The sequence below is a fragment of the Schistocerca americana genome, chromosome 8 (assembly GCF_021461395.2).
Source record: "Schistocerca americana isolate TAMUIC-IGC-003095 chromosome 8, iqSchAmer2.1, whole genome shotgun sequence".
Taxonomy (NCBI): Eukaryota; Metazoa; Arthropoda; class Insecta; order Orthoptera; family Acrididae; genus Schistocerca; species Schistocerca americana.
In genome coordinates this window covers 416,287,477-416,431,655 of record NC_060126.1, presented here as the reverse complement: position 1 = coordinate 416,431,655, position 144,179 = coordinate 416,287,477, and positions in this window count along the sequence as shown.

The window sequence follows — 144,179 nt, the reverse complement described above, 5'->3', positions numbered from 1 at the left end:
TAAACATGTAACCGAGGAAGAGTTTAAAAATGATTTGAAATTATGTTTAAGGTTTGTTGGAAGACCCTCTGCTGTTGTGTGCGACCTACCTGGATGATGTATTACGTCAGAATCGAAATTATTCAGATGTAATACCCATCTAGTTAAACTACTAGTTGGATCTTTAAGTCTAAATGTACTGCCCTTCCTTTACTGTTGTGGGTGTCAGACAATTTTTTACGGAATCAACAAGTCACAGATCAGCGTGTACACAATTTTGGAACATAATATGGCTGAAGTAATGAGCATCATGTAAACGCTGCTTATAGATGCTCCAGTTTATCCTTGGAGAAAACAATTACATAATCTAAATAGACCATGCATTGTTTCACTTTTAATCTTCGCAATATATCACCTGAAAGCCACTTAAAAACCTCACATGTTTTTCCTCGCAAAAGGCTTGTGATGTCATTGATAGCGACCAGAGGGATTTGAAAATGCTGTTTTCGGACGATCCTCAGATGCTACCTCTGATTGATGACACCTGCTTCATAGGTCCATAGTTGTGAAATAACAACACTGGTCCAGATTACCTTGGGTTTCTGTTGTGTTTGTCATAGGGCAGACATCTGAATTTGTCTTCTGCTTTAAATAATAGTAGTGACAACGGAACCTATATGCCAGAGTTCTCCAACCTTTTAGCTTACCTGGACCACATTGGAAGCAGACGAGTATTTTTGAGACTCACATAATATACTTAATACTAAGAATAGCCGCTCAGGGAACCGGGGATGGGGGACGGAAGAGGGAATAGCAGTGAGTGGCAGAAGTTTCAATTTGAAAATATTCGATTTATCATATTTTTACATGAACGGAATTAACGGATTTTTTTTCTGGTTGTGTGATAGCTGCTTACTTCTCCGGCTGCACTGATAATTGCTTTGGGCTGCATGCGGCCCGCGGGTGGGAGACCACTGCTGTGTGCTCTGCTGTCATCTGGTGATTTCTTAAGGATGTTGACAACAGGTGCAGAACAGGGTCTATTACCAGTTTCTAGGATCCCATCTTGAAGTTGCTGGTTTATAAATTCTTCCATGACAGGCTGTAAATGCTGCAGAACTCTGTATGGTTTCTTATAAATAGGCCTAGTGGGCATATGATTTTGAGTTGGTGGTATGGCAGGAAATGGTCCAAGAAGATCAAGTGACCACAAGTACTCTTCTAACAATCTTTCCATGTCCTGCTCTTTCCGTCCGTCTAGAAGTTCGACTTCTTTCCCAGATGCGATCGAAATAACAGACTGTCCCATCGTTCAGTAATCTGATGTGAACTGCTGTCCAGTTATTCCTAATTTCTAAATTAGCTATCAGAGTCCGACGTGATAGCTGTGCTTCTTCAGGTCTAAGTTATCAATGCCAACAGACACAACTCTGGTTTTATCAATTATCTACACATAGAATAGACTACTGTGTGCAAAACATTGTACTTTATCTAATTCTTCATTTTCAGATAAACGCTCATCAACACACAAAGGATTCATCAGTGGATCAACACCTATATCAATGCAGATTAATTTTCCAGTATCTTTCGATAACGATATTCCACAAATTGGCCGTAAAGAACTTGTACAAAGTTTAGGCAGCCAGACCAATGTTTTCGGTGTTAATTGCAACAGTAATGGTTTTCCGGCAGTAAAATCAAGATGAAACAGCGTTCCATCCAGTTCTGCTACACAACATTCTAAGTCAACTTTGGCATGATGTGTACTCAGGAAATCAAACCAAGTACGACTTCATAGCCACTGCGAGTAGGAGGAGAAATTTCACATCAACACAAAAGTTACCTCCTCCCACTCAGACTGTTGAACTGAGTGAATCCACACGACCCCCACCTACATCAGTTAATGCACAGTATTGCAGATTTAATTCTATTTTACGAAGTATACTCTTACTTGCCACAGATACCGGCTGTCCAGTGTCTAATAAAAATTTATATAAGTCCCCTTTCACGTAACCAGTCCAAAAAAGGTCTACCATTGATTTCACATAGAGCTGACTTGTGCTGACAGTTCCTGTTTTAACGGCAAGATTCAAGGTCCACCCTGTTACCGTCTTCCATGCCATAGTGAATTTCTGCCATTACTGTTCTGTTCAGAATGTCCAAAATACTTACAAGGCTGGCACTGCTGTTCTCTGCAATTACACTTCATGTGACTGGTTTGACCACATCTAAAACATCTGATATCTATTTTAAATACTGCCATCTTTTCCCATAATGTGGTGACCATATCACTTGCAGCTAGTACTACTGCAGTTTCTACTGCTTCATTCAGTCTTTAGGAGTCCCGTAAGAATTCTGTGTGACATTTCTGTCTGCAAACCTGAAAAAACGCATCCAGTGCACTCTGCTCAGTTTCCTGTAATGTGGTCTTGTTAGCATTATCATGTTCTGTGAGGTCAATGTATTGTTATCAATTACAGACCATAAAACTCTATATTGGTTTCCCCTGTTTTTGGAATATCCCATTAAGCTGCTCATGCTAGTATCTGGGTGTATTTTTCCTCATATACCAACCGTTTCCCTATAGTCGACGAAATGCTGTGCTTCTCTTAATCTATCGTGGCTAATTAAAAATGCACGATCATCTCTCACTAACTTTAATTTACTGTAACTGCACTCAGTAAGTGCTCACTACTCCAATTTCCCAACCTGACGTCAGTACCCAGTTTATCAAAAACCACTGACAACTTCCTCTGATTTCTGGAAAAATGGAGGGACCAATGGGGCAGTGTGAGTTCAAAGATATATGCACTAGGATGTGAGTGGTCTTTCTTTTCCTCCCTTAGTTGTCCTAATTCTGTCTGCAACCGAGTTACTTGATTTATCTGCTGCTGAATAGCATCCCGAGTCAATACTTGTTTCTCTGTATTGCCTGTTTACTATCAACAAAAGTATACAGTATACCCAAAATAAAATGGCAAGGAAGAAGAAAGGGTAGGGAAACAACCACACAGACCCAAAAAAACTGTAAAATCAGCACTTACTCATACTGTTGTACAGGACATACCGCTGCTAAACCGTGGAACCGGCTGCTATCTTTTGACTTTCCATCTTTATCTTCAGCAGTCCTTCTGACACCAGTTATAGTTGGATACTGAGATGGCTGGGTGTGAGAAGCGGTTCTCTGCTGAAGATGGATGAAAGTGCAGCAGAAGAAGGTCCTGGTGAGTTACCAATAACTTCTTAATTGCTGTTTATCTACAGTCATGGGACTTGGAAACTGAAAGTGACAATGGCAAGGGAGGTGAATAACTCATCACAGTGCCTCCTGGTAAGATGATGTCTGTCTGTACCGTTCTCGGGTCTCCAGCCGGGTGCAGTCGTTTTCAAACCACGATATTTCGACAACGTTCCTTGCCGTCATCTCCAGGTGATACCTGCAGACTGGGCGTCTCCGCTGAATCTCCTCCCCTTTGTACTCTGATCGCTCCCCACCCTTTCCCCCGCGTCCTGCCGCACGCGGCGCTACGTGGAGTTGTGGTGGGGAGGGGCGGGCTGACGGCTGCTGGATGCGAACTGTGGACCATCAGATGTCTTGTGCCCTTCGACGGGCGCGGAAGTCGCTTTGGAACGGCGCTGTGCTTTTAGTTGGCTGAGTGCTGGGTCCAGGCTTTGCTAAGGTTGAATCCGGCGTCTCTGTTGATCAGCCCATCAGCTACACGTATTTCAATCGCCTCCTTCAGAACACAGTCCCAAAAAGGACAAGGCTTGCCGTAAAACTTCCGTTTCCACGTACTCCATAGTATCTCCAGTATCCATGTAATGTTCCGCAACCGCAGATTTTGTAGGCTGCTTCAGTTCAGTGTGCCTTCTGTGTTCCTGGCATCTTTCTTCGATTGTCCGTACAGTTTGCCCGATGTATACCTTACCGCATATATACGGAATACGGTAAACACCCAGATTTTGTAGGCTGCTTCAGTTCAGTGTGCCTTCTGTGTTCCTGGCATCTTTCTTCGATTGTCCGTACAGTTTGCCCGATGTATACCTTACCGCATATATACGGAATACGGTAAACACCCGGTTTGCGGAGCCCCAGGTCATCTTTTACTGTACCCAGCAGGCCACGCTTTTTCGGAGGTGGGCGCAAGACACATTTGATGTTACACCGAGCCAGAATTCTGCCGATTTTGTTGGATACTTTGCCGACGTAAGGCAGGTACGCCACTGTCTTCTCGTCCTCTTCGTTCTCTCTCTGCTGGGCTTGTGCATTCTGCCTGAAAGCACGTCGAATTTGACTCTCGCTATATCCGTTCTTCTTGAAAACGTCCTTAAGGTGGTTAAGTTCTCCTTGTAAGCTTTCCTCATCTGATATTGCGCGGGCCCTGTGTTCGCAGTACACCCTCACGCTGTGAAGGATGATGGCAGCTGGTAGCGTGGAGATACAGATCAGTGTGGGTTTCTTTCCCGTATACACTGTGTCCCAAGGTGCCATCCGCTTTGCACTTGACTAGGACGTCCAGAAACGGGAGTTCACCATTCTCTTCCACCTCCATGGTGAATTTGATGTTAGGATGCAGAGAATTCAGATGTTGGAGAAACTCTTGAAGTTTTTCTCTTCCATGTGGCCATATTACAAAAGTGTCATCAACATATCTGTAAAAGCACATAGGCTTCAGTGCTGCAGTTTCCAGTGCTTTCTCTTCGAACTCCTCCATAAACAAGTTTGCTACCACTGGTGACAGGGGACACCGCGTGGCAACACCATCCATTTGTACGTAATAGTTTCCATCGAAGAGATAGAATGTTGATGTGTGGACAAATTCGAAAACATTAGTCATTGTCGGGTTGAATTTCTTCCTAATAAACTTAAGAGAGTCATCAAGCGGCACTCTGGTGAAAAGCGAGACCACATCGAAGCTCACCAAGAGGTCCTGGTTACGGATGGGCAGCTCCTGCAGCCGTTGAATGAAATGTACAGAATTCCTGACGTGATGCTGACATTTCCCGACGTGAGGGCTTAATTTCGCCGTTAAATATTTGGCTAGCTGGTACGTTGGAGCGCCTATGATGCTGATGATAGGGCGCAAAGGAACATCCTTTTTGTGCACCTTTGGTAACCCATAGAGCCTTGGGGTGCAGCAGTTCGAGGTCGGAGCTTCTTGACGATTTCCTTCGGCAGGCACTGGCGTAGAAGCTCAATAGTCTTCTTTTTCACCCTGTTGGTCGGGTTCGAGAACTACGGAATGATCCTAAAATAGTTATTTTACCCGCGGATAAAGGAAATGCAACTGTACTGCTTTCATTATCAGAGTGCAATCACAAAATGTTCGACCTACTCGAGGATCCAGCATACAGAAAACTGAAGGGCGACCCCTAGGCTGCAGCCTAAGAATAGCCCAAATAAATTTGGAAAAATAAGCGGATGGAAAATCTCTTGTAGGAAGAACCAGAATCCATTGTATGGACATGAATGAGAATGACCTCGCTGCCAGAGGAAGGACAATGGATGAAGTTCTTCGTGGCAGGTTAAACACTAACAGAAGGAAGTGGACGAGGCTCATTAATAGTAGCTGAGGAACTGGTGCTGTACAATGATGATGGTGATAATGACATGCTGTAGACTGGCGAATGCTAAGTTGTGTTATGAGTGCAGTAATTTAGATGCCAATATAACAGGCAGGGGCAGGAAAGGGAAGCAGTGGTTGGGAAGGGAGTGAGAGAGGGTTTTAGCCTATCCCCGATGCTATTCAATCTGTATATCGAGCAAGCAGGAAAGGAAACAAAAGAAAAACGCGGAATAGGAATTAAAATAAAAACTTTGAGGTTCGCCGATGACATTGTAATTCTGTCAGAGGCAGAAAAGGACCTGGAAGAGCAGCTGAACTGAATGGACAGTGTCTTCAAAGAGGATGTAAGATGAACATCAACAAAAGCAAAACGAGGATAATGAAATGTAGTCGAATTAAATTGGGTGATGCTGCGGGAATCAGATTAGGAAATGAGACGCTTAAAGTAGTAAAGGAGTTTTGCTATTTTGGAAGCAAAATAACTGATGATGGTCGAAGAAGAGAGCATATAAAATGTAGACTGGCAATGGCAAGGAAAGCGTTTCTGAAGAAGAGAAATTTGTTAACGTCGAGTATAGATTTAAGTGTCAGGAAGTCGTTTCTGAAAGTATTTGTATGGAGTGTAGCCATGTATGGAAGTGAAACATGGACGATAAATAGTTTAGACAAGAAGAGAATAGAAGATTTCGAAATGTGGTGCTACAGAAGAATTCTGAAGATTAGATGGGTAGACCACATAACTAATGAGGAGGTATTGAATAGAATAGGGCAGAAGAGGAGCTTATGGCACAACTTGACTAGAAGAAGGGATCGGTTGGTAGGACACGTTCTGAGACATCGAGGGATCACCAGCTTAGTAGTTGAGGGCAGCGTGGAGGGTAAAAATCGTAGAGGGAGACCAGGAGAAGAATACACTAAGCAGATTCAGAAGGATGTAGGCTGCAGTAGGTACTGGGAGATGAAGAAGCTTGCATAGGACAGAGTAGCACGGAGAGCTGCATCAAACCAGTCTCAGGACTGAAGACCACAACAACAACATATAACAGGCAGTCCCTTCAGGCTATTAATCGCCCACTGATCCAAATAATAGCCAGATGATCAGCAGCAGGAGTTTGATACTTTGTACGGATCCAAGTGAGCAAGTATAGGAGGAAGGAAGGCAGCAGAGGAAGGATACCTGTGACTTGGTCTTGGCGGCGCTGGCGGGGTCCGTCTCTGTGGTCTCCTCCTCCTCGACGTCCTCAGTGGGCGGCGTGGGAGGCCTGGGTTTGGGCGGCCGCCACGGCGGCAGGCGCCGGCCCGTGTACACGTGCATGCACGGCTGGTTGGTGCGCACCTCCAGCGCGCGCCCCGTCTCTGGGTGCTCTAACCTGCAACAATAACGTACACCTTTACTTCTTCATTCCCTTCTGATGAGGGCAGTTGAGATGGAATAGCCGAATGAAAACAGTTGATTTAGTCGGCCGTAATTTTACGTTTCTGTAGGATTGTTACTCATTCATTTCTTTCGAGTGTAACCAGTCTGTGTGTGCGAACCACAGCATGAAAACAATGGACTTAGTCCGGTGCATTCAGTTCTGAACAGACACATTCGATAGTTTTGCCATTCTTAAATCATTATTGGTGACTACATCTACATTTATTCTCCGCAAGCCACCCAACGGTGTGTGGCGGACGGCACTTTACGTGCCAATTGTCATTACTAGACCACGGACTTCTAGGTCGTAAAAAAGTGTGTTTTAGGCACCTAAAATAGGCTCCTTCAGTAGTTCATTGAGGCTATATAAAACCTAAAATAGGCTCTAATAACGACGATGCATAGAAAATAAAAATAAATTAAAATACACAGTGTTTGTCAACTCTGTGATTCACATTGAAATCTCCGAAGCCGTCTTATTAGTCATTAAAACAAGGAGAATGAATATTTACACAGTTACAGAGCACAGCAGTCTACAACATTAATGTTGAACATAACTGCAAATTTTTTTGAGTTCCTGCAAGGTAAAGATCTCCGTAAAAAAGATGTGGCAATGGTTTAATTAATACATTCGTTGTTTCACATATTCTGACCATAGTTGGTTTCACAATAAATAACCAAAATCTTTTCTAGGTTTTCTAGTAAAAAACTGTGGCGCTTGTCAGTCAGAATCAATTTATACGCTGAAAAAGAACGTTCTACATCAACAGATGTGACAGGGGCGTACTTCATTTTCGGCACATGTTGGACAGGAATGATGCAGTCAGGAGTGCTGGATGTTCCACTAAGTATGTCGGCAGCTACATACAACTCTTTCAGGTCAGTGTTCTTCGCAAAACTGTTTGCATTTTTGCCCGTACTTTTTCCCCTACTTCACCTGGCGCTTCATTAATTTTCGTTTTGACTTCTTCAAGCAAAGAAATATTGTCGTAGATAGATCTCCCTGAGCCTTCTAATTGTGAAATTATTCTTGCCATAAATGTGTAGTGGGCCCTAATGTAAGATAAGTCCCGTTTTAAAGAAGAATCTTTGAGTAACTCCATTGCTGCAGTTACGGATGCAGCATCCTCCGGTATATTTTCAACCACCTTCTGGACAGCTGAGAGATGCGTACTATAGTATTCTGCTGCTATCAGCCACGTGCCCCAGAGTGTGACAACAGGCTCTGGCGGCAATGGGACATCTGGAAGCTGTTCTTTGAATGCCTGTATTCTTGATGGTGCCTTAACAAAAATTTTCTTCATCATATATATTACTTTATTTACTTCAGGAAATTGTAGCCTTACTTGCTCTACTATGCGGTTGATCCCATGCACTACCCAAGCAGCATCATGCACTGCAGCTTCAATGGGTAGAATACTTTTAATAGTTGAAACGCTGCTATCATATATGCAGCAGCATCAGTGACGGCCAGAAGCACCTTATTCTCATCCACTCCGTTTGGGTATAGCACCTTAAGCCCATTGTTCACAAACTGTGCTATTGTTTCTTGATTAGTTTTTGCAAGCTGTTTTGAGGAAATCAAATGAGCCCTGGATGGAGCATCTGGATCTAGCTTGCCAATAATCGGGTTTGCAATGTAACGGCCAAGACTGTCAATAGTTTCATCCAAAGAAATCCATATACAAGATTCTCCAACATCTTCTCGGATTCTGTGCAATGCAGCATTGTACGCTGAATCCACATAATTCTTACGCAAAGTTGACTCTGCAGGAATAGACAGATGGCAGTACTTCTCAAGAAAACTCTGAAAATAGGGTTTTATAGTTTCCGAAAGAGGATGTTTGCTTCCACAAGTGCATGACACAAAACACTGCAGAACTTGTTTTTTTTTTTTGAGGATTCACCAGATTTATTGGTTAAAAGAGTTTGCTTCAATTTTGACTTTCGTTCAACATTAGCTTTATGTGCGATTCCATCTGCATGCTGAGTTAAGTGAGATTTCGTAACACTCGAAACCTAATACGAGAGAAAATGGAAACGCAGTTTAGAATCGCATATAAAGAGTATTTCGTTTACTAAAAGATAGCAATAAAAAAGAATCCTAAGTGACAGGAAAATAAGAAGTCTAAGAAAAACATCAACTAACCTCCTTGTTGCATACTTGGCAGAAAATAATTTTCCCATCTGTTGTACAATGCGGAAAATCTTGCAGCCACTGCCTTATATGGGTAGACTTTGAACTAGCTGTTTTCAGCATGGCGAAGTATTCTCACACAGAAACTAGAATTTATTTTGCACCTAGAACGTCAGTAACACTTAACACGTCGGTCGCTACACAATGTACTGATTTGTTTCCGCTGGGAAAAAGTGAACTATGACCTGTTTTTTTTCCTTTTACTGTGGTGCATGGGAACGGTAGTGGAAGTACCGTACTCGTTGCTGGACATATGGCACCTGACAGATGGCCGCCCCTTCTGAACAAGCGAATGGAATCTACCGATGCTTCAGATGAAAACATCTCACTACTGGCAAATTATTTTTCGAACCACAAAACAGAGTACTTAGATAGGACTGCCTGTAGACAGCAGCAAGAAAATGCGCGAAGGGCAGTGATTTAGCTATAGAGGGCGTCTACGATTAACGTTGTGATTTTTTAATCCGTGCTCAGCTTAAGGACTATGAAACCGTTTCTTTGCGAAAATACACAGCTGGCCAGAATCCTACGAAAGAAATATTTTCAAATATAAAATTTAGTACTCCCACGTTCGATTCTAATGTGTAACTCAAATCTTTGACCGGTTCCCATTCGCTCACCGAAGTTAAGCACTGTCGCGCTCGGCGCGTACTTGGATGGATGACCATTCAACTGTGCCGAGTGCTGTTGGCAGTAAGGCAAGCAAAGGAATTGCAACCAGTCTTTACCGACCTTCGACTTCGACGAGACGCAAAGCCTTAAGTTTACTTCCTTTTTCTAATCTTTGAAAACACAAGAACTCTATGTCAGATTAACGAAATAGGTACTTTTTAGGATTTTTATGCCGAAATAGGCAAAATTAGGCGTCAACGTCGAAACACGCAATTTTAGGTCCTATAGAACTAACGGTATTCAGTTTAGTTAGTCATGAAACGCATAAGTACCAACTTATATGCAAATTGGAGCTCAGGAAAAAAAATAGGTTTTAACCTAAAGATTCGCGATCTGTTTTTTACATATGAACAATAAAACACCTATAAAGAGTATTTGGTATTAACAGGGATAGCGATATAAAAAAAAAAAAAAAAACGGAATTGTTAGGCAAATACGTAGCATGAGCGCATATCAACTAGCCACCTTGCTGCACGCTGGGCAGAAATTTTTTTTCCATCTGTCGTATAGTGTGGAAAAACTTGGAGCCACTGTCTTAAATCATGAAATAGACACTTTTTAGGATATTAAAGCCGAAATAGGCAAAAATAGGCACTAACGTCGAAATAGGCTTTTTTAGGTCCTATAGAATTAACGATATTAAGTGTAAATAGTCATGAAACGCATAAGTACAAATTTTTATGCGAATAGGAACTCAGGAACAAAATAGGTTTTTACCTAAAATCCGCGGTCTAGTCATTACCTCCCTTTCCTGTTCCAGTCGCGTATGGTTCGCGGGAAGAACGACTGCCGGAAAGCCTCCGTTCGCGCTCGAATCTCTCTAATTTTACATTCGTGATCTCCTCGGGTGGTATAAGTAGGGGAAAGCAATATATCCGATACCTCATCCAGAAACGCAACCTCTCGAAACCTGGACAGCAAGCTACACCCGCGATGCAGAGCGCCTCTCTTGCAGAGTCTGCCGCTTGAGTTTGCTAAACATCTCTGTAACGATATCACGCTTACCAAATAACCCTGCGACGAAACGCGCCGCTCTTCTTTGGATCTTCTCTACCTCCTCCGTCATCCCGACCTAGTACCGATCCCACACTGATGAGCAATACTCAAGTATAGGTCGGACGAGTGTTTTGTAAGCCACCTCCTTTGTTGATGGTCTATATTTTCCAACGACAATCCCAATGAATCTCAACCTGGTATCCGCCTTACCAACAATTAATTTTATATGATCATTCCACTTCAAATCGTTCCGTACGCATACTCCCAGATATTTTACAGAAGTAACTGCTACCAGTGTTTGTTCCGCTATCATATAATCATACAATAAAGATCCTTCTTTCTATGTACTCGCAGTACATTACATTTGTTTTTGTTAAGGTTCAGTTGCCACTCCCTGCACCAAGTGCCTATCCGCTGCAGATCTTCCTGCATTTCGCTGCAATTTTCTAAAGTTGCAACTTCTCTCTATACTACAGCATCATCCGCGAAAAGCCGCATGGAACTTCCGACACTATCTACTAGGTCATTTATATATATTGTGAAAAGCAATGGTCCCATAACACTCCCCTGTGGCACGCCAGAGGTTACTTTAACGTCTGTAGACGGCTCTCCATTGATAACAACATGCTGTGTTCTGTTTGCTAAAAACTCTTCAATCCAACCACACAGCTGGTCTGATATTCCGTAGGCTCTTACTTTGTTTATCAGGCGACAGTGCAGAACTGCATCGAACGCCTTCCGGAAGTCATGGAAAATGGCATCTACCTGGGAGCCTGAATCTAATATTTTCTGGGTCTCATGAACAAATACAGCGAGTAGGGTCTCACACGATCGCTGTTTCCGGAATCCATGTTGATTCCTACAGAGTAGATTCTGCGTTTCCAGAAATAATATAATACGCGAGCAAAAATCATGTTCTAAAATTCTACAACAGATCGATGTCAGAGATATAGGCCTATATTTTTGCACATTTGCTCGATGACCCTTCTTGAAAACTGGAACTACCTTTGCTCTTTTCCAATCATTTGGAACCTTCCTTTCCTATACAGACTTGCGGTACACGGCTGTTAGAAGGGGGGCCTGTATCACTGTTATTGCCTTCCGATAATTCGTTTTTATTGAATGCCAATAAATAGCTTTAAGTTCAGTTTTTGTCCAGGTTTATGAATAAGCGTTCTCTTAGTAGCCAAATTTGTGCCTGGAACAGAAGGCTAAAGCGCTCAGTGGCGCGGAACTGGAAGAGATAACATGATTGGATAAAAAGAGAACCTCTAGATAAATTCAAGGCGTTATACCATATCTACAAAGATGATTCATATTCTGAAACTTTATTGTTCAAAAGAATGAAGGGAACACGTATACGAACATCCAGTATGTTAAATTTATTTTGATACGGGGGGTACCTTGGTCTTACTGCATGGCTTGAGATTTTCGCTTGCAATGTAGGCAACAATTAAAATCATTCACCATCTAATGGTTGTGTTATGCATTACAGCGTCAGATGACCCCTCAGAAGGAAGTGAGTACCGGCGTCCCAGAGTTTTCTAGTGAGGTACGCATATGACAATCGTCATTTGTGGAAGTTGTGTTCAACCAAGCACATGCAATGCGATATCATAACGCAGAGCAAGTTGCAAGGGCGGTCTGTTTGATCCAAAAAGGATGGACTTTCGGTAGTGTTGCTGCACATATCATTGCCTCTCCATGTGTCATCCATAGATTGTGGAAAAGCTACAGGGAAATAGGTCAGTAGACAAGGCGAGTTGGACAAGGTCACCGACGCATTACAACCCCACGTGAAGACCGATATCTGGCCATCTCTGCCTTGCGGCGTTGTACGGATACCGCCTGAACACTGCAAACGATCACAGGAGGGCCACTGTCTGATCAGACTGTCACGAACAGGGTACGAAAGAGGACCTTACGACCCAGACGTCCTACTCGAGTATCCCGCTTGACACGACAACATCTTGCAGCTCGCCTTCAGTTCTGCCGTTGCCATGTCAACTGGCAACTTCGTCACTGGCGAAATGTGTTATTCACAGAGGTGTCCAGATATTTTCTGATGCAAGGAGATGGCCGTGTTCGCGTTTGAAGACCCGTGGTGAGCGGTATTTGCCAAATGTTGTCCAGGAAATAGAATCACTTCTAAGGTTCTGTCATGTTGTTGGGAGACTTTAGTGTTGACAGCCATGAAGCAGTCCATCGGACAGATCCTTTTAGACGACGTGGTGGCTGCTGCATTCGGTGGTGGCCCTGAATTCCTTCTAACGGGGGCCCCATGAGGCGGGCATCAACGCGGATGTCTTGCGAAGTGTGGACATTGAAGCAACGAAATGGCCAGTGAAGAGTCCCGATCGAAACCCCATCCTGCATATATGAGACGTCATTGATAGACGTGTTCGTTATCGTCCTGCTCCACTACAGACTCTCCAAGAACTCTCGTGGGCTCTCATTGAAGAATGGGAATGGATGCCACAGGGTGACCTCCATAGATTTATACGGAGCATTCCCCTAGATTTCATGCAGTGATAAACTTTCATGGAGGGCATAAACGTCACTGAAGCTCACAGAGTGCAATGAGAAACACCTAAGATGATGGGATAAATGATTGTTTCCTCATTGTTTTCCACACATGTCCGACACTTTTGTTCTTTCTATGTAAACGACTGAGGATGTACTGAAGTATTGTTTCGTGTGCTTAATTTGTGAAAGATGAAGATATAATTTGGTAACATACCTAGTACTCATTTATTGAGTACGGCAGACGAACAATATCATGTTCCTCTAATTCTTTTGAGCAGTGTATTCTGATCAAAGTAATCCAAAGAAACTCAACGAATGATGACAAATGCTTCTCGCAAAAGAAAACACTTCCGACAAGTGATACCGTATGCTTATAAAGAAAGTGATCGAGTCGCAAAACAATTAAAAAAGATGCATCATATACAATTTCTGTTCGTCACCTCACCATTTACCGAACGATAACTGTCGGTGATGGGTGGAAATGAGTCCGAAGAGAGAGACACACATTCAATAAATTTAATTAACAGACAAAGGGTTCCTTTATTTTAAGATAAATTTATAATGTAGCACCAGTTATTAACCAGTTAGAACCAACCAAAAATCCACATTTAAATCGAGAAGTACGACAGGATCGTATTCAAGTAAATAAATACTCAAATTCTGAAAATAAATAGCCGCGCGGGATTAGCCGAGCGGTCTGAGGCACTGCAGTCATGGACTGTGCGGCTGGTCCCGGCGGAGGTTCGAGTCCTCCCTCGGCCATGGGTGTGTGTGTTTGTCCTTAGGATGTGTAAGCTTTGGGACTGATGACCTTAGCAGTTAAGTCCCTTAAGATTACACACACATTTGAACATTTTTTGAAAATAAGTCACTTTTACAAATAAGCAAGGCTACTTTAAATGAGTCCCTCGTTTTCAAACTTCTGTATCTTCCAAAGTATTAAATGTGAAAATATGATTGCTACACGAATAGAACAATAAACTCATCAAGTTTACATTACACACTCTACAAATGTTCTGTGAGAGCTGTCCTGATCACACGATGCCCGTCCAAGCTGTAGTCAAGTTCGCTCTATACATCATGTAGCATCGTTCTGTCAAGGGTCATCGCAGCAGCGTTGATGCGTTTTCTGAGCTGTTCTAGTGTTCTTGGCAATGGGGGTATGTAGCCACTGTCCCTAATGTATACAAAAAGGAAAAACGACAAGCGTTAGGTCAGACGATCTACGGGACCAAGTCAACAAATCCACATCAACACCAATAAGTCCAATCCAGCGATGCGGAGGTTCATCGTTCAGGTAGCGCCGAACATCGAGGCTCCAGTCAGCTTGATGGAAGACAAAACTCTCGGAATCAACAGAGAGTTGTGGAAACAATCACAACTGCAACACACTAAGGCAAGAGCTACATTTCTGTCAGAGTAGGAAACGTCCCATACAGCTCCGTCTATGACATGCCAGTGAAAACATTAACATACGACGAATCTCGTACATGCGCCACAATTTCTTGAGGAGTTTCAGTGCCTCATACTCTCACACTGTGGCGATTAGGCTTTCCTGTTTATAGAAGATGGCTTCGTCGCTGAAGGCGAAATGTTCAACCTGAGATGCTTCCTTTGCTTACTTACATTTTGTCAAGGTACTGCACTCGTAACGCCAATTAGTGGATACAATAATGTTCAACCTCCAGTGCTTCCTGCGCATTCCGCCATTTTGTCAAGGCACTGCACTCCTAGCGCCAATTGGTGGGCAAAATGTAAATACAAAGAGTTAACGATTCTACTCATGCCTCAATCATATCTGCACAGTCATACCTAGGAAGACGTACAGGGCGAATCATCTAAAAGGTGCACCGCAAATATTATGGAAATCGGTAATGCTAATGATATGCAGTTTTCGCAGAATTGATTGGTAGTCAATGGCTGGTATTGTTAGACAATTGATTGTGCAAACATATACTTTTAAATGGAGCAATGTCTATTGGAATTAACAAACGAAAAGTAGTGTAAATTAGAATGTCAGTGGTGTTTGTCTCAGGACTTTAGTGTGAGTCGTCTACGAGATATATCGTATTTTGAAAAGTTCCCACACCGGCCTTGTACAATACTTGTGGTAGCACACACTAAAGAACAACACAAGTACACACACTAGTTATGTGGATTCTGACCAGTAACGAGACAAATGACCATCACAGGTAATTTTCAAAATGACCACCGGCAGCGTCAATACACGCTTCCAGTCTAGTATGGAACGACTGCACCACGTGTGGTAACATTTCACCGGAGATGGAAACAATTCATGAAGACATGCTGTGTTACATCGTGCAGTATGAGTGGACAGCCATCATATTGGCACCACAGATTCCTCCTACTCTGCAGAAAAACGTCTTCTAGCATCCGTGGAGGCTGATGTGTTAGGAGGTTGCGATTCTTCTGCGCGTTCAGTGTTCCGTCTGTGAAAAACGGGATTATGAGCTGATGGTCCCTTGTCTCACACCACACGTTTACACTCCATAAACGCTGACGTTCCGCATGACGAACATACAACGGCTTGTCAACACACCAATAGTGCAAGTTCCGGAGCTTTACATGGCTGTGATGTGTTCAAATGGTTCAAATGGCTCTGAGCACTACGGGACTTAACTTCTGAGGTTATCAGTCCCCTAGAACTTAGAACTACTTAAACCTAACTAACCTAAGGACATCACACACATCCATGCCCGAGGCAGGATTCGAACCTGCGACCGTAGCGGTCGCACGGTTCCAGACTGTAGCGCCTAGAACCGCTAGGCCACCCCGGCTGGCGGCTGTGATGTGTCTAACTTTCTGCGTGGTGTCTGTTTGTTCTAAGTAGTGTCTCCCTACCACTTTCACGCAACGACGCTCTGAGCGTGTTTTTTAGGGAACTGACTAGTTTGAACCTGGGACCTGTTGCTGGTAAGCCAGACCACACATGACACGTAGAGTTCAGAAGAGTTCAGTGAGACTAGCGATGATATAATCAAATACTTAATGATTTCAGCGTCAGCTCCACTGCACTCCCTGTAAAAGAATCTTAATACTAACTAAATTTAGTGGAAGGGGTTCAAGGCTCTCCTATTTTTAGTTAGCTGGTAAAATAACGTCGAAAAAGTAGTTAAGTTTACCATTGGAATTTTTATTCGACTCACAAAACATTGTTTATAAATTGCACTATTGATAAAAGAAAATGTTTTAATACAGGATGATAAAAGCCAACTGTGTTCAACAAAAAATGTGAACGAATATTCCCTGAATGGGTTTCCAAGTTCTACAATGGATCGAAGGATGACCTATGCCATATCACATCTATAATCTAGATTTAAGTTAAGTTTCATAAAAGAGAAAACTATCAAAGTGGTCTACAGTGACCCTCAATTATCTTTAATTACTTACGTAACTTGTCGTAAATTACAGTGGCTGATGTGGCTTCTCAATAATTATATAACAGAAAAATCATCGCGTTTCAGATTTTAAATTCTAGTAGCAAATGTGAATACTGCGAAGTTTAATTGACGATCAACACTAGTATTACGCAAAAAGGGGATGTAACAGATGAGACTTCTGGAGTTCTGAGTGAAGCCTTATGGCGGCAGCGCGTGTGTTCATTACCTTGTCGATGTTTAGGCAGCGTCAGGGGGCGGCTGGCGGTGCAGCTCCACACACCTCACCGTCTCGGAAGCAACTCTCCTAACTTCTCCTTACTACAATTTACCGTAGTTAGTTTAAAAAAAAGGTATCTGGCTGTGTTTTCAACTGACCAATCAGGGTTTCAATGTTAACCTTAAGCTCCGCCTACAAAAATTCGGTCTATCCAATGAGAAACGTTATACTTTTCGTGGTGGGGCAATGCTTTTAACGTTTGCAACGTAACGGAGATGCGTATAGTCTCACACTAACACTTTCAGCTGGTGTGGTCCTTTTAGTGTTATCGTAAGATCTATACTGTTCTTCTGGAGGGCTCTATCTTTTAACATGGGCTGGGGGGTGGTCCTGGCGGTCGGCTGGAGACGTGGGTGTCCGTCCCTTATCATAGGGCCTCCTAGCCTACACAACTCTGCTCTCGGCTTCTGTTCTCGTTTCTTCCCTCGGAACTGCGTCTGTTTCACGGTGGGAAGGTATGACATACATTTAGGCGTTCTTGTGTTAGTCTGTTTATTTATTTATTTAAATAAAATGTATGACATACATTTAGGCGTTCTTGTGTTAGTCTGTTTATTTATTTATTTAAATAAAATGTATGTCATACCTTCCCACCGTGAAACAGACGCAGTTCCGAGGGAAGAAACGAGAACAGAAGCCGAGAGCAGAGTTGTGTAAGCTAGGTTTCACGGTGGGAAGGTATGACATACATTTAGGCGTTCTTGTGTTAGTCTGTGGTATTCCATTTGCTCACTCGTTGATCGCATTACTTTGGTTAATTTAATGTCAGGATTTATTCGGAGCTGTGTGACATACTGTCGGATTTGCTATCATGTCAGGGTTTTCATGGAAGGTGTTGGATTTGCCTGACACCTTACATATCACCAACCTTCGAACTTAATTATTGCACTGAAGTTAGGCAATGATTTAATCGTTGTCTAAGTCAGTCAAAAATTATTCCTTTATCTAAATTTTGTTGCCTACTGTTCAGCCACGTTATTCTAGTTCTACGCTAGTTTGTATTACTAATTTATATTTTTATATTCTTCCACATTATTCTCAAAAATATGTTTATATTGACAAGAGAAGAATATTTTTATGCTATTACCATTATAAATTTTTAATTACTTTCTTTCTTTATTTAAGTGTGATGTTTGTTTTTTAAGAAGTTTGTTATCGAAAGTGAGGAGTCTTTCACATCGATTTTCTTAGAAATATTTTTTTTATAAATGTAGTAATTCAGTAAAATCTATTCCTAACACATTTTCTAAATATCATGTACAAGTAAAATGTTTTTGTTTCTAGACACTCATTTCAACATTGTTACACTAACAAATAAGAATTATTTCCAAGAATTGCTTAGACAAAGAAATATACATACACAAGTATTGAGATATTATCCTAACAAATGGTACAAATGTTAAAAACAGGGAAAACATCCAACAAGATAATTTTTTTATTCTTTGTTTTTATAAGGAGAAAATAAGTAAAATATAGTTATTCTTTTATTTTTATGAGGAAAAAATAAGTAGCATATAGTTTTAGTGTTTATTATGCCTTACTTTTGTTCTTTATACACTGTCCATTTCAGAACTAATGACTTATTCTTATCGATATTCTATTTTTACTTAAGTCCATAGTCAATGACTGTTATTTTGTAGTTTATTAGCTCTCTGGTGTGCTTAACTTATTTAGTTTTTCACATGTTTATTTTGCACAATTCCTATATAACATAATTTGATTTCACACATTCACACAATCCTATGAATGTTCAAGCATGAGGTTGGCGAATGTTTTCACACGAAGATGATGGACTTGAGCGAGATGGATGTGGGCAAGTATTTGATGTACAGCTTCGTTCGTCGTTCCTTGTTGGTTTTGCAACTGTCTGTTGCTGTTGTGGAGGTCCCATAATGGAATGGAGCTGGAGTGCGGAATTTCGTGGTTTACTGGCTTTGTATGCGTGAAAGTCATCGTTATATGTCGCTGAAAGCGGTCGTTTTTCGTTGTAATACTTCACAGACGACTAGTTTACAATAGGACAGGGATTTGGGAAGGTATGTCGTGTATTCTTCACCCATCTTCTTTCTTGGTCTCAATCTTGCGATTCTTCAACTTCTGTTCTTCCTGCTTTTTCTCTCCTTCTTGCTTGATTCTTGGTTCTTTTCTGGGCAGGAATATTTATTGATAACTAGTCGCTTTGAAGTTCTCCTCTTAGTAACAGTTTGATAAATTGTTTGGACGTGTCATTTCTACTTTGTGAAAGTTTTATTGAGTTTCGTGCATTAGCGTGCTGTTTAATAACAGTAGTGTGACTTTTACACATATTTTTACCAGTGGTGGCTTGCACAATCGGTCTTCTCGTTGGGCCTTTTTTTGCTCGCTCTGGTGAGTGGGCGTCCCAGGACCTTTCTAGCCTTCCGTGTCATGTCATGTCCCAGCAGGGTTCGCCTTAGCTGTAGATTTACTGCCGACTTCAGATACAAATGCCCTTTGTTGGTTTCACTGTCCTTTCCTTTCTCTCGACGCTTCTGCCTTGTAGGAATCGTGTCTTCCTAATTACGTCCTTTCTTTTCTTGATACTTCTCTCGTTGCAACTTGTGGGTCGTTGCATTTGCTTCTTGCTGGAGTTTTTACAATGGTTCTTACAAAAAGTTTTACTTATAATCATCTAACATACATCTAGTACCTATATTGTTTTACCCTTTTTGAAAAGCTTTACAAATTTCGGCGCCCTTTCCATGTTACAATTCTAAGATATTTTGAGTCTTAACTTCCACAAGAATCCTCAAATTCGTTTTTTATTTTTGTGTAGTGTCATGGTGTATGGTATTTCAGTATTTCATGCTGTTAGACTATCTATGCTTTATCCCTTCACCTTAATCTATGCTACTATTGGTGTTATTTTTGTTTTTGTTTTTATTGAAACTACTTTCTTTTCCCCACCTTCCTCTCTCTTCAGTCTTCTTTCTCCTGACGATCTTATCTGCAACATAAACTTGAAATATTGTGCTAATTATTTTCCAGTAATAAAATTAATCTTCAAACTTTTTGATATGGCTCACATGGTGAAGTCCTAAGGTTTTGCCTTTTTTTGGGTTCATTAGTTCCACAGCATTATCATGAGCAATTCAGCTAATTATGACTGGTCATTTTTATGCAGCGTAAAACTTATGTATTTTGTGTTTCTGTTTGCTGGAGAGATAGTATGTTTTTACAAATACTTTCTGGCCTACTGAGAATGTTCTTTTAATTGCTGTTCTATCTCCTCTTTCTTTTCTTTTAATGGCTGCCTTTCTGATGTTGGAGAGTGCTGTTGCTATGACTTGTTTGTGCTGTCTACGTGGTACAATAGGAAATCTAACATTTTCTCTGGTTATGTTTGGGGGTTCAATATTTTTAAGTACAGTAACTGGAAGTAGTTGTGTATTGCTATGTGGCATTTAATTTATTACTTCTTGAATATCTTTAAGGTATATATCCCAAGTGTTGTGTCTTTTGTCTTGCATATAATCGGCATAAAGTACCTATGTCCTTCATAGATCGTTCTGCTGGATTTATTCTAGGTTTGTACTTAGATATGTAGATGGGTTTTGTTTTGTGTTGTTTTAACATGTTATGCCATTGCACTAATTTGTATTGTGGGCCATTATCCGAAATTATTCGTTCCACTCGACCTACTTGTCTGAGAAAATCTTGTCTAAATGCTTTACTTATAGTAAGACCTGTTACCCGTTTTAATGGTGTCAAGATAACATATTTAGAAGTAAGTTCCAAAACGGCAAATATGAAAATATATCAATTTTTTGTGCATGGAATGGGCCCCATCAAATCTGTTGCAGCTATTTGTTTTAATTTTTTAGGGATTATTGGAAACATAGGTGGTTTGGTTTGGAAAGTGACGTGTTTAGCCCTCATACATTTTTTGCATTTGACTAATACTGTTCTAATTCGTCTTTCCATATTAGGAAAATGGCTTGTTTGTTTTATTTTTAAAAAGCATTTTTTTGGTCCAAAGTGGCCATTACTTAAATGTGTATACCATGTGTACTTATTAATTCGTTCATCTGGGATATAAATTAACCATTCATTCGTTGCTACATTTCGTCTAAAAAATAAAACGTTGTTTTTTACGAGATAGTGCTGTCGAATGTCTGAAAAATCCTTACTTCTCCACTTGTTTGATCCCTAGTATTTCGGGATCCTTGTCCTGTTCTTTGCCTATGTTTTTCAATGCTGTCGTAATGTAGTTTTCGAAAGGTACTTGTTTCATATAGTATATTGTAAACTGGTCTTCTGCTGCTTCCAAACCTATGTTATTGGATGCACCCTGTGGACATCGTGATAAAGCATCTGCTAATACATTCGCTGGTCCTGGTATGTGTGTAATAGTGAAGTCACATTCTTGTAGTATTAACATCCATCTGGCTAACCTCCCATGAGTTAGTTTGGCGCATAACAGAAATTCTAATTAATTGTGGTCAGTGTATACTTTTGTTTTTCTTCCGAATAGGAAGTATCGAAAACGTTGGAAGCCCCATACAATGGCCAATGCCTCCAGCTCCGTGACTGAATAGTTTTTCTCGCTTTTTGTGAGTGCACGACTGGCAAATGCAATTGTTATGTATGATCTTAGTCCTGCCTGTTCGTATTCTTGGAATAAAACAACTCCTAAACCAGTTTTCGCGCTATCAGTGGCCATACAAAAATTTTGTGTTAGATCAGGATGTGCTAAAATCGGTGCTGTTGCTAGTACGTTTTTCACTTTTAAAAATACTTCATTGGCTTGTTGATCCCATACCCATGGCGTGTTTTTTCCAGTCAATGCACTTCGGCGTGGTGTTGCGAGAGAGTCGATCCAAATAAATTTTTTATAGAATCCGGTGAGACCTAGAAATCCTCTGAGAGTTTTCTTATTATATGGAGTACAGAATTCTTTGATTGCCGTTAGTTTTTCTGGGTTGGGCATTACCCCTCTCTCTGAAATTATGTGTCCTAGAAATTTTACCTCTCGCCTTCCAAATTTGGATTTTGTTATATTTACTGTGACCCCATACTCTTTCATGATCAGTAAAAACTGATTTAATGTGTCGTTGCAATGTTCCCAAGAGGGTTCTGCTATAATCACATCATCAACATAACAAGTAATTTTTTGTAAAATTTCAGGACTGAGTATAGTATTAAATCCCCTAAGAAACGCTGCTGATGATATGTTTAAACCAAATGCAATCGTTTAAACAGGTAACATCTACCGAATACGATAAATGCTGTAAATTTTCTACATTCTGGGGCCAATTCTATTTGCCAGAAACTACTCCGTAAATCAATTGATGAAAATATCTTAGCACCGTGGAAGTTTTGTTTCAGTTCCTCTAATTTTTCTGGGCGATCTGTCTCTGTGATTATGATTGTGTTGTTCTGTCTGGAATCAAGCACTAACCTGATGCTCCCATCTCGTTTTTGTACAATATGGAGCGGGCTGTTGTATGTGGAGGTAGCTGGTTCAATAATATCGTCATCTAACATTTTAGATATCTCCTGGAATATTTTATTCCTGTAGGTTAATGGGATTGTATAGGGTGGCACTCTAAATGGTTTGTGCTGTTTTACTTCAAACTTGTACTGAAAGTGTTAAATACTGCCAGTCTTAGGTAAAAATACCTCTGCTTTATCTTGTAAAATACCCTCTAATTCTCTTTTACTGTGTTCCGAAATACCTTGAACTTCTTGCAATTTTTCGTCGATTTCTTTATGGACTTCTAACATGAGTTGAGGCGATTCCCCCTTTTGTGCATACCATTCTAATTCTTCATCCCCTTTATATCACGTCATTCCTAATTGTTTGTTTATAACTGGTATTTCTTCTAATTTTAGCTTTTGTTCAAAGAGAAGTGTGACATTCCCGAATGTTACGCTACCTTTCCCCATATCTATTATCGCTCGTCTCTCATTTAAAAAATCTGCACCTATAATCAAATCTACAGTTAGTTTAGGTATAATCACGAAGTTGGCTTCGATCTTTTGACCTTGGCACGAAAGAGTTAACCTTGTTTGTCTCGTAACTTCCGCAGCATTGTTTCTAATAGGATCTCTAACTTTAATCTTACGTGTTTTCAGAACTGGCAATTCCTCATTGGCATTACACTGCATGAATAAATTTTCTGAGATCGCGGTCAGTTCACTGCCGCTATCAATTACAATATTGACTGGGATATGCTTTACCATGGCCTTCACAATTGGTTGAATTTGAAAGGGTAGGTTCTGTTCTTCTTCTTCTTGCATCAACGAATCCTCCACTGAATCATACATGAGTCTTTTCAGGAATTTCCCTTGTGAATTCGAACTTTCTGTAGGATAAGCTTCGACTGCTATTTCTCTCTCTTTTATTTCCTCTTCTCTATTTCTTTTTTCATTTACGCTTTCTTCAACATCCTCTACTTTTTCCTCATCTTCGTCTATCTTCTCCTTCTTCATCGCTACTTCCACATAATCGCATCTAAATGCTCTAATTATCGCTTCATAACTTCCTTCGTTATATACTTTGGGTTGTTATACTTATTTTCAATTTCTGTCGACTGCGCATTCTCCTCATTGAATTCGCTTTCCCTGGTTTCCATCTCAAATAGCTCTGCAATACTGATTACTTCATCCTTTCCTCCTACATTCGTTGTGCATGCCTCTGGTAATTCATCTTCCTCGTCAGTATTCTCCCAACTAATTTCGTCCCAACACGATATTGTTATTTTCCTGTCTTCGTTTTCCTCTGGTCCCTGAGGTTTTGTTTCTTCCTTCTTCTCTTCTCGTGATAAGGTATTTACTTCTCTGTTCAAGGTGCTGTAATTATCCTGCGTCGGTGCGTCATTCTCTTTGGCTTGGGCGCTTAACTGTTGTCGTTTCTTGGTGCTAAGTTATCACGTGACTCGTAATTATTGTTTCTTCGTACTGTGTCTTGTGGATTCCACTGCTTTTTTTGCTTTCGTTTTCACGTCCGCTTCGTCTTTTTCTTGCGTCATCTTCCGACAATATGAACTCTAGTTCCCTTAGAATTCCTTTAAATGCTTCGACGTCATTGCCTCCGCGACCTACTAATGGTTGTTAGTATTTCAATGGTAACTTCATCGCGCATAATTTAATCAACTCTCCATCACTGTATGGTACATGTAAGCATCGATTTTTCTTTGCCATTACTTCGAAAAATTTCACGGGACTCTTCTCCCCTGAATTTTCAAAATATGGGTTCTGTAATAATTCGTACTTCACTCTGTTCTGTGCTGCGCTAGACCAATATCGTGAGAGAAACTTCTCTCTGAAATCTTCGTACGATCGGCATGTCGCTGCAACATTCTGCATGGTTTCTGCGACTGTTCCTGACATGTGTGCACATATAAAGTCTAATTTGTGTGCTAGCGTCCAGTGCTCTGGTAATCCTACTCGGAATTGATCAATAAAAGTTCGTAGATGTAATGAGTTTCCTTCTCGAAAGTGTTGAAATTTTCTGACTGTGAGGAAATGATCGTTGTCGTACTTCGTCATAGTTCCATATGAAATTCGCGATTCTTCGCCACTTCTGTTTCTGATCATTTCTCCCGTCGTTCTTTCCAGTTGTGGTAGATCCACTGGATATTGTCCACTGTAACTTTTGCCTACCCTTGCTTAGTATCGTTGGAGTGGTGCGCAATAATTTTCTTCCGTCGGTTGTGAACGTGTAGCTGAATGCATTGCACTGTACTCTTCGCGACTTGGTTAGGGGTTAGGTTAGTGTTGTTTAACGTCGACAACGAGGTCATTAGAGACGGAGCGCAAGCACGGGTTAGGGAAGGATGGGGAAGGAAATCGGCCGTGCCCTTTCAAAGGAACCATCCCGGCATTTGCCTGAAACGATTTAGGGAAATCACGGAAAATCTAAATCAGGATGGCTGGAGACGGGATTGAACCGTCGTCCTCCCGAATGCGAGTCCAGTGTGCTAACCACTGCGCCACCTCGCTCGGTCTTCGCGACTTGGCTTTCCATTGTCACGTATTGGTTCGGTATCTTGTCTGGCTAACCTTGCCGCTTCATTGCACGATCCAAACTCTCTTGAAACATACATTTGTGGTTCTGCATGTGTTTGTGGTGCCATTTGTTCATCAAGAATTTCGAAACGTGTTTGTTGCGGTGCAGGCTGTCTGATTTCACGTATGTTACTTTCTGCCTGTGATTGGAATCGCAAATGCGTAATATCTTCGTTAATTGCTTGTTTTTCCGGTGCTGTTACAGATACGGATGTGGTTGCAGACTCAGTGCTTGTTCGATCCTGTTCACTACGCTCTTCAATAGTTTGCAACAACTCTGTTCGCAATTTCTGAAATTGTTGCTTCGTTTGCGCTTCTATTTTGACTATGCGATTATCATATCTTTTCAGCGCTGCTTTTGTGATACGTTTGTGTAACACGCTGTTTTCAACAATTTCACGCGCTGTACCTGCTGCTTGTCTAGTAATTTCGTTCATCTGTTTCTCCAGTTTCTTGACTTCTCCCTGGGTGTTGTTACGTCATGTTTGGATCTCGTCCTGAATGTCATTACGCAATGTTTGTACGTCCGCTTGTACCTTGTCAATGTCTGTTCTCAATTGATTGTGAGCTGTTATTAAGTTTCCTATCACTCCTCGAGATTCTTTTGCCTCGTCTTCAATATGACTTAGGTGTAACTGATTTTTTTTGTTTTGTTCTTTAATCTCACGCATTATCTCGTGGTTTCTGTAATTTGTTTCGTCATTTCTGCATTCTGAATTTTAATTTGGTTCGCAATTTCTTTATTTTGTCTTGTCATGGTTTCCGTCATTTGTTGTAATAATTCTGCCAGATTGGTGGGTCCTATTGCGTTTTCTTTCGACGTCCTATGCTCTGTACTTTCGCCCAAGTGTTGGTTTGCAACCGATTGCATTGAACTGTGCGGTGACACGTTTCTGCTCGAATTCCTTGTACTCTGTGGTGAGGGAGCTCTGATTACTTGTACTATGGGTTCTACGTATTAAAGACGCAATTTAGAATCCTCATGGACTGTCTCTCTACTTTCCTGCTTCTCTGTCGAATGCTGACCTACGTTTTCTATGCCTTGGCGTACATTATCCTCATTATGGTGCGTTATCTGTCCTATTTCTCGCGATACTGCATCGTTTGTTGTACTGTCCTCTATTCTCTGTCCGTCTTCATGCTGGGTCTCTACCTCAATTCGGTCAATGTCTCGATCTGCCATTGCTAATCTTTCCGAATCCATTATTTTCTGTTTTAAAAGCAATTCACGCGTCCTACTTCGCGTCAGCATGCGCTCATACGATCTCACGCGTTTCATAAACTTTTTGCTCACACGACTTGACACCTATTATACCCAAGACTGACAATCCATTCACTTACGTGTTGTGTCAGAACCAACTTGTCAACGATGTATCCGCCACCTGTGCGCTTGCATTGGAGAGAGAACTTAATTCTAACAATATTAAAATTCGTAACTTAATTATGCTATTATGTCTGTTAGAATGTCTCACTTTCTATTGAATACTATCTTACTATCTATCGCTGCAGCTACTGTTTTCAACTATTTATGCCTTTCAAAAAGAAATTTTTAACAGGATATTTTCCTGACCTAGTTGGCCATGTGGTCGACCTTCAATCATGGTATTTTACCATCCTGGCAGGGTCGCCATTCTCTAACATTCTGCATGGTGTCTGTTCGTTCTAAGTCGTGTCTCCCTACCACTTTCGCGCAACGACGCTCTGAGCGTGTTTTTTAGGGAATTGACTAGTTTGAACCTGGGACCTGTTGCTGGTAAGGAGACGCCAGACCACACATGACATGTAGAGTTCAGAAGAGTTCAGTGAGACTAGCGATGATATAATCAAATACTTAATGATTTCAGCGTCAGCTCCACTGCACTCCCTGTAAAGGAATCTTAATACTAACTAAATTTAGTGGAAGGGGTTCAAGGCTCTCCTATTTTTAGTTAGCTGGTAAAATAACGTCGAAAAAGTAGTTAAGTTTACCATTGGAATTTTTATTCGACTCACAAAACATTGTTTATAAATTGCACTATTGATAAAAGAAAATATTTTAATACAGGATGATAAAAACCAACTGTGTTCAACAAAAAATGTGAACGAATATTCCCTGAATGGGTTTCCAAGTTCTACAATGGATCGAAGGATGACCTATGCCATATCACATCTATAATCTAGATTTAAGTTAAGTTTCATAAAAGAGAAAACTATCAAAATGGTCTACAGTGACCCTCAATTATCTTTAATTACTTACGTAACTTGTCGTAAATTACAGTGGCTGATGTGGCTTCTCAATAATTATATAACAGAAAAATCATCGCGTTTCAGATTTTAACTTCTAGTAGCAAATGTGAATACTGCGAAGTTTAATTGACGATCAACACTAGTATTACGCAAAAAGGGGATGTAACAGATGAGACTTCTGGAGTTCTGAGTGAAGCCTTATGGCGGCAGCGCGTGTGTTCATTACCTTGTCGATGTTTAGGCAGCGTCAGGGGGTGGCGGGTGGCGCAGCTCCACATACCTCGCCGTCTCAGAAGCAACTCTCCTAACTTCTCCTTACTACAATTTACCGAAGTCAGTTTAAAAAAAAAGGTATCTGCCTGTGTTTTCAACTGACCAATCAGGGTTTCAATGTTAACCTTAAGCTCCGCCTACAAAAATTCGATCTATCCAATGAGAAACGTTATACTTTTCGTGGTGGGGCAATGCTTTTAACGTTTGCAACGTACCGGAGATGCGTATAGTCTCACACTAACACTTTCAGCTGGTGTAGTCCTTTTAGTGTTATCGTAAGATCTATACTGTTCTTCTGGAGGGCTCTATCTTTTAACATGGGCTGGGGGGTGGTCCTGGCGGTCGGCTGGAGACGTGGGTGTCCGTCCCTTATCATAGGACCTCCTAGCCTACACAACTCTGCTCTCAGCTTCTGTTCTCGTTTCTTCTCTCGGAACTGCGTCTGTTTCACGGTGGGAAGGTATGACATGCATTTAGGCGTTCTTGTGTTAGTCTGTGGTATTCCATTTGCTCACTCGTTGATCGTATTACTTTGGTTAATTTAATGTCAGGATTTGTTCGGAGCTATGTGACATACTGCCGGATTTGCTATCATGTCAGGGTTTTCATGGAAGGTGTTGGATTTGCCTGACACCTTGCATGTGTAAATGTAGTTTCATCACTAAACAATACACATGATAGTCTGGAGTACATGTCTTAATGCCCATGTACAGAAGCTAACACGATTCTCATAATCGTCTCCATGCAACTTTTGCTGGAGATAAATATGGGAGGGGTGGAACCTATGCCGATGGAGAATGCATAGTAGACTTGCCTGCCTCATATCACTTCCTCGTGCGATTGCGCGAAAGCTAATGTGCGGATCAACTGCAACGAGAACATTCCCCCGTCTTTTGTCGGCACTTACTTCCATCTGTTATGTTGCCTAGGTGTTACACTATCACTTTCACGTAACTGATTGAAGAGATTGATAAATAATGGCCGAGATGGTTGACGTACAAGACCGAACTGCATTCTTGCTACACTCACTATACACCATGAGAATGTCGGTTTTTTCTGTATTGGAAATTCCATCGCCCACTCTCGACCTACTGCTTGGACTGCCTATCAAGTTGCAATGTACTTAAGGAACACACAAGCACATTGTAAGTGAACACAACAACATCGCAGCTAGCAACTACGCAGGTTGAATGGTACAAACAAATGTAGATGTGAAAAATTTTCAAATTACGATATCTCGTAAACGACTCGCACTAGAATCATGCAACAAGCACCATAACATTTTAATTTAACTTATTTTTAATCTATTAAGATCAATAGGCATTGTGCCATTTAGATAAGTGCATGTTTGTACAAAAAATACACTTTCTATATGTTATTACAGTCTGTTGTCTGGATAACAATACGAGCCCTAACTACCAATATATTCCGTGAAAACTACACATCAATAGCATTTTCCATTCCACCAATATTTGCGGTGCAAGTTTTAGGTGATTCACCCTGTAGAACTCTGAAAACGAATGAATCATTTATACTAGCTCTGTACTTTTTGTTCACGTTTCCTTGAAATAAGGTACGTCACTCACCTGCAAAAAAAATTGGCTAACCTACTCTCGGTTCATATATAACGTGAAGGCTAAAAAGTAAGCAAGTGAAACTGACTGAAAACATTAATATACCTGACGCAAATGTTAGAGATTTGTGTCGGTCGGCTGTCACACATTGAGTGCAAGTGCTCAAACCCTGCTAGTGACTGAAAACATTCATGTAGCTGACATGGCCGCAGAGGCTAGTTTCATTCGGTTGTATAATGTGATTGAAAAAACAGACTAAATGTAAAAACAATCGACTGCTCAGTCCGTTGTTAAAACCAATCTGTTGTCCCGTCTCTAGGGGCAGGGGCAGACTGACAGCATTGAATGGGTATATTACACGTATTGGTAAACAATTAACGGTAACAATGACTTCACTAGATAAGATTTTAGTTATTTTATGTTAACCAAGGACCTAGAAACGATGGAGAGGCTCCGTCCGACCCCGCAGCCGCAGTGTCCGCAACCCCACGACGACTACCGCAGACCACTTCACCCCTCCGCCACCCCACACCGAACCCAGTGTTATTGTGCGGTTCGGCCCCCGGTGGACCCCCCAGGGAACGTCTCACACCAGACGAGTGTAGCCCCTATGTTTGCGTAGTAGAGTAATGGTGGTGTACGCGTACGTGAAGAACTTGTTTGCACAGCAATCGCCGACATAGTGTAGCTGAGGTGGAATAAGGGGAAACAGCCCGCATTTGCTGAGGCAGATGGAAAACGGCCTAAAAACCATCCACAGACTGGCCGGCTCACCGGACCTCGACACAAATCCGCCGGGCGGATTCGTGCCGGGGACCAGGCGCTCCTTCCCGCCCGGAAAGCCGTGCGTTAGACCTCACGGCCAACCGGGCGGGCAACTTTTAGTTACTCGCTTTAAAGAGCTCACTGGTCGCTTTGTAGTTCTGCAGTTAGTGCCAAGCCGAGTGACGCCGTATCAAAAGGCATGACGGCTGATACGGGAGTGGCGTTGTACGCTCCTCTTAAAATTCTGGTGGCATCTTTTTCAATACGACGCCAACTAAGATTGTCCGAACAGCTACTGCCGCTGCTGGTAAATTTGGTAAGGTCTTATGGGACCAAATTGCTGAGGTCATCGGTCCCTAGATGCCACTGCCATTTCGGTTATGGCATTAGAAGTGAACCAAGAATCAAATGATAGGAGAAAGCATAAATTTTGGATTTGGCAGTCGACTTTGCACAGATATATCATACGGCTATCAAATACGCTTATAAAGACATATAACAGTCGTAAATGATGCTTAATTCCTGAAGCACTTTTGAATAACAAATGTAAATTTCGAGTACGACACAAAGGAATTTAAAACATGTTACGTCACCTAGGCGTTCCTGCTCGATCATGTCAGACTTCATTGAAATTTTATGTGGACACATTTCCCCAATGAGCACTGGTGAAGTTTACCGTTCGAGATACTGTATTGTCATTTGTAAGACTGCATGCGCGACTTTGCGCAGAGCGACCGTGAATTTCTGGCACTTTGAGCTGCTATATCCCGTGTAATATTTTGTTGAAAGAAATTATATTGGGTCACCTTGTGTAACTTTATGCGTTCGCTTAAGAATAATGATTAAAATAATTGTACGAGTGATATTCAGCCAGAAATATGTAGGCAAATACGACCGAAAAACTCTGCGTTCGAAGAAATGTCAAAGTTTGGTTCGTTATTTATCGAGGGCTAAACGTGTGACGAACTGAAACTTGGCATATCGTAACCTAAAGATACAAGGTTCTTAAATATAAAGTTTCATTTATGTACCACTTTCCAATAGTGAATAAATTAAGTGCAAAGGTGAAGATTTTGTAAAAAGGTGAAAAATGAGGTATCTTCAACTCGATTTAGCAAAAAACTGTCTTGTACAAAACTCTGGGCTTATTAGAAAGACAATGGTTTGAACCGAAAACCACAGTGTACTGATTAGCCAATGCGGGCTAAAACTGCTACATAATTTGAATCAAAAATGGGGATCGAAAATGGCGGCACGAAAAAAATGTAAACTTCGGATTCTTATATCTGGTTGCGTAAACGCATACCGAACATGACACTTAATACGCAACAGTTCGGTAGCACAAGGATGTGGAATATAAAATTTCAATCACCTACTATTTTCTATTGAACTACAAATTCTTAAAAAAGATGATTTTTTGATACGGTGAAACTATGGTACAAGTGACAATTCTTTTACAAATACAGTTTTCTATTACAGCTTCAAAATCAGCCTCATTCGAAACAACGTGTTTTGAGACCCCCCAGAGCAGTGGGTTTAATATCCAACATTGATTAACAATGCTACATAAATTGAGGCAAAGTAGCCGGAAAAACTGCGCTGCGAACGAAGTTTTAACTTTGGCGTCTTATACGAGTATCTCCTTGATTAAAGGTATGATAAACATGATAAACGTGAAACTTTGGACACAAAAACTTAGCAACAAAAGTTTTTCTAGTATAAAATATCATTCACTTATTCATTTACAAATTCCCAAGATATCATTTCAAACTTTATTTCCGTAAAAATTACAAAAATGGATTATATACAATTTCGTTTTATAAAATTTGTTTTCCATAACTGATTACAAACTAATCACAGTCGGAAAGCGCATGTTTTGAAGCATCCATAAAAATCAAGTTTAATTTTCCAATATGTGCTAACAGTACCTGAATATGACGGCCAAATTTGAGGAAATGTACTTCGGCAACAGGTTACATTGCAGCAATCTGTTGGCCGTGTTTCTTTGCATGTGATTTCTATTTTTAAATTAACAAGTAATATCTCACTATGCTCCATGGTTACATAGTCACTATCAGTTCAAGAACATGAAAGGGCAACCTCATGGCCATAGGGGTCACGCAATACCAGCCACAGGTAGGTTTCTGCATTCATATTCCCAAGCCTGTAATATGCTTTCTTAATTTGCAATATACAGTGTTGTGGTGGTAATTATTTGCTTAAAAAGCCATTTCCTAAGTACCTTATCTCTAATTCTCAAATATGTAGGAGTATCTCACACGGGTGGAAAGCAGAAAGGAAAATCAATTTTGATTTTAAACCTCTCAACATTGTAGTTTACAATTTTCGAACTTTTTGAGCCACGTTCTACAGTTCATTTACTGGGAATTGATACTGTCGGTCAGATGATGATATTGGAGGAAAAGAGAGAGTAGAAATGAGGTGTTGTTATGGTACCCCACAAGCACCTGTCATTTGGGCCACTAGAATGAATGAGCCGGGTCTTGAAGTGGTATAAATTTTATCAGAGCATAATTTTATTCCGTTGATATGTCAGTAACATTGCCGATCCACCATTTGTTATCAAACATACAGCCAACGTAACGGCCAAGCAACAACTCTGTCCATTTCAGATTTAGCTTGGCTGGGCTAGATATTCTGGCAATAAAATTTATTGTCAAGTCGAGTGGTACAAACTGACGACGTTCTCTCGTACCACCAACCATGCTACTTCCTCGCCATCTTCTTTCTTGAAACTTTTTTCTTTCTTAGATTTCTTGTTTTGGAGCATACATATATGGTATATGTGATGAAGTGTACATTTTGGTCGCAAAAGTTGAAAAGAACTTTTGGCGTCAATATTCCATTTGTTGACGGCCTTTGTTGGCTTGCTTGAGTAACCAATCGCTGGGATGCGCCAACAATCCCATCACACGGAGGTTTTCCGTGGCTCGTACCAAAAATGTTCCATTCCTTATCAATGTTTAAATCGATTTTATGGCTACACACATTGACATTGACAGAATCCTTATAACTTTTATATTGTGCAGCTGAGACGCGACTGAAATAATATATTTTAGTGATCTTTGTTTGAGTCGACAAGAAATCAATGCATTTTCGCATTAACACATGTTGCAACTGATCTGAAATAATGCAACAACGAACAGTTTGCAACATGACCTCTTTCACATAATAAACTACAACAGGATATAATGTAGCTACCGAATTATCCCAATGAAATCCCTGAGCAGCATCTAGAACAACAAAACAATAGCCGGCCGCTGTGGCCGAGCGGTTCTTGGCGTTTCAGTCCGGAACCGCGCTGCTGCTACGGTCGCAGGTTCGAATCCTGCCTCCGGCATAGATGTGTGTGATGTCCTTGGGTTAGTTAGGTTTAAGTAGTTCTAAGTTCTACGGGGCTGATGACCTCAGATGTTAAGTCCCATAGTGCTTACAGCCATTTTTGTAATTAACTAAGTTCGTTTTAAACTGATGTCTTGAGGCGGTAAGCTGTGCGTGGTCTTGGTAAGTGAAACAGTGTCTCTAGGTCCATATTTGTAAGCAGCATCTCAGACACCAAATGAGAACCGACTGGATAAAGCAAGATCACGGAATCGGAAAAAAGAGCAGGAATTCTATAGCTGACTCTTTCATAAGTACACCATACAAAAATTTCGTGTCCGCAGCTCACGGTCTAGTGGCTTAGAGTTGCTGCCTCTGGATCATGAGGTCCCAAGATCGAATCGCGGCCGGGTTGGGGATTTTCTCTGCCCGGGGACGGGGTGTTTGTGTTCTACTCATCATTTCATCATCATCATCATCATCATCATTCGTGATAGTGGTTAGATTGGACTGTGTAAAAAAAATTGGACTGTGTAAAAATTTGGACTTTGTACGTGCGCTGATGACCGCGCAGTTGAGCGCCCCAGAAACCAAACACCATCACCCTCGGAAGATGTCACGCTAATACCGTGCAGCACCACCTGTAGCCAGGCTCCGTTCGGCAAGGAAGAGAGTCCACATGTATCTGAAGACGAAGTCATTCACTGATGATCATACCCCGTGAAGCTACCAATTATGAGAATACTGCCTGCTAAGTCCCATGCCGCTGCTTCAAACAGTGCTAGGCATTTTCTGTGGGTTTACGGTGTTTACGGTCGGGTGATTTAGCGGCAAATACGCTGAGATGTGATCAAGTGGTTGAGTGATCGTCAAATCAGGGATATACCGTAGCCCTGTGAACACAGGGGAGACAGGAGTGATCAAACATCCTCATCATGAAGAAGTGGGGAAAAAAAAAAATCCGCGAAGTGCGAGCAGGACTCATACACCGAGGGTTCTGAACAAAACTAACTGTCTATACAGGTATATCATCAGTCATGTGACTCGAGAACTCGAAGATTTTTGCCTATTATCGATATCTATACTGACAAGATATCGGTCCCAGGAAATCCAAGACTTTATAGAAAACTATTCCAAGATAAGTTTCGGATTTTTACCCTTAATTGAACCATGAACCCTTGCTTCTTTCCGCATTTCATGATACTAGGACAACGGGAAGTACCCTATAGATTTCGTAGAATGGATTTGCGAGAATCAGTACGTACGACATAAAGGGCCATATGTTTTGATTACACTGACTTAGGAGTTAAATTTTTTTACACCGTCAAGGGACTAGCGACCATACTATGAGACAAATATCAACTTGATGTGTCTAGCTGTTGCTGAGGAAAAAGGCTCTTAACAGACGGACAGACAGTGGGGCAACATGACACACAAAAAAAATAAAAAAAAATCATGTGACATAAGCACAAATTAAGAATTTTTAGAATTTTCTTCTTCACTTGTACTGTGAAATCTTCCTTCCTGCCAAATTACATGAATTTAAGTTTACGGAAAATAACCTAGAGGCTTTGATGAGTGAGTTTGCGAGTGTCAAAACTTATAATAGAAACGGCCGTACCTTTTGATTGCTTTCACTCAGAAGCATAAATACACTACTGGCCATTAAAATTGCTACACCACGAAGATGACGTGCTACAGACGCGAAATTTAACCGACAGGAAGAAGTTGCTGCGATATGCAAATGATTAGCTTTTCAGAGCATTCACACAAGGTTGGCGCCGGTGGCGACACCTACAACGTGCTGACATCAGGAAAGTTTCCAACCGATTTCTCATACACAAACAGCAATTGACCGGCGTTGCCTGATGAAACGTTGTTGTGATGCCTCGTGTAAGGAGGAGAAATGCGTACCATCACGTTTCCGACTTTGATAAAGGTCGGATTGTAGCCTATCGCCACATTGCTGTTCGCGTTGGTCGAGATCCAATGATTGTTAGCAGAATATGGAATCGGTGGGTTCAGGATCCCAACGGCCTCGTATCACTAGCAGTCGAGATGACAGGCATCCTATCCGCATGGCTGTAACGGATCGTGCAGCCAAGTCTTGATCCCTGAGTCAACAGATGGCGACTTTTGCAAGACGACAACCATCTGCACGAACAGTTCGACGACGTTTGCAGCAGCATGGACAGTCAGCTCGGAGACCATGGCTGTGGTTACCCTTGACGCTGCACCGTAGGCAGGAGCGCCTGCGATGGTGTACTCAACGACGAACCTGCGTACACGAATGGCCAAACGTCATTTTTTCGGATGAATCGAGGTTCTGTTTACAGCATCATGATGGTCGCATCCGTGTTTGGCGTCATCACAGTGAACGCACATTGGAAGCGTGTATTCGTCATCGCCATACTGGCGTATCACCCGGCGTGATGGTATGGGGTGCCATTGGTTACACGTCTCGGTCACCTCTTGTTCGCATTGCGAGCACTTTGAACAGTGGACGTTACATTTCAGATGTGATACGACCAGTGGCTCTACCCTCCATTCGATCCCTGCGAAACCTTACATTTCAGCAGGATAATGCACGACCGCATGTTGCAGGTCCTGTACGGGCCTTTCTGGATACAGAAAATGTTCGACTGCTGCTCGGGCCAGCACATTGTCCAGATCTCTCACCAATTGAAAACGTGTGGTCAATGGTGGCCGAGCAACTGTCTCGTCACAATACGCCAGTCACTACTCTTGATGAACTGTAGTATCGTGTTGAAGCTGCATGGGCAGCTGTACCTGTACACGCATCCAAGCTCTGTTTGACTCAATGCCCAGGCGTATCAAGGCCGTTACTACGGCCAGAGGTGGTTGTTCTGGGTACAGATTTCTCAGGATCTATGCACCCAAATGGCGTGAAAATGTAATCACATGTGTGGTCGAGCGGTTCTAGGCCCTTCAGTCTGGAACCGCGCGACCGCTACGGTCGCAGGTTCCAATCCTGCATCGGGCATGGATGTGTGTGATGTCCTTAGGTTAGTTAGGTTTAAGTAGTTCTAAGTTCTAAGGGACTGATGACCTCAGATGTTAAGTCCCATAGTGGTCAGAGCCATTTGAACCAATTTTGTAATCACATGTCAGTGCTAGTATAATATATTTGTCCAATGAATACCCGTTTATCATCTGCATTTCTTCTTGTTGTCGCAATTTTAATGGCCAGTAGCGTATTTTACACCGCCAAGGAACGTTCGACTTCAGCATGTGACATATACTTCAAATTGATACATCTGTCTGTTCTGGAGAAAATGGGTCCGAACAGTCAGACAGACAGACAGACGGACAACAAAGTGATCATGCAAGGGTTCCGTTTTTACTGAGTGAGGTATGGACTTGATATTAAGAATGTGGTTTATGTTCACAGCGACGTGGCTGAGTGGGCCCAAGTCATGGAAAAACACCTGCTAAACATCACAGATTCGCTTCCAGCCTGAATTAACTTCCACACATTGCAGGTTAAATGCCATATTGGGCCATCAGTGAAATCAACACCTGGTATCATTTGAAAAGAGCTAAATTTTCAACTCGTCGAGTCACGCTATGTGGCATCAATCAGTTGCTGTCCACTTTTTATTTTGTTTGTACTCTAAAATGTGCAAGTGTACTCTGGTTGAGGACGGTGGGTTGAAGTGAAAAGTTGCTCGAAGGTGTTAGACTCCTTCTGTTAATTTATTACTTCCCAGCAGTTAGTATTACAAGCTCAAGCCCACAGCTGAAGGCAATGGAAGGTGGGCCTCGACCTACACGCCCCAGGGGTGAAGCATTGTCATGAAGACATTGGCAGTTGCTATGTTTAGTGCAGCCAAGGAAAGGCGCAACCTTGCGTGGTATAAAATTCTGGCTGCTTGCTGGCCTATATCAGAGGCTGATGCAGCAGACTGGCACGGGCAACCGAGTGCGGGACATTCGGCAGTCTGCCCTAGCCATTACAGTTGATGGGGACACAGACATGGAAACGATCCTTTGTCTGGTGGCTGGCTGGTGGCAACAGAACAGGCGACGACGTACGTCTAAATGGCTCGTTGGCTAGTATCGGCTCAGTTTGACACTCAGCCCTTCCAGCAGCAGCTGAACTTCCTGGAAGGTGGTCCTGTCAGAACACTATGACGGTTGCCGACTGAATAACTTGCTGATTCAAAGAGATGTCTGGCTGGATGGCCAGTATTTATACGTCACAAAGCGGATTTGTTGTGGTGTTGCTGCCATTAATGTCACGCACGCTAGTGCCAAACCGTCACTGGTTTCGCACGGCGCCGTGACTTAATGCTGCGCCAGTGTATTGTTGTCAGAGTCCTTTTTATAGCATCATGCCGAAAGAACAGGCACCAAGCATTCATAAAACGGATTCGCCTCGATGGGCAATGAATCCACAACCTTAAGTGCGGATGCACACTTGCGTTCGATCTCCAGCAGAAACTTGAAATTAGCGAGCGTCGAAGACGCGGATGGGGACTGCGGATAGCTGCGCCAGCTGAGAATGTGTATTTCCCGGGAGCTTGCTGAGATAGTCCGCGCATTTGTGATAAACACTGTGTCTGGCTGGCGCAGTAGGTAATGCAACTATCTAGAAATCAAGAGTCCCAGGTTCGAGTCTTGGTCCAGCACTCATTTTCGCTCGCCGCCGTTGATTCTGCATAAATTACCGATGCAGCTGATATAATTATTTCCTTCTATCTTCAAATTACGTAATATGTATCGCTGCTGCTGATTCCGTGTGGTGTCTGTTATTTCGGACATGTCCGAAGGTACAGGCACCACGCATTGATGAGACAAAAATAGAGCATCAATTGATGACTTATTAGCGATAATTTCAGTGTTTTGATGTTGTGGAAAAGGTGTTAAAATATTGCCGTAGAATTATTTTATAATTAGCTACTCATCCCATTATAATATTGTTATAGAAATATTTATTTGCAGTGGTTTTGAGCGTCTGTTCTCTTCGTCATGAAAGAATAATTTATTATAGAGAGAAGGGATTTATTTAACTTCCAAAAGAGAGATGCCACTATGCAGTTTGATAGCCAAGCTTGTCGTTTCCGTTTCCGGAACGCCTTTTCCCTGATAGAAATGCGCAGTAGGCTGACCCCAGAGGACAATGTCGTTATAAGGTTCACCGGTGTCTTCGTTTATTCCGTTTTTTTTTGGTACGCCTTTTCTTTGGATTAAGAGCGCGGCTGGTAGACAGCAGTGGACGCAGTAGCTAACAGGCAGTGGCTGAGTACAGTTCACCTAACAGTGCACTCTACAAGATTTCATTGCCCTTAAAATGGTGCGGTATATGGACGAAGGCGACTGACCCGCCAGGGTAGCCGAGAGCGCTAATGCGCTGCCTCCAAGATCGAATCCGCCAAGCTGATAAACGACGAGGGCCGGTGTGCCGGCCAGCCTGGATTTGGTTTTTAGGCGCCTTTCCACATCCCCCTAGGTAAATACCGGGCTGGACCCAACGTCCCGCCTCAGTTACATGACTGGCAGCCATCTGAACACGTTCACAATATTCCATGGATTACACTAGACGCAGACAGCTGGGATACACTACTTCCGTCCCAAGGGGGTACGGGGTGGCAACAGGAAGGGAATCCGGCCACCCCTTAACATTAACCTTGCCAAATCCGATCCTAACAATGCCGACCCTGCGAAACTGCGGGATAAAGGTACAAGCAACAGAATAGAATATGGAAGAAGGCGACTACTGGCATGTTTTGTAGTTGCGTGTTGTATCATGCAGATTATAGCCATGGGTGCAAGATATTTCCAGGCAAAGTTTGGTGCTGCAAGAATAGCACCTTCATTCCATCAAGGATGTTTCTGTCAGGCAGACAAAATGGCGTAATTTTTCTATCTACAAAAAACCTGAAGGCCGGCCGGAGTGGCCTGCGGTTCCAGGCGCAACAGTCTGGAACCGAGCGACCGCTACGGTCGCAGGCTCGAATCCTGCCTCGGGCATGGATGTGTGCGATGTCCTTAGGTTAGTTAGGTTTAATTAGTTCTAAGTTCTAGGCGACTGATGACCTCAGAAGTTAAGTCGCATAGTGCTCAGAGCCATTTGAACCAAGCCAAAAAACCTGAAGGTAGTGTAAACGTATGTTTGCACCACAGTCTCAACTCCACTGTGTCTATAAGACAAGATATTGACGTTTCATTTCAGCTTGTAACTAGTGTTGTTACAGGAGAACCAGAGATTTTAGAAGAAAGTATAATGATTTTTTGGGGGGGAAGTGGAATGGGGGAGAGGGGAACAACATAGTAATAATTTACTGCAAATGTTGTTACAGCCTTTTACCAGTACCTTAGAACCATTTTTGCTTCAATCCTGTAAAAATACTACAGTACTAGCCAATAAAATTGCTACACCAAGAAGAAATGCAGATGATGAAAGGGTATTCATTGGACAAATATATTATACTAGAACTGACATGTGATTACATTTTCACGCAGTTTGGGTGCATAGATCCTGAGAAATCAGTACCCAGAACAACCACCTCTGGCCGTAATAACGGCCTTCATGCGCCTGGGCATTGAGCCAAACAAAGCTTGGATGGCTTGTACAGGTACAGCTGTCTATGCAGCAGCTTCAACACGATACCACAGTTCATCAAGAGTAGTGACTGGCGTATTGTGACGAGACAGTTGCTCGGCCACCATTAACCAGACGTTTTCAATTGGTGAGAGATCTGGAGAATGTGCTGGCCAGGGCAGCAGTCGAACGTTTTCTGTATCCAGAAATGCCCGTACAGGACCTGCAACATGCGGTCGTGCATTATCCTGCTGAAATGTAGGGTTTCGCAGGGATCGAATGAAGGGTAGAGCCACGGGTCGTAACACATCTGAAATGTAATGTCCACTGTTCAAAGTGCAGTCAGTGCGAACAAGAGGTGACCGAGACGTGTAACCAATGGCACCTCGTACCATCGCCGGGTCATACGCCACTATGGCGATGACTATTACACGCTTCCAATGTGCGTTCACCGCGATGTCGCCAAGAGTACACCATCGCAGGCGCTCCTGTCTGTGATGCAGCGTCAAGGGTAACCGCAGCCTTGGCCTCCGAGCTGATAGTCCATGGTGCTGCAAACGTTGTGGAACTGTTCGTGCAGATGGTTGTTGACTCAGGGATCGAGACGTGGCTGCACGATCCGTTACAGCCATGCGGATAAGCTGCCCGTCATCTCGACTGCTAGTGATACGAGGCCGTTGGGATCCAGTACGGCGTTCCGTATTACCCTCCCGAACCCACCGATTCCATATTCTGCTAACAGTCATTGGATCTCGACCAACGCGAGCAGCGATGTCGCGATACGATAAACCGCAATCGCGATACGCTACAATCCGACCTTTATCAAAGTCGGAAACGCGATGGTACGCATTTCTCCTCCTTACACGAGGCATCACAACAACATTTTACCAGGCAACGCCGGTCAACTGCTGTTTGTGTATGAGAAATCGGTTGGAAACTTTCCTCATGTCAGCACGTTGTAGGTGTCGCCACCGGCGCTAGCCTTGTGTGAATGCTCTGAAAACCTAAGCATTTGCTTATGACAGAATCTTCTTCCTGTCGGTGAAATTTCGCGTCTGTAGCACGTCGTCTTCGTGGTGTAGCATTTTTCATAGCCAGTAGTGTACGTTCATATTCAGAAAAAACAGAGAACCTTGAACGACTAGAGACAGGACGTTCATATTCACAGGACATGCACATTAGTATGCTCTGCAGAAATGATTAGCATTTGAAACATGTCGGTCAGCGGGATCTAGGTCAACATCAATATCGCGGCGTAATAGCACCTAGCGGTAAAATGTGCCTGTGGCTCTGGTTGCCGCTATAAATCGAAGATAATGGATCAGTGAGACTTTAGAAGACGTGCTGGATGCCTCGCAGACGTATGCACGAACCATACCGTCAAATCAGTGAGTTTGAAAGAGGGTGCATTTTTGGCATGAGAAAATGCGATGCATCCATCCGGGAAATTGCGGCTCATTTGGGAAGCAGTGTTTCGGCAGTACAACGGGGGTGTGCAGAATGGTTCACGGGGGGCCTTACAGCACGACGAGATTGGTCAGGTCACACCACCCAGACCATCCCCCGAGAAGATCCTTATCCGAATGGCATTGCAGGACAGATCTGGGTTCTCCTCGGCTCTGGCGCAACAGTGGAACAGTGTAACACATGCTACACTATCAGGGCTGATAGTCCGACTCCGTTTATTACTGCAGGGGTTACGTGCACGTCGTCCACTTTTCCGACTACCTTTGTGCACAAACGTGCTAGATGACAATGATGTACGGAACGAAGTCACTGAGGACAGTAATGGCATTAGATACTGTTTTTGGACGAATCCAGGTACTGTTTGTGTAAAAATGATGGCCGCATTTTGTTTAGCCGCAGACAGACGGTGGGACATCACTGTGACTGCATTCTCACAAGGCATACAGTGCAAATTCAAGACCATATGGTGTGGGGTGCTATTGGGTACAACTACAAACCACAGTTGGTGCGTGTCCAGGGCACTGTGACCAGTGTGACCTATGTGAATGACATCCTGCGACCCATAACCATACCTTTACTGCACAAAACCACAAACGTCATTTTTCAGCAAGACAATGCACGACCAAATGTTGCTGCACGAAAACGTGCCTTCTTTGTGTCACAGGATCAAATCACCAGACATATCGCCAATTGAATATGTGTGGGATATGGTGAAACGATGGGTGCAGCGGTGTGACCCAACGCCAACCACCACAGATGAACTTTGGAAACAGGTGAATGCAGAGCGGTATTCGGGCGGTTCTAGACGCTTCAGTATGGATCCGCGCGACCACTACGGTCGCATGTTCGAATCCTGCCTCAGGCATGGATGTGTGTAATGTCCTTAAGTTAGTTAGGTTTGATTAGTTCTAAGTTCTAGGGGACTGATGAGCTCAGATGTTAAGTCCCATAGTGGTCAGAGCCATTTGAACCATTTTGAATACAGAAAGGGTAGCTACATCCCAGGATACACGCGTCGATGTCATCACACATGGAACAAGTTATCAAGGCCCATGACGGACCGTATGCCTACTAGGCAACATGACACGTGCTGAACCGAGGTGACAGAATTTGCTAATCGCTCCTGCAGAATATTCTAATGAACATGTCCTCTGAATATGAACGTCCTATCTTTATTCATTCAAGGTGTTCTGTTTTTTTCTGAACATGAGTGCATTTGTTAAGTACAAAAGAATTTGCAGTGAATATAATAATTAGCGTGGTAAAGTTATACAGGGTGTTACAAAAAGGTACGGCCAAACTTTCAGGAACATTCCTCACACACAAAGAAACGCTTACTTTCCATGTTAGAGCTCATTTTATTACTTCTCTTCAAATCACATTAATCATGGAATGGAAACACACAGCAACAGAACGTACCAGCGTGACTTCAAACACTTTGTTACAGGAAATGTTCAAAATGTCCTCCGTTAGCGAGGACACATGCATCCACCCTCCGTCGCATGGAATCCCTGATGCGCTGATGCAGCCAAGGAGGATGGCGTATTGATCACAGCCGTCCACAATACGAGCACGAAGAGTCTCTACATTTGGTACCGGGGTTGCGTAGACAAGAGCTTTCAAATGCCCCCATAAATGAAAGTCAAGAGGGTTGAGGTCAGGAGAGCGTGGAGGCCACGGAATTGGTCCGCCTCTACCAATCCATCGGTCACCGAATCTGTTGTTGAGAAGCGTACGAACACTTCGACTGAAATGTGCAGGAGCTCCATCGTGCATGAATCACATGTTGTGTCGTACTTGTAAAGGCACATGTTCTAGCAGCACAGGTAGAGTATCCCGTATGAAATCATGATAACGTGCTCCATTGAGCGTAGGTGGAAGAACATGGGGTCAAATCAAGACATCACCAACAATACCTGCCCAAACGTTCACAGAAAATCTGTGTTGATGACGCGATTGTACAATTGCGTGCGGATTCTCGTCAGCCCATACATGTTGATTGTGAAAATTTACAATTTGATCACGTTGGAATGAAGCCTCATCCGTAAAGAGAACATTTGCACTGAAATGAGGATTGACACATTGTTGGATGAACCATTCGCAGAAGTGTACCCGTGGAGGCCAATCAGCTGCTGATAGTGCCTGCACACGCTGTACATGGTACGGAAACAACTCGTTCTCCCGTAGCACCCTCCATACAGTGACGTGGTCAACGTTACCTGACGCTGACATTAGGGTTATCGTCAACTGCACGAAAAATTTCCACGTCCATTGCAGGTGTCCTCGTCGTTCTAGGTCTTCCCCAGTCGCGAGTCATAGGCTGGAATGTTCCGTGTTCCCTAAGACGCCGATCAATTGCTCCGAACGTCTTCCTGTCGGGACACCTTCGTTCTGGAAATCTGTCTCGATACAAACGTACCGGGCCACGGCTATTGCCCCGTGCTAATCCATACATCGAATGGGCATCTGCCAACTCCGCATTTGTAAACATTGCACTGACTGCAAAATCACGTTCGTGATGAACACTAACCTGTTGACGCTACGTACTGATGTGCTTGATGCTAGTACTGTAGAGCAATGAGTCGCATGTCAACACAAGCACCGAAGTCAACATTACCTTCCTTCAATTGGGCCAACTGGCGGTGAATCGAGGAAGTACAGTACATAATGACGAAACTAAAATAAACTCTAACATGGATATGAAGCGTTTCCGGACACATGTCCACATAACATCTTTTCTTTATTTGTGTGTGAGGAATGGTTCCTGAAAGTTTAGCCGTACCTTTTTGTAACACCCTGTATAAAGTGCTGATGTATAAATTTGATGGTCCGCATTGTAAGAGTACTATATCCAACGAGATAATAATAAGTAATATCATTTTTATTTGAGAAATTTGGTAAGATTGATCGCGAAAGTTTGCACTGGTTTCTGTTCCAAATACTGGCACTATGTTTTAGTGGGAAAATCTGAGAACAATATTAAAGCAAAAGTGAAGTGCACTGCTGAATGTCGTTTCTACAGAGAACAACACATCTAAAATTCCACTAAATGCCCCGGAAAACTCGGTATGTATGCGACAGTATGCATACCAATATGTTCCAAAACGCCGCGCAAAAAAACGGGATTTTCCGGTGATCATATCTCGGCTTCTATTGATGATTAAAAGTTAGCGTCAAGTGTTTAGGATAGCCATTGGGCTAGGGACCATTTGTATACCCAACATAAGGATCGCCGTAGTGTCACTATCCTACAGTACAAGGTCAAAGTATGAAAACTGCACACTTCCTCCTGCTTGGGCAAATGGATCAAATCGGTTAGTTCTTTTTGCATTTGATGTAGTCTATAGTGGATGGGGGAAAGAAATACAGTAGAAGAAGAATGGGTAGCTCTGAGGGATGAAGTAGTGAAGGCATCAGGTGATCAAGTAGGTAAAAAGACGAGGGCTCGTAGAAATCCTTGGGTAACAGAAGAAATATTGAATTTAATTGATGAAAGGAGAAAATATAAAAACGCAGTAAATGAAACAGGCAAAAAGGAATACAAACGTCTCAAAAATGAGATCGACAGGAACTGCAAAATGGCTAAGCAGGGATGGCTAGAGGACAAATGTAAGGATGTAGAGACTTATCTCACTAGGGGTAAAATAGATACTGGCTACAGTAGTGCAGGAAAATTAAAGAGACCTTTGGAGAAAAGAGAACCACTTGTATGAACATCAAGAGCTCAGATGGAAACCCAGTTCTAAGCAAAGAAGGGAAAGCAGAAAGGTGGAAGGAGTATATAGAGGGTCTATACAAGGGCGACGTACTTGAGGACAATATTATGGAAATGGAAGAGGATGTAGATGAAGATGAAATGGGAGATATGATACTGCGTGAAGAGTTTGACAGAGCACTGAAAGACCTGAGACGAAACAAGGCCCCGGGAGTAGACAACATTCCATAGATCTACTGACAGCCTTGGGAGAGCCAGTCCTGACAAAACTTTACCATCTGGTGAGCAATATGTATGAGACAGGCAAAATAATAATAATAATATATATATATACGAGGGCCGTTCAGAAAGTAACCTCCGGTCGATTTAAAAAAATACACCAAGTTAAATAAAAATATTTTAATATATACATCTTACAACTACATCTTTGCACTATTTTTCTACATAGTCTCCATAGCGATTGAGGCACTTATCGTATCTCTTCACAAGCTTTGAAATTCCTCCTGCATAAAAATCACCCGCTTGTGCCTGGAGCCAGCCTGTGACCGCATCTTTGAGCTCTTCGTCGTCATCAAACCGCTGTGACCCGAGCCATTTCTTCAAATGCATGAAGAGGTGATAATCACTTGGCGCCAGGTCTGGGCTGTAAGGTGGATGGTTGATAACGTCCCACTTAAAGGACTCAAGAAGGGCCGTTGTTCTGCGAGCAGAGTGAGGACGGGCGTTATCGTGCAAAAAAAACGATACCGGAAGTCAGCATACCACGGCGTTTGTTCTGTATAGCCCGTCGTAACTTTTTTATTGTTTCACAGTACACGTCTTGATTAATGGTCGTACCACGTTCCATGAATTCAACCAACAACACCCCTTTGGCATCCCAAAACACCGTTGCCATCAGTTTTCTGGCAGAAAAATCTTGCGAGGCTTTTCTTGGTTTGGTAGGCGAATTTGAATGTGCCCACATCTTTGATTGTTCTTTTGTCTCAGGGTTCACGTACTTAATCCAGGTTTCATCACCGGTCACGATTCTGTTTAACAATGGTTCTCCTTCGTCCTCATAACGTGACAGAAAGTCTAATGCAGAGGCCATTCTTTGAGTTTTGTGGTGGTCGGTAAGAATTTTGGGCACCCATCGCGCACAGAACTTACGGTAACCCAATCTTGCTGTCACTATCTCGTACAAGAGAGTCTTAGAAATCTGTGGAAAACCAGTAGACAACTCCGACATTGAGAAACGTCGATTTTCACGAAGTTTTGCATCAACTGTCTGAACGAGTTCGTCAGTCACCAATGATGGTCTACCACTCCTCTCTTCATCATGAACGTTTTCTCGTCCACTTTTAAATAAACGTACCCATTCAGGGACAACTCCTTCACTCATAACTCTTGGTCTGTACACGGCACAAAGCTCACGATGAATAGCTGCTGCAGAATATCCTTTGGCTGTAAAAAACGTTATGACAGCACGCACTTCACATTTGGCGGGGTTTTCTATTGCAGCACACATTTCAAACTGCCACAAAAACTAAACTAGCGCAGGTACGACGTTCACTCGACCACGGCTTGATGCCGACTGACCTGTTGAGTGCGTGAACGCACAGATGGCGTCGCTACTCCCCCCACAACCCGCACTGTGACCAATCGGAGGTTACTTTCTGAACCGCCCTCGTATATATATATATATATATATATATATATATATATATATATATATATATATATATATATATTATTAATATATAATAATATATATAATATAATATAATAATTCCAATCCCAAAGAAAGCAGGTGTTGACAGATGTGAAAATTACCGAACTATCAGTTTAATAAGTCACAGCTGCAAAGTACTAACGCAAATTCTTTACAGACGAATGGAAAAACTGGTAGAAGCCAACCTCAGGGAAGATCAGTTTGGATTCCGTGAGGCAATACTGACCCTACGACTTATCTTAGAAGTTAGATTAAGGAAGGCAAACCTACGTTTCTAGCATTCATAGACTTAGAGAAAGCTTTTGACAATGTTGACTGGAACACTCTCTTTCAAATTTTGTAGGTGGCAGGGGTAAAATACAGGGAGCGAAAGGCTATTTACAATTTGTACAGAAACCAGATGGCAGTTATAAGAATCGAGGGACATGAAAGGGAAGCAGTGGTTGGGAAGGGAGTGAGACAGGGTTGTAGCCTGTCCCCGATGTTATTCAATCTGTATATTGAGCAAGCAGTAAAGGAAACAAAAAAAAAAAAAAAAAAAAAAAATTCGGAGTAGGTATTAAAATCCATGGAGAAGAAATACAAACTTTGAGGTTCGCCGATGGTATTGTAATTCCGTCAGAGACAGCAAAGGACTTGGAAGAGCTGTTGAAAGGAATGGACAGTGTCTTGAAAGAAGGGTGTAAGATGAACATCAACAAAAGCAAAACGAGGGTAATGGAATGTAGTCGAATTAAGTCGGGTGATGCTGAGGGAATTAGATTAGGAAATGAGACACTTTGAGTAGTAAAGGAGTTTTGCTATTTGGGGAGCAAAATAACTGATGATGGTCGAAGTAGAGAGGATATAAAATGTAGACTGGCAATGGTAAGGAAAGCGTTTCTGAGGAAGAGAAATTTGTTAACATCGAGTATAGATTTAAGTGTCAGGAAGTCGTTTCTGAAAGTATTTGTATGGAGTGTACCTATGTATGGAAGTGAAACGTGGACGATAAGTAGTCGGATAAGAAGAGACTAGAAGCTTTCGAAATGTGGTGCTACAGAAGAATGCTGAAGATTAGATGAGTAGGTCACATAACTAATGAGGAGGTATTGAATAGAAATGGGGTGAAGAGGAGTTTGTGGCACAACTCGACAGGAAGAAGGGACCGGTTGGTAGGACATGTTCTGAGGCATCAAGGGATCACAAATTTAGCATTGGAGGGCAGCGTGGAGGGTAAAAATCGTAGAGGGAGACCAAGAGATGAATACACTAAGCAGATTCAGAAGGATGTAGGTTGCAGTAAGTACTGGGAGATGAAGAAACTTGCACAGGATAGAGTAGCATGGAGAGCTGCATCAAACCAGTCGCAAGACTGAAGACAACAACAACAACATAGTGGATTTGATGGGACATATGGAGGCACCATTAGTTCATGGGCATCACCTCGGTAAACCTCAAAAAAGAATTTTTACTATATTTTCGCCATCACCAGTGGATCAAAACATAGCCGAGGAGTGCAAGATAGTACAGTAAAAGGCTGAAATTTTGACGATATATTCCTAAGATCCCAATCTCGAACAACCTTGAAAATTTTCTTTATATCTTTAACCCTTTCTCAGATACAGAGGTTCAATTTGACCCTATTCGTACACTTAAAATATGCACGAAAAAATTAAATAGATTGACTGGTGGCAGGTATACCCTTACAAGTGATTTAATTAAACTGACGGGCATATCAATTAATGAATCATGCATTTGAGTAAATTCGGGGGTGGTTACATAGGAAACCCCCCCAAAAGTGTTTTTCACCATTTGTTCGCAGACTGCAGCAGATCAAACCCCAGTCGCGGATTCCAAGACGACTATGCACAGTAAATAGTTGTAATTTTTACGACATATTTGTATGGCTTCGGTATCGAACAATACTGAAATTTTTCTAGATATCTTTATCCGTTTCCGAGATTGAGAGGTTCAAAATTACTGTAGTCGTACACGTAAAATATGTACGTAATTTGCGGTGTGTGTGGATAACGTACGGAGAAATACGATGTAAAGTATCCCTGCTAACATCAGAATGGTTCTGGGAACTCCACGTTGTAGTACTGATGTACATGCATAATTTGTGTGCACGTAAAATCCGGTGTGAGGAGTAAAATTAGTTTTACGTTATTTCAATTTCACATAAGTATACTGTCAAAAATTCACTGACACACCAAGTTCTCTCCATACGAGTGACATGCCCTGCTTGGAGAGGGAAGAGAGGCAACCAGAGGAAAACTGCTTCTATCAGAGCACAAAGAGGTGAATATACTCCTCTTTATTAAAAGACTCTGAAAAGTGGCGAAGCAGCTGTCGTATTCTGCCTTTCTTAGCACCTTTAAAGGTTCACACAAAAATATTGGCTTGCGGTCATATTCGCTCTTTCTTATGCTGAGAGAGAAGGAGACAGTGGCAGGGGGAAAGAGACAGAGAAATAATAAATTATGGTAGGTAGTAGACAGTTTGTCGTATAGAAAGAGCAAAGGAGACAATGACAGGGTGAGAGAAAGAGAGGGACACTGCGGCAATGGAACACAGTTGACAGTGAGAGAACAGTGCTACGGAAAGAGTGCAAGAGACGGTGCCAGTGGGTGAGAGACAGTGACAATGAGAGACAGAGTCTGTGACAATGACTATGAGGAAGAGAGAGAGATAGTGACACTGAGAAGAGACATCAGAAGTAGGAAGGAACGAATGAAATAGTAGCAGTAAGAGAGAATGAGAGGTAGAAAGTGACAGTGAGAGGAGCAGAAATGGTAGAACAGCACAAAAGCGACTATGGGGTTGGGTTGTTTGTGGGAAGAGACCAAACTTCGAGGTCATCGGTCTCGTCGGATCAGGGAAGGACGGGGAAGGAAGCTGGCCGTGCCCTTTTAGAGGAACCATCCCGGCATTTGCCCGGAGCGATATAGGGAAATCACGGAGAACCTAAATCAGGACGGCCGGACGCGGGATTGAACCGTCGTCCTCCCGAATGCGAGTCCATTGTGCTAACCACTGCGCAAAGCGACTATGGCTGTGAGACAGAAGAGTTACAGTTGGAGAGCCACAAGGATATAATGACAATTAGTTGAGCCGGGTAAATGAGTGATAATGGGCAGTTGGGAGTAGATGGTCATGAGATACGTTCACCGATGGACAAGTGGGTGTGATCGTGTAACAGTTAGGAAGCTCGTGGGGGTGAGAGGTGAACTGCATGTTAAAAAGAACGCGTAAATGTTCGCTTACCAACATTACTGCAAAAATTTTTAAAGATGGTAGGAAGGCAGAGTGAGGAAATTGGTACCCCAATTTTCAGTCAGAGCCTTTTAACAAAAAGGAACGCTGTCCTCTCTTTTGTGCTCTGGTAGGAGCATTTTTCCGCTACTTACTGTTGCCTTCACAATAGTAAAACAGGTTTACACGCGGTAAACTTTCATAAAAGAGTTCAGTTTAACCAAAAGAAGTTCCCTGACAGCAGTTTTTAATAATCTTTGCCAGTTCTTGGTTGGACGCTACGACTACCACTCAAGGTTGTAGAAAGATCACGCTGTTTAGCAAGACTGAGCAGCCACTCATAATACACACATCAAAAGAAGTTTTGCATCATCTCGGTTCTGAGACATCCGGAACATGTACAGAAAACTGGAATAGAGCAACATAAACATCATTCACGCCCTTTTTATTGCTCATGAAAACCACACATTGCATGTTGTACCACCATACAGCGAAACCTACAGAGTGGTGTTCCAGATTGCTGTACACACCTGTACCTCTAATAGCCAGCAGCACGTCCTATTGCATTGATGCATGCCTGTATTCGACGTGGCATACTATCCACAAGCTCTACAAGGCACTATTGGTCCAGATTGTCCCACTCCTCAACGGCGATTCGGAGTAGATCCCTCAGAGAGGTTTGTGGGTCAATTCGTCCATAAACAGCCCTTTTCAATCTATCCCAATCACGTTCGATAGGGTTCATGTCCGGAGAACATGATGGCCACTCGAGTCGAACGAGGTCGTTATCCTGAAGGAAGTCATTCACAATATGTGGACGATGAGGGCGCGAATTGTCGTCCATGAAGACGAATGCCTCACCAATATACTGCAATATGGTTGCATTATTGGTCGGAGGATGGCATTCACGTGTCGTACAGCCGTTACGGCGCCTTCCATGACCACCAGCGGCATACGTCGGCCCCACATGATGCCACCCCAAAACAGCGGAGTACCTCCACCTTGCTGCACTCGCTGGACAGTGTGTCTGAGGCGATCAGTCTGACCGGGTTGCCTCCAAAAACGTCTGGCCGAAGGCATATGCGACACTCATTGGTGAAGAGAACGTGATGCCAATCCTGAGCGGTCCACTCGGCATGTTGTTGGGCCCATCTGTACCACGCTGCATGGTGTCGTGGTTGCAATGATGGACCTCGCCATAGACGTTGGGAGTGCAGTTGCGCATCATGCAGCCTACTACGCACAAGTTGAGTCGTAACACGAAGTCCTGTGGCCGCATGAAAAGCATTATTAAGCATGGTGGCTTTGCTATCAGGGTTCCTCCCAGCCATAATCCGTAGATAGCGGTCATCCACTGCAGTAGTAGCCCTTGGGCGGCCTGAGCGAGGCATGTCATCGAGACTTCCTGTCTCTCTGTATCTCCTCCATGTCCGAACATCATCGGTTTGGTTCACTCTGAGACGCCTCGACACTTCCCTTGTTGAGAGACCTTCCTGGCACAAAGTAACAATGCGGACGCGATCGAACCGCGGTACTGACCGTCTATGCATGATTGAACTACAGAACTGGTGGAATGACTGAAACTGACCGGCTGTCGGTACCCCTCCGCCTAATACGAGAGGCGTTTGAAAAGTCCGTGCAAAGTCCGAGAGATGGCACCACTAGCGCGTATCGAGGTCATGTTTAGTTAGTAGCATCTTTGAAAAGAACGCACACCAAGTTTCAGCCATACTAGTCAATTTATTTGTGTTTGGCACTCGTGTGAATCAAGGAAGTCGAGTGATTGTCAAAACATGGACCAAAAAGAATTTCGCGTGATGATTAAACATTACCTTATGAAAGGCAAGACGCCTCAGGAGACTAAAGAAAAGCTTGATAAACATTACGGTGACTCTGCACCTTCGTTCAGAACAGTTTATAAGTTGTTGTTGATGTTGTGGTCTTCAGTCCTGAGACTGGTTTGATGCAGCTCTCCATGCTACTCTATCCTGTGCAAGCTTCTTCATCTCCCAGTACCTACTGTAACCTACATCCTTCTGAATCTGCTTAGTGTATTCATCTCTTGGTCTCCCTCTACGATTTTTACCCTCCACGTTGCCCTCCAATACTAAATTGGTGATCCCTTAATGCCTCAGAACATGTTCTAGCAACCGATCCCTTCTTCTGGTCAAGTTGTGTCACAAACTTCCCTTCTCCCCAATCCTATTCAATACTTCCTCATTAGTTATGTCCATGTTTCACTTCCATACATGGCTACACTCCATACAAATACTTTCAGAAATGACTTCCTGACACTTAAATCTATACCCGAAGTTAATAAATTTCTCTTCTTCAGAAACGCTTTCCTTGCCATTGCCAGTCTACATTTTATATCCTCTCTACTTCGACCATCATCAGTTATTTTGCTTCCCAAATAGCAAAACTCCTTTACTACTTTAAGTGTCTCATTTCCTAATCTAATTCCCTCAGCATCACCCGACTTAATTCGACTACATTCCATTATCCTCGTTTTGCTTTTGTTGATGTTCATCTTATATCCTCCTTTCAAGACACTATCCATTCCATTCAACTGCTCTTCCAAGTCCTTTGCTGTCTCTGACGGAATTACAATACCATCGGTGAACCTCAAAGTTTTTATTTCTTCTCCATGGATTTTAATACCTACTCCGAATTTTTCTTTTGTTTCCTTTACTGCTTGCTCAATATACAGATTGAATAACATCGGGGAGAGGCTACAACCCTGTCTTACTCCATTCCCAACCACTGCTTCCCTTTCATGTCCCTCGATTCTTATAACTGCCATCTGTTTTCTGTACAAATTGTAAATAGCCTTTCGCTCCCTGTATTTTACCCCTGCCACCTTTAGAATTTGAAAGAGAGTATTCCACTCAACATTGTCAAAAGCTTTCTCTAAGTCTACAAATGCTAGAAACGTAGGTTTGCCTTTCCTTAATGTTTCTTCTAAGATAAGTCGTAAGGTCAGTATTGCCTCCCGTGTTCCAGTGTTTCTACGGAATCCAAACTGATCTTCCCCGAGGTCGGCGTCTACTAGTTTTTCCATTCGTCTGTAAAGAATTCGTGTTAGTATTTTGCAGCTGTGGCTTATTGAACTGATTGTTCGGTAATTTTCACATCTGTCAACACCTGCTTTCTTTGGGATTGGAATAATTATATTCTTGTTGAAGTCTGAGGGTATTTCGCCTGTTTCATACATCTTGCTCACCAGATGGTAGAGTTTTGACAGGACTGGCTCTCCCAAGGCCATCAGTAGTTCCAATGGAATGTTGTCTACTCCGAGGGCCTTGTTCCGACTCAGGTCTTTCAGTGCTCTGTCAAACTCTTCACGCAGTATCATATCTCCCATTTCATCTACATCTACATCCTCTCCCATTTCCATGATATTGTCCTCAAGTACATCGCCCTTGTAAAAACCCTCTATACAATCCTTCCACCTTTCTAATTTCCCTTCTTTGCTTAGAACTGGGTTCCCATCTGAGCTCTTGATATTCATACAAGTCGTTCTCTTTTCTCCAAAGGTCCCTTTAATTTTCCTGTAGGCAGTATCTATCTTACCCCTAGTGAGATAAGCCTCTACATCCTTACATTTGTCCTCTAGCCATCCCTGCTTAGCCATTTTGCACTTCCTGTCGATCTCATTTTTGAGACGTTTGTATTCCTTTTTGCCTGTTTCATTTACTGCATTTTTATATTTTCTCCTTTCATCAATAAAATTCAATATTTCTTCTGTTACCCAAGGATTTCTACTAGCCCTCGTCTTTTTACCTACTTGATCCTCTGCTGCCTTCACTACTTCATCCCTCAAAGCTACCCATTCTTCTTCTACTGTTTTATAAGTAGTTATAAGTTTTATAGTTATAAGTTTTATAAGTAGTTTCAAAATTTTCGGAGTGGCCACATTGGTACAAGTGATGCTGAATGTTCTGGACGCCTTGTGGAGGTTACAACTCCGGAAATCATTGATAAAATCCATGATATGGTGATGGATAACAGAAGAGTTAAGGTGCGTGAGATTGCTAGTGCTGTGGGCATCTTGAATGAAAGGGTACATAACCTTTTGCATAGACATTTGGACATGAGAAAGCTATCTGCAAGATCGGTTCTGCGATTGCTCACACTTGACCAGAAACGGAATCGTGTGAAGTGCTGGAAGGACGGTTTGCAGCATTTTAGGAAGAATCTGCAGGACTTTAAGGGCTGTTTCGTCACTGTGGATGAAAGAGGGATAGATTGCTATACTCCTCAGACCAAACAACAATCTGAACAATGTGTTACCATGGGAGAATCTGCACCAAAAAAGGCGAAGACCATTCCTTCGGCAGGAAAGGTTATAGCGACCGTCTTTTGGGATTCGCAGGGGATAATCCTCATAGACTAGCTGGAAAAGGGTAAAACTATTACAGGTGAATAATATTCATCGTTGTTGGACCGTTTGAAAACCGAGCTGCAAGAAAAACGCCGGCGATTGGACAGCAAAAAAGTTCTTTTCCATCACGACAATGCATCAGCACACACCTCAACAGTTTTGGTCGAAAAATTAATGTAAATAGCATTACAACCCGTTTCACATCCCCCTATTCTCCAGACGTGGCTCCCTTGGACTACTATTCGTTCCCCAATTTGAAGAAATGGCTGGCAGGACAAAGATTTTTTTCAAACAAGGAGGTGATTGCAGCAACTAATAGCTATTTTGCAGACTTGGACAATTCCTATTATTCGGAAGGGATCAACAAATTAGAACAGCCTTGGACGAAGTGTATAAGTATAAAAGGAGACTATGTCGATAAATAAAACAGATTTACCTCAAACAGGTAAGTAATTTTTATTTCTGCAAGGACTTTTCAAACGCCCCTCGTATGCGCTGCTCATTCATGGTCGTTTACATGTTTGGGTGGGTTTAGTGACATCTCTGAACAGTCAAAGGGACTGTGTCTGTGATATAATATCCAGTCAACGTCTATCTTCAGGAGGTCTGGGAACCGGGGTGACGCAAAACTTTTTTTGATGTGTGTAATAGACGGTAAAAGTTCACGATATTGGGAGACAGAAAATGCGAAGGGTCGTTACAGGGTTACTAATATCTTGTCTAGTGAGTTAGCACTGCTTTTCATCATTTAATAACAAACGATATTTATGTTGATACAGTAGCGCTGAAAAGTATTTTGACAACATAAAATTCGTTACTATTTCTCTTAAAATAATACATTATCGGACAGTCTCTTGTGTATAGTGGAGAGCAGAATAACTGCGATCATATTTTGAAGGTTTCAGGTTGCGACGTGCTTGTTTACACTTTGCGCTGCCGGAAGAATGCGACTTTCAGCGAGCTCAAAAGTATTTTGACACGCAGTTTGCTCCGTGAATTCGTGGACGTTACTTGCTTCTTGGTTCTGATTTCTGCTGATATTTACTTACAGTAATTATTTCAATATGTCGAAACGTAAGGAATATTATAGTGACTTTAGAAACGCTATGATAAATGCAATAAAGCAAGGACTGAAACAAACCGAAGTTGGTCGTATTTTAATTGTGTCTCGTCAGCTCGTTAGTACACAGAAAAAATTGCATAATAAAAGAAAGGCTGTCGAAAATAAGCCTCGCAGTGGAGGTCCAATAAAAACGTCCCCTGAAGTCGATCATATTATAAAGAAGTTATCAACAAGTGATGTTCCCAAGTCCGCTGTAATGATGCAACTGTAATTACATAAAGAGAATTAAAAGAAAAATATAACGTCGACATTCACGTTTCCACTGTCAAACGACGCTTGAAACTCTTTGGAGTACATGGACGAAGACCGACGAAAAAGCTTTTAGCATCTATGAAAAACAGGAAGGCCCGACTTGCGTTTGCAAAACGGGCACAGATCATGCTCAAGTTCAGACTGCTCTAAAATTCTGTGGAGCGACGAGAGCAAATTTAATTTTATGTCATCTGATGGTATCAAGTATGTTCGATGTCCTGTAAATAATAATTCCCACAGTCAAATATGGAGGTGGCAGTATGATGACTTGGGGATGTTTTTCACGCTCTGGAGATGGACTGTTAGTTCCAATTAAAGGTAATATGGATCGATTCGTTTACGAAAAAGTATTGAAGACTGAAATACTACCATACACTAAACACCATGAGGCGTGGCACCTTATATCGCTCCTGTCTAGAGCCTGTGTATTGGGAGAATGACTCTTGGGTGCACAGTGACAGATGGTTTGAAGCCGGTTCAGTTGAGTAAGTAGTTCTAATTTTTATCCACCAGAGTCCAGCAGTGCACAGATACATTCAAGGAACAGGTCAAGATAATGTTTTTGTGAAATGTTGTTTATTTCTTGAAAGCGTTTTTGTTTATTTATGTTTTTACAGTTTTGTATATGCTTTTAATAGTGTGAATGATGCATGAATGTGGTCTAAAGTAAATGAACACTGTACGAACGAGTGTGAGAGAGTTTTAAGGCAGTGTGAATGCAGACGACATGGAATGTTGTATCATAATATGATAAATAAGTTTATGTAAAAGGAAAGCTAATTCGAGTGCAACTGAAAATAGTCAATAACGTAAAATATAAATAAAAATCACAATGTTCAATATTTATTTCGAGAAAAAGTACAGTTCTAAACTGTGTTATTTGTTGATTGGTTAACGGAGTATAGTTTGCCGCCGCTTATAGTCGTGCTACATGCCTCATTTATTACGTTTTTTTTTTGTTTTTTTTAAGAAAGTAAGCGTTTTTAAGTAATTTTGTGTATGAGAAAAGACAGCAATTCCGCGTGGCATATTAAGATTGAGCAGATCGGTGACCAAAAACTTGAGTGCGTTAGACACCGATAAACTGAATAGTATGGCGAGCATTTTCATTTAAGAACAATCCATGCTTAGTAACTGTTCAGATTTCGGTAAATACGTTACCATAAACTTGCTAAAGTGATTGAAAGTGTTTGTGCATGACTGTGTTAAGATTATCACGGGCTTGGTAGTGAACGAGTACATTATCAAGTTTCAGAATATACCGAAATTAAGACATTTTCGATTCTTGGAACAATTACGTTATATGCAGCCTGGTGCGAGTGGCAGTACGGTAGGTTTCTGCTCGGCTTTCCTACCGACGATCTGCTGCAACTAGTTTACAGGTAGGTGCAGGTACAGTACGAAAGGAACCGCAACGCCGCAACGACAAGCCAGCTGGGTGGTATTTTCAACAAGATAACGATCCCAAGCACAGTCCAAGTGCATTAGTGGTTCTTTAAAACGCAAAAAAGTCGAGGTTTTGGAGTGAGCAAGTCAAAGTCCGGATTTGAATTCTATAGAACATTTGTGGGAGGAGTCGGATAACAGAATAAGAATAAAAAATTACTCCAACAAAGACGTTCTCTTCGTAACTCTCTAAAATGAGTGGGATAAAATTCCAATTGCTCGATTCCAAATGTTGGTCGATTCAATGACGGCGCGACGTGAGGCTGCTATAAAGGCCAATGGATATCCCACAAAATATTGATTTTCTTGCTATGGTAGATGATAATTATGCGTTAAAAATGTTTCTTTCAAACAATGTCAAAATACTTATGCTCCACCATTGTTCTCATTACAAAAAATTACACTCTGTAATGTTGCAAACAAGGGCTACTTGGTCACTATTCTGTAGAATATTGAATATCCATGAATGAAATAAATTACTGATTTTCTTGTTTCATATTTGCTTTTAATTAATCCAATTAATATGTTTGTCAAAATACATTACAGGCCATTAACATTGCTACACCATGAAGAAATGCAGATGATAAACGGGTATTCATTGGACAAATATATTATACTAGAACTGACATGTGATTACATTTTCACGCAATTTGGGTGCATAGATCCTGAGAAATCAGTACCCAGAACAACCACATCTGGCCGTAATAACGGCCTTGATACGCCTGGGCATTGAGTCAAACAGAGCTTGGATTGCGCGTACAGGTACAGCTGGCCATGCAACTTCCACACCATACCACAGTTCATCAAGAGTAGTGACTGGCGTATTGTGACGATCCAGTTGCTTTGCCACCATTGACCAGACGTTTTCAGTTGGTGAGAGATCTGGAGAATGTGCTGGCCAGGGAAGCAGTCGAACATTTTCTGTATCCAGAAAGGCCCGTACAGGACCTGCAACATGCGGTCGTGCATTATCCTGCTGAAATGTAGGGTTTCGCAGGGATCGAATGGAGGGTAGACCCACAGGTAGTAACACTGAAATGTAACGTCCACTGTTCAAAGTGCTGTCAGTGCGAACAAGAGGAGACCGAGACGTGTGACCAATGGCACCCCATACCATCACGATTGGTGATACGCCAGTGTGGCGTTGACGAGTACACGCTTCCAATGTGCGTTCACCACGATGTCGCCAAACACGGATGCGACCATCGTGATGCTGTAAACAGAACCTGGATTCATCCGAAAAAATGACGTTTTGCCATTCGTGCAACCAGGTTCGTCATTGAGTACACCATCGCAGGCGCTCCTGTCTGTGATGCAGCGTCAAGGGTAACCGCAGCCATGGTCTCCGAACTGATAGTCCTTGCTGTTGCAAACGTCGTCGAACTGTTCGTGGAGATGGTTGTCGTCTTGCAAACGTCCCGATGTGTTGACTCAGGGATCGAGACGTGGCTGCACGATCCGCTACAGCCATGCGGATAAGATGCCCGTCATCTCGACTGCCAGTGATACGAGGCCGTTGGGATGCAGCACGGCGTTCCGTATTACCCTCCTGAACCCACCGATTCCATATTCTGCTAACAGTCATTGGATCTCAACCAACGCGAGCAGCAATGTCGTGATACGATAAACCGCAATCGCGATAGGCCACAATCCGACCTTTACCAAAGTCGGAAACGTGATGGTACACATTTCTCCTCCTTACACGAGGCATCACAACAACGTTTCACCAGGCATCGCCGGTCAACTGCTGATGGTGTATGTGAAATCGGTTGGAAACTTTCCTCATGTCAGCACGTTGTAGGTGTCGCCACCGGCGCCAAACTTGTGTGAATGCTCTGAAAAGCTAATCATTTGCATATCACAGCATTTTCTTCGTGTCGGTTACAGTTAGCATCTGTAGCACGTCATCTTCGTGGTGTAGCAATTTTATTGGCCAGTAGTGTAGTTTAGAACGCGACTGCCTATCAGGCAGGGCCAGCCGCTTCTGCTTCCCGCCTTGCAGTAGCGCAGTGCGGCGCTTACCTGGCGACCATGTTGAGTCCGTCGGGCGGCAGGTGGTTGAGGCAAAGCAAGTGATCGTAGCCTGCGGTCGTCCGGCCGTGTTGCTTGCGCATGCGCTTTGGTGCCCGGAAGTCCAGCGCCGTCTTGCTCACCAGCCGGATCTCTCCTGTTCATGTGGGATTCTGTCGGCACCTGCCCAGCTACAACACTCCTATACAGCTATCTTGACAATTTAATGGAAATTCGTGGAAGGGGCAATGTGTAAAATAAGAAAAAGGCAACCGCCCACGTATAGCGGAATGATGCGTGTAGCACAGAAACACGTAACAGAAAAAGCATTCGCATAAGCTTCCCAGCAATAGCTCTTTTTCTAGCTGGAGTACACACATTCACGCATACAAGCACGAAGACACCAAGCGCAGCCGGCCGCTGTGGCCGAGCAGTTCTAGGGGCTTCAGTTTGGAACCGCGCTGCTGCTACGGTCGCAGATTCGAATCCTGCCTCGGGCATGGATGTGTGTGATGTCCTTAGGTTAGTTAGGTTTAAGTAGTTCTAAGTTCTAGGGGACTGATGACCTCAGATGTTAAGTCCCATAGTGCTTAGAGCCATTTGAACTCCATGCGCACATTCCCGTGGCCCCGGCCCGACGGACTCCACAGCAGCGCCAGTTGAACCTCGCGCTAGGGGACAGGCAAAGTGTTGCTGCAAGGCAAGAGCGCTCAAGGGAAGGGACTAAAATGGGTGCTCCATCTCAACACAAGAATAACCACGGGAGTGTGTGTTTAGGTGGCTTTGTGGTTGTGTGTGTGAATGTGTGTACTTTTGCTAGAAAAAGAGCTCGTGATCGAAAGCTGATTTGAGCGCTGTTTTCTGTGACTTGTTTCTATGCTCCACGCAACGAGCGGCGATACTTACACACGGACCTCACGAAATCATCGTCTTAGGCTTTCTTCATGTTCTTAGGATTTGAAGCTTAGTACCCAGACAAAAGTAGTATGAGGTAATAAAAAAACCTCGGAAAATTCGTCTTTGAATATTTGAAGGTTTCCCATCGCTGTTAATTACGAGGGTTGCCCAGAATGTAATGCACCGCATTTTTTTCTCAACAATTCTTTATTGAACATAATGAGAATTACACACACGAAGGAATGGTGTTTTACCTACACACCCTATTTTTCGCATAATCTCCATCCCGTTCTATGGCCTTCCTCCAGCGCGAAACAAGGGCGTGTATGCCTTGTCTGTACCAATCCTTGTCCTGGTGATGGAGCTAGTGCTTCGTCCTCAAAATGTCTTCCACGAATAGCATCGTTTAGTGGCCCAAACAAGTGAAAGTCCGAGGGGGCTAGGTCAGGGCTGTCAGGTGTGACAGTGGTGGATGGTCTCCCCAACCGCTGTTAATCGTGGAGCTCCGCCGAACCGTTTTTTGATGACCTCACCCTCCGTGCCCAGCGACTAACTGTACTTCTGTCGACGGCGGATGCTCAATAAACTTTGCACAAGCGCTTGTGAATAGTCTCCACAGTTTCTTACTCTTCTTGTGACGTACGTCACCTACAGACGCCATTTTGAAACTTGGCGCCCTCACTCAGGAGACTTCAGATAATACTTGTGTAACGTTTGGCATTCGTAACGTTGTTTTCGGCTGAGAAAAAAAATGCTATCCATTACTTTCTGGGCAACACTCGTATAAAGCATTTCTTCTAACATGTTAACATACTTTTGCGTTAGCTAATCATGTAGGGTAAAAGTCTAAAAATGATGAACTCACTGGTACGAATCTCGATGGTGGTAAGTTTTTATCCCGGCGGAGGTTCGAGTCCTCCCTCAGGCGTGGATGTGTGTGTTTGTGCTTAGGATAATTTAGATTAAGTTGTGTGTAAGCTTAGGGACTGATGACCTTAGCAGTTAAGTCCCATAAGATTTCACACACATTTGAACATTTTTTAAAAGTTTGTATAACTTTTATTCAGATTTCATAGTTATTAACCAAAAGAAATGTTACTTAGCTAATACGGAATCAAATTTTGTAGTAAAAATAGCGCGCTTCTGTTTTTAATTAGTAATCGAATGAACAAAATAAAAATGCGATAAACTATGACAAACTGCCTATTGGCTTCTGTCCCGTGTTCTGCGCCCGACGTTCGTCTGATGATTTTACTGGCGTTCCGCCAGCACGAGTGGCTGGCATTGTCAAAGCTTCACCCTCCATTGCTGGTGGTGAACTGGAGCCGAGCTCGCTGCCGCAGACTACATGTACCTGGTGCGTCAACGTCCGAGAGCTTGTCTGTGATCATTTCCCGTGCGGTTCTCCTCTTACTACCTGAGTGGGCCGTTCACTGCAGTACGGGAATCCAGGATCCTTTTACTTTAAGGCTTTCTTGTTGAAGCTGTTCCCGTGTTTTTGTTCTCTGAACAAGCGAGAGTAGCTCGTGCTGGCGAAACGTCAGTAAAATCATCAGACGAACGTCGGCCGGAGAAATCGTGACAGAAGCCAAGAGGCAGTTTGTCAACAAATGACCACGAAAGCCTTAACAATTTTGTTTGATAAACTATATTAAGTTCCGTATTGTGAAATGAAATACACTTCTCTGCAGAATCTATGGACGGGATGGATAAAGTAACATACTAACTACCAAGTGGATACGAATGAAAGTGTTGAAGGATGTTGCGAAAGATCTCTAAGTCACGCACAGTAAGCTGGACGTCACACCCCGGAACATAAGGCAGTTCATTCATACATTTCCGTGTCCGGTGAGAATTTCCAGAAGGTAGCAACTCCGATGGCCTTGTAGTTTCCCTCGAACAGGTCCTGTGTTGTGCAGGGTTGTTCCAGTTGAGGTCAAATTAGCAGGTGGGCCGGGTCTTGTGTTGTTCTGCACTCGCAGGATGTTTCTCCAACAGCTGGAAGAATGCCCCATTTTCGCATGTTGGTCTTGCAAAGAGGAACGCCCACCCTAAGACGATTGAGCGATCTCCAAATAGGGTAGAGCAAGTCATTTCCTGGAGCTAGCTCTTACTTTACAGGGATATCAGGTGGTAGCTTGCTCTTTCACCTGGTGTTGCGGTCAAACTCTGGTGTTCCCTCTAGTGGTTGAGTCCTGGCGATGAAGCTCTTTCTCGACTTCAGTCGACGGACTACAGCCTGATGACCGTGCAGTGGATGTCGGGGATCATAAATTTGCTTATCCCTCTCTACATCAGCAGTAACAGCCCTTCTATAGTCTGGGAGACGAGTCTTTGGTATTGACAGCTCGGTAGCGTCTTTTCGTTGCCTAGCGACCGCAGGCAGGCAGCCAATGACGGCCTGACTTTGAGCGGGTAGCAAGGGCCACGTTGCCGCTCTGAAACCCGGTCGCGCGCGCTTATGAAACTTACCAGTGTCTCGCGTGCAGGCGGTGCGGTCGTTCGTCGTTTGTCTGAAGTTGAATTCGCAGTTTATTCCGTTTTTGTTGTTTTTAGTGTTTCTTTGTTTGTTTCGTTGTAAACAATGTCAAGTGCGGCGGGTAGTACCAGCCCAACACAAGAAGTGAAACGGAGGAAGAAAAGTGTGCTACACACCCAGGCCCGTGAATTCGTGTGCTCTGTGAGGGATTACTTTGAGTAAGAAAAGGACAAAGGTGGGCCCTTAATTCCTGTTGTTCAGGTTGCGAAGAGAACTGCAGCAGCATTGAAAATAAGTAAGAACACTGTTGTAAAGATAGGGAAAGAACAGTATAGTGTAGATTGTGACGAGAGTGGCACAACAAAGCTGCACACACCAGGAAAGAAGCGACCGAGAAATAAGCAGGTGACAGCTTTGGACGATTTTCAGAAAGACGCTATTCGTCGTCATATATACAGCTATTATAAGAGAAGGGAACATCCCACTCTATCTAAATTACAGGTGTCGCTTCAGAAAGACGATCTTTTTCAAGGGAGCGAATTTTCATTGCGTACAGTGTTGAAAGACATAGGCTTCAGCTATTCACTGTTTAACGGACGCAAAATATTAATGGAAAGGACAGATGTAGTTGCATGGCGGTGCAGATTTCTGCGCAGGATCATGGGTGTGGAATTCGAAAATATAGTGTGGTTAGATGAAACTTGGGTCAATGCCAGCCATTCTTTACGTAGAGGCTGGAATGATGGAACGCCCGAGGGGACAATGGCAGTGCCTGTTGGCAAAGGAGGGCGTATTATTGTCTTACATGCAGGAACATCGAAAGGTTTTGTGCCAAACTGCTTGAAAATGTTTCGGTCAAAAAAGACGGGAGATTACCATGAAGAAATGAGCAGTGTAGTATTTCAAGAATGGTTCGAGACATCGCTTATGACGAATCTGACAAGTCCATCAGTGATTGTTATGGACAATGCGCCTTATCATTTCGTTGTTCACAATAAGGCACCAACCTTGGCAACAAAAAAAGACGATATCATTCAGTGATTGAAACGGCGAAAAGTAGTTTTCAGAGAAGATTTAAGGAAGGCGGAACTACTCGAAATTGTGGCACAAAAGAAACCCCAATTTCCAACATATGTAATTGACGAGATTGCTAAAAGGCACGGGCATGAAATCGTTCGGCTTTCTCCGTACCACTGTCACTTCAATGCAATTGAAGGAGTGTGGGCGCAGATAAAAAATTACATTGCTGCAAACAATAAAAAAATTCACGATCTCTGAAGTGGAAACTCTCCTTCCAGCAGCTACCAATAAAGTGACAAGCGAGACGTGGGCTAAAATTGTAAACAGCACTGCAAGTGCCATCAGAGAGGCGGCCAAAACCGAAGGGGTTGTGGAAGAATGCATCGAAAATTTAATTATACATCTGGGAGAGAGCAGTGATAGTTCGAGTAGTGCTGAGGAAGACAATGTCAAATCAGATTCTGACAGTGATGTGAGTGGTGTTTTTCCATTACAGTAACTACAACGTATTCAGGAATGTAAGGATCTACAACCAGATCATCATATTGAGAGTACTTTCTTCAGATTATAACTCTTAATACACTGACCAATTATTCTGTAGCTTGTAGTAGAACAAATTAATAATGCTAATACTTAACAATGGAAACCAAAACTGCTAATGTTCAACAAATTGCGAAAATAGTTTTCATTTCAGTTGTGAAGTTTAACAAATAACTTTATTATGTTTCAGCATCTTAGATACTTGTACTAAATAGCTCTTATCAGTTTTCGAGTTAATATATTTCAAGCATCAACTTTAAATAAATTCACGCGTACCAATACGACTTGTATTTTGTCTCGCTTTTATTTCTGCTGCTAGAGAATGCGTGTAGCAGACAGGGCGCCGCGTGCTGTGAGCCACGTTCGGCAACAGCGCCGTCTGCCCGCCGGAACTGTCAGTATAGTCTGTCTGTAAACTCAAGAGCGAACAGAGCTTTTGGTGGGGGAAGTAACTTTACCCGGAAGAATGCTGCCACCGGCCTACAGGGGCACCCAAAATGTGTTGCCCGCTACCTGTGTAGCAATGTAGATCGGCGTGCACTGATATACGTCGTTTCTGTTTGTGGGATCTTAGTTGCCAGGGTCAGTCAGTTAACTTTGTATACTTACTGCTATACTTCAAAATGGCTCTGAGCACTATGGGACTTAACATCTGAGGTCATCAGTCCCCTAGAACTAACCTAAGGACATCACACACATCCATGCCCGAGGCAGGATTCGAACCTGCGACCGCAGCAGTCGCGCGGTTCCGGACTGCAGCGCCAGAACCGCTAGACCACCGCGGCCTGCATATATATATATATATACGAAGATGGTATCAAAAATTTATGGTACAGCTGTGCTGACAAAACTATCGGGATTTACCTGTTATAGTCTGTCTGTAAACTCAAGAGCGAACAGAGCTTTTGGAGGGGGAAGTAACTTTACCAGTCCCAATCAAAGGACTGCAATTTATGCAAACGTCAGCCTCGTCCAATAGGATGCGTAAGGAAGGAACGCTGCATTCCTTCAAAGAAAACTTCTACCTTTTAGTAGAAACATAAAGTAAAAACAAGCCTCAGATTCGATAGATTCACTGCATTATGTAGCGTTCGTTTTACGAATAGCAATAGAGGAACATACAATACATTCACATGAACAAGCATTCGGTCTATGTTTGTGGTATAATCATGTCTTCCATTCTTATGTTAATATTATTTACTCTATAATGTTGTGTTCCGGAAGAAAGCTGTCGTTTTTTGTATTCCTTATTGTCTTAATGCATTTGTCGAAAAATGAACGCAGCCGAGACGTATCTGTACACGGCGTCGCCACAGATTTAAAGCGCCCGCCGCGGCAGGGTCGGTACTACGTTGTGAAACAGCCTGTAGAAGCGCCTCGTGACGTAGCTGGGTTGGCAGAGTGGGGACTCGCTCGCTCGCTCTTCAGTTTACCGACAGACTATACCAATCACTCGTCTGACGGACTATAATAGTCGGGGGAGTTATTCCAACAATAGGGTAGATTTTATCGACTGGAGTTGGCTTCATACATCCCGACAAGATTCGGACGGTCACATTGATTGCAATATCAACCTGTTTGGTGTGAGTGGATGCGCTCCACACAGGTGAAGCATACTCTGCAGCGGACACACACAAAGCAAGGGCCGAAATTCTCAGGACGGGAGGACTTCCTCCCCAGGCGGTGGATGTGACCTTCCTCAAGATGTTATTCCGTGAACTAACCTGGTGTTATGGCAATGTTTCTTGAAGGACAGAGTTCGGTCAAGGGTAACATCCAGATATACTGGGGCCTGACAATGCTCCAGTCGTTTGCCTTGCCATGTAACGTCCAGTTCCCGCCGAGCTTCTCTGTTCTTCAAGTGAAATGCGCACACCTGAGTGTTGTTGGGATTTGGCTTCAGATGGTTGACTTTGCAGTAGGAGCCTAGCGTATCTAGCGCAGAAGTCAACTTTTCCTCTACGTCTTCAAACGTCTTTCCTTGAGCAGCCACTGCAATATCGCCAGCATAGTTGGAAGGCAGGGAATTTTTCGTTATGGACTGGTCATTAGTGTAAACATTGAAAAACACAGGGATGAGCACACTGGCTTGAGGTAAGTCATTCTTTTGTACGCGCCATCTGGACTTCTTACCATGGAGAGAGACTTGGAATCTTCAGTTCTGTAGGAGAGTAGCAATAAGGGATGTTAGTTGGTAATCCTTGGTGAGTTGGTAAATTTTCCCCAGCAACTTCCTGTCTTATGCAGCTGTTAGGTCGACAAAGGCAACTCCTGTTATCTTACCCTGTTTCAAACCATCTTCGACGTGTTGAGTGAGGTTCAGTATCTGACTGCAGTACGACTTTCCAGGTCGAAAGCCAGCTTGTTGAGGAATGAAGGAATGGGAAAAGACAGTGTGTGGCGATCAACGAACAGTTACGGTGCACTGCGATGGTGTTCTTCATTTAACATATCCCAGAGACAAGATCTGGATGACCTCACATGGATGAGAATCATCGGGAAACTGGAAAATTGACGAAGTATGACATGTGTAGCTCAGAAGCTACGTATTGCCCACTGTATTTCTTCAAGCGGATTGTGAGCATTACGAGCCATAGGCGATGCTGTCCGGAAGAGAAGATGTCGTCGCCCACATTCAGCTGCAGCAACGGATGACTGCTACATTGTGCAACAGGCAAGAAGCGACCCAAGTCAATCAGCGGGTAGAATTGCAACGATGTTTAACAGTGGCACGGCGACTGCATGGGGGTGGACTCTTTGCCTGACGACCAGTACGTTGTGTTCTGCTGACATACGTACATCTACATTTATACTCCGCAAGCCACCCAACGGTGTGTGGCGGACGGCACTTTACGTTTCACTGTCATTACCTCCCTTTCCTGTTCCAGTCGCGTATGGTTCGCGGGAAGAACATCTGCCGGAAAGCCTCCGTGCGCGCTCTAATCTCTCTAATTTTACATTCGTGGTCTCCTCGGGAGGTATAAGTAGGGGGAAGCAATATATTCGATACCTCATTCAGAAACTCACCCTCTCAAAACCTGGACAGCAAACTACACCGCGATGCAGAGCGCCTCTCTTGCAGAGTCTGCCACTTGAGTTTGCTAAACATCTCCGTAACGCTATCACGGTTACCAAATAACCCTGTGACGAAACGCGCCGCTCTTCTGTGGATCTTCTCTATCTCCTCTGCCAACCCGACCTGGTACGGATCCCACACTGATGAGCAATACTCAAGTATAGGTCGAACGAGTGTTTTGTAAGCCACGTCCTTTGTTGATGGACTACATTTTCTAAGGACTCTCCCAATGAATCTCAACCTGGCACCCGCCTTACCAACAAGTAATTTTATTTGATTATTCCACTTCAAATCGTTCCACACGCATACTCCCAGAAATTTTACAGAAGTAACTGCTACCAGTGTTTGTTCCGCTATCATATAATCATACAATAAACGATCCTTCTTTCTATGTATTCGCAATACATTACATTTGTCTATGTTAAGGGTCAGTTGCCACTCCATGCACCAAGTGCCTATCCGCTGCAGATCTTCCTGCATTTCGCTGCAATTTTCTAATGCTGCAACTGCTCTGTATACTACAGCATCATCCGCGAAAAGCCGCATGGAACTTCCGACACTATCTACTCGGTCATTTGTATATATTGTGAAAAGCAATGGTCCCATAACACTCCCCTGTGGCACTCCAGAGGTTACTTTAACGTCTGTAGACGTCTCTCCATTGAGAACAACGTGCTGTGTTCTGTTTGTTAAAAACTCTTCAATCCAGCCACACAACTGGTCTGATATTCCGTAGGCTCTCATTTTGTTTATCAGGCGACAGTGCGGAACTGTATCGAACGTCTTCCGGAAGTCAATGAAAATAGCATCCACCTGGGAGCCTTATCTAATATTTTCTGGGTCTTATGAACAAATAAAGCGAGTTGGGTCTCACACGATCGCTGTTTCCGGAATCCATCGACGGAACCGTTTGCGATTTTTTCAAAAGTAAAGGGACTAGAGCAACAAGGAGAAGGGTCGCATGCTCTTCTCTGACGTGAGCAGATTCAGTCTGAGTAGCGATTTTGAGCTTAACCTTATATGGTGAGAGGTGGGAACAAGCAATGCTCTACGGGCGTACTGATCTCCGAACCTTTGAACACAGTAAACTCACCGATCAACATTGTTGTGGCTCCGTTCTCCTTCTCCATGTTTATCTTTCCAGGGCTGAACGCAGCCCTGACTCCATTTTTATGGACGACACGGCGCGGCCGCACTGAACTGCGTACGTAGAGGAGCTCTTGGAACGTGAGGACATTCGGCGAATGAGTAGTCCTGCCCGTACCCCCGAGTTAAGTCCCATCGAGCACGTGCGGGATGTGTTGGGGAGACGTAATGCAGCCTGTCCACATTCATCAACGACCATCCAACATTTGTCAATCGGAATGGAGGAATGGAACGCTCTGCCACAAAAACTCCTTACCAAACTTGTGCCAGCGTAGGAGCACGATGTAGAACATGCATTCCTGCCCGTTGTGATCACACATCCTATTAAGAACTATGTAGAGCCGTTTTTAATGCCCAGGTGGCTCTCATACCGGGTGATCAAAAAGTCAGTATAAATCTGAAAACTGAATAAATCACGGAATAATGTAGATAGAGAGGTACAAATAGACACACATACTTGGAATGACATGGGGTTTTATTAGAACCAAAAACATACAAAAGATCAAAAAATGTCCGACAGATGGCGCTTCATCTGATCAGAATAGCAATAATTGACATAACAAAGTAAGACAAAGCAAAGATGATGTTCTTTACAGGAAATGCTCAATATGTCCACCATCATTCCTCAACAATAGCTGTAGTCGAGGAATAATGTTGTGAACAGCACTTTAAAGCATGTCCGGAGTTATGGTGAGGCATTGGCGTCGGATGTTGTCTTTCAGCATCCCTAGAGATGTCGGTCGATCACGATACACTTGCGACTTCAGGTAACCCCAAAGCCAATAATCGGACGGACTGAGATCTGGGGACCTGGGAGGCCAAGCATGACGAAAGTGGCGGCTGAGCACACGATCATCACCAAACGACGCTCGCAAGAGATCTTTCACGCGTCTAGCAATACTTTTTTTTTTTTTGGTTCTAATAACACCCCATGTCATTCCAAGCATGTGTGTCAAATTTTACCTCTCTATTTATATTATTCCGTGGTTTATTAGTTTTCAAATTTATACTGACTTTTTGATCACCCAGTAGATCGGTGTGACTTCAGTGTAATTATTATCTTTGAATAAAAGTGTCATTTCCTTTCGTCTCACTGCGTATTTCTTTCAGTGTACTCGTACCTTATGTAGTAGTTACACATCAAGCAAAAATTGCTTTCGTCTTTAAGTTTGGCACACCTGTGTAGTTATACACATCAGTAACAGTTATCATTGTCTATAAATACGAAAGAGTTTTATTTTCGATTTGATTTTTCGCCTTTTCCACCAAACTTTAATTTACTGTGAATACTCGCACTTTCATGTGATAACTAATTAAAAATAGAAAGATGTTACTTTTATTAAAAACACAGAAGAGTATGAACAAATTAAGAAATTTAAACAAAATCAGAATGAAATCAAAAACCAGTACAAAAGAGAAATGCAGGAAGTACAAGATCTGTTGACATACGTGATGCAAGAATTGCATGTTGCAGATGAGACTCGCACGCCGTCATGGGAAGAGGGATTCAGAAATAAGGAAAAGTCACAAAATAACAACACAGGATATTTTGGAAACTTTGAAAGAAACTGACAAGGTGCACTACACTACCAAATATTCCAACAACGAGTCCAACCAGCCACAGACTGCACAGAGCGCAGTCAGCGATTTTCATACAGAGCACTACGTGGCGTTACCAACATAAAAACCTAAACAGCCTAGTTACAAGCTTTTGAGGACGGGGTAATTATCCCCGTAAACAAACTCTCAGGTGGCACATGGATATGGGACTACCAACCGCTGACACTCACTCCTTAACTGCGACTTTAAAATATTCAGAAGGCTTTTAGCAGAACGCCTCCGAACAGTATTGCGACAAGTGATCTCACTCGATCAAAAGTCGCTCGGCGAAGATAACAACATCCAGACGGTGCTTTTGTGAACATTGCTATTTGATTGCACTAGCAAAGACATGCAACCCCCATGGAGTACTAGCGCTGATAGATTTTGATTAAGCCTTTGTTAGAGTGAGCCATGCCTTTCTTGAAGAAGTCTTGATGCACAAGCGGTTTCCACTACCATTTATTACTATCGTGATGTGGCTACTGCGCAATGCCTCGTCAATGGACGTACGACGAAATCTTTCACTGTAGCGAGATCGGTCAGACTAGGATGTCCGCTATTACGATATCTGGCCACCAAGCAGTTACTCTGCGGCTTTTGTCACCGCTTGACTGGATTGAATTTGTGTGGATATACATTTCTGTGCAAGGCATATGCAAATGACCTGGTGCTGATAGTGCGGAATGAAAACGACATGGGTGTGGCTTTACATTGCATCCACAACTATGGTACGGCCATTGGCAGCCGCATTAATGTGGACAAGTCGATCGCGTTGAATATTGGTGTTGGACTAACGGAAGAATGTGTAGTGCCTTTACGGTTCATGGATACCTTGAAATGCCTGGGTATTGTTTTTACCAATGACATACGACGCACAGCAGGGTATAACTATAGAACACTGCTACAATCATTCCAGATGGAAGTTAAACCCTAGCGTCACCAATTCTACACTTTGCCCAAGTACTCCCGATGCCAATGATGGTAGCACGACGCCTGCTGACGGTGTTCAGTTTCTTCGTGAGCGCAGGTCTACCATCTGTAGTAAGGTACGACGGCGTTACCTTCCCTCTCGGTAGAGGTAAATGGAAACGAGCGATTGACGTCATTGGCTGGGAGGCCCCTTACGGGGCATGTCCGGCCGCCTTGGTGGAGGTCTTATTACATTCGACGCCTCATTGGGCGACCTGCGCGCCGGATGGGGATGAAATGATGATGAAGACAACCAACGGTCCCTGAGCGGAGAAAATCCCCGACCCAGCCGGGAATCGAACCCGGGCCTTTTAGGACGGCAGTTCGTCACGCTAACCATTCAACTGTCGGGGCGGACTCGGTAGACGTGAGCTGGGTCCCCCGCAAGATCCCTATCGAGCAGTGGCGCTACATATCAGCACGATGTTAAAACTGTGGACATGACATCATACATGTCTGGCGGACATCTTAACAGAGGAACTAGCACTAGTTTGTCGAGTGGCTCCAGTGGCGATGCAGCAAATTTTCCAGTCAATTCACCAAATACGCGTTTTTTTCTTTTTTTCTGTGGAAAACTGCTACATTCAGATATCTGCCGGAAACCACATCTGCAACAGCACGCGAGATATATCGGGTAGTAATGGCCGGACGACCTGGCAATCCTCTTGAGACAAGGCATCCGCATATGAAATGGCGTGTTGTATGGCGATCTATGCGCCATGTTTCCTTAGACACACAGACACGTGCAATGCGGTAGCTAACAATTAATGGTGAAAATGTTACCCGATCCAGACTCCATAGGATTCATATGACGGATTCGCCATTATGCCCTCAATGCCAAACTCTGAACTTCGACATTTTTACAGTAACGACATCCGAAGATCGTGTGCAATCTGAAATACCAACAATATTACTCTAATTTCCTATGGATTGTGTTTCAAGATCCCTGCATAGCTGGAACGTCCTAGGCAGAGGAAGTTAAATTATCACTGCTGAATGAACGGAAGATACGAGTCGGTGAATACGATATACACACATCAAAAAACGTTTTGCATCATCTCGGTTCCGAGAGTTCCGGAACCTGTAAAGAAAACTGAAATAGAGATCAACATCAACATCATTTCCGCCCATTTTACTGCTCATGAAAACTGCTCATCGCATGTTGTACCGCAATACAGCGAGACCTTCAGAGGTGGTGGTCCAGATTGTTGTACACACAGGTACTTCTAATACCCAATAGCACATCCTCTTGCACTGATGCATACCTGTATTCGTCGTGGCATACTATCCACTAGTTCATCAAGGCACTATTGGCTCAGATTGTCCCACTCCTCAAAGGCGATACGGAGTAGATCCCTCAGAGTGGTTGGTGGGTCACGTCGTCCATAAACAGCCCTTTTCAATCTATCCAAGGTATGTTATATAGGGTTCATGTCTGGAGAATATGCTGGCCACGCTAGTCGGGTGATGTAGTTATCCTGAAGGAAGTTATTCACAAGATGTGCACGATGGGGGCGCGAATTGTCGATCATGAAGACGAATGCCTCGCCAATATAATGCCGATACCGTTGCACTATTGGTCGGGGGAAGGCATTCACGTAGCGTACAGCCGTTACGGCGCCTTCCATGACCACCAGCGGCGTACGGCGGCCACATATAATGCCACCCCAAAACAGTGGGGTACCTCCACCTTGCTGCACTCGTTGGACAGTGTGTCTTGACAGTGTGTCTTATTCGTTGTGCCCATCTGTACCGCGCTGCATGGTGTCGTGGTTGCAAAGGTGGACCTCGCCATGGACGTCGGGAGCGAAGTAGCGCATCGTGCAGCCTATTGCGCACAGTTTGAGTTGTAACACGACGTGCTGCGGCTGCACGAAAAGCATTATTCAACATGGTGGCGTTGCTGCCAAGGTTCCTCCGAGCTATAATCCGTAGGTAGCGGTCATCCACTGCAGTAGTAGCCTTTGGGCGGCCTGAGCGAGGCATGTCATCGACAGTTCCTGTCTCTCTGTATCTCCTCCATGTCCGCGCATCATCGATTTGATTCCCTCTGAGACGCCTGGACACTTCCCTTGTTGAGAACCCTTCCTGGAACAAAGTAACAATGCGGACACGATACAACAGCGGTATTGACCGTCTATGCATGGTGGAACTACAGACAACACGAGCCGTATGAGAGGACGTACCTGGATGAAACAACAGCGGGGGATTGGAAATCAAATTCTCTATTACGCTGCATATTTATTTCTTTATGTTATGCGAGGATAGTGTAAAGTTTATGTATACTTCAGGTAATACAGATATATTATTTGTGGCACGGCAACGAAGTGGTTGTTACTGAAATTCAAATGTACTTAAGTGTTATTTGTATAGCAGCATTTAATTAAATTTTTTAGTGTGATATGTGAAAGAAATTCATTAAGATCTGAAGCATAGTTGGAGAAGTATTTCTTTTTTTATATTTTTATTGCGTTTTTCAAGTTTTAATGTTTGAGTTTCCAAAGTATGCCACTTCATTACAGGTTTAGTTTTATGTCAGTCTGGATTTTTGTTATACTGTTACAAAAATTCGTAATCTCATTCTGTAAACTGCAGCATAAAGGCAGTTTTTATTTTCTTTTGTTCCTGTTTTAATACTGATGTAATTCTCTGAAGAAGGAAATGAAATTTCTTGCAGATGAGCAAACACTCTGTCTCTAGTTTAAGTAAACGCATTTGAAACATGTTCTTCCCTTGAAATGGCATGTGAACATGTATGTAGAATATGGTTTTCTACCAGTTGAAAAAAGGTAGTTGAGGCGACCGCTCGTGTAACGCGGGAAATACGGATTTGAGTCCCAGCCTGGCACAAGTTTTTATTTGTCACTACTAAATTGCGCAGCTGAAGTCTAATAGTATTCGCAGTTCGGAATATATTTCTTCCACTTATCTTCCTGTACAGTTCTCGGCTTTTACAAGTGTATCTAGCGGATACTACCAGCGTCCATAGTGTGCGCTATCGTGTCATCTGCTGCTGCCTTACATAAAATAGTTTTACTGAAATCAAGTACACGAAATCCTGTTTCTGAAGGGGGTTTTTCAGACCACATTGTACTTTTGGTATAAAAAATAAAGTAAACTTTTTTGGATTATCGTGTTTTTAGTCTTATAGAAAGTTAAGGATCCGTACAAACACGGATTTTTTCGCTTATGATAGCCTCACACTGCTAGTTTACAATGATCGGGCTATATTTTGGTTATTGATCATTCCTATTATGATGACTCGCAAGTAAGTAGCCCGTCCGTGAGCGTGACCCGGACCTAAGCTGGGGGAGAGGGCAGGGGAATTTTGTGGAAGGTGGAGGAGTGTGGACGCGAACCCCAATATTTTACAAAACAAAACTAAAAACTGCTAAAAAACTGTTTCTCAATTATCAACATACTAATGCTGCCATTTTGTAATGGATGATTACCACTTGCAAAATACATAACTGAGAGAGAACAGTTCCGTAAATATTATTTAGCTGTCAGGCAGATAACGTTTGGCCAGACGCGAGTACTATCTGTATTCACATTTAGCAGATTTAGACACTGACCGATAATACGAGAAAAAACGTCGTTAACTGAAGGTTAATCTGGAGCTTCAGAATCCAGGGCCATCTCACATTTTCAGCTTGCAGACTTGGTTTCATAACATCTTTTTTTTCTGGAGGGGGGGGGGGGTCTCCTGCCATCCGCTGTCCCTAGCCATCTGCGCTCTTGTGCATAGTAATTGAAAACAATAATACATTGACACCGTTTGGGCTATCACCATAATCACTTAATATTGCAAAAAGAGCTGAATGTCGTACCTGTTGGAGTGCCACGTCTTGTCTGCACTACGTATTCATCGGCGTTGAGGGTGAGTATGTGATCCATGAAGTCGGGTTGACCAGCATCCTACACAATAGAGGCCACACTTCGGTTAAAATCGTATAGTATTGCACAAGGCGCAGCAATACTCTTACAACTTCAAATCGTCATACTACTGTCTTTATTTATTAATTTGTCTTTTTGCAAAATAAGCAACGAGTTTCATGTAACCAGTATTCATTATCAGATGCACACGCTTTCCATGACTTTTTGATCATTTGTTCGTATGCCTACGCCAACAGAAAGAGCAAAAGAGTTTCTGAACAACGAATAGGCGCTGGTACCGCCTTGTACAGTCTATACGTCGCTAATGAGTGACAGTTTACTTAATTATACACGTTTAATCTCTACTTATAAATCATGTGTCCACATTTAAAAATTGTCTCTTACGCACTTCATAAGCTGCCCTGCTTTACGCTTCCCCTTAATGGCTAAACTCATACTTATCTGTTGCTGAGCAGTATGAAAATGTTAAATTTAAATTTCGTACTAATAATAAAAAGCGTACAGAGGCAGCATGACAAAATGTTCACAGGTAACTACCAGATTAAATTCTACTCTTTCGTTGGCCGGAGTGGCCGTGCGGTTCTAGGCGCTTCAGTCAGGAACCGCGTGACCGCTACGGTCGTAGGTTCGAATCCTGCCTCGAGTATGGATGTGTGTGATGTTTTTAGGTTAGTTAGGATTAAGTAATTCTAAGTTCTAGGGGACTGATGACCACAGATGTTAAGTCCCATAGTGCACAGAGCCATTTGAACCATTTTTCTACTCTTTCATTCTTCACTTTTGAATTGCAAGTTGCATCTGACAAGTTGCATAACCTGTATCATGAAACAACGATAGCAGGAAATGAAGACTGAATGCATTTGTCCACAATGGAAGTAACGTCTGACGGATACAAGGCACTTTCGGCAAACTCTCATGTATCTGCTGGAAGTCCCAGATATCTATTTTGCTTGTTCGTAGCACTGAGATAACACCAGAACCATGCCGAGGTGACCCGGCGGCCCCTGGCAGAACTCTCACAGTTCCCTCCCCCCTCCCCCACCATTATTGTAAATTTTTTCTATACAGACTTAAAGCGTTATTGAATGTTATTACTAATGTGACCTATAGAGGAAAAAAATATTGCACGCAACAAATTAATTAAATAGTTCATAAATAAATTACGAATTGTACAAAATTTATGAAAAAACTGAAAGTAAAACAAAACCTATGTATTATTTTTTAGGGCTGCTACTGTACTCTGCTATTCTGCTTGTCGTCTTAGAATATTGGTTAAGAAAAGGCAAACGTACGTTTATAGCATTTGTGGGCATAGGGGAAATATTTTGACAATGTAATACACTCTTTGAAATTCTGAATGTATCAGGGGTGAAATACAGGAAGCGTAAGGTTATTTACAACTTGTGCAGAAACCAAATGGCAGTTATAAGAGTGGACAGGTGTCAAAGGAAAGCAGTAGCTGCGAAGGGAGTGAGACAAGATTGTAGCCTATGGCAAAGCGTTATTCAATCTGTGCATTGAGCAAGCAGTAAAGGAAACCAAAGAAAAATTTTGAGAAGAAATTAAAGTTCAGGGAGAAGAAATAAAAACTTTAAGCTTTGCCGATGACATTGTAATTCTGTCAGGGACAGTAAAGGACTATGTAGAGCAGTTGAACGGAACTGTCAGTGTCTTGAAAGGAGGAAATAAAGTGAACATCAACAAGAGCAAAACAAGGCTAATGGAATGCAATCGAATAAAATCAGGCGATGTTGAGAGAATTAGTTTAGGAAACGAGATACTTAAAGTAATAGACGAGTTTTGTAATTTCGGCAGCAAAATAACAGATGATGGCTGACGTGCAGAGAGTAAAACGTTGACTGGCAATGGAAAGAAAAGCGATTTAGAAGAAGAGAAATTAGTTAACATCAAGTATAGATTTAAGTGTCAGAAAGTCATTTCTGAAAGTACACTACTGGCCATTAAAATTGCTACACCAAGAAGAAATTCAGATGATAAATGTGTATTCATTGCACAAATATATTATACTAGAACTGACGTGTGATTACATTTTCACGCAATTTGGGTGCATAGATCCTGAGAAATCAGTACCCAGAACAACCACCTCTGGCCGTAATAACGGCCTTGATACGCCTGGGCATTGAGTCCAACAGAGCTTGGATGGTGTGTACAGGTACAGCTGCCCATGCAGCTTCAACACGATACCGCAGTTCATCAAGAGTAGTGACTGGCGTATTGTGACGAGCCAGTTGCTCCGCCACCATTGAACAGACGTTTTTAATTGGTGAGAGATCTCGAGAATGTGCTGGCCAGGGCAGCAGTCGAACATTTTCTGTATCCAGAAAGGCCCGTACAGGACCTGCAACATGCGGTCGTGCATTAGCCTACTGAAATGTAGGGTTTCGCAGGGATCGAATGAAGGGTAGAGCCACGGGTCGTAACACATCTGAAATGTAACGTCCACTGTTCAAAGTGCCGCCAATGCGAACAAGAGGTGACCGAGACGTGTAACCAATTGCACCCCATAGCATCACGCCGGGTGATAGCTCAGTATGGCGATGACGAATACACGCTTCCAATGTGTGTTCACCGCGATATCGCCAAACACGGATGCGACCATCATGATGCTGAAAACAGAACCTGGACTCATTCGAAAAAATGACGCTTTGTCATTTGTGCACCCAGGTTCGTCGTTGAGTACACCATCGCAGGCGCTCCTGTCTGTGATGCAGCGTCAAGGGTAACCGCAGCCATCTTCTTCCTGTCGGTTAAATTTCGCGTCTGTAGCACATCATACTCATGGTGTAGCAATTTTAATGGCCAGTAGTGTATTTGTATGGTATGTAGCCATGTATGGCGTGAGATATGGACTATAAATAGTTTAGAGAAGAGGAGAGTAGTAGCTTTTGAAATGTGGTGCTACACAGGAATGCTGAAGATGAGATGGGTAGGGCGTGTAATTAATGAGAAGTTACAGTATAGAACCGAGGAGAAAAGAAATTTGTGACACAATTTGACTAAACTAAGGGACGGGTAGATAGTATATATTCTGAGACATCAAGGAATCATCAGTTTAATACTGGAGGGAAGTGTAGGGGCTCAAAATTGTAAAAGGAAACCAACAGATGAATGTAGCAAGCAAGGCTGCCGTAATTACTCGGAGGTGAAGAAGCTTGCACAGGATGTAGTATCATGGAGAGCTGCGACAAACCAATCTTCGGAATGAAAACCACAGCAACAACAACAATATAGATATTTCATCATTACAAAACTGTTTGTATTAGAATAAATGCTTGTGGCTTAAGAGCAGCATATGGTACTGCTGACAGTCCACCCTCGCCCTCGAATGGTGGACTGAAGGAAGATCAATCAGGAGAAAAAGACAGAATTGGGCTATGAGATGCTCACGTGTCCAGCCAAGTTGAACATGATGCCCTGTCGCAGATTGATGAGCGAGGGCTTGGTGGAGTCAGCCCGCGCGTGTATGACCAGCCGGTGGTCCTTGGTGACCTGGAAGAGCAGCTGCACCAACACTGCTCCTGGGAAGCCCTCCTGCTCGTCGTGGTGCACCACGCTCAGCACCAACGAGCTGCCCTCACACGGCACGTGTGAGTTCCACCGCAGCTGCGCACATAACAAGCTCAGGATTATCTCCATACTGAACTATCACATCCATAGGTTCTGCTCTAGCGTAACATAAAAACTTTGTTGTGGTCGAAATTTTAAGGCCATTACAATACGGTCTAAGGCAAAAAAGAAAGAAAGAAATGAATCACCACGAAAGAATTATCCGAACGGAAGTCTTCAAACATGTCTTCGCTGGTCATCTGGGCTCGTCTCGAAGCTGGACTTATCACCGAAGACAATTACACCCCATGCAATGATAATCCAGACCCGATAACTAGTGAAGACGTGCCTGAAGACGTCCCGGATAGCGGTGGGATGGCAACCTGACAGTCACCCCCTATGCGGCGTGATAACCACGAGTGATGACGTGGGGTGCCATTTCTTTTCATAGCAGGACCTCTTTGGTTGTCATCGACGGCACTCTTACAACAAAACGGTACGACGACGATATTCTGCCCCCCGTTTTGTTACCCTTCATGATAAGCCGTTCTGGACTTACATTTCAGCAAGATAACGTCCACTCACACACGGCGAGAGTTTCTGTTGCTTGTCTTCGTGCTTGCAAAACTCTACCTTGGCCAGCAAGGTCGCCGGATCTCTCCCCAGTCGGATTATTATGGGCAGGACCCTCGAACAATATTGGGACTTTGACGATCGAACCCGCCAACTGGACAGACTTTGGCACGATATGCCTCGGGAGGACATCCAACAAATCCGTCAATCAATACACAGACGAACAACTGCTTGCAGAAGAGCCAGAGGTGGACCAACCTGTTATTGACTTGTTGACTTGCTCAGTTTGTGAAGTTTTTCTCGTGAATAAATCATTCAATTTTTCTGAAATTGTAATCAGTTGTTTGTACAAGTGTATCAGATCTCCCGATTCCGTCCCATTGTGATAATTCCTTCGTGGTGCTTCGATTTTTCGCCTTCGAGCTTATTTGTAAGACATCACTGGCAAAGGTAGGAACAAATTTCGAATGCTGTATATGAATGATTTTTGAGGTAGTGTCCGTAAGCAACAAAATAAGTGCAGTTATGCTTTACCATATAAATAAGGGAAAATCTGTCTACTGTAAATTATCTACACGATATTGCATAACAGAAGAACCAATTGAAGAAAAGTAGTGGAAATATTAACAACTGAATAAATGCAGTTTACGTTTTGCCATATACATTTCCTTGAGTAACCTGAAAGAGACAGATTTTCACTTGCATGCATTTTTTTCAACTTACATGTTCTGTCATTATAAGTTATTAACAGTCCTAATCGTGTCACTTCTTGTTCAATATATGCATTTCCTTGAGTAACCTGAAAGACACAGATTTTCACTTACATGCATTTTTTTCAACTTACATGTTCTGTCATTATAAGTTATCAGTTCTAATCGTGTCACTTTTTGTTCAATATATGTTTTATTATAATATTATTATAAGACGAACATCAACCAAATTAAAATGAGGATAATGGAATGTAGTCAAATTAAATCAAGTGATGCTGAAGAAATTAGATTAGGGAATGAGACACTAAAAGGAGTAGATGAGATTTCCAGACTGGGCACCAAAATATCTGATGGTCCATATAGAGAAGATATAAAATGAGTATTGGATACAGTACGAAAATTATTTCTAAAAAAAGAGGAATTTAAAATCTAATATAAATGTCAATGATAGAAGAATATATCTAAAGGTATTTTTGTCTGGCCGCGCGACCGCTACGGTCGCAGGTTCGAATCCTGCCTCGGGCACGGATGTGTGTGATGTCCTTAGGTTAGTTAGGTTTAAGTAGTTCTAAGTTCTAGGGGACTGATGACCTCAGAAGATAAGTCCCACAGTGCTCAGAGCCATTTGAACCATTTTTTTATTTGTCTGGAGTATAGCCTTGTGCGGAACTGAAACTCATACGATATGTTGCCTACACAAGCAGAGAATAATGCTGAAAATTAGATGGGTAGATCGAGAAATTGCTCTGGAGGAACTGATTCGAATTGGAGGAAAATTAATGACACAACTTGACTCTAAGAAGCGATTGGTTGCTAGGACATATCCTGCGTTAGGAAGCAATCCCCGAATCGGTATTGGAGCAAAGTGTCGTGGGAGGTCGTGGGGAGTAAATATTGTAGAAGACAGTAAGCAAATTCATATGCATGTAGGGTGCAGCAATTATTTAGAGAAGAAGAGGTTTGCACAGGACAGAGTAGCTTGCAGAGATGCATCAAAACAGTCTTCGGATTGAAGACAACCACAACATCGGTGTTACGCTTTGTGTCCTTGCTCTTCTGGTGATGTTCTGCTCCGGGCTGAAGCGCTATAAACACTTGTCAGAACACACACTTTTTATTATGACTGAGTTACGTGTAGTATTGTCATTGTAGCTTAAATTTGTGTGTTGTCTATGGTCTATGTTTTACGAGTGCATGCGCGCGCGTGCGCGCGTGTGTGTCAGCTATTTAATGACCTTGTTCAAATATAGTGACGAATTGTTATATAAGTGTGTTGGGCCAGTTTCTTGTTATGATGGTGCTCTGGCAGTGGGAGGGGATATTTGTTGTCACTATTTATTCTGGTGATTTCCATGCCTTATTCTTCAGCAGGGATGTACAGACTGCGGCTCGAAGACAGCCACTGATCTAATGGCGGCCCATCCCTCACCGTTTGTTCTTGTAATTTTTTCGGTTTTTACTAATCTTCCATCACCTCCTGAAACGGAGAGAGCGGCCCTTGTAGTGCTCAGTTCTTTTGAGCCGGGTCTAGCTGGCATTATGGCATATGGATCCAAAATTTTTAACTTGTGGCCCCTACATAGTCCCAGGAAGGGATTTGGGGCCCGCGGTACTAGCGAGACTTTACAACCTTGCTCTGCAGAGTGTAAACGATAACTGTTTACAAAATACCACAGGGGAAGCCGAAATGAATATGATACAGCACACTTTCGGTCTATCAAGCCCGCAAAAGCTGAGGCTAAAGCGCATGCGCACCGTGCAAGATTTTCGGTATCCTTTATTTCTCTCTTACGCCACTGACTTATTCGGCTACTTCGTTAACATTATTAACTTAAACTCTCCCGTGAAGATAATAAAAGACAAAAGACGTTTTGGAAACGTTATACAAAAACTAATCACATTTACTATTCGATTCAGACTTAACCCTTACAAGCTCGGTAGTTTCGTAGCAAGAAGGCTAGATAAACAAAACGATTTAAATGTTAATTTTTTGCTGTTAAATTCATTATGTTTGAGATGAACTGGCCGCGGCCGGCCGGTGTGGCCGTGCGGTTCTAGGTGCTTCAGTCCGGAACCGCGTGACCGCTACGGTCGCAGGTTCGAATCCTGCCCCGGCATGGATGTGTGTGATGTCCTTAGGTTAGTTAGATTTAAGTAGTTCTAAGTCTAGGGGACTGATGACCTCCGATGTTAAGTCCCATAGTGCTTAGAGCCATTTGAACAGCTCACAAACTTAGCTGTTCCGGAAATGCTTCCACCCTTGGCCCAAAAGCCAATGCTCATACCGTTTTAGACATCAGATAAGTCGCTCCGTTTCCGCATTATGACAATTACGGCACTGTTTTACGCATCCCACGACACGCTTTATATACTCTCCATTGCTCGTGCTGACAACTGCCTCCTGTGAGTGGTTATTGCACGTTGATGTCGAACATAGGCTGTGGCCACACTAATGTGACTGGACCGTGTAACTGGATCGAGTAATGCGTTATTCTAAAAGTTGGGTTTGTGATTACAACATAGATACTGCATTACAGCCTTGGAATTAAAGCTAGTATATAAGACTGCTCCTGGAAATGGTAATTATTTACACCTGCATCCATAGCCTGCAAAGGGTACTTCCCACTGTACCACGTATTAGGGTTTTTTCCCGTTCCTGTAACGAATGGAACGCGGGAAGAATGGTGCTATTTGTCTAATCTCACCTTCGCGATCCGTAAAGACGCGATGCGCAACGGGCCACAGCATGTTTCTCGCCTAACACCGGTTCTTGAAGCTCTGTAAGTAGGCTTTTGCGTAATATACAGACAGCCAAGACATTATGATCACTGCCAATCCCTTAACTGAGGGCCCACCTGCTGGGACTGCCGGCACATGAATGATGTTTCATACCAATGGAAACGGAATGCGTATGGTGTTGTAAATACGTACTTTGTATTTTGACAGACTCATTTTAAACACCTTTCATACTTGTAAAGCAGCTGTGGATAGTATAGTCACACAAATTATGTAAAACAAGAGTCAGCCTTTCCCAACTTTGTATAGGGACGTTTTACTGTATGGCACAGAACTACGAAGTATGTCGAGAAAGTTTGTTCTATCAACAGGTTTAAACTTCATAAGTTAATAATATGACGACTTCACCTTTTAATGTTGGCTGTAATTATAATAAAAACTACTGAGAAAATTTATAGTCAGGGTCTACAATGGCAAGCAACTGTTAGCTCTGCTTGTCGGTATATTAAGGAATAATGTGAGAAAAGTTGTGATTTTGTTTAGAATTTACGAGAACATATGTAAGTAGGCTGTTTAGGTTTTCTTATTGGTAACGCCACCTCTGTATGAAAATCACTGGCTGTGCTGTGTGCAGTCTGTGGCTGCTTTGCATTGTTGTAATACTCGCCATTGTAGTGTTAGGCAGCTGGCTGTGAACAGCGCGTAGCGTTGCGCAATTGGAGGTGAGCCGCCAGCAGTGGTGGATGTGGGGAGAGAGATGGCGGAGTTTTGTAATTTGTCATGAACTGCTATATATATATTATGACTATTAAGGTAAATACATAGTTTGTTCTCTATTAATATCTTTCATTTGCTAACTATCCCTATCAGTAGTTAGTGCCTTCCGTAGTTTGAATCTTTTATTTAGCTGGCAGTAGTGGCGCTCGCTGTATTGCAGTAGTTCGAGTAATGAAGATTTTTGTGAGGTAAGTGATTTCTGAAAGGTATAGTTTAATGTTAGTCAGGGCCATTCTTTTGTAGGGATTTTTGAAAGTCAGATTGCGTTGCGCTAAAAATATTGTGTGTCAGTTTCAGCACAGTCATGTATAAATTTTTCTAAGGGGACGTTTCACATAGTACACGTTGTGATTGCAATGCTAGATGTTTCCAATATACACTGCTGTGCAAAATTTACAGACGACAGTCACTTTCGCTTGATGTGTCACCGCCAAGTACCATAGCTCAATGAAATGTGGACCATGCATAGAAATAACTGCTACAGTAAAGAACAGTATGCGGCGGCGCCGTTCCGTTTGTCCTGCACTTACCCGTGAACTCGTTGCAGCAGATCGCCGGTAGGAAAGCCGAGCAGAAACCTACCGTACTGCAACTCGCATCAGCCTGCATACAACGTAACTGTTCCAAGAATTGGGAAATGTCTTAATTTTGAATGAAAGGTGCAAATACTGGCAAAATTTCGGTATATTCTGAAACTTGATAATGTACTCGTTCACTGCCAAGCCCGTGCTAATCTTAACATAGTCATGCACAAACCCTTTCAATCACGTTAGCAAGTTTATGGTAACGCATTTACCGAAATCTGCACAGTTACTAAGCACGGATTGTTCTTAAATGAAAATGCTCGCCGTACTATTAAGTTTATCGGTGTCTAATGCACTCATGTTTTTAGTCACCGATCTGCTTCATATGCCACGCCGAACTACTGTCTTTTCTCATACGCAAAATTACTTAAAAAATTCGTACTTTCCAAAAAACACACAGGAATAAAAATGCGTCCACTTTGAAATACTTTTGGAACATGTAGCACAACTAAAACCGGCAAATTATAACTTCCTTCGGAGCTCATACTACACACGACCGTAACATTGAAAGGCTCGGCTCCGACTACTTAGTGCTGTAAGCATTCTATGTCTCCAAGAGAAAAGACGCGCGGAGAATACTCCGTTTTGGTTGGTTATTTTTATTTAAGGCCAATGGAAAAATATTATTCTCTCGCGTCAGTCCGCGCTTTTCATGACTAACCAATCAACAAATAACACACTTTCGAATTGTACTTTTTCCCGAAATAAATATTTAACATTCTGATATTTTATTTATACTTTACGTTATTAACTATATTCATTTGCACTCGAATTAGCTTTCCTTTTACCATAAACTTACTTAACATATTATGATACAAAATTCCCCGTCGCCTGCATTCACACTGTCTTAATCATTTCTAACGCTAGTTCATACAGCGTTTGTCAGTATAACAGTGATCTACATATTTACTTTAGACCACATTCACGCATCATTCACACTACTAAAATCATAAACAAAACTATACAAACATAAATAAACACAAAAACCTCCGAGAAACAAAAAGAGCAATTCACGAAAACATTCTCTTGACCTGTTTTCTTGAATATCTCTGTCCGCTACTATACTCTGGTGGATGAAAATTAGAACTACTTACTCTACTGAACACGCTTCAGATCATCTGTCACTGTGCACGCATGAGTTATTCTCCCGATATACAGGCTATAGACAGGAGCGATATAAAGGCGCCACACCTCAAGAACAATACAGAAGATAACTGGAAGAAATACGCAATGAGGCAAACAGAAATGACACTGTTATTCAAAGACAATAATTCCAGTGAACTCACCGCTGCTCATGATGGTATTCTGGGCATTACAAGCGTTGGAACATGGTTCTTATTACAGAATGCACGTGACATGGCAATGCATCCTGTGAACGTGCTCCCATGTCCCCCACAAGATTCGTAAGCACTTCTTTTGGTAAGGCGTTCCGTTCCCCCAACAGTGCTGTTGACAACCGCTGCATGGCCGTTGGTGTCTGTGGATGTGTCACAGTACTTCCCAACGCATCCAACTCTTGCTTTCGCACTCAATATACTCTGCACCACTATGGCCCCTTCACCATAACACCGGACCACTAAAATAGCCAAGGACGCTCTTCTCCAACTACAGCGACTGGGGAAGGAGGTGTCTCTCTGCTGGGTACCAGGGCACGCGGGAATTCTGGAGAATGAAAGGGCTGATAGAGCAGCCAAGGAGGCGTGTCGTGACCGTCAGGTCTTTCAGTGTGCTATCCCCGTGCGTGCACTCACCTCGCTGTTGCGGTATTAAGTCCTGTGTCGCTGGGAACATGGGTGACTAGAAGTGACCGACGACAAGCTCCGTGCCGTCAAGCCCACAACTCGGCCGAGGGGTACTTCCTTCCAGACACGTCCACGGGGCGAGATCCTCCTTACTCGTCTTCGCATCGGCCACAGCCCTATGACGCATGGCTTTCTACTCCGGCGAGAGGACCCTCAGATGTGTGGTGTTTGTGGCGTGCGGATCACGGTGCACCACATTTTATTGGACTGCATTTTATTTGCTGACCAGCGGACTGCAGCGGATTTGCCAGCGAATCTACAGTCTATTTTGTGCAACGATTAAACGAATGTGGCTCGCGTTTTAAAGTCTTGTGAATTGTCCCACGTTTTTAACAAGATTTTGGGGTGATGTTTTAAATGTGTCAACAGGATGGCTGGCTCACCCAAGTTTTTTGTAAGTGGTCAGCCAGTCACATTTCCCTGTGCTGTTCTTTTAGCTCTTCTGTGTTTTGTTTTCCCTCTGTTTTAAATTCTTGATTAGCCATCTTGCCTCCTCATTGGTTTTAGCGCATGTCAGAGTACCTGTGCGACAGAGTAATTGTGTGGTCATTTCGTGTGCATGCGTGTACGACAGTTTTCGTTCTTATCCACATTCGTTTATTTTAATCATTGTTTGGGCGCTGATAACCTCGCGCGCGCACACACACACACACACACACACACACACACACACACACACTAAAACAGCCATGTTCGACGGTGCTGGAAGTACCCTCATGTGGCAAGAGATGGGAACACATAATTCACCCAGGAACATTGTTGAACATGGTCGTTTTGGCGGTCTGGGTGTTATGGTGTTGTGATGTATAATGTCCCATGCGCGTATTGACCTTCAAATCTTTGAACACTGTGCATTCAGCAGCCAAAGTTATTGTAACTCCTTCCCTATGTGGGTTCTTTAGGTTCTGACTTCATTTTTACGCACGACAATTCACGACCGCATCGAACAACGCAGTTGGAGGAGTTTTTGGAACGAGAGAATTTTCGGTATATGGACTGACTTGCCAGTTTAGTCGACTTAAATCCCATCTAGCACCCAGTACGTTGTCCTCGATGGTGAATGTTCATCGGAAGTGAGGGTATCATCTGGAGTGCCCCAGGGAAGTGTGGTAGGTCCGTTGTTGTTTTCTATCTACATAAATGACCTTTTGGATAGGGTGGATAGCAATGTGCGGCTGTTTGCTGATGATGCTGTGGTGTACGGGAAGGTGTCGTCGTTGAGTGACTCTAGGAGGATACAAGATGACTTGGACAGGATTTGTGATTGGTGTAAAGAATGGCAGCTAACTCTAAATAGAGATAAATGTAAATTAATTCAGATGAATAGGAAAAAGAATCCTGTAATGTTTGAATACTCCATTAGTAGTGTAGCGCTTGACACAGTCACGTCGATTAAATATTTGGGCGTAGCATTGCAGAACGATATGAAGTGGGACAAGCATGTAATGGCAGTTGAGGGGAAGGCGGATGGTCGTCTTTGGTTCATTGGTAGAATTTTGGGAAGGTGTGGTTCATCTGTAAAGGAGACCGCTTATAGAACGCTGATGCGACCTATTCTTGAGTACTGCTCGAGCGTTTGGGATCCGTATCAGGTCGGACATAGAAGCAATTCAGAGGCGGGCTGCTAGATTTGTTACTGGTAGCTTTGATCATCACGCGAGTGTTACGGAAATGCTTCAGGAACTCGGGTGGGAGTCTCTGGAGGAAAGGAGGCGTTCTTTTCGTGAATCGCTACTGAGGAAATTTATAGAACCAGCATTTGTGGGTGACTGCAGTACAATTTTACTGCCGCCAACTTACGTTTCGCGGAAAGACCATAAAGATAAGAGAGATTAGAGCTCGTACAGAGGCATATAGGCAGTCATTTTTCCCTCGTACTCTTTGGGAGTGGAACAGGGAGAGAAGATGCTAATTGTGGTACGAGGTACCCTCCACCACGCACCGTATGGTGGATTGCGGAGTATATATGTAGATGTAGCACATGTGGGATGCGTGGGGGACACGTACTGCAGCACGATTACATGCAATAACGACCTTTCCACAGTTATAAATGGCTCTGGTTGGGCGAATGGAACATTTTCCGAAAGAACTTGTTACCAACTTTGTGGCCAGGATAGGAGCACGTTGCGGAGCATGCTCTGCCGTCAGTGGTTATTACCCACCCTATTAAGAACCAGTCTCGCTTTTGGTAATATCCAGGGGACTACCATGAATCGCGGTAACTTCAGTGTAATTATTGTCTTTCAATAAAAGTGTTATCTCTGTTCGTTTCGTTGCGTAGATCTTTCAGGTACCTTCTTTACTACATTGCTTGACAATTGCTAAGGAACAGAGACATTGCTGGACATGTTTGGCACAGGTCAGACTCCCAACTTAAAGGTCGGTATCGGACTCTAGTAGCGAATATGCCCTCTTGGGCACTAAGGCACATTTTGCATCTGATATTCTTGCTGGCACCAATCCTATCCTTGGGGGATATTGTCCCACTCCTCTCTCACCGACGCTACAGTTTCGAGGAGGGCGTGTTCGTTGAGAAACACGTCTGTCAAGAACATGCCAGACATGCTGTATAGGGTTTAGGTCCCACGAGTATGCAGGCCATTCCATACTTTCAATACTTCCACTTTCCAGTGCGTCCGACACCTCGGCGGTATCTGAGATACAAATTCTGTTACTTTCAGCCACTAGGGCTACGTATCGATTCTGTTGCGGTGTGGTCGTCCGTCTACGGCCACCGGCATGGTTTCGCATAGTGTTTCCACCATCTGCGGCCTTTTTAATCGCGAGATTAGCTCTTTTGGACGCAGTCACTACTGAAGCCACGGTAATAACAATTTGACCGGATTCGAGCCTTCCAACTGCCCGTCCACAATCGTAAGAACTCAAATGATGTCTTGCAGACGTATTTCCTTACCAGACGGAATGTCGCACTAACCGGTTTTACAACAAGCTTCGTTAAAACTCAGTACCGCATGAACTGTCCAATGCATACACAACGTTCGCGCACAGGCATCGCTGCTCTTAAAACTACCGTCCCCTACATTCCCTTTTATTAGTTACGGACCGTAGTTCCGTCCCAGCTCCTAATTTCGTCCCGCTATGAATTTCCGGCCTTCATGATGGTGAGGTATCGGTCTTCTTGTGATGTTGTACACTGCGGACATCCCGTACTGTAGCTCCTGGACACGTTTCCTGTCTGCCGGAATCTTTGCCATGATCTTGAGATCACACTTTGTGGCACACGGAGGACCCGTGCTATGACCTGCGGTGTTTCACCAGCCTCCAGTCGCCCTAATATTCTACCCAACGTACCGTCATCAATATGTGTTCTCTGAGCCATTTTCAACACACAGTCACCATTAGCACGCCTGAAAACGTCTGCACACTTAGTCGCTGCGCCGTACTCTGAAATTCACCAGCACACCTCTGCGTATGTGGACTGCTGCCAGCGCCACCGTGCGATGACCGTAGGTCAAATGCACCGCACGGTCATACTCCGAGGTGATTTAAACCCGCAAACCGCCCACCAGAGCGTTGTTTCACCATGAATAAGCATTATCCTTAATTTAGATGGAAGCAACACACTTCTGTTTTACTCACACTGGGTTGGAGCCTCCAGATTTTGAAGTAATTATCTAATGCAGACAGGTCATTGGCTAGAATCTCTTCTGTTGTCTTCATTTCCTGGTTGGCGAACGTAAAACTGGAAGTAAGTTTCAGAGGCAGAATTCTTCGTCATAATTGGAACCCAAAATATCTTGGTGTCATCCTGGATCGTATACTATGCTTCAAACAACAAATTCTTAACTTAGCTCAAAAGTTGAGGAAACAACATCCTCCATAAGCTATGCGGAACTACCTGGGGATCTTCAGCAACCACCCTGCGATCTTCAGCTCTGGGCTTGGTGTACTCAAATGCTGAATATTGTACACCTGTTTGGACGAACAGTCATCATACAAGGCTTGTTGATACCCAGCTGAATACGACAATGCGCATAATATCTGGCGCAATCAGATCTGTTCCAGTTTATTGGCTTCCACTGTTAACCGGTATAATGCCTCCTGATGTACGCAGATGTACTGCCCTTATGAGAGAATTCCACAAGATCTCCAGGAATTCTAACCTACCCGTGCACAGCGACCTGCCACTTTTAAATCGTAGGAGACTGAAATCACGCCATCCAACTCTGTGCGATGCTGCTGACATGGTTGCTAAGGATTTCAAACCTCTTGAAGAATGGAAAGGTTGGTGGAAAGCAGTGACAGACGTGCACCTGCATAACATCTTCTCAGGTGCAAAACTTCCAAGTCGATTCGACCTACCACGCAATACCTGGTCTACTCTCAACAGAATCCGTACCGGCCATGGCCGATGCAAAGATGCTCTCGTTAAGTGGAAGAAGCTGCCTGATCCAGCCTGTGACTGTGGGGCTCGATAACAGACTGTTCACCACATTGTCAGTGAATGCAGGAGTCGAGCCTATCACGGCGCCAGAGGGCTTCCTGCTAGCAACTCCAGATGCAGTGCGCTGGATTGAAGGACGGGATGGATGTTCAGTTGTAAAGACAAACTTAAGCTTCTTGTGTGTCAATATGTACATATGTACCGGGTGATCAAAAAGTCAGTATAAATTTGAAAACTGAATAAATCACGGAATAATGTGGATAGAGAGGTACAAATTGACACACATGCTTGGAATGACATGGGGTTTTATTAGAACCAAAAAAATACAAACGTTCAAAAAATGTCCGACAGATGGCGCTTCATCTGATCACGATAGCAATAATTAGCATAACAAAGTAAGGCAAAGCAAAGATGATGATCTTTACAGGAAAGACTCAATATGTCCACCTTCATTCCTCAACAATAGCTGTAGCCGAGGAATAATGTTGTGAACAGCACTTTAAAGCATGTCCGGAGTTATGGTAAGGCATTGGCGTCGGACGTCGTCTTTCAGCATCCGTAGAGATGTCGGTCGATCACGATACACTTGCGACTTCAGGTAACCCCAAAGCCAATAATCGCACGGACTGAGGTGTGGGGACCTGGGAGGCCATGCATTTCGAAAGTGGCGGCTGAGCACACGATCATCACCAAACGACGCTCGTAAGAGATCTTTCACGCGTCTAGCAATACGTTTTTTTTTTTTTTTTTTTTGGTTCTAATAAAACCCCATGTCATTCCAAGCATGTGCGTCAATTTTTACCTCTCTATTTACATTATTCCGTGGTTTATTAAGTTTTCAAATTTATACTGACTTTTTGATCACCCGGTATATGTAATTTAATTTCGTGATATGTCTGTATTTGTCATACGCTAAATAAATAAATAATCCTTAATTTATGAGCATGAGTGTAGATGGGGTCACATTAATATGACTGGACTGTGTAGAATCTGCCCATGAACTTCATTCTCGTGAGATCATTGCTTCGGGAGATTAACTTTTCATTCGCAATGGTGTATTCGAGGCTAATAGGAAAGAAAGAGGTGCTCACGTGCTGCAAGCCGTGGAAGCCGCCGTCTTGGTGGTGGCGGACGGGCCCGTCTGTCTCGACGTTCTCAGTGAGGTTGAAGATTGCGTTGGCCAGGGAAAAGCGCGCGTACGGCACGCGGCCCGCCACGCGGCCCACCATTCCCCCGAACAGATGGTCACGGTGCTGCACGTAGTCTTGGCGGCAGATAAAAATCCCATGCAGCACAGTCTCTACTCACACCACTTACAAATGTAGAAATATCAGATGTAAAGTGATAAAAGCTATAGAAAGAATAATTTAAAATTAAGAATAGAAGTTTTAGAGGGAAAAATAGTGTAGAATCAGAGTTCGGTAATTACAGATCAAAATTATAGTATATCAGCAAGTAGTTTAACGTCGAAGTACAGCAAAGCCACGGACGCTCCGTCATGGAGAAGGCAGTGACGTTAAACTCTTGTGATGAAAACCTATAAAACGGCCTGATCGTCATTATTGCCGCCTTTTTTTCCCTTGATTGTTTCGTTAAAGGGCGGGGAACCCGTGTCAGTCAGCGAGACAATAATTAGATTGTACTTTATCGTGTTAAGATTCACGATAAACTGTTAGAATATTACGGAGATTAAAAGTGGTGTAGCGTACGATCTCCGACTGTTGGTAGCAACGGAGTATTAAGGGGATTTTAGGACTTTAGTGCTAGATTTGAACTTTACGGACATATAGACGACAGAAACTCAAATTATCTGCTGATACGAGTGAATTCAGAAGTACCGGTATGCAGATATTTACGTGTGGACTTTTGAAAGTGTCGTGTGCCGTTAGTTGCGAATCTGGACGTAGAGCGCGTGCATATCGGCATTTGCGGACTATTTAGATTCCTCCAGGATAGGAACCTTTTAAATAGACCATCATCCATCACCATCTTAATCCTTGAATATAGAGTGAAAGTGAAATACAAGAGTGTTGTACTTATTTCATTTACGTAGTACTAATCAGTGAAGGTTTTACGGAACCAAAGCTATTCGGCAGTAAGTCAGCAGTACCATCTAGCGGAAAGAGTAGGCATTAACTAACACGCTTACTGAAGTGAACGTTTACGTGTTTTACGGACTGCTTAATATGAGGTTTTTTGTCTCTTTGACGTCCCCACTCCCTCCGAAAGGTGGCGCAGGCTGTCTTAATCATAAAAGGGGAGAGTTTTAGCCGAGCAACTTACTAAATAAAAGCGATATTGTAAGTAGGCTGTTTAGGTTTTCTTATTGGTAATGCCACGTAGCGCTCTGTGTGAGAATCACTGGCTGTGCTGTGTGAAGTCTGTGGCTAGCTTGCATTGTTGTCTGCCATTGTAGTGTTGGGCAGCGGCAGCTGGATGTGAACAGCGCGTAGCGTTGCGCAGTTGGAGGTGAGCCGCCAGCAGTGGTGGATGTGGGGAGAGAGATGGCGGAGTTTTGTAATTTGTCATGAACTGCTATATATATTATGACTATTAAGGAAAATACATTGTTTGTTCTCTATTAATATCTTTCATTTGCTAACTATGCCTATCAGTAGTTAGTGCCTTCCGTAGTTTGAATCTTTTATTTAGCTGGCAGTAGTGGCGCTCGCTGTATTGCAGTAGTTCGAGTAATGAAGATTTTTGTGAGGTAAGTGATTTCTGAAAGGTATAGTTTAATGTTAGTCAGAGCCATTCTTTTGTAGGGATTTTCGAAAGTCAGATTTCGTTCCGCAAAAAAAATTGTATGTCAGTTTAAGCACAGTCACGTATATAATTGTTCAAAGGGGACGTTTCATATGTCGACCCTTAGCCGAGGATACCTCACTGGAATCTTCTGATTTTTCTTGTAGTTTGTGTAATTAGTGTAGCTTTTCTTTATTGCTAGCGCGTAATTATAGAGAGAATTTCCTTTGTAGTTGTAGTTTTTCATTGTTGTACAGTAAAACAGTTGTGGTATGCATGTAGATTTGCAGCAAGTATTTCGCAGCTGCGCTTGCAATTAACTAGATATTATTTTCAGTGCTATGTTAATGTGTTCTCTTATTTTTGCTCTTCAAATTGTGTTTTTCTGTGTTATCGTGTGAAATATTGTGACAATAATGGCGTGTGAAAAACGTAACACTAGGCTCCAAAGTAAACTGAGAAATAATAGTGACGACGAGCGTAGCTTGCCAGCACCACTGAGTAATGAATTAACAGACGTTCAAAGTAGTAATTTGGTAACTGTGCATAGGGAAATGGAGTGGGCTGCAAACAATGGCGTAGACAGTGAAACAGGTAGTGAACAGGGAAGCATTATCGATCGATCGCTCGGCAACAGCTCGCCTCAGGAATCCGAAATGACAGGTCACAATTTTGCAAATACTGTAGATTCAGGTTTTGCGTCCTCACCGTTTTCTCAAATGAGCCAAGACACATTTTCCGCTTGTCAAAATGTGAATGTTGCCGGTGCAAATTCACTGCCGAAAAGCACTGAGGAACATGTTTCAGACACCAGTGCATTGTTATTACAATTAATGCAACAAATGGGACAAAAGCTTGAAAAGTTAGACACAATGGAACAAAATCAGAGACAAACACAGCAACAGTTAGACACAGTGGAACAAAATCTTAAAAAGTTAGACTCTTTGGAACAAACTCTTGAACAAACACGTGAAGATTTAACTACTGAGTTACATAACATTGAATCGAAATGTCAAAAAGTCTGTAATGACGTAAAAACTCAAATTTGTGAGCATTTTCAACCTATTTTTTCGCGGCATGAAAATGCATTACAGAATCACGAAGCAGCCATAAAAGAACTGCAAACTATTGTTCATGAAAATCATGAGACCTTGCAAGCTAAATTTGACTCAGTTGCATCTACCGATTCGGTTACGCAACTTGCAAAAACTCAGGAAAACTTAAAGGACGCAGTAGATACTCTGAAACTTGGTTCCGAAAAACACACTGAGGAAATAAGTACACTATCGGAGAAAGTAGCCGAACTTCCGGATCAGTTCACTAACTTATCTGCAAAGGTAGATGATGATCTGAATGACACAAGACCTGTAGCCATCACTGACACAGAAGAGTATGAACAAATTAAGAAATTCAATCAAAATCAAATCAATATACAGTACAAAAGAGAAATCCGGGAAGTACAAGATCAGTTGGCACAAGTAATACAAAAATTACAAATTTCAGAGGACACTCGCGCTCCAACATGGGAAGAGGGACTTAGAAATACGGAAAGGACGCAAAATAATAACACAGGGCATTTCGGAAGTTATGAAAGAAACTGGCAATGTGCACCGAATTTTGAGATGGAACCGCCGACACGACCTAACAATGACCGATATGCGACTCGCCGACACGATGATTTTGACTATATGCTGTTCATTACTACACGTAAATTCAAAACATTTAAGAATTCTGGCAATGACATTCATCCACAAGCGTGGCTTCATCAATTTTCTCATTGTTTTCCTCCCAACTGGTCATTGGAGCACAGATTAGAATTTATGTGTGGCTATTTAGAGAATGAACCAGCTGTAAGAATGCGATCGGTCATTCACGATTGTCTAAGTGAAGGAGATTTTTATCATACCTTCCTCTCAGCATATTGGTCTCAAGCTACACAAGACCGAGTAAAACATAGCATCATGATGATGAAACACTTTGAACAATCTGAATTTTCCAGTCTTGTCAAATATTTTGAAGACATGTTGCATAAGAATCAGTATCTTTCAAACCCATACAGCCCCTCAGAACTCATCCGCATTTGCTTAATCAAATTGCCTGAACATTTACGACATATTATTTTAGCAGGACGTTGCAAAGACGACATTGAAGCTTTTCAGGGACTCCTACAAGAATTAGAAATTGACACAGATAATCACCGGATGCGAAAACAGGAAAACAATCACTACAGGACAGATCCGTCACAATTCCGTGACGACAGAAACAATAACTGGACACGACAAGTTTAGTCTTACAACGCAAATCGTGACCAAAACAGACACCACCCATATGACAACCACTGGCAGAGTAATAATAGTTACAGAGAAAGATCGCATTTCCGTAGTAATGACTATCACAGAGACAATCAGAGAAACAGACGATATGGGAACCAAAACAATTATTATCAAGGGAGGCAGAATAACTTCAGACGCAACAGTTCGGCGCACAGTTACGATTCAGGGAGAAATTCTCCACCACGTGACGGACAAGGAAGAAACTACGGAATCTACCGACATGACGACAGACGATATATTCGTAACGACAGAGCTGAATTGCATCAGAACTTGTGGGATTCAAACAGGGCAGGGCCTTCTCGTCAGAGTGAATTTGTAGAAGTTAGGTCTCCTAATCCCAATAACGGCGCGCGCCAACAAAGAGACAGACAATGACTCGCACAGCAGGTAGCCGCGTGCGCCCGCTGGTTCCGAGAAAAATAACATAAGACGCTAGCCTTTAGAAAAATTTTAGCATTCTTTACCGATGTATACAACATGATAATTGCTTTGAAGTTGAAACTCTGTGCACTAGGAAGAGTAAAGGTTTACACCACATTTCACATGTAAAACCGCTTATTGAAAGATAATTTGCTTTTTAACTTTGTCTTTGCCATAAAACTTTTCAGTTCACATTTCTAGTATGCTTTGTCAGACTTAACAAACTGTTAACATGCAACAATGTTTGAAGTTAAATATCCAGTCAAGAACCAAGAGAACTTATTTAAACAGAGATTATGAATGCATTGTTATAGTGAACAGACGTCACAGTGTTATTGTGTGTGTACATTCTTGCTTGTTAGTTGCACGATTACGTAACAACTATAAGGCTCACATACTTAGAACATTTACCAGTACTGCTAATGAGATTTTAATGTAACATTTTGGTTTACTTGAAATTTGGTGTATCATGAGGTAAGTACATTGGCTTCTGCAGAACTTAGCTTTTGGAGGACGATAACTACGACACTTCCACAGAGATTATCTTACAGCAAGACGCACATTTAGCGCTACGGGACACGTCTTTGAGTGATTAATTTCGCACTTAAAACATGCATTTTTTAAGATATTTTAAGTACAATGATACAAGGGTTTTCCGTGATATATTTCATTTCATTGCTGTAATCTGTAACACCTGAGGGTATAATTACATTAATCCTCAGGGGGGTACACACTTACTTTGTGTATCATGTGTTTGGCAAGCACAAGGAGCCCTAGCTAATATGGTATTTGCTTATACAACTTTACACATCGGTACCATATTTCTCTAACACACAGATTACACAGCTATCTGATCATTTAACTGAGAGATAAACTCTTTTTTTACTACATCAGCGACAGATGTTTACGTAATTACACCGTTGGATAACTTCACACTTACGAAATTGTATGTTGTTTGTACTTGGTGAACTGTTCATATTTTTTCAGAACCATTGTGATACTATGAGAGCTTTGAATGATGTATTTGGTATGGGATCATAATTTTTAAAGTACGTTTGAGGTAGATGACACTATTGAAATGAGCAGAGAATTTTTTTTTTAGGTTTTGAAATTATTGGAGGAAGCTACGACAATTTTGAGAATTGACTGAGATGTTATGATATTATTACGACGACGATGTGTATTATGCTGTTGAGGTATGTTTATGATCAATAAGATGATGCTACCGTATATGAGGAATTTGATTATGTTATGTATTTATTACGATGAAATATTGAAGTGTCGTCGCAAGATTGACGTGTCGACGAATATGTATATGTGTAATAAGGTAAGGAATAATGAGTAGTGGTTAGGGACTCTGATTTGTGGAGAAGGATGTTGGAAACCAAGAATCGTACTTTAAGAGTTATGAAATGTGTGTAAATGCGTGAATGTATCACAATGCCGACGAAAACTTTTTGAACACTGTTACAGTCATAGGATTTTGTTTCTACACATTTGAACGCAAATTCTCGACCTGTGAAATATTTTTATATGAGACTGTCACTGTAGCGGAAACTAGTGTCGTAAATCTTTCGGTAAGAAAGTTAAGTGACCACCTGCACCTAATGCGTCGTGGGCACCCAGCTGGGCGACAGTCGCCTTAAAAAAAGCCATTAGTGTGTGCCTTCCAGAGGCACAGGTGGAAAAAAAGGGAGGCCATTATCCTCGCTATTGACGTTCCTTTGTAGAAAGCATCGGAAAAACGACACGGTCGAACTTGATAACATATGAGTACACTGTGGAGCTCTTAATTTATGATTTACTGAAATGCCTAATGAAATGACGAGAAATATTTTTATGTCTATACACCTGATTATGACTACTGTCTCTCTAGTTGAGAGATTTTTCTACTAACTTATGAAATGCCTAATGACTACCGAATGATGTTCTTATGCTTTACTTTATACATAGTTGCTTATTTCATTTGATATCTAGTTCCTAGCTGCACTGCAGCATTGGTTAAAATAAAATTTTGTAGATGTACTAATATAAATATTTTCTGTCTACAGATCGAGTAAATAATAATTTTTTTCAAAAAATGAGGGAGCACAAAACGACATTTACCTTCACAGGAACTGCATTCATAATTTTCTTTTCAAGTACTTGGTAATTTCTTTTTTAGAATAAATTGTGATGCATCACTCCAGTATTAAGATGTGACATAGGTATTAGACATGGCCATTTTTAGTGTACTATTTTTTCTGCTTGAGCTTTGTCATGTTTAGATATAAGTTATTTCATTTTCTGTTGTTGGTTGCCAGGCATAGTGCTACTGAATTTCAATTTGTGTTACTCTGCTAAGCCAGATTTATTTTTCTTGTTTGCTGTGCATTGCCTCATATTAGTTGTAATGTTGAATTGCTTGGTAATTTAGATTCACTGTAGCTTGCTTTGCAAATTTCCATTTTTTTCATTGATGTTTGTATTAATTGTTTTGTGCTGCTGCATTGCCTCGTCCCTTAGTTTAGTATCTGAGCTCAGTAGATTTAAGTTAGCTTAAGAGGGGGTAGACTATATAAGAAACTAACTATGATGAACTGGAAGAAATGCATTGAGAAGCTATAAGAAACATATTTGGCAAAAATGAGTATTTTGCACTGAGAAATAATTATTTTGAAAGAAATATGAATAGAATACAGAAAGCAGGTATAGATAGGACTTTTTGGGAATAATGAAGAATGAAGAGAGATCTCCAAGAAGTAAAGAAAGCTTTGTTTGCAAAATACTGCAGTAAAACAAACCCTGTCCTTTCCTTTCGTATTATTCCGCTATATGTGTGTGTACTCTTGTGTATTTGTGTTTTTCCTGTCTTTATGTGTTTAGCTAATACGATTTATGTTGTAGAATTTTTCTAGTACTAAGCTATATTCACTATGAGGAGGAATACTGTTATCCACAAATATAAGTTGCATTAATAATATGTTATTTTCTTTGTAAAGTTGTTTACAATCCTGTTCTGTTTCAATGTTCATGTGTGAAATTAATGTTTCGAAAACTATTCTCATTATTTTATATATTTACTTATGTCATAATTCCTGTAACTCTGATGGATATGTTATTTCGATTCTTTTGTAAAGCCTGTACTACAAATGTTATCTATATTGTTATGTTCTTTAATGATGTATTTTGTACCTTTGTAATTTTATTTTCATGTTGTAAATTTATAATTGTATAGACACCAGTTCTTCAAATTAAGTTACATTTCACTGCACACGTTTCTGTTGGTCATAGTATATGGACAATATATGAAAAGTAGGGACTGTTAGTGTTTGCACGTGTGTTAATAATTCTGCAAGGGACTGGATAACAGCATTGCTGGTTCTAAGGACAATTCCAAAAACTTCGTGAGTGTACAAGTGGTGGTTTATGGACTTGCTATCTTCTCTGCAAGACTCTTCGATGGTGATTGTGCACCTGCACAGTCGCAATAGATGGCTTCTGGCCGTCTATACAAGGACTATAATGGGTCTGCATCTTTTATAGCCCACCAATACCGTAATCTCTACCAGGACTACAGTGGGTCTGCTCTGTGATGAACTACCTACCAATACTCTTCAAAACTTCGACTGACTCTGCTGTGGGTTTGCTCTGTTGTGGCCCATTACCTGTCTGCATGTCGAGAGTCAGCACTGTCTTTCCGTTGGAAGGACAACACTACTTCTTCAAGACTGCATGGAAATCCACTACTTCTGTGTGCAACTTCTTTTACTAATGAGACTTTGTGAAAAAAAACTGTAATTACTATTATGATGAATGATCAGGACTATCTTTATGGACTGTGAGAAAATTTTAGCTTTTGACCAACATTGTACCAATAAGTGTGTGCATTTGATTTCTTTGTTATTGTAATTACGATTATGAAAAATTTTAACAAATATGTATTGCCCAGTGCCCAAAACAATTTGTAAAATTTTTTGTGGGGAGCGTGGGGGCTATGTAAGTAGGCTGTTTAGGTTTTCTTATTGGTAACGCCACGTAGCGCTCTGTGTGAGAATCACTGGCTGTGCTGTGTGAAGTCTGTGGCTAGCATGCATTGTTGTCTGCCATTGTAGTGTTGGGCAGCGGCAGCTGGATGTGAACAGTGCGTAGCGTTGCGCAGTTGGAGGTGAGCTGCCAGCAGTGGTGGATGTGGGGAGAGAGATGGCGGAGTTTTGTAATTTGTCATGAACTGCTATATATATTATGACTATTACGGTAAATACATTGTTTGTTCTCTATTAATATCTTTCATTTGCTAACTATGCCTATCAGTAGTTAGTGCCTTCCGTAGTTTGAATCTTTTATTTAGCTGGCAGTAGTGGCGCTCGCTGTATTGCAGTAGTTCGAGTAATGAAGATCTTTGTGAGGTAAGTGATTTCTGAAAGGTATAGTTTAATGTTAGTCAGAGCCATTCTTCTGTAGGGATCTTCGAAAGTCAGATTTCGTTGCGCAAAAAAAATTGTATGTCAGTTTAAGCACAGTCACGTATATAATTGTTCAAAGGGGACGTTTCAATATTTACAAGACTCACAGTAATAGCAAAACACAAGGTCCGCACCTCATCGGAGAGTCGTCGCTGTCACGTCGGGAAGTAAAGCCGGAAAACCTACTGACGACACGTATCTACGAGCAGACGTCGACGTGGAGTACCTAAAAAGGGAATCACAAAAGAGTTGGGGATGCTTCACAGATCTGCCCATCTGGCAGATTTCAAACGTGAAGATACAGTTGTGATATAAATCTATTGAACTCAGATCCCTTTTCATAAATCCAGGATCAACTGAAACCATTCGAGCTGTTCCAAATCGACTTGACCAAATGAACACTTCTTTGTGAACTATTATCAAAATTCTACATAATAAAACTTGGTTGTGCTGTAATGGAGCAGACGCTTTAGATCACCACAAAAACTGCTTGAAATTATCCATCTGGTTCCTTATTGATCTTTTTACATAGCTTAATTTATCATATTTTTTCATGTGGTTTCTCTTTCAGAAATTACTAGCAACTTCCCCACCACCGATTCTTGAAAGAATCGAACTCCCATATATAAAACACCTTCAGGACATGTACTAAATTTACAACTTTTATAATTGTGTTACTATGTTTAACCTTTAACGTAAGATTATAGCTCTTAATGAGTAGATTATCGTGGTATTTTAAAAAGTTACGTTCAGTCACTAATTAAATAAAAAACACTGAAAATGATATTGTTGCTACTTCTGCAAGCTCTTACACTGAGGTGACAAATATACACAAGGTATAAATGGGAAGTGCATTTGTACTCAAGTGATTCACGTGAAAAGGTTTCCGACTTGATTAAGGGCGCACAATGGGAATTACAGACTTTGAATGTGGAAGAGTAAGTGGAGCTAGATGCATTGGACATTCCATTTGGGGAATCCTCAGAGAATTCAGTGTTCCGAGTTTCACAATGTCAAGAGTGAATCTGGAATACCTAATTTCAGGTATTACCTCCCACCACGGACAATGCCGACGGCCTTCTCTTAACGACCGAGAGCAGCACCGTTTGCGTAGAGTTTTCATGCTAACAGACAAACAATGCTGTGTGAAATAACAGCAAAAATCAATGTGGGACGGACGACATACGTAACCGTTGGGATAGAGTGGCGAAATTTGGCCTTAATGTCCTTATGGCAGCACACAACCGACGTGAGTGCCTTTGCTAGCAGTACGACATCGCCTGCAGCACCTCTCTTGGGCTCGTCACCGTATCGGTTGGATTCTAGACAACTGGGAAACCGTGGACTGGTCAGATGAGTCCCAATTTCAGTTGGCAAGTACTGATGGTAGGACTTGGGTCATGGGCCCAAGTTCTCAATAAGGAACTGTGCAACATGGTGGCGGTTCCATAACGGTGTGCACTTTGTTTACATGTAATGGACTGGGTCTTCTGGTCCAACTGATCCTATCATTGACCGGAAATGGTTATGTTCGGCTACTTGGAGACCATTTCCAGCGACTCATGGACTTCATATTCCCAAACAACGATGGAATTTTTATGGATGGCAATGCGCCATGTCACCGGGTCACAGTTCTTCGCAGATATTTTGAAGAACGTTCTGGAGAATTCGAGCGAATGATATGGCCACTCATCGAATATTTATGGGATACAATCGAGAGCTCTGATAGTGCACAAAATCCTGCAGGACTCGCATTTGGGAGGATGACAGTTCAAACCCGAGTCCGGCCATCCACATTTAGGTTTTCCGTGACTTCCCTAAATCGCTCTAGGCAAGTGCCGGAATGGCTCTTCTGAAAGGGCACGGCCCTTCCCTATCCGTGACACAATCCGAGCTTGCACTCCATCTGTAAAGACCTCAATGTCGACGGGACGTTAAATCCAATCTTACTTTTACAAAATCCTCCACCGGTAACACTTTCGCAGTTATGGACCGCTACAGAGAGAACATGTCTCGTTATTTCTGCTGGGGACTTCCAACAAGTTGTTGAATCCAGGATACGTCGAGCTGCTGCATCTCGCTGGACAGAATGAGGACTGCCACGATATTAAGAGCTATTCCATGACTTTTGTCACCTCTGTCTAGATACTGAACTTCAACTAGGACAAGATGATCATTTTAGCCGTTTAGTTATATACGGTAGATACCCCGTTTTATTATGATGTACAGGATAACAGAACCACCTCTTATTCACAGTGACGTAACATGTTTTGTGGACGATTGCTCCCATCCTCTATTCTAGCAAAGATTGATATGAAACTCTGCTCATCTTAATTTTGATACTTTTTTAGAACAGTATTTTGAAGCATTCAGGTATTTCAGTCGAGGCATACAGGTAAAATACCTCGGTTCTGATACTAAGTTTTACTTAAAAAATGAAGTTTCTATTACTACTAATTAAAACATTGGTAAAGATACGTGGATGAAACCTGTAATACTTTGCCGAGACAAAATCCAATTTATTTCTTAATTCTCTGAGGAACCCAATAAATACCAAATAAAGTTCAAATGGTGCAAATGGCTCTGAGCACTATGTGACTTAACTTCTAAGGTCATCAGTCCCCTAGAACGTAGACCTACTTAAACCTAACTAGCCTAAGGACATCACACACATCCATGCCCGAGGCAGGATTCGAACCTGCGACCGTAGCAGTCGCGCGTTTCCAGACTGTAGCGCCTAGAACCCCTCGGCCACCTCGGCCGGCCCAAATAAACTGCAGCTACTCACAGAAGTCTAGTGACAGCAGTAATTATCGCATGGCAGCGAAACTTGGAGGATATTCTCATGCATTTGTGCGAAATATATTTACGCTGGAAAGAAATTAGTTCCAATTTTGGCCACCAGGTGCACATCTGGCGCTATGAATGCAAGAAAGAGATAGATAAATCTTTCCAGAATGGATTAGGAACGGGACGTGGACTGAAAAGATTAAAAAAGTAAGAAATGCATAATGTTGATTGCATTATTATCTGCCGCTTACACAATTTGTTCAGTATGAGCACCAGAGACGTCGACCAGATGCTGTATAGCGCCAGATTTGCACCTGTTGTACGAAATTCGAACTATTTTTTTTTTTTTTGCAGCGTGAATCAGTTCTGCATTAACGAATTGACATACTTACCACATTTCACTGCCATACAATAATTACAGCCCACACTGGACTTCCATGATTAGCTGCACTTTAATTGTAACCATCCGGTACATCACAATAATAGTCTGGTTTTTCATTTTTCTGCTTTCCAAGTGATTTTTGTTATCGTGTGTTTCTAATTCTCTCACACCAAACAACCCGGTTCAATCAGAATACTATAAACACGATTTGTATGTAAACAGAAACCGCCATTTGTCAACTATTACCGATGTCATTTGGACGAACTGAATCATCTCATTAACTGACCATCAGAATAACTTAATTTGATTCATAATATGCGCCGTAATTCTGACATACAGCTTGCCTGACACCATGAGAAGTAGTGGTGGTAGTTGTCGGAACAGTCCTGGCACAATATCAATGGACGTAGCAAGCAGACGCTTTGACAGCTACTTATGTGCATGTTTTCAAGATGGCGCTGTATTGTTTTTGCCTAGTGTGAAGTTGGCAACACTGATGCTGCGAGATACTTGAGTGCATCTGAATGAGACGAGCTAATGTCACGCTTGGCTTACCCAGCAGTGACTTTGTGCGACTACGAAACTCGATAGCAGTCCACAAATGTACGATTTCTTCGTATTTCGTTGTTTTCCTAATGAAATTTGCGTGTTATACGCAGATCAAAGACAACGGCGGCGCATTCAAGATTTACTGTATTACAAACATGATACTCTTGGTAGAACTTCTTATAACTATTTCAGTTAATAACACAGTCAAAATACTAACACGAATTCTTCACAGAAGAAAGAAAAAACTGGTAGAAGCTAACCTCGAGGAAGATCAGTTGGATTCCGGAGAAATATAGGAACTCACAGTGCAATACTGACCTATGATTCATCTTCTAGGTGCTTCAGTCTGGAACCGCGCGACCGCTACGGTCGCAGGTTCAAATCCTGCCTCGGGCATGGATGTGTGTGATGTCCTTAGGTTAGTTAGGTTTAAGTAGTTCTAAGTTCTAGGTGACTGATGACCTCAGATGTTAAGTCCCATAGTGCTCAGAGCCATTTGAACCATATTTGAACTTATCTTCAAAGATAGGTTAAGCAAAGAAAAAGCTATGTTCATAGCATTTGTAGACTTAGAGAAAGTTTTTGACAGTGTTGACCAGAAGACTCTCTTTGATATTCAGAAGGTAGTAGGGGTAAAATACAGGGAGGGAGAAGGTTATTCACAACTTATACAGAAACCAGATGTCTGTTATAAGAGTCAAGGCTATGAAAGGGAAGCAGCGGTTGAAAAGGGAGTGAGACAGGGTTTGTGGCATATCCCTGATGTTATTCAATTTGTACACTGAACAAAGAGTAAAGGAAACCTAAGAAAAATTTGGAGTAGGAATTAAAGTTCAGGGACAAGAAATAAAAGCTTTGAGATTTTACGATGACATTGTAATTCTGTCAGAGACAGCAAAGGACTGGGAAGAACAACTGAGTAGAATGGACAGTGTCTTTACAGGAGGATATAAGATGACGATGAACATGAACAAAAGCAAAACAATGGTAATGGAATATAGTCGAATTAAATCGGGTGATGCTGAGAGAATTAGATTAGGAAGCAAGACATTTAAAGTAGTGGATGAGTTTTGTTATTTGCACAGCAAAATAACTGATGATGGCCAAAGTAGAGAGGATATAACATGTAGACTGGCAATGGCAAGAAGAACGTTTCTGAGAAGATCGTACCACCCGCGGCTTACCACGTCGACTGCTATCAACTTTCGTGGTCGCATCAAGTACACGTCATTTTGACATATCTTCTGAGCAAGCCTATCGTAAAACTGGCGTCTCAATAGAACTGTAGTTTCACTTGTAGAAGCTAAATAAAGAAACATAATGCAAAATTTTTGTTTGCTATTTATAACACATTCTCCACTCCATATAACAAAAGCCCACATGGGAAAATGTTCTGTCGTTTGCTTCTCAAATTGAGTTTTACTCACAAAGTTATGGCATCTAATCAGTTACTCAATTACTTTGATGTAAATATCGGATAAGTAGAGGGCGCATTGTGTATGACATTCTTCAAAAACCTGCAACAAGTGACGCCGTCATACAAGCGTCGTTTTGTCATCTAACTATGCATAAACCTAGTTTTTCTTCTCTATGACTGAACAGGCACTCATTGTCCCTTTAAGCCTTAATTCTTTTGACCGCAAATTAGTTAACTTGAAATACATTGCGCAACCCAATGGTTTCAGTCCCAATTTAGTAGATAACATATTTCATTTCAAGTCATCCAACATGAATAACACAGCTGGTACGCGAAGTACTCCTTCTGAGTGCATCTGCGTTAACCTATCTTTTGTGAGTGACATATGTTACACACTCATCAATCATCAATCAACTCAAAGGCAATGATATTAAAATCCAGTAGCAATTCACTCACACATCTTCAAAGTTCACAGAAAGGCAACAGCAAAAGATACCACCATATACAGCTCATCCTGTCACCCCATAAGACACAAACTTGCTGCACACAGAGCACTAGTACACACAGCTTCAGCAAATGGCTATGATGAAGTATTAATTGATAACCCCACGGAAAAAGGGTAAAACAATAATAAACCGCCTTCCATACATGAAATGATAAAGAAACCCATGGCTTGCATACTTTTCACAGGCAAACTCTCCAACAAAATAGCAAACATTCTCAGACCAAGTGACATTAGCATTGCCTTTACAACACACAACAAACTGCAACACACACTGAGACACAATATCTACACACAGCCGGATATACACTCACAATCAGGCATCTACAAAATACTATGTAATACATGCAGATCCCTCTACATAGGCCAAACTGGAAGAGACTTCCAAACAAGATATAATGAACACATAAATGCTTACCACACAAACAATTACAATAGATCAGCAATAGCCATCCACATAAAAGACACAGGCCACCCATTCCATGATACTGCAAATTATCTTCATATATTACATAAAAAGAATAAGGGGCGTCAAACGGACTTATCTGAACAACTGGAAATCTTCATTCATGACACAGCACATGGAGATGTATTATTAAATGATAAGCTTGAAAGTAATAATGTTAGCTTCTTCAAAACTTCTCCAATATTAAATGTTTATTTCATTGACGGAATAGTTTTCATTAAGTATTCACGTAACATTCTCCACATTGCCAATACATCTAGGTAAAAGTCATCATCTTCACCACAGGTATATATTACTGTGTTTGAAATGGTAAGTATTTTAGCTTAGATTTTATAACTCTCTGGAAAGATATTAACAGTTTTTGAAATTATAAGTAGTTTATATTAGATTTTAAAGCTCTTTGGGAAGATGTAAACAGATGTTTGTGAAAATTCTAACTTGTGATTTACCTTTTACTGTGCTCTGTGTGCCAGAAAATGAAATCGCCAACACAAATGAAAGTAAACGTATTAATATATTACCTAATCATGCTATTCACATAATGTACACACTGTAACACATTTATCCTTCCACACAGGTTTATTTTTCGATTCTTAACCCCACTGGCACACACATCTAATGTACATAGCCCATCAGCTGATGTATAAGTAACTGTATAATGCACCTGATGATGGCAGCATGCTGCCGAAATGCATTGTGTTAATAAAATATTAGTAAAAAGTGACTGCAGCAGTATAAATTATTGCAGATAATGAAATACAAGTCAAAGATTTCTTTTCCATCTCAGGAGACTATACTCTCACTAGTGTCCAATGCCCTCGTACTTACACTGACAGAAAAAAATCGCGACACCAGAAAATATTTAATGTAGAGTAACAAAATTATGGGAATACGTCTGTCTAGGCAGCATATTTGAGAGATTTACATTGCAAGATCATTGATTAGTGTAAGCGCGAGGTACGCCATTGCAAATGGGACGTGCTGGTACATTAATAATCGGTGTAACCGCCAGAATGTTGAATAGAAGCGCGCAAACGTGCATATATTGCTTCGTACAGGTGTCAGATGTCAGTTTCTGCGGTGAAGTCCCATGCCTGGTGCAAGTCAATACGAGGACGATTACTGTTGTTTGTGGATGACGACGGAGCTGAAGTTGTCATGGAAGTAACCGATTGGTGACAGTCTGTTGTGTCACTGTGGTGTCAACTGCTGCTCAAGTTGCTGCTGCGGATGCAGTACGATGAACAAGAATCCAGAGGCCCACACCGAACACGATGGTCTTCCCTCTCGGTAATGCCACATGGCCACGCAGAGCCTGCTCTTCTTACGACTGTACATTCTCGTGACCACCGCTGCAAGTAATCATGGACAGTGGCTACATTCCTGCCAAGACTTTCTGCTATATCGCACACGGAATATCCCATTCCTTGTAGCCCTACTACACGACCTCGTTCAAACTCGGTGAAGTGTTGATAATGGTGTCTTTTTCGCCTTAAGAGCATTCTTAACTAACATCAACTCAACAAGTCTAATCTCAAAGATATCTAACGGTCACGACCGTTACAGCGTGTATTTAACGCAAACCTGATTTGCATCGTCATAGTGGTGCTACTGTTCCCGTCTCGTGGTCTTGCAGTAGCGTTCTCGCTTCCCGGGTACGGGGTCCTGGCTTCGATTCCTGGCGGGGTCAGGGATTTTCCCTGCCTTGAGATGACTGGGTGTTGTTGTGTCGTCTTCACCATCATCATTCATCCCCATTACGGCCGGAGGAAGGCAATGGCAAACCACCTCCACTAGGACCTTGCCTAGTCGGCGGTGCGGGTCTCCTACATCGTCCCCTACGCTCCTCGGAGTATGGGACCTCATTACCATCTGTGCTGCTACTAGCGCCATTCTTATTTGACTGGCGCAAAATTTGGATAGATATCAACTTTCCGACGTAGAAACACATCTACCAACTTTCTTTTATGTCCAACAACTGCTTCTCGGTGTCGCGATTTTTTTCCTTCTACATAGAGTTGACAAAGAGATCGTGAAGCTAAAATGCGGTTTCGGGAGTGTAGTATCACCCTGGCGCACAGCGCTTCGGGGCCAGGAATCAGACGGCGTTTAGCTCACGGCCGATAGGGGGCGGTACCACCGCCGCTTAACAGCGCATGCGCAACCACTCCTCATACACTTCCGCGGTAACCCCAGCAACGCCATCCGGCGCACATACGGAAAACAGCAACCTACCGACTATGGGCCAATCACGCCATGCCACGCCACCGTGGCCTCACCGGCGGCCTGTGTACTCCTGGGCGCCCGGAGTAGTTATAAGCGCACACCCCGCCGCGGAAGGCAACCCCTGGCAGATCCTCCAACTTTCTTATTCATCGTCGAGTGTGCTGCGTCAGTGGTCGTTTCGGTGCATTTCTACAGTGTCGTCAAGTGGTGTGGTTTTTACTTGTGTGCTCGACTTGTATATAGTTTTGTTGACCGTGGTGCGCTAATATCGCGTGGCTGTTTTAATCGTTCTGGGACTTATTGTACTCCTGTCATACTTGGACTTGTGTCTTTCAATACTCACAATGTGTGGTTTTTTGTGTAACATATTTTTTGTTTTTAATCTTCATTTTACACTCACCTCTTTTCTGGATACTGCATCCCATTATGTTCCCCCTTGTTTATGTCTATGTTCACCCATGTTTCTCCTCTTTACTGTTTTAAATGTCCTCCTATACACTTGTAACATCTATCGGCTGAAGAGCAGCGCCTATCCTGCTGTCAGCCCGCCCCGGATGGGGAATTGAAATCGCAATAAAGAAAAGAAAAAAAAAGACGGAAGGCAGCGCGCAACAGCGACCGCGGAAGCCCAACGGCAACTCCAAACATCTTCCGCCGGACACCCTGGAGGCCATCCGAGAGCGGCGGTGTGCCGTAGGTCTCTAGAAGAGCGTAGCGTTCCAAAGGATTGGAAAAAGGCACAGGTCATCCCCGTTTTCAAGAAGGGACGTCGACCAGATGAGCAGAACTATAGACCTATATATCTAACGTCGATCAGTTGTAGAATTTTGCCGGCCGGAGTGGCCGTGCGGTTCTAGGCGCTACAGTCTGGAACCGGACCACCGCTACGGTCGCAGGTTCGAATCCCGCCTCGGGCATGGATGTGTGTGATGTCCTTAGGTTAGTTAGGTTTAATTAGGTCTAAGTTCTAGGCGACTGATGACCTCAGAAGTTAAGTCGCATAGCGCTCAGAGCCATTTTTTGTAGAATTTTGGAACACGTATTATGTTCGAGTATAATGACTTTTCTGGAGACTAGAAATCTACTCTCTAGGAATCAGCATGGGTTTCGAAAAAGACGATCGTGTGAAACCCAGCTCGCGCTATTCGGCCACGAGACTCAGAGGGCCATAGACACGGGTTCCCAGGTACAGGGTGTTTCAAAAATGACCGGTATATTTGAAACGGCAATACAAACTAAACGAGCAGCGATAGAAATACACCGTTTGTTGCAATATGCTTGGGACAACAGTACATTTTCAGGCAGACAAACTTTCGAAATTACAGTAGTTACAATTGTCAACAACAGATGACGCTGCGGTCTGGGAAACTCTATAGTACGAAATTTTCCACATATCCACCATGCATAGCAATAATATGGCGTAGTCTCTGAATGAAATTACCCGAAACCTTTGACAACGTGTCTGGCGGAATGGCTTCACATGCAGATGAGATGTACTGCTTCAGCTGTTCAATTCTTTCTGGATTCTGGCGGTACACCTGGTCTTTCAAGTGTCCCCACAGAAAGAAGTCACAGGGGTTCATGTCTGGCGAATAGGGAAGCCAATCCACGCCGCCTCCTGTATGTTTCGGATAGCCCAAAGCAATCACACGATCATCGAAATATTCATTCAGGAAATTAAAGACGTCGGCCGTGCGATGTGGCCGGGCACCATCTTGCATAAACCACGAGGTGTTCACAGTGTCGTCTAAGGCAGTTTGTACCGCCACAAATTCACGAAGAATGTCCAGATAGCGTGATGCAGTAATCGTTTCGGATCTGAAAAATGGGCCAATGATTCCTTTGGAAGAAATGGCGGCCCAGACCAGTACTTTTTGAGGATGCAGGGACGATGGGACTGCAACATGGGGCTTTTCGGTTCCCCATAAGCGCCAGTTCTGTTTATTGATGAAGCCGTCCAGGTAAAAATAAGCTTCGTCAGTAAACCAAATGCTGCCCACATGCATATCGCCATCATCAATCCTGTGCACTATATCGTTAGCGAATGTCTCTCGTGCAGCAATGGTAGCAGCGCTGAGGGGTTGCCGCGTTTGAATTTTGTATGGATAGAGGTGTAAACTCTGGCGCATGAGACGATACGTGGACGTTGGTGTCATTTGGACCGCAGCTGCAACACGGTGAACGGAAACCCGAGGCCGCTGTTGGATCACCTGCTGCACTAGCTGCGCGTTGCCCTCTGTGGTTGCCATACGCAGTCGCCCTACCTTTCCAGCACGTTCATCCGTCACGTTCCCAGTCCGTTGAAATTTTTCAAACAGATCCTTTATTGTATCGCTTTTCGGTCCTTTGGTTACATTAAACCTCCATTGAAAACTTCGTCTTGTTGCAACAACGCTGTGTTCTAGGCGGTGGAATTCCAACACCAGAAAAATCCTCTGTTCTAAGGAATAAACCATGTTGTCCACAGCACACTTGCACGTTGTGAACAGCACATGCTTACAGCAGAAAGACGTACAGAATGGCGCACCCACAGACTGCGTTGTCTTCTATATCTTTCACATCACTTGCAGCGCCAACTGTTGTTGAAAATTGTAACTACTGTAATTTCGAAAGTTTGTCCGCCTGAAAATGTACTGTTGTCCCAAGCATATTGCAACAAACGGTGTATTTCTATCGCCGCTCGTTTAGTTTTTATTGCCGTTTCAAATATACTGGTCATTTTTGAAACACCCTGTAGATACCGTGTTTCTTGACTTCCGCAAGGCGTTCGATACAGTTCCCCACAGTCGTTTAATGAACAAAGTAAGAGCATATGGACTATCACACCAATTGTGTGATTGGATTGAAGAGTTCCTAGATAACAGAACGCAGCATGTCATTCTCAATGGAGAGAAGTCTTCCGATGTAAGAGTGATTTCAGGTGTGCCGCAGGGGAGTGCCGTAGGACCGTTGCTATTTACGATATAGGTAAATGACCTTGTGGATAACATCGGAAGTTCACTGAGGCTTTTTGCGGATGATGCTGTGGTATATCGAGAGGTTGTAACAATGGAAAATTGTACTGAAATGCAGGAGGATCTGCAACGAATTGACGCATGGTGCAGGGAATGGCAATTGAATCTCAATGTAGACAAGTGTAATGTGCTGCGAATACATAGAAATCCTGTGCACTATATCCCTTATCATTTAGCTACAATATAGCAGGTCAGCAACTGGAAGGAGTTAATTCTATAAATTATCTGGGAGTAGGCATTAGGAGTAATTTAAAATGGAATGATCATATAAAGTTGATCGTCGGTAAAGCAGATGCCAGACAGATTCATTGGAAGAATCCTAAGGAAATGCAATCCGAAAACAAAGGAAGTAGGTTACAGTACGCTTGTTCGCCCACTGCTTGAATACTGCTCAGCAGTGTGGGATCCGTACCAGATAGGGTTGATAGAAGAGATAGAGAAGAGCCAACGGAGAGCAGCGTGCTTCGTTACAGGATCATTTAGTAATCGCGAAAGTGTTACGGAGATGATAGATAAACTCCAGTGGTTCAAATGGCTCTGAGCACTACGGGACTTAACATCTGTGGTCATCAGTCGCCTAGAACTTAGAACTACTTAAACCTAACTAACCTCAGGACATCACACAACACCCAGTCATCACGAGGCAGAGAAAATCCCTGACCCCGCTGGGAATCGAACCCGGGAACCCGGGCGCGGGAAGCGAGAACGCTACCACACGACCACGAGCTCCGGACACCTCCTGTACAAGCTGCTGGTATTTGGCGTACTCGTGTTGCACGCCCGTCTGCTTCAGTCCTATCTGCATGGACGCACATCCCATGTGCGAGCTGGTGGTGGTGTGTCAACAGCGCGCCACATTCGAGTTGGTGTACTGCAGGGATTCGTGCTTGGCCCCCTGCTGTACTCTCTTTACACGAACGACGTCCCAAAGACGCTGCCGAAAGTACATCTTAAGCATGGAGGTAAGAATAGAGGGAGACGCCGTGACGTCACAGCTGCGAAGCTATGTGAAGCCGAGGGTAGCCATCTCAGTCCGACCAAAACATTGCTGCTGTAAGCTTGTGTGCATAGGCTTGTCGCTCGCTTTTGGAAGGATTTTGCGCTATTATGGTGACTTGTGTGGTGTTCGGGTGTACGAATCGTTCTGATTGTGATGCGAAATCGAAGGGAATAACATTTCATGTGTAAGTTCTCTCGTTAAGTGTGATTTTACAACTTCATTGTGAATGAACGTGTGTTACATCGGTACTTGTACTACAGCGTGTTTTTCTCCTGTATGATTTTAGATTTCCTAAAATGAAAGTCGGAAAGCTCTGTGGGAGAATGCCGTGAGGAGGAAGAATTGGCGTGCGTCTAAATGGAGAACTATATGTTCTCAGCATTTCCGAGAAGAGGACATAGACCGAACTTCCCTTTCAACAGTAAGGCTCCGAGAAAATGCTGTACCATCAGTTTTCCCTACACACCCAAAACATTTGCAAAAGGTATGTTAATTCAAAGAATTAAAGTCTTAGTTTTCAAGTTCACGTTTCAGTATAATACGTGCGTATTGTCGATAATCGAAGTGTTGAGTAACTCACTTTGTCTTCGTCATGTACCAAATTAAAAGCTAACACTACATTAACTGGCGTAAAGTATAGGCCTAAACAGGACACTGTGTAGATTTGCCATTCTTTGTACCGTATTTCAGTAAATATTGGCGGTAATGAACAGTGTTTCCCAGTAGTGTAACGTAACTGAAATGTCCCAGAACGTATTACACACAAGATGTATTTTTGGGGCTCTGGAGGGAGGGTATAGCTAACTTAGTTATCAGTTTCTATTATTTAGCTCTAACTCCGAAAGTAATGGAATACACGTGTGAAGTAAATTATATCAGTTATGTGAATATTTAAGGCAGTAGTTTGTGAACATCTCACTTTGTCTGGTCTACTGTGTTGTACAACATTTTTATTGCACTGTCTTTGCTAGTTAATGGCAGTAATGTTTTAGGAGTAATTGATACAGCTCTAGTTTTACTTATATATGTTTATTTTGGGAGGATTCCTTCACGTCATTTGAATACATTAATTTCACTTTCCACCTGATTAGGTCCTTACACATAGCTTTTGCCTAGGAATGATTCCATGCTGTATATAGAATTTAAGAGGGGAGGTGCTGGAACACTGAAGTGTTTCTGCAGCTACACAGTATGTTATAAAGAGATAATCTGTTCCTCCACATTGTCATGTAGAAACAAATTTATGAAACTCCTTTTTGATGAGCATCAGCCTCTGCACACAAGAGAATATTTGAGAAGAAAATTCAGGTTCGCTGTTTAGATTATGAGACTACGGAAGCTGACAAGTTTGTCTGGTAAAATTATTTAGTGAAGTCACAGAAATTAACACTTGGGCTGTGTTAAATATAACTCTGTATTTGGGTTAAGCACAGCAAATGAACATTTCTGTTGTTTGATGCACTATTCATTGACATTCTCCATTGAAAGATATCATTGATTAAAAAGCTTTGGCAGTACCTTCTTGTTAACATTATCCACTACTGTGGAACATTGAATATGCACCAACCACTAATGCAAAATTAAATATAACACACAATTTTATATCATTAACTGTTGGACCAGTTGTATTGAGAACTTGTTAACTGACAGCACCCATAGCGATACAGTGTGATAGTTAAACAAGACACCCCAGCAGAAATATTTTACATGTTCTAAGTTTATATTTTTTCAATAAGTGTGTATTAAATGTAGCTTAGCACATGGGAGGCATTTCAAGTTGTCTGCTGAACACAACAACGGTTTTTGTTAGAGTAATGAGTATTTTATGAACAAGATAAATAGCTGCTGGAAAAATAGAATTTATATTTCTGGAAAGGACTAAGAATAGGAGTAATTAGTAGGCTGTAACATGCTGTTCACGACAAAGACTGTAACACCTTCAACCATCTGTTAAAAACAGTTCTTAATGTTTTCCATCCGTTTATTTCATTTAGGGAGACAAGAAGAGAAATCCACCATTGCGGAAGGAGAGCTCTTCCTTTCCATCTTCAGTTTTGGCTACCGTCAGCAGAGTGCAGGATGAAGAAGTTCCTGCTCTTGTTCCTGAGTACACTGCAGGACCACCAGAACGTAGTCAGACATCCTCTGAAAGTGAGGAACTGAAGACGAAGTGTGAACACCTCATAAGAAAAACTGATCAGTACAAAAAACAAATTAAAACTCTTCAGCAGTCTAAGCGACGAATTAAGAAGAAAGTGGGTAACACTTCGGAACGGTGGCAGTTACTAAGCACGGAAAATAGTGCAGCGACAACTGACAACGACCACGATTACTTTGCTACTGGAATTTATCTCTCTGAAGTGGCAGTCCATATTGTAGTATATATAGCTGGATTTGTGGTGCGTCACTTAGAGAAAACCTTAAAATGTGAACCATGTTTATCCGTGTTGAGAGGGGATGGTAGCCATGTTGCTTATTCTGTCATTCATAGAAAGAGTAGGAGATGGCTGGTTTTACCATCAAATGATGTTGCTGACATCTGTGTGTGTGTGCAGAAAAAGTGTTCAGGCGCTATACTACAGGTAATTCTAAAGTTCCTTTGAAAAATCAGTTTTCCAAATGTGTGTCTGAGGTGCTTAGTGAATTCATATTCAAGCTAGTGTTATAAGGAATTAGCAGACCACATGAAAAATCAGCATCCCTTGGACAATCATATGATACTGCTGATTAAAGCAATTGCCACACGATACCTCCTGACACGGCAAAAACATTCAGCCAAGAGAATAAGTGATGCATTGCATGAAAATAAAATCAGGACAACCTATACAAAACTGGTACTCTTTAAAGGTCAGTAACTGACATTTGTACACAGAGGTCTAGTGTGTGAGGCATCTTGTATAAAGCACTCATTATATTGAGGCAAACTGGGAATGTAACCTTATTGTAATTAATAAATGATGCACATTCTTCTTTTTCCATTAAGTCTATGTTATTATAACCAGCTACAAAATATTTGTGATGTGTGTATCTTAAAACTATTAGTACTAGCATATTCAGGGTATCTATGAAAATTTGTTCCTGGTGTGTGATGGAGTCAGACAATTATAATTTTATGTGTGTGTGTGTAATACCTTCCAAATATATCTTCCTCATACCAAAATTTGGAACTACATTATATGTAGAGTGTTTCCAAGTGATTGATACTCCACCATACCAGTATGCAGCACTAGTTCTGCAATAGGTTGTGATCTGTGTGCTTCCAAATGGGACATACATTTCTTTTTGAAATATTTAGCCATTGTTTGGCAGAGTATGCTGTAGTATGTTCTAGCCAGTGTTGTTAATTAAGTTTCCACGAGTGACAACATGTTAATGAGAAATAGAATTGCCTCATTTTTGGCACATTGAAATACATTCCCATCATTGTGTGGTATGTTATGGTTTTTGCTTGTGTGTCATTACAAATTATATTTTTTTGTGATCTAGTCCAACAGTGGTTTACCCTCAAAAAATGAGAGATAATAGTGTTCGCAGGTGAGTGTTATTGGTTTTTCACTACTTCATTGGGCACTAAATTTTCTAGCAGTCTCTCCCCTAATCCATTGAAATGTAATCCATGTGTTGTACAGAAACTACAGCCCACAACATTTATATCTGTAGTAAGACATATTTTATAAATGATTGCATATTTTCTTATGTTTGTTGCTTGACTACTTTCCTGGTTTATGCAAGACCGCTGTGATAAATCATATGTATGTGGAATGGTAAATAGTATTACATTTGTATCAGTCAGGAGACTGAGACATTTCTTTCATTCTCAACAAGCAATGATGTGGACTTTGTTACAATTTCATATAATATATTTTTTTACATAGAACTGTTATTTTTAAATTCCACGATCTTGTGAAAAAGGCAGTTAACTGAAAAGTCACATCGTAATAATTTTTCTGTATACCTGTAACAAGCAGTTCAACAAAGTGGATAACAACAGATCAAGAAAAGCTTTTTTGCTGGAATAAAATTCTGAATATAGTACCTAATATTTATGCTTTATTTCATTCCCAGTTCCCATACTTTTTATGAATGAATAAGGAATATATAGCCTATATTTTTATTAGGACAATGATTTCAAAAGCAAATCCTAGTTTCAATGTTAGTAAAACTTTGTCATTGGCAAGCAATGAAGCTTCTGCTTATTGATTGAGACATTCCACACTTCTCAAACTATGATGTAAAATTTTGCTCCATGGTCTGTCTCAATCCCTTCATCATTTCATTTTGTACCACTGGAAATACCTGTCAGCTTGACAAGAAAGGCTTGCATTTAAAAGAATGAAAATTATAAAATAGGGAATGACATAAACAAAGCTCACTGTAGAATGGTTTATGCCTAAGCTACCTAAAAACACTGGGACATTGTTGCCCTGTTAAGAAATCTCTTCCATACCAAAATAAGAAATTGGAACCTAAGGTAAGTAAGCAATAAGTAGAACTCCTTACTAATATTAAAATGAGTCCCATAGCAGATGAAAATTGGAACACTGTTATACTGCCTTGGCTAACAGACATGTCATTTAAATGCTGCTGCTGCAGTTGATTTGTTAGTTACTAAAAAAAAGTGCCGTAGTCTCATATTAAAGCTGCTGCATATCACTTAAGAGAAGAAATGTGGGTATGTATTGAAGTGTGTATGAACTGTATGGCAAAGTGTTTTGTTTTCTTCCTCAGGGTCAATGTTATCCAAACTGAAAGTACCTGTTTTGTGTATAACAAACACCTAATCTATATTTCTTGGGATTCTCCACAGTTATATTCCACTTGACAACAGAATGAAGTTGTGCACAATGTGACAGGTTATTGGCTAAACATTAACACACATTGAGTTATTTTATCAGACTTGTTTATCTGCTGCTTCATTGTTTAAATAATTAACAACAAAGACAGATCACTTGGTTACCTCTTCAGATATAGGTGGTGGTCAGAACCGCAATCAGTCTGTTACACATTAGTAAATAGTTGCTACAATACATCATTCTGAACTCAAACAACTGAAAAGTTTTGGTTTGTATGTCACGAAAATCGGAAAAGACGACGTCACTTTTCGTAAATCTGGCATTGCTTCGTCCAATCAGATGATCGTAAGAATAAGTAAAGAAAGAACTCTAGTTTGTGATACACGTTGATTACTGAATTAACAAAATTGTATCGTTTACATTGAAGACTAGCCATTCGTAATATTACATTAAAAACTATTTTTAATCAGAAGAAACGCGGAATTTCGCCTTTACGAGATTTTATTTTAAACAAAAACTTTGAAATAACCAATCTGATGACGTTACATGCGTATATGGTGCAATTAGCGACTTTAATACACGCAGCGCTATAGCACACTGGCAATGTTTTGGTCAGAGTGTCATGGCAGAGAGCCACGCCCCCATGGCTTCAAAACGTAGTACGGCTGGGATACGTAGCGCCATCTCCCCTTATTCTTACCTCCATGATCTTAAGCCTAGTTTACAAGACGACACTAGGTTACAGACAACTGCGCTACACAAGACTCAAGTTTCACACGGAATTTGCAGTCTCCCCTCCACAACGGCCAAAGGCCGGTCACGTGATTCCACCTCCACATGGACAGGAGGCGGGGTGTGACTGCCAGCGCTCCTGGTTTTACTTGAGTGTACTATGTTGCGCTACAGGCCACAGCGCATGCGCGCCGCGCGTTTGCGCAACTCGTCGTTGAAACTAAACAGTTTCGGCGTGTTCCAACTTTGGCGACACTAGTTGCATGAGTTTTCAGGTTATGTGTGTTCATAAAGTGTAGACAAACTGAAACATGAAATGGGGAATGGAGAATAATGTTTGCTTTTAGGATATCTATGCTTTGCATAGGTGTTTGTGGAATTTCAGTGATGCTGATTACAAAAATAAACAACATATTGCTGCTCCTGAGACCGTCATGTGCGACCAGAACATAGATAGTTTGACAATATCGGAGCTGCAGGGCAAAATTTATTGAATTAGGAGCACATATACAACTGAATTAAGAAAATACAAGCAAATGTAATTATAGCTGTAGAAATGCTCTTGTCTACAAGACTAAAATCCCGTCGTTCGAGTTGGCCCACTCTTTTTTTTAAGGAATATTGTTGACAGTAGGGAAGGCTACGCAAATCAAGAAGCGACATTCTTTATTCAATTATCATCCATTTAAAACGTCGCAGCAGTGCTCCCCATTCACAAATGTTTGAATTTTTAAATATTGCCACTGTACAGATATATCTTCAAAAGAGTAGTTTGCAAACCATTTTCTTCATAACACGGCCTGCTTCGTATAATTACTGCTGTTAATGTTAATAATTATTACAACTAAAACCGCATCTTACAGCATGCCGAGTGTTCTCGATCGTAATGCATGCAATGTGATATGTAACGTCAATATATCAAATGTGATATGTAACGTCAGTTCTGGCGACAGTGCTTCTTTATTTCTTATCGCATAGTTAACTCTATTTAGAAGAAACGTTAACCGATCCGCCAGGGTAGCCGAGAGCGCTAACTCGCTGCTTATTAGACTCGGGTAGGCGCGCCGGACCCGGATCGAATCCACCCAGCTGATTAAAGACGAGGGCTGGTGTGCTGGCCAGCAGGGAAGTTGTTTTTAGGCGGTTTTCCACATCTCGCTAGGTGAATAACGGGCTGGTCCCCATGTTCCTCCTCAGTTACACGCGTCGCAGGCATTTGAAACACGTTCGGACTATTTCACGATTTACACTAGATGCAGACAGCTGGGGTACACTGATACCATCCCTGGGGGTACGGGGTGGCGGCAGGAAGGGCATCCGGCCATCCCTAAAATTAACCTTGCCAAATCCGTTCTAACCACGCCGACCCTGCGATCGCTGCGGGACTATGGCGTAAGCGAAAGAAAGAAAGAAGAAACGTGAACCGTTCTGGTGACACTCTAAGATAAATAAAAGAACTTCTTGGGTCTTCCATTACAAATTATTTCAGCAAGGATGGTGAGCAACCGAGCTAAAGTCTTTTCTTCATCCAGCCACGAATCGAAACACTTATCTTATTTCTTTCTTATGCAGCGATTCCACGCAACAAGCTTTAACTACGTCACAACTCGTGCGACGTGCAGCTGCCAAAACTTTCATTTCAGACACGACTCAGGAACCCACAAAACGACGAAACTGAAGTATATACTGGTTTCGCCGTGTCTACAGTCGAATATGAATCCATTTGCATGCAACTCATGCCACGCAACGAGTGGCGCAACCCAATGTCGTCGTGTAAACTAGGCTGTACGCTCAACGCGGATGACACCGCTCTCTACACGCGCAGTATGAGCGCGCCGCTGGTGCGCATCCGCCTGCAACGAGATCGGAACTTGGGCTACCAAATGGAGGTTCAAGTTCAATGCTGGGAAGAACCAAGCTGCGGTGTTTACGCACAGGCGCATTCCTGATGCTCTGCAGCAAGTATGGATCATGGGAGGTCCCATTCCGCGGTCTCGCATTGGAAAATACCTTGGACCGGCACCTGACCTGGGGACCACACGTCGGGAGCTGAGAGGCCGAGCGCTCGGAAGGATGCGCTTGCGGTGTCCTCTACTCAACCCCACGACTACTTTGCCCACATACTGCGGATACTCATTAGGCCGGTGCTTGAGTACGTGGTCGTGGTGTGGCGAAACGCGGCAGAAACCCATCTGCAGACACTGCAAAGAGTGCCGAATAAAGCCCTTCGGCTGGCGCTTCATCTGCCTCGTGACTTTGGCACGAAGCAGCTTCACGACATCGCTGGCATTCCGACGTTGAAGCGACGCTTCCGCGAGCTCGTGACGAGCTTCTACGCGTCGGCGAGGACATAGAGAAACCCGCTGGTCAGTGGACTGGGAAACGAAGTTCACTGGCGCCTGGCAACCAGATAGCCGGACCTGGTCCTAGAATGATGTCCCAGCAGCAAGAGAAGAAGAATACAGCTAACTGACAACCAAGAAGACGAGTCGAAAAGAGAAGAAAACAAATACATTACGATTCACCGAAGCAGGAATAGCACGCTCTGCTTTACCTGCATCGACCGCGCATGTACTGCACGTGTGTCACGTCTGTCTGGAAGGCAGTGCGAAGTCAGGCTGGAGTCTTGCGAAGTGTTTGGACTCACCGCTTGTAACTACAGACATATACGGACTAGAAGTGACAGTATTGTATGTTTGTGATAGGGAATCACACCCAAACCTCCGGATGTGAGACACTCAGATAGGCACCAAAGGCTGTATGTAGACAGAGTATCAACCAAAATGCCGATTTAGTTCGTCGTCCAGTAGAACATACGCATCGGGAATGCGTAAACCAGAACTACGGAACACAAGAAATTTCTATCTGTGAGTTATACTTTCGACGGGGTGAGTTGGTAAAGCATGAGGTCGTTATGTGACAGGTCCCGCGTTCAAACCCAATTGATGGCAATGTCTTTTAACTGCTTACACGTGACACTGTTATACGGAAGAACATTTTTCTGACGTACAAAAGGACTTTTCGGAGTTTGTAACAATGTTCTTTTGGCAGTCTACTTTCGCTGTGTTAGTTGAAAGTAGCAAACCCTTTATACAGTACATTTGTATAGATAGGTGTGGTGTTCTGTCGAGCCGGCCAAAGTGGCCGTGCGGTTCTAGGCGCTGCAGTCTGGAACCGCGAGACCGCTACGGTCGCAGGTTCGAATCCTGCCTCGGGCGTGGATGTGTGTGATGTCCTTAGGTTCGTTAGGTTTAACTAGTTCTAAGTTCTAGGGGACTAATGACCTGAGAAGTTGAGTCCCATAGTGCTCAGAGCCATTTGAACCATTTTTTTTGTTCTGTCGAACATATGTGACAGAACAGACACCAGTCATGATTAAGCAGCTGATGCACTTGTTTTACAGAATAAACATAAACAATCCGAGCAGTAGAATAAAGAAACAACTGCATCGTACGTGCAGAAGTATTGATGATCCCAAATAACACTCTCACGCATAATACAGTAATAAACACTGTCATCACTGATGTATGAACCTATGAACCTTCGTACGACGATCTAACGCTGTACTGTAGCGTCGCAGAATAGTAAAGAGTTGGAAACGTGGAATATTGTCAAAGTTTCGTTGCTTATGCCGAGAGCCAGAGGCAGTAGGTTAGCCAAGAGGTAAGAGGATTGCACATGTATCGGAATGTGTCATCACGCAGGGGCAATAGCCTGGTTACAAACAACAGGCGAGAGAGAATTGCTTAGCACGCGGATTTGTGTAAGACGGAGACTTTCGTAGAGTGCAAGACAGAGGTATAGCGTCAGCTGTACTGCATTTCACAACTTCGCTTAAGACTGCCGTAACAACACGTAACTCTGTCGCAAGAACACCTAAGGGGCGAGTACGACAAATGAATCAGCAGTATAAGTGGAACGAATGCGGTCATTACAAACGAGCATGACGTCAGGACGTCGCTCGTGCTTCCTTTAAATACGCCAGCTTTGATGGCCACAAGCACTCACACTCGCAGTTAGACTTGCAGTTAGATGTGTACTGCGTCGCTGCGTAGCGCTCAGCTCTGTGATCGACACGTTAATCTTTGTTAAGGAGATGTTGCAGTAAGGGCGGCCCATCCAGCAGCAGACGTGAGGGGACAGTACCAGCTCTGGTCCTCTCTGCTGCCGCTGTCAATCATCAACCCAGGATTAGCAGACATCGCGGCAGACTCGCTCGCCGCCAATGCTGACCACATCAGTGAGCCGTCGTCGAGATCGTGCGGGGCCTAGGCCCTGTGCATCCGCCGTCACATCCGGGTGAGCCGATGACGCTAGTGGACTGCATCCCCGTTCCGCCCGTCCACCCCGGACGAGCCACCAGGAGGAGCAGGGAAGAAGACGGGGTGGGATAGAGTACACTCCGCACTACGAGAACGCCTCTCGTGCCGACAGCGTCGGGACTCCAACCCGGAGCCACCTGCTGTCCGCCGTCGAGCCGACCGGCCAGCCGGACGCCGCCAGCCACGCGCGGCCGAAGTAAGGGCATTCCTCCGCTACGTCACAGCACGCGGCGCTGCGCTAGCAAAACTGTGTGGCCCGGATCTGGTGTCATCGCTACGAGTCAGCGAGGATTCGTGGAAGGTCGTTGATACCACCAAGCCACATTGTACTCAGCAGGAATAAAGGTGTTATGAATTAATAATGTTTCTTTGGAGTGTGTGACACGTCCACAGTCATTTCATAGCATCCTGACAACTGGAGAGGTCACCGCTCGGCCTCCAGTCCACTGTAGGCGACCGGGACCACCGGGGCGCCTATAGTACCAACTGCACCACGGAATCTGTGCGTATTACATACTCACAATCAAGCTTTTCCTATGTTACGTAGTTCTGGTGTTACTTTTAATTAACGTTCTGCTGGATGACAGCACATAGTACAGACTAAATCGGAGTTTCGGTTGATACTCTATCGACGTACAACGTTAGTACCGATCTGAGTGTCTGACATCTGGATGTTTGGGTGTCAATGTGCAATTCCGTCTGACAGTGTTTGTATTCAGATCTTGTGTGAACTTCAATTGAGAGATTAAACTTGTTTTTCCACTTCAGTTGTTGTTGTATCACACTTCCCCGATACAACAGAGCGCACATTCTCTGGCCATGGCTCTGGAGTCGGCATGGCTCCACATCCCCATCAGTACCTTCCAGAATCGCACTGACTCGCTTCCTGCACGTTTCGGAGTCGCCTGCATTGCAAAAAATGGTTACTCAGGCATTTGAAAGGTGGCCACATTAATGTGACTGGATAATGTATAAGGCGCCAGTGAAGCAATCCTGTTTCTAATAGGTAAGATTGGCCAACGGTAACGGCTGTTCTAATAAAGGAATGGGATGTGGACACTCTGTGCAGGAATGTACGTCAACGGTGACACTTGAACACAGTGTATTTAAATTGCTTTACTGCGCCTGGCATTAGTGCTACATTAGTTTCTGTGTTACAACTTCTGTATCACAGTTACAGTATATTACTATCGATATCTCAATGAAAATACGCGCGAGTGTGGACCATATAATTTCACATGTTCGTTCCTGTTGCGTGATAACAGTCCTTTTCAAGACATGAGTTTCTATTCATATCATTACGTATTTCTCACGATATTATCCATTATTTTAGAAATAGAAACTTCTTTGCTAGTCCTGCCAAAAGCCTGAATAACAACTTTTACAGCGCTGGCGTGCAGAAAGAGTCAGTGTAGTTTTAGAACAGTGGTACCCAAACGTTCAGCAGGCCGGAGTGGCCGAGCGGTTCTAGCCGCTACAGTATGGAGCCGCGAAACCGCTACGGTCGCAGGTTCGAATCCTGCCTCGGGCATGGGTGTGTGTGATGTCCTTAGGTTAGTTAGGTTTAAGTAGTTCTAAGTTCTAGGGCACTGATGACCTCAGAAGTTAAGTCCCATAGTGCTCAGAGCCATTTGAACCATTTTTTTTAACCCAAACGTTCTTAGACCATTTCCCTGAGTGCAATAAGAAATTAGCTGGTACCCCCACCCTATCCTCCGTGTACTTGCTCCCCCCACCCCTCCCCCCCTCGTCCACATTATCACCAATTTTAGCACCTCGCTAAACTCTAGAACGAAAGAATTCTTGGAACACTTTTATTTTTAAAATGATGAAAGCTGAATGATGTTAAGTTCGTGTTCATATGTGTTTGTGTGTGTGTGTGGGGGGGGGGGGGGGGAGACGGGCGTTAGAATGAATGACGAAGGTGCATTGCAAGTGCTATCCGCAACTCCTTGTTTCACCTGCACACTGCAACCACATTTAAAATCAAAGAAGTTCAGATGTGTGCACTCTACTTACTGTTCGCAAATCACTTCTTTGCTGTACTCCTTACTTCCGAACTGGCAGAAATTGGACACTTCAGGCTGTTAACGCTTTGTGACTAATCACTCTATTAATAATAATAATAAAATTGCGTAAAGCACTATAGGAGCCATTATGTAGTTACTGTTGTGTCGTGCTTTCAATTATTTCATTTATCTGTTTCCAAGCGAGTAATGAAACAGTTTCTGGACTACTGCAGGTACTATGTACAACTTGGAGAACACATTTTCTTGAGATATTTAGCATTTGTTATGTATATGTCTCACTTTCATGATCAGCGACGTTTGGAACACAGCGCAAAACAAGCATCTGAAAGGGGACTGTCTTATTGCCATAAAGGCTTTAAAGAAGTTTTGGCCGAAAATGAGAATGAAGTTGTGAATCTCATAAATATACTCAAGCATATTCCTAGTAAGTCTGTTCCTGAGACCATAGATATTGACCAGAGAGATTACTTCTTTTGAAGAAAGTAGCCGTTAGTGCGTGTTCCACAGTCTGGCAATGTACTTGGTTTGAAAAGGATGGAAGCTGGCCTGCCATGTAATGGAGGCAACATTATTTAAATAGGATTTTGAAATGATTTGTGATGGAAAAATATTGAGTACATGGCATTGTATTAATGGAGGAATTATGTAGGCCAACACCTAATGTAATCCAGATTTTTGTATTTGTAATTGTGTAGTTTCTTATTGTTGGAACATTGCGTATGATTGAAGTTTTCAGTAGAAATTTTATAATGCAACATATGTTTTTGTCTTATAAACGAAACAAGTGTTAAGGAAGGTAACTGTACACACACGAGAGTTATTAGGAAATATTTTGCTAACTTGTCTAGCTCTGTGAAATTTATGATAATGTGTATTGTTGTCATGGTTTAACGAAACATAGTTTAACTTGGAGTCTTGTTCTCACTTTTATCAGTCGTTAAGTTTAGTTCCTCATTTTCCATTCTATAACTGTATGAATATGTTTTGTACACTCGCACTGCACATATCGAGTTGAGTGCTGCAGAAGCATTTTTATGAAAAGTGATAAGTTACCGTCTTGCATTGCACATCGCAAGTACGGTAAATGAAATTTGATTCTGGTAGTTTCATCATTATCTTAATAGTAACAGGTTGCCGAACAGACGAGCGTTCCGTTCGCACAGGTCGGCCAACAAATTTAATTGTCATCAAAATTCATGCCTACTGTAAGGCACAGTGATAGAGTGTTACGTGTGAAAACAATATACTAGGCAAGAGGCTTAATACCAGTGGAAGATCTCATTAAATTTTGAATTGTGGATTTTCAAGCAGTTTTATCAGAAAGTCAGATACATTAAATTTTATATTGATTTGCTGTGTAATTAAATTAACAGTTGTAGTACAGTCATTGTTTGCAAGACAAAAGATAGATTAACAGTATTCAGGGCCACCATTTTAATCTGAGTCGTTTCTTTTGCAGTCAAATGGCATATGAAAATTTAATTGAAAACGGATTGCTCCTTCGCAGCGAATTGTTTGATGTACTGGCTAGCCTGGATTTCAAATCGTGTAGCATGAGCTCCGCGTATTTTCGTTCAAAATTTAATTTTAACCCAGTTCTGTTGCTATGCACTGAGATTTACTTATTTCGATATCCAAAATAAGTTTTACCAGTTTCTCAGACATCAACCAGACACTTACAAACATGAGTTTAATAAATACGATCGCGTTCCATGTGTAGTGGTGGAATTATGTGAAGGGGGATAACCTCCACCACATTAATGCTACTAATTGAGAAAAGGTAATTATTGGTAATTTATATATTCAATATTAGTCTTACAGAATTGTGATGATAGTAATGATCTTTTTAAAAATAATTTAGTTATGTAACTGAGACAGTATTGAATCGTTTAGTTTTCACCCCTCACAATTTCAATTTACCCCTCGGGAGTAATTATCCACAAGATGGGAATCACGTTCCAGAAGGTACCAAAAGTGATGTGAAGCCACGCTGACTCCAGTGCCTTGGACAGCTGCGCGGGCTGTCTCGGTTGAGATTCCATGGCGTGAGCAGCTCGATCGAGGTGGCCCCACAGATTCTCGATTGGGTTTGAAGAACTGTATCCTGACAGCGATGTATGCAGCTAAAACGCACTGAAGCAGAAGGTGCAGGAAGAAGAAGAAGAGGGTCGGTTAAAGCACCTCGATTTCTACCAATACCCAAGAAATCTGTCGGTTTTCTTCCATTTCTCATCCTGGCCCTCTCCGCTCTCTTGGCGGTAGGGTCTCTCGCTGGTGGTGCTGCAGCTATGGCTCGAACGGTCAAGAACGCGCAAAACTCTCAAGTGCAGTTGGAAGAGGCAAGAAAACATAACCACATGATGGAGGCCACAGCCATCGGAAAAGGACTATAATTGAAACCGTTCAGTAAAGGGCTTGGTCTATTCATAAATAAAAGAAAAAGTCCATTGGTGGTCTTACCAGATCGACCACTCGCAAATATGAATCTTGTTAAGTTTGTTAGAAAGAAATTCAACATTCCAAGATTCCGTGGCGTGTTTATGCTGGGTACTTTACCGAAGACTATGTGGAAAATTGGTGAACGTGGCATTGTGAGTTTAACTGTTGCTGGAGGCCACGGCACCCGCTGGGTATCATGTGTAAATAAAACTGCGGATTCCGTCTACTATTTCGACTCATTTGGTGACCTGCAACCGCCAGAAGAATTACAGCGATACTTCATTCACAGAAGACGTGCGTTCCACAATTATCGGCACTATCAGGACTTTAATACATACCTCTGTGGACATCTATGCATCATGTTTCTCTTGACGTTTACAAAGAAGAAGAAGCATGCTATATAAAGAGGAGCTTTAAACATTCCTTCACCAGTTGAGGTTCAGATGCAATGTCGTACACTTTGACATTGTGTGCAAATTACTTTCCGCCAATTGATTTGAGCATTGGTGAATGGAGTATTGCATTGATTGGACTGGAGACGTACAACAGCATCCCAAATATCACTGTGACTAACAACAAACTGCGTCTAGATATTAATGGTGAAAAAGACATTGTGGAAATAGAACCGAGTGCATACGATATCGATGATTTAAACTAAGTCTTAAAACAGTCTGGAAAAGGTATTGTGCTACATGAAAACATCAATACACTTAAATCTGAAATAAGAACTGTAAATGCAACGATTGACTTTAACCAGAAATGTTCAATAGGGCTTCTACTGGGTTTCACAAAGGGCAGCTTTGAAGAAGGATCCAAGTAAATTTTACAAGTCAGATCAGACTGTGGACATACTTCCCGTCAGCACAATTCGAGTCGAGTGTAACATTGCAACGAACTCCTATCTCAACGACAGTGTGATTCATACTATTTACGGTTTCTTCCCTTCAGTTGCAATGGGGTATAAGATTGTTGAGACCCCTGCCAATTCAATATACCTTCCAGTGACAGCTCAGATACTGGACTATTTGGAGCTGCATATTGTGGACCAGAAAATCAACCTGCTAGTTTTCGTGCTGAGGAAACCACTGTACGATTACATCTAAGGCAGGATAGGCGTAAGGTATAAAACAAGTGCACGCAATCCACAGCACGTCACTTCACTACCGAACTGCAAAGTTCAAAAATGGTTCAAATGGCTCTGAGCACTATGGGACTCAACTGCTGAGGTCATTAGTCCCCTAGAACTTAGAACTAGTTAAACCTAACTAACCTAAGAACATCACAAACATCCATGCCCGAGGCAGGATTCGAACCTGCGACCGTAGCGGTCTTGCGGTTCCAGACTGCAGCGCCTTTAACCGCACGGCCACTTCGGCCGGCTAACTGCAAAGTGATAACATGTGCGAACTACGAGTTTCTTAAATCAGTTGGCTTGAAACCTTGCAATAACGTCCTCACTCGATATAACCAGCCCATTAGAGTATGATCAGAGGATTATATGTCAGGAATACTTCTCTCATAAACGTTACGTTTCAACCATATTTAACAAGAAATTTGGATTTTCATCCAGCACCAAGACCCACTGACACTTTCATGCAAGCGTTTCATATATCTAGAGGCGTCATGCACGAAAACAAATGGCAACGATAAAGTGGGATCCAAGCTCACACGTAAAGCTTTAGTATTCCTGTTCCACGAGACATGCTATGAACTCAATGGGTCTGAGATCGATCGTACATGCAATGTCGGCATAACATCAACTCTTAAAACGTACGTCTTTGCATCACTCGCGGATTTGCATGATTTAGAAAATGCAGGGTGGTTCACAGATGATCAGGGGGACAGAACAGTTGCAGACTACAAGCGATTTGCTGCATGCATACCCCTAAAAATGCTTATGGGAAACTTCGAGGACATGAGACAGATTATTACGAACGCTAAACAAGAACTCATTTTGCTACGGAGTGCGACGGATAATAACTCATACTTTCATGGAGCTCAAGAAGAGAATGTGATCACAATCAGACGAGGAGCATTTGAAGCTTTTAAAAGTACTACATTACGGTTCATTTCTATCACTGACATTTCGCTCGTGGGAGGGCTGTGAGTACCCAGTGTTACCGACTGCGAGCAGACAAACTGGCTGTTAAAACCTCGCAGCTAGAGACACCTAGATTCATCATACTTGCGTTTCAGACTGATAGAAGAGCAAACGATTCCACCGTTTTCGACAACTGCAAGTTAACTAATGCCAACGTCTACCTGAATTCAGAATTCTACCAATATGAGAATTTACACCTACAGTGGAATGAAAATGTATACAGTCTAGCATATGACATGTATGCAAGGCTTCGTGCTTCTTACTACGAAATTGCTGAAGGAGAGGGATGAGGGTATCTACTCAGTCCACGGAAGTTCAAGGAGCTTTCACCGATCATCGTAATAGACTGCTCGAAACAGAACGAGATAAATAAGTCTAGACCTATAGATGTGCGAATTGAATTTGAATCTTCGACAAATTTCCCAGAACACACTGCCGTATATGCTCTAGTTCTACATGACCGTGTGATCAGCTACTGCCCGCTCACTGGTGTTGTGTAACAAATTGTATAAATAGACAGGTGCTGCACCATACCTAGAGCATTTCACAATGGCATCTCAAGGCATGAAAATCATTGCAGACGCTCAGGGTTTCTATGGTGGTGAGCATAGACAGTTCATATTTACAGATGTTGCGTTCGTAACGTATACACAAGATGCAGGAATAATAGAGACATTCTCAGCTAACATTGCATCACCGAGGTCTTTCAAGTATGTGAAGTGTGCTAAGAAATGGAAGAGTGCAAAGTGGTTAACACATTTCTACCATGGAATTCACTGGGATGATCCTGGCATACCCTATACAGATATAGTGACGGCCCTTAAATTATTCGATCACATGGATACCTTCATCTACGTCAAGGAGAAGATCTGGCTCTGAGCACTATGGGACTTAACTGCTGTGGTCATCAGTCCCCTAGAACTTAGAACTACTTAAAGTTAACTAACCTAAGGACATCACACACATCCATGCCCGAGGCAGGATTTGAACCTGCGACCGTAGCGGTCGCGCGGTTCCAGACTGTAGCGCCTAGAACCGCACGGCCACTCCGGCCGGCGGAAGAGAAGATCTCACGAATGAATCGAATCTTAAAGTTTGCTGCTATTCAAGAAGAAGGTGTGTGAAAATAGCATTGCTGTGTCTGCTTAAGAAAATGTAAAATTACTTTTAAGTTGGATAAGAAATAAATGAATTGTTTAGTTCACAAACCCTGTGTTCTCTCTTTTTTTCTTTTTTTTTTTTTTTTTAACGCTGTTCCCGCTTTGGCAGTGTACAGTTTTAACCAGAGACTATGTCTGGTTTTCTTCAAGCACAGGAGATATAATTTTATACACGTCTGCTATATATCTTTGGAAGCGGATACGGTCACGCGCCTCCTGCTCCCATGACCCAATTCATGCTGCACGATAGGCGTAATTCCACGCAACCATTCTATATATTTTGTTATCTTCCCTCTTAAACTTCACCTCATTAATAGCACTCATCTTTAGCAAAACTAATGTCATTTGATACCTACACAGCCTTTTTATACATATAGATACATAATGCAATAGGGGATAGGTTTTTTTGTAAATAACAACAAAGAAGTATGGTGACTAATTTTTTTCTTCTTTTATTCAGTTCACACAAATACAATATAGTTCTTGAGGTACAATATAATTCTTGAGGTACAATGTAGTTTTTGGTGTACAAAATAGTATCCTTGAGGTATAAATTGACTCTGCAATTCCAATGAAGAAATACTTTTAACCTACACGTTACAACAATAACACTGATAGAACTTCTTTTTATAAATCTACGCTAAAAACTAATGCGGAGATACTTTCTTTACTACAACTAAACTCCACAGCCCCAGTAGCATAGCTTTTACAATAATTCTGATGGACTGTGAACTCTTAGAATCTAATTTCAGCAGTCCCCAATAGCAAAGGTTTTTACAATAACAATTCTGAAGGACTGTGAGCTATATAGATATATAGACACTTATAAAACTATTCTGACTTGGATGGCTAGTGGCAGGTGAAAAACTTAAAAGTTCTTCTATTTACAAGACGCACATGGTGCGTATATATATATATATATATATATATATATATATATATATATATATATATATATACAGGCTACACATATGTTGTGTATGGACAAATAAATCAATATATGTATATATATATATATTCCTTTTTTTCCTTTCTTTTCCACACATTCTCTCCCTATGTATGTATATATAAGTGTACATAATACTCAAAAATATTTACACGGCACATATACACACACACACACACACACACACACACACACACACACACATACACAAAATTACTTACACTATGATAAAAGGGTCATACTACTACTCTGCAGACACTCTCTCTCTCTCTCTCTCCATCTCTCTCATTCTCTCTCACTCTTCCTCAATCAGAGTCCCCCACCCCTTCACTCGCTACAAGTGAGTAGTACGAGTATAGGAGAGTTTCAGTTCCATCATCACAAATGACCCTTTTATCGTCATTAGGCGACAGTCAAATTTTAGACTGTAGCACAGTGTACACCTCCTGTCCCATCGATCGAATGCTGGTCTGCCGTACCACATACAGTGGCTGCGGTGCAGCACCGCGAACACCACTGCACAGACACCACAAATAGTCTTCGATAGAGAGAGCTCTCGATGCCATATGACACACACCCTTAGCCCGCCTCTGGGTGGCCCTTCCAATGTGCAATACACATACATTTTTGAGCGTAGACCTACAAACTTCACAATCGGCAATCCATTCGCCTCGTCCTTCATAAGACCGATAATACCATAACGATTATCGGCCATGTATGAGGATGTGTCGAATTCATTACAGTGGCACCTCATTACTTCATATGGATCGCAGTTCTTCACCCAATAGATGAAGCTATCCGTATCCATATAAAATAATTTAGGATCTGCGAAATGAGTTTTCGCAAACCTACAATGAAAGTGGTACATGTGGAGTTTGGATAGGTCTACTGCAGTCTTCGCCACTTCCACAGCAACAAAGTTCTCACTGAATATGGTGACCTGCTTAAAATTTGGTCTGGCAATGCACCAGCTCCATACCAAAGCTGAGGCACTGCTGGAGGTTACGATAATGAATAATGTATCTCCGCTTATCCCCTAGTGTTGTCATCAGTCTTGGCATGGAGCCTCCTCGCGGAACTAGTTGCTCTGGACACAGCAGCAAATTGGCGTGCACATCGTGAAAACTAATATGGTATGTGAGTTCTGCCTCCACATAAGAATCAGCTGCCGTACCCCCATGATTTTTCCACCTAATCCCTTGCATTCGTCTTTGGGCATCCATCGAAACTCACCAATTGGCAGTCATTGATGTATGGCGTGCCCATATAAGTTATTTACGTCCAGGTACATTGTGTAACTCGATGTAAGGGATGTGTTGAACCTGTCACCCATCCGCGGGTTATTTGCCTTTGCATGTCTATGAACACAATGGTAAAGTCCCCGACAGATCCCTCACTCAAAGAAAAGAAGCATGTCAGCATCGGTCAATAATTAAATGTTGCAGTTTGTTTTCTTGAGCATTGTGTTCCAAGACAACCCTGGTGCCATGTAATAAAAGGCAGGATCCAGAGGTTATGTGGTCATGCATAGACTTGGGAATTTCTCGAAAACGTCCGCAAGCAAGCGCATGTCTGTGTCCATGTAAAGCTGTGCGTGATCTCCTAAAGTGGAAATATTGAATACCCACCAGACATTCATGGCATGCCCATACTCTGTATCCATTATAGCAGCGCCTGTAAGGTTACTGGAAAATACAGTTATGTCGAGTAGCCTGGTTTTGTTGAGTTCGCCATACTATCCGCATACTCATATGGGAAAACCCCCTTCCTAGTCACAAGTTGAAATTTTTCCTCATCGGGAAATGCAGCTTGAGTGATATGCATAACCCCCCCCCCCCCCCCCCCCCCCCCGAGGTAAGAGTTTCAATGTGTTTCCGGAGTGGTGCCTGCATAAAGCGTAGCGCATCAAGGAATCGGAGCGTAATTCTAGGCGTTATTTGTTTTGAGAATGAAATGTATTTCTCGACGCTCTCAGGTGGGACACTGACCTGATTTTTCTCCCAACCGAAATCAGCCATGTGCTGAAGTGCAAAGTGAGCGTCATACTCACATAAATTGTGGATGGAAACAGGTATGTGTCTTTGTAGCTAGTACTTCAAATTCAACGCGTTGTGAGCTGCACCACGGAATTTCCCTGTAAGATGACAGTGGTCCCTATGAGGAGTTTCCGCTTTTGTGTCTAATGGCAGTCCGCAAATATGGCAATCAACCATGTTATTACACAAATCTTCATTCTCCTTCGATTTGGTCATGGGAACGTTGCTGCTGTAAAGCTTATCAACCTCCTGTGAAAGTTTTTAGAGCTCAGTGAGCAGCCAAACCCCAGGATTATCCTAGACATAATATTTGTAGCGGTTAAGACTGGAATCATAGGATGATACAATTTGGTATGCTGCCACATATGGTACGTATTTTTCTTTAAAGGTGGTGTGTGAGGCTGTAGGGTCACATTCACAGTGGGTCATGGGAGCGAGGAGGCATTCAAAGTACACTACAAACAGGCATCGTTCCTGGTGGTGAGTGTTCTTGAACTTTATGAATTTGTTTTTCTCAGTAGGCATGATAACACACACCGGATCCTTGGAAGTGCAGTGTACTAGATGTGCTGCTAATAACTTGTCTGAGGAAAAGGCATTAAGACACCTTAAGCAAATATGCTGCTTACCATTATGATTACTCAGTTTGGAGGAAAGGAGTTGGGACACGTCTTTGATCTAAACATAGTGATAATTATCACCTTCAGAGAAGAGCAGCATATTTACATGCAACTCGCACTCACCGACAAATTTTGAGAAATGGAGGGGGCCGATGACAATATGTTATTTTTTGCTCATCTGCCTTGCTTTTCTTCTCCAGGCCGCAAACATGAACCGATATTCCGGTATTCTGCCCCTCAAATTTAGGTATACCCTGCATCTTGATCGGGAAATCGATACCACAAAGTTATAACACCTACGAAGATTACCACCTACATGCTATGTACTCAGACGCTCAGGATGATCCCTCCGATCGTACTTTCTTTCGCAAGCCAGGATTGAACATGCAAAACAAGCCTGATACTTTGTGTTTTCTACATTAATACATGTCTGCTTATTAGCTATATCTTTAGGGAGCTTGAAGCAACTTGACCCTCCATTTAGCAGATCGTAGACATGTGTATGGATGTCCAGGCATAGTATTCCGCTGAGTGCTTTAGTTGACTGACTGACCTCCATCTCGGAAAACTGGGCCAGTATAACACTCAAGGTGGACTTACGAAAACACTCAGAGATTGAAATGCTCTGCGTTATCACGCCATTTCCCCCCCGAAGATAATGAAGTGTTGTCTCTTCAACACCAGACTCAACTTTCGGGGGTGGGGTGCGATAATTCGATGCAAAGCAAGCCTCTACATTTATTTAATGGTGGGATACCGTGGATCATTGACTACCTTGAGGAGCTCCGTTTCCACGACAGAAAATCAAAACGGGCACTGTATCCTCCTGCCAGGTTCTTGATCCTCGTGAATGAGATTCGCTCCTCAAAAGCATCCGCAATCACCAAGTATTCTAACTGCGGTATGGGATCACTGACCTGATGTCTTTCACTAAAAGGACAGGAGAGAGAACTGCCACTAGCCACAGCGTCATCTATATTAGTAATAATACTATTCTGAGTCCACCCCGCTAATGATGGTGTTGGGGAGGGGCAAGTCGGTACGCAGTGAGGCACACATACCTTGTGCTTACAGCAATACTGACAAGGCTCATACGATGATAATGACGGAGGAGGATGTTGCGGCGTTACCGGGTCAGAGCGATGGGAACCACCAGGCTGTGGCGATGGTTCCCAGTGCTGTTGTAGACCCGACCTGGTAACCTGAGGGGCGGTGGTTCATTGCTCGGCCCACGGACGCCAGAGTGGCGGTGCCGGGGAGGTGGCAGTGGTGGCTTCCTGTGCAGCGAGTAGCAGCGCCCTCATAGGTGAGGTGTGCGTTACTGGGCGCCACTCTGGTGAGGAAGTTGGGCCACCAGCGGTACCCGTGCCACACTGCGTTGAGGTTGCGAAGATGCGGCTGCTGTAGAAGAAGAGATAAAATAAATAGTTAAGTACATTGCTTACCACTGCTGGCATGGTGAAAGAAAGAATTACGACGATCACAAGGTTATAAGCACAGTGAGTAATTACCTTTTTCGCTCTGACTCCAAGGCATTAACATTTGATCGGGCGACTCCACTGCACCCTCAAAAATGTCGTCATCATCATCTAATAGGGCCAGATCTGAACGCCTTTGTCTGTGCTTGTCAGAATCTGGTAATTGGTCTGTCTCGCCTACAACAACAAATATAACAAATAAAATAAATAAACCGATTTGTTACAGAAAAAAACTTCCTGTACTGCTACTACTACTGCCACTATCACTAGAGGCACGTAGAAATGTACTCTTTTTTTTAAACTTTCAAGTATGCTGCTTGGGCATCTCATTAATTCTTGAAGGCTGTTCTTGCATCTGCTGATGAACAGCCTCCAGCTGCCTGGCGAATAAATCTAACTCCCCTAGAGCTGTTCCTGTAACAGGACGAAACATAATTTTATATATTTTTAATGTCGAGTTACACAGAAAGATCACACCTGGATATTTTTTCTATACTTACGTGAGTGTTGTTGTTGGTTATCCACAGCTGGAGGCTGTTCCACGTAGTGTTGCTGCTACCGCAGTAAATAGTTACTTTCTGCCCCCAGCTCTGCCTCCTACTCAGTTTGCATTTGCATCACGTGAGCTAGAGGGAAAAAAAAGAGAAATATGAAATAAGAAAATTTTGAATCGCTACTATGCAAGAAAAAATTACAGTGAAAATTATACTCACATGGCAATTCTGGGTGTGAACCCAACACAGGAGGCTTGACTTCGAGGGTCCAGCCCCTCCTGTCTCTCTTCACACTCAAAGACAAAATCCTGGAGTTGTACTATAACAAGAAGACGGAATTAATAAGGGGAATTTAACATACACACACGAAAATTTACACTCAAAATAGAAATTATTACTCACTTGGTAATACTGTCTCCAGAACGCTACGCCTCTTGCCGCTACACTCTGAAGCGTTGCTGCAGCTACTTCTCTTCATCTTGCGGAGAGAAAAGAATGAGTACACACACACACACACACAGACAATGGAATGCACAATAAGGCGGACAGCAGTGGACTGAGGACAATGGAGGTTGGTTGTGGTTTTATATATAGACTGACGCGACCAATGAGAGAGCTTCATTTGAATGTTCAGCCAATGAGAAGCTATTACGGAACGTCACTATTTCTGGAAGGGCATGGTGCGACCATCGTCTCTCTCTCTCTCTCTCTCTCTCTCTATCTATCTATATATCTATCTATCTCTTTCTCTCTACAAGTAACAAGAATGCTTTTATGATTAACTGATGAGTAATGGACAGGATGTCCCAGTAGGATCACGAGGGAGAAAGCAGTAGATGTTAATCTGGGAAGCATTGGAACAGATTTCTACAGCGCGACCTGTGATGTTAGTATCTGCAGGTAGAGAGGTTTCGCACCAGCAATGGTAAACACTCATACGTGGCCCAGAGGGTGACATGCCTCTTATTTATATAGTCATGTGATGTCAGTATAACACTGTGAACCTTTTAGATGGAGAGCCACTATCCGAACATTTCGCGGCGATGCATCAGCAACAGTAAACACGTTTGTGGCTAGACGCATCTCGCATGTCCCGTTAGGATCGCTAGGTGTAAGTAGGCTGTTTAGTTTTTTATGTTGGTAACGTCACGTAGCGCTCTGTATGAAAATCACTGGCCGTGCTGTGTGCAGTCTGTGGCTGGTTGCATTGTTGGAATTTGCTATTGTAGAGTTGGGCAGTTGGCTGTTAACAGCACGTAGCGTTGTGCAGTTGGAGGTGAGCCGCCAGCAGTGGTGGATGTGGGGAGAGAGATGGCAGAGTTTTGAGAGCAGATGATCTGGCTGGACCTGTGTCCATCAAAGAGAGTAAATTTATAATACTGGATATCATGAACTGATATATATATATATATTATGACTTTTGAACACTATTAAGGTAAATACATTGTTTGTTCTCTATCAAAATCTTTCACTTGCTAACTATGCCTATCAGTAGTTAGTGCCTTCAGTAGTTAGAATCTTTTATTTAGCTGGCACTAGTGGCGCTCGCTGTATTGCAGTAGTTCGAGTAACGAAGATTTTTGTGAGGTAAGTGATTCATGAAAGGTATAGGTTAATGTTAGTCAGGGCCATTCTTTTGTAGGGATTTTTCAAAGTCAGACTGCATTGCGCTAAAAATATTGTGAGCCAGTTTAGTGTTGATCAGAATAAGTAAAGAGAGAAATGTCTGAGTACGTTCAGTTGTGCTCAGCTGTTTGAAAATCAAATAACGTAAGAGGTTTATAAGCACAGTAATTCACAAATTTTTCTAAGGGGACGTTTCATATGGCGACCCTGCCAGGATACCTCACTGGAATCTTCTGATTTTTTCTTGTAGTTTGTGTGATTAGTGTAGCTATTGTTCATTGCTAGTGTGTAATTATAGAGAGAATTTCCTTTGTAGTTGTAGTTTTTCATTGTTGTACAGTAAAACAGTTGTGGCATGCATGTAGATTAGCACCAAGTATTTCGCAGCTGCGCTTGCAATTAACTAGATATCATTTTCAGTGCTATGTTAATGTGTTTTCTTATTTTTTCTCTTCACATTGTGCTTTTCTGTGTTATCATGTGAAATATTGTGACAATTATGGCGTGTGAAAAACGTAACACTAGGCTCCAAAGTAAACTGAGAAATAATAGCAACGATGAGCGTAGCTTATCAGCACCACTGTGTAATGAATTAACTAATGTTCAAAGTAGTAATTTGGTAATTGTGAATAGGGAAATGGACCAAGCAATAAATAATGGTGTAGACAGTGAAACAATTAGTGAACAGGGAAGCATTGTCGATCGATTGGTGGGCAACAGCTCACCTCAGGAATCCGAAATGACAGGACAAAATTTTGCAAATACCGTAGATTCAGGTCTTGCGTCCTCACCTTTTTCTCATATAAGTCAAGACACATTTTCTGCTTTTCAAAATGCAAATATTGCTGGTTCAAATGCACTGCCGAATAGCACTGAGGAACATGTTTCAGACATCAGTGCATTGTTATTACAGTCAATGCAACAAATGGGACAAAGGCTACAAAAGTTAGACACAACGCTTGAACAAAATCAGAAACAAATGGGACAAAATCTTCGAAAGTTAGACGCAATGGAACAAAATCAAAAACAGTCACAGCAACAAATGGAACAAAATCAGAAACAAATTAAAGAAACACTTCAACAAACATGTGAAGATTTAACTACTGAGTTACATAACATCGAATTGAAATATCAAAAAGTCTGTAATGACGTAAAAACACAAATTTGTGAGCATTTTCAACCTATTTTTTGGCGGCATGAAAATGCATTACAGAATCACGAAGCAGCCATAAAAGAACTGCAAACTATTGTTCATGAAAATCACGAGACCTTGCGGGCTAAAATTGACTCAGTTGCATCTATCGATTCGGTTACGCAACTTGCAAAAATTCAGGAAAACTTAAAGGACACAGTAGATACTCTGAAAATTGGTTCAGAAAGACACATGGAGGAAATTGGTTCATTATCAGAGAAAGTAGTCGAACTTTCGGATCAGCTAAATAATTTATCTACGAAGATAGACGATACTCTGAATGACACAAGACTGGTAGTCTTTAATGACACAGAAGAATACGAACAAATTAGGAAATTCAAACAAAATCAGAATCAAATTAATACGCAACACAAAAGAGAAATCCGGGAAGTACAAGATCAGTTGGCACAAGTAATACGAGAATTACATATTTGAGAGGAGACTCGCGCTCCAATACAGGAAGAGGGACATAGAAATACGGAACAGCCACAAAATAATAACACAGGGCACTTCGGAAATTATGAAAGAAATTGGCATGGTACACCGAATTTTGAGATGGAAACGCCGAAAAGAAGTAACAATGACCGATATCCGACTTGCCAACATAATGATGTTGACTATAAGCTGTTTATTACTACACGTAAATTCAAAACATTTAAGAATTCCGGCAACGACAATCATCCACAAGCGTGGCTTCATCAATTCTCTCATTGTTTTCCTCCCAACTGGTCATTAGAGCACAGATTAGAATTTATGTGTGGCTATTTATAGAATGAACCAGCTTTAAGAATGTGGTCGGTCATTCACGATTGTCACAGTGAAGGAGAATTTTATCATGCCTTCCTATCAGCATATTGGTCTCAAGCTACACAAGACCGAGTAAAACATAGCACCATAATGATGAAATATTTCGAACAATCTGAATTTTCCAGTCTTGTGAAATATTTTGAAGACACGTTGCACAAGAATCAGTACCTGTCAAACCTATACAGCCCCTCAGAACTCATCCACATTTGCTTAATCAAATTGCCTGAACATTTACGACATCTCATTTTGGCTGGACGTTGCAAAGACGACACTGAAGCTTTTCAGGGACTGTTACAAGAATTGGAAATTGACACTGACAATCGCGGGACGCGAAAACAGGAACACAACAATTACAGGTCACATCCGTCACAATTCCGCGATGAAAGAATTAATTGTACACGACAAGGCTATTCTTACAACATAAATCGTGACCAAATCAGACACCACCCGTATGACAACCGTTGGCAGAGTAGTAATAATTACAGGGAAAGATCACCTTTCCGCGGTAATGGCTATCACAGAGATAATCAGAGAAACAGACAATATGGGATCCAAAATAATTATTATCAAGGGAGACAGAATAACTTCAGACGCAACAGTTCACCGCGCAGTTCTCCACCATGAGACCCACAAGAAAAAAATTACAGAAACTACCGACATGACGACAGACGATATAATCTTAACAACAGACCAGAAATTAACCAAAATTGGCGTGATTCAAACAGAGTAGGGCATTCTAGACAAGGTGAATTTGTAGACGTTAGGTCTCCTAATCCTAATAACGACGCGCGCCAACAAAGAGACAGACAATGACTCGCACCTCAGGCAGCCACGTGCGCTGGCTGGGTCAGAGAAAAATAACATAGACGCTAACCTTGAGAAAAATTTTAGCATTCCTTACTGACGTATACAACATGATAATTGCTTTGAAGGTGAAACTCTGCGCACTAGAAAGGGTAAAAGATTGCACCACATTTCACATGTAAAACCGTTTATTGAGAGATAATCTGCTTTTTAACTTAGTCTTTGCTATAAAATTTTTGACTTCACGTTACTAGTACTCTTTGTCACACTTAGAAACTGTTAACATGAAACAATGTTTTGAAGTTAACTATCCAGTCTAGAACCTAGGGAACATATTTAGACAGTATTTACGAGTGCATTGTTACAGTGAATAGACGACACAGTGTTATTGTGTGTGTACATTCTTGCTTGTTAGTTGCACGATTACGTAATGACTATAAGGCTCACATACTTAGAACATATACCGGTACTGCTAATGAGATTTAAATGCAACATTTTGGTTTACTTGAAAATACATTCTGGATTTAAAGTACTTTCTGAGAGATACCAGATGACACAGTGGTTAGTTAATTTGACAGCTACACGAATATATCACGACGCTACTAATGTGTGACACAATTTACATTGTTGCTTTTGCGGTGTATCTGATTTACGTAATGACTATAAGGCTCACATACTTAGAACATATACCGGTACTGCTAATGAGATTTAAATGCAACATTTTGGTTTACTTGAAAATACATTCTGGATTTAAAGTACTTTCTGAGAGATACCAGATGACACAGTGGTTAGTTAATTTGACAGCTACACGATTATATCACGACGCTACTAATGTGTGACACAATTTACATTGTTGCTTTTGCGGTGCATCTGTTTTATCTCTACACAGTTTTTCTGAATTCTTCTGGAAAGGAAAACATGTTTTAAAAGTAGCTTTTGTGGTATAACTACAATGAGACAGCTTTTTCGTAGCACAGCAATACAGTACAGTATAATACTTTCTTGATCAAGGTACGTAATAATTACGATATCTATACACATAGCATTTCACTTTCGTTTATTGCGAGGTAAGTACATTGACTTCTACACAACAGTGCTTACGGACGACGATAATTACGACACTTGGCACATTTTTGCCTTAAGTAATAACAGAGATTATCTTACAACGAGACGCACCGTTTAGCGCTACAGTACACGTATTTGAGTGATTAATTCTGTACTTAAAACATTTATTTTTAAAGATTTTTGAATTACAATGAGACAAAGTTTTTCCGTGATACATTTCATTCCATTGCTGTAATCTGTAACACCTGAGGGTATAATTACATTAATCCTCAGGGGGGTACACGCTTACTTTGTGTACCAGGTGTGTAGCAAGCACAAGTAAATATGGTATTTACTTATGCAACTTTACACATCGGTACCATATTTCTCTAACACAGAATTACACAGCTATCTGATTATTTAACTGAGAGACAGTTGGATAACTTCTCACTGATGAAATTGTATTTTGTATGTACTTTGTGAACTGTTCACAGTATTTCGGAACTATTGTGATACTATGAGAGCTTTGAATGATGTATTTGGTATGGGATCATGATTTTTAAAGTACGTTTGAGATAGATGGCACTATTGAAATGAGCAGAGAATTTTTTTTAGGTTTTGAAATTATTGCAGAAAGCTACGACGTTTTTGAGATTTGGCTGAGGTTTTATGATGTTATTATTACGATGACGATGTGTATTATGCTGTTGAGGTATGTTTCCGATCAATAAGCTGATGCTATATAAGGAATTTGATTATGCTATGTATTTATTATGATGAAATATTGAAGAAGTATCGAAGACTATGTATATGTGTAATAAAGCAAGGAATAATGAGTAGTGGTTAGGGACTCTGGTTTGTGAAAAAGGATGTTGGAAACCAAGAATCGTACTTTAAGAGTTATGGAATGTGTGTAAATGCGAGAATGTATCACAATGCCGGCGAAAATTTTTAGGACACTGTTATATTTATAGGATTTTTTTCTACTCATTTGTAACGCAAAATCTCGACCTGTAGTGCAAACTGCTGTCGTAAATATTTCGGCAAGACAGCTAAGTGACCTTGACGTAATGCGATGTGGATGGCCAGCTGTGCCAGTCGCCTGGAGAAAAATCCATTAGGTGGAGAAAAAAAAAGAGGCCATTAGCCTCGCTATTGACATTCCTTTGTAGAAATCATCGCAAATACGACACGTTCATTACTTGGAAACATATTGTACTTTGTGCTACTTACTGAAACGCTTATGAATTGATGGGAAATATTCTTACATCTGCACACCGGATTATGGCAAGTGTCTTTCTATGAGAGTTGAGAGAACTTCTACTGACTTATGAAATGCCACATAGCTATTGAATGATCTTTTTATGCTTTGCTTTACATAGTTGCTTATTTCATTTGATATCTGGTTTCCAGCTGTGTTGCAGCATTGGTTTTATAAAATAAAATTAAATGCATTTGCTAATTTGAACGCTTTCTGTCAACAGGTCTATTAAATTATAATTTTATGATCCACATTCTTCAAACAGGGAGCACTTGGAAAGGAAAGACCAATAAGAAGGGACTAATAACAGTAACTGCATACATAATTTTCTTTTCAAGTACTTGGTAATTTCTTTTGTAGAATAAGTTGTGGTACACCACTTTAATTATATAGACATTAAGATGTGAATAGACATTTCCCATACCTGCATTGTTGTCTTTAGTGTACTTTTTTTCTGCGTGAGCTTTGTCATGTTTAGACATAAGTTATAGCATTTGCTGCTGCTGTTTGCCAGGCATAGTGCTACTGAATTTCACTTTGTATTACTCTGTTAAGCCAGTTTTACTACTGATTTATTTTTCTTGTTTGCTGCACAGTACGTTATATTAACTTGCCTCTTATTTACATAGACATGTGACGTTACTATAATACTCTAAGAACTCTAACTGTAGATGTGACTTTCACCTACCATCGGCAGTGGCCTGAGAGCAGTAGCTTGAGCTCCGGCACTGGCTTGCGTCTGGCGGTGGCTTGCGGCGGAATATGTGCGTGCGTGCCCTGGAGTCTTTGATGGTTGTGGTTAACGATAGTCCAGAAGCGTTTTTTTACATGCAATGGGTGTTTGTGCACTGCGTATGAATGGTTCAAATGGCTCTGAGCACTATGGGACTTAACATCTGAGCTCATCAGTCCCCTAGAACTTATAACTACTTAAACCTAACTAACCTAAGGACATCACACACATCCATGCCCGAGGCAGGATTCGAACCTTCTACCGTAGTGTTCGCGTGGTTCCAGACTGTAGCGCCCCTAGTTTGTAGGTCTGTATGCTGTGTACTGCCACAGGAGCACATTGAGTAGTCCCAAGTCCGATATGTCAGAGGAATACAATGTTGCGAAGGGGGATTCCAATTAGAAGTTATGAAATAGTGGCCTGTCCTACCCTCGCAGCACAGAGGTTCCACGTAATATCAGATATTTAAGGATCATGAGTAGAATGTCGTAAATTACGATTACAACGTCATCTGTGGCGAAACTAAGGAAACCCTTCAGACAAGACGTATGTAGATTTTGCTGTAGAATCGTAATCTGCAATAAAAAAGAGTCCCAACTGAAGAAACCAAATACCAATATTCGTAGTTCTAACTTAAAATTTTCCTTAATGACGACATATTTTCACAAAGCTCTATACTCACACGAATTGTTGAATCCTACTTGCAAGGGATTTCAAACTGATACTGTATTTCTACATTTCCAGAAGGCTTGTGACACTGTACCTCACAAGCGGCTTGTACTCAGATAGCGTACTTACGGAAATCGTGTCAGTTATGTGACTGGATTCGTGATTTACTGTCACAGAGGTCAAAGTTTGTAGTGACTGATGGAAAGTCATCGAGAAAAACGGAAGTGATATCTAGCGTTGCCCAGGTAGTGTTATAGGCCAATTGCTGTTCCTTATCTATATAAACGATTTAGGAGACAATCTGAGGAGCCGTCTTGAATTGTTTGCAGATGATGCTGTCATTTATCGTCCAGTAAAATCATCAGAACATCGAAACAAATTGCAAAATGATTTAGAAAACATGTCTGTATAGTGTGAAAATTGGCAATTGGCCCTAAATAATCAACATCGAGAAAGTGCAAAGAGTAGCAACACGTTTTGTACTATCGAAAAATTGGGGAGAGAGTGTGACTGACATACAGGATTTGCGGTGGACATCATTGAAGCAAAGAAGTTTTTCGTTGCAGCGGAATCTTCTCACGAAGTTTTATTCACCAGCTTCCTCCTTCGAATCCGAAAATATTTTTTTGACCTAGAGCTACATAGGGAGAAACGACCATCATAATGAAAT